The sequence below is a fragment of the Denticeps clupeoides genome, chromosome 4 (genome assembly GCF_900700375.1).
Source record: "Denticeps clupeoides chromosome 4, fDenClu1.1, whole genome shotgun sequence".
Taxonomy (NCBI): domain Eukaryota; kingdom Metazoa; phylum Chordata; class Actinopteri; order Clupeiformes; family Denticipitidae; genus Denticeps; species Denticeps clupeoides.
In genome coordinates, this window is record NC_041710.1 from 16,565,918 (window position 1) to 16,706,196 (window position 140,279).

General features: G+C 41.3%; 13 protein-coding genes across 20 annotated transcripts; 4 read left to right on the forward strand and 9 right to left on the reverse strand.

The window, feature by feature from the left end:
• Positions 1-2,115: 2,115 nt before the first annotated feature.
• On the forward strand, positions 2,116-5,181 carry LOC114788887 (proline-rich protein 36-like). Of its 2 annotated transcripts, XM_028977824.1 has the most exons (7): positions 2,116-2,223; positions 2,323-2,441; positions 2,518-2,674; positions 2,862-2,977; positions 3,071-4,262; positions 4,347-4,574; positions 4,659-5,181. In XM_028977824.1, exons 1-7 carry the CDS (start codon positions 2,166-2,168, stop codon positions 4,706-4,708), a joined length of 1,920 nt encoding a protein of 639 aa, XP_028833657.1. In that variant the 5' UTR covers positions 2,116-2,165; the 3' UTR covers positions 4,709-5,181. The 2 variants fall into 2 exon arrangements, with proteins under 2 accessions (XP_028833657.1, XP_028833656.1); XM_028977823.1 differs by having other exon boundaries at positions 3,071-4,574.
• On the reverse strand, positions 5,127-7,734 carry ahsg2 (alpha-2-HS-glycoprotein 2). The gene is made up of 6 exons (XM_028975720.1): positions 7,534-7,734; positions 7,269-7,379; positions 7,031-7,115; positions 6,654-6,814; positions 6,450-6,554; positions 5,127-5,411 (listed from the first exon to the last, which is right to left on the reverse strand). Exons 1-6 carry the CDS (start codon positions 7,732-7,734, stop codon positions 5,127-5,129), a joined length of 948 nt encoding a protein of 315 aa, XP_028831553.1.
• A 1,086-nt stretch (positions 7,735-8,820) lies between these two features.
• On the reverse strand, positions 8,821-15,860 carry LOC114788957 (protein crumbs homolog 1-like). Its single transcript, XM_028977943.1, has 8 exons — positions 15,708-15,860; positions 14,426-15,403; positions 13,350-13,900; positions 12,665-12,830; positions 11,016-11,922; positions 10,883-10,924; positions 9,901-10,023; positions 8,821-9,813 (listed from the first exon to the last, which is right to left on the reverse strand). The coding sequence occupies exons 1-8, from the start codon at positions 15,754-15,756 to the stop codon at positions 9,561-9,563; spliced, it is 3,069 nt and encodes a 1,022-aa protein (XP_028833776.1). The 5' UTR covers positions 15,757-15,860; the 3' UTR covers positions 8,821-9,560.
• Positions 15,861-16,980: 1,120 nt separating this feature from the next.
• On the forward strand, positions 16,981-24,537 carry zbtb41 (zinc finger and BTB domain containing 41). Of its 3 annotated transcripts, none has more exons than XM_028975932.1 (11): positions 16,981-17,169; positions 18,330-19,540; positions 20,071-20,278; positions 20,579-20,648; positions 20,738-20,885; positions 21,145-21,274; positions 21,392-21,610; positions 21,988-22,094; positions 22,182-22,287; positions 22,363-22,451; positions 22,976-24,537. In XM_028975932.1, the coding sequence occupies exons 1-11, from the start codon at positions 17,147-17,149 to the stop codon at positions 23,584-23,586; spliced, it is 2,922 nt and encodes a 973-aa protein (XP_028831765.1). In that variant the 5' UTR covers positions 16,981-17,146; the 3' UTR covers positions 23,587-24,537. The 3 variants fall into 3 exon arrangements, with proteins under 3 accessions (XP_028831765.1, XP_028831766.1, XP_028831767.1); XM_028975933.1 differs by having other exon boundaries at positions 16,981-17,242; positions 22,976-24,536; XM_028975934.1 differs by having other exon boundaries at positions 21,515-21,610; positions 22,976-24,535.
• A 377-nt stretch (positions 24,538-24,914) lies between these two features.
• On the reverse strand, positions 24,915-28,086 carry LOC114787948 (complement factor H-related protein 1-like). 3 transcript variants are annotated; one of them, XR_003749475.1, is made up of 10 exons: positions 27,994-28,086; positions 27,729-27,920; positions 27,071-27,250; positions 26,478-26,657; positions 26,331-26,393; positions 25,892-25,927; positions 25,608-25,765; positions 25,325-25,519; positions 25,174-25,187; positions 24,915-25,092 (listed from the first exon to the last, which is right to left on the reverse strand). XR_003749475.1 is itself a non-coding variant. In XM_028975936.1 (10 exons), the coding sequence occupies exons 1-10, from the start codon at positions 28,061-28,063 to the stop codon at positions 25,072-25,074; spliced, it is 1,113 nt and encodes a 370-aa protein (XP_028831769.1). In that variant the 5' UTR covers positions 28,064-28,086; the 3' UTR covers positions 24,915-25,071. The 3 variants fall into 3 exon arrangements, 2 of the variants coding, with proteins under 2 accessions (XP_028831769.1, XP_028831768.1); XM_028975936.1 differs by having other exon boundaries at positions 25,604-25,765; XM_028975935.1 differs by lacking the exons at positions 24,915-25,092; positions 25,174-25,187 and having other exon boundaries at positions 25,227-25,519; positions 25,604-25,765.
• A 1,504-nt stretch (positions 28,087-29,590) lies between these two features.
• LOC114787949 (complement factor H-related protein 4-like) lies at positions 29,591-32,893 on the reverse strand. Of its 2 annotated transcripts, none has more exons than XM_028975939.1 (7): positions 32,532-32,893; positions 30,625-30,798; positions 30,497-30,538; positions 30,220-30,375; positions 29,954-30,133; positions 29,796-29,812; positions 29,591-29,714 (listed from the first exon to the last, which is right to left on the reverse strand). In XM_028975939.1, the coding sequence occupies exons 2-7, from the start codon at positions 30,704-30,706 to the stop codon at positions 29,688-29,690; spliced, it is 504 nt and encodes a 167-aa protein (XP_028831772.1). In that variant the 5' UTR covers positions 30,707-30,798; positions 32,532-32,893; the 3' UTR covers positions 29,591-29,687. The 2 variants fall into 2 exon arrangements, with proteins under 2 accessions (XP_028831772.1, XP_028831770.1); XM_028975937.1 differs by having other exon boundaries at positions 31,050-32,893.
• kcnt2a (potassium channel, subfamily T, member 2a) lies at positions 32,382-56,816 on the forward strand. Its single transcript, XM_028975931.1, has 29 exons — positions 32,382-32,748; positions 32,853-32,932; positions 33,107-33,203; positions 33,763-33,807; positions 33,885-33,933; positions 34,013-34,072; positions 34,670-34,744; positions 35,003-35,086; positions 35,683-35,777; positions 39,046-39,226; positions 40,191-40,355; positions 40,958-41,094; positions 41,522-41,585; positions 42,023-42,131; positions 42,458-42,566; positions 42,745-42,894; positions 43,134-43,339; positions 43,570-43,777; positions 43,888-43,993; positions 44,121-44,293; positions 45,117-45,188; positions 45,662-45,796; positions 46,611-46,722; positions 52,394-52,495; positions 53,370-53,453; positions 54,227-54,355; positions 54,598-54,898; positions 55,260-55,344; positions 55,435-56,816. Exons 1-29 carry the CDS (start codon positions 32,615-32,617, stop codon positions 55,550-55,552), a joined length of 3,465 nt encoding a protein of 1,154 aa, XP_028831764.1. The 5' UTR covers positions 32,382-32,614; the 3' UTR covers positions 55,553-56,816.
• A 9,962-nt stretch (positions 56,817-66,778) lies between these two features.
• On the reverse strand, positions 66,779-84,558 carry cdc73 (cell division cycle 73, Paf1/RNA polymerase II complex component, homolog (S. cerevisiae)). Its single transcript, XM_028977835.1, has 17 exons — positions 84,419-84,558; positions 82,169-82,274; positions 81,963-82,032; positions 81,786-81,848; positions 81,373-81,425; positions 81,197-81,285; positions 80,899-81,112; positions 79,848-79,946; positions 79,274-79,352; positions 78,345-78,409; positions 72,702-72,759; positions 71,858-71,893; positions 71,669-71,756; positions 70,170-70,331; positions 69,989-70,089; positions 68,466-68,607; positions 66,779-67,793 (listed from the first exon to the last, which is right to left on the reverse strand). The coding sequence occupies exons 1-17, from the start codon at positions 84,547-84,549 to the stop codon at positions 67,757-67,759; spliced, it is 1,593 nt and encodes a 530-aa protein (XP_028833668.1). The 5' UTR covers positions 84,550-84,558; the 3' UTR covers positions 66,779-67,756.
• On the forward strand, positions 74,012-77,063 carry LOC114788895 (beta-1,3-galactosyltransferase 2-like). Its single transcript, XM_028977836.1, has 2 exons — positions 74,012-74,515; positions 75,478-77,063. The coding sequence occupies exon 2, from the start codon at positions 75,697-75,699 to the stop codon at positions 76,963-76,965; it is 1,269 nt and encodes a 422-aa protein (XP_028833669.1). The 5' UTR covers positions 74,012-74,515; positions 75,478-75,696; the 3' UTR covers positions 76,966-77,063.
• An 806-nt stretch (positions 84,559-85,364) lies between the features above and the next one.
• ro60 (Ro60, Y RNA binding protein) lies at positions 85,365-91,851 on the reverse strand. The gene is made up of 9 exons (XM_028977734.1): positions 91,740-91,851; positions 90,075-90,671; positions 89,227-89,447; positions 88,686-88,832; positions 88,472-88,609; positions 88,280-88,396; positions 88,071-88,187; positions 87,575-87,721; positions 85,365-87,062 (listed from the first exon to the last, which is right to left on the reverse strand). Exons 2-9 carry the CDS (start codon positions 90,664-90,666, stop codon positions 86,910-86,912), a joined length of 1,632 nt encoding a protein of 543 aa, XP_028833567.1. The 5' UTR covers positions 90,667-90,671; positions 91,740-91,851; the 3' UTR covers positions 85,365-86,909.
• A 2,413-nt stretch (positions 91,852-94,264) lies between these two features.
• On the reverse strand, positions 94,265-95,949 carry rgs13a (regulator of G protein signaling 13a). Of its 2 annotated transcripts, none has more exons than XM_028977736.1 (5): positions 95,810-95,949; positions 95,637-95,696; positions 95,472-95,533; positions 95,193-95,359; positions 94,265-95,105 (listed from the first exon to the last, which is right to left on the reverse strand). In XM_028977736.1, exons 1-5 carry the CDS (start codon positions 95,854-95,856, stop codon positions 94,920-94,922), a joined length of 522 nt encoding a protein of 173 aa, XP_028833569.1. In that variant the 5' UTR covers positions 95,857-95,949; the 3' UTR covers positions 94,265-94,919. The 2 variants fall into 2 exon arrangements, with proteins under 2 accessions (XP_028833569.1, XP_028833568.1); XM_028977735.1 differs by having other exon boundaries at positions 95,472-95,536.
• Positions 95,950-99,179: 3,230 nt separating this feature from the next.
• On the reverse strand, positions 99,180-102,033 carry rgs1 (regulator of G protein signaling 1). Its single transcript, XM_028977539.1, has 4 exons — positions 101,556-102,033; positions 101,150-101,229; positions 100,691-100,857; positions 99,180-100,453 (listed from the first exon to the last, which is right to left on the reverse strand). Exons 1-4 carry the CDS (start codon positions 101,699-101,701, stop codon positions 100,277-100,279), a joined length of 570 nt encoding a protein of 189 aa, XP_028833372.1. The 5' UTR covers positions 101,702-102,033; the 3' UTR covers positions 99,180-100,276.
• Positions 102,034-105,151: 3,118 nt separating this feature from the next.
• rgs18 (regulator of G protein signaling 18) lies at positions 105,152-110,021 on the reverse strand. Its single transcript, XM_028976744.1, has 6 exons — positions 109,934-110,021; positions 109,650-109,728; positions 108,916-109,020; positions 108,326-108,387; positions 107,650-107,816; positions 105,152-106,664 (listed from the first exon to the last, which is right to left on the reverse strand). The coding sequence occupies exons 1-6, from the start codon at positions 110,004-110,006 to the stop codon at positions 106,416-106,418; spliced, it is 735 nt and encodes a 244-aa protein (XP_028832577.1). The 5' UTR covers positions 110,007-110,021; the 3' UTR covers positions 105,152-106,415.
• Between the last annotated feature and the right edge of the window lie 30,258 nt (positions 110,022-140,279).

The window sequence follows — 140,279 nt, forward strand, 5'->3', positions numbered from 1 at the left end:
TATGTACAGATTAAAATTAAACTTTGTCAGTTGTCACCAATTCCTGTTTTAACTTCCTTTTTTCCCCTCACACCTACACAATATATATTTTCTCCTATGAGAAATTTGTTTACCATATTGTTTATAAATTAAGCTAATTATTTCAGTTTATATTTTTGATTTTAGACTACTTTTAATATGTGTGTTAATACTTCCCCTTTTGTTTTAGAATATTTGGTCCTTAGTTTTTTTTTTGTTTTGTTTTTTTTTTCTCTACCCATCTAGAAATGTTTTAATATATATATTTTTTTCTTTCTCCAATTGAATGATCCCTTTTAAGTGTTAGTTACATTTGATCAGAGTATAATCTGGTAGGGCAGAGCAGGGATTTCTGTTAATTGTGCTCCATTCTGTTCTATGGTTTAGGTTGATAACTACTGACCCAATATAACAATTTGTAGTGTATGATGTGACACTAATGTTTTAAAAATAAGATATTTGTTCAGTACTATTCACTACTTCCAATATTTTCAGTGCATCGGCTGAAAATGTAATGTACTTTTTACATTTTGTATGTTCTATAAACTCTAGTACTAAATTCTCCAAATTGTCAGCAATTTATTTCTTTATTTTGTGCCATAGGGGTAACCTCTTTATCATGAAAATAATAGCAGATGTAATAGGGAAGTGAATGTAATTTAATCACAAGAAGAGCCATCAGCCAAGGTAATTTGCTGGCAAAATGGCCATTATCATGTTGCAGTATAAACTTCATTAGACCCCTGAAGGTATGATGTAGCATATAGCACCAAGCTGTCAGTAGCAGGTAAGCAACACACAACCGGCCCTCCAGGAGTTGGCATGGGCACCCTGACTGGTCTGCAGTTCTGCCGTCCCATACACAACAGAGAGAAATGCTGCCCTGTGGGTAATGACAACATTCAGAAGCCGCATCAAAACTTTCAGATTCGTGAGCTACAGTAACTTCTACTCAGGCAAAACGTCAAAACCTGTTCTCCCCAGCAGCATCAGCGAGACCTGGCTGTCCATAACACTATTTGGACCACTATAGACCAAGAAAAATCACTAAAGACCAAGCGCTTAACTATCTCAATTTCCAAAGTCGCTCAAATCCTATGCTTGTCTGCTTCCACACACCAACATCAATATATCCTGCTCACTGCCAGGTACACAGGCACAATAACAACATTACAATCATTGCACTCAATGTAATGGAGGCCAGGCAATTAGAAATCTAGTCATTGGAGTGCAGTACTACCATGCACTTGAATCGAATGTGAATTGAAATGGCTTCTTGCAAAATGATAGAAATAGTATAATGTATTTCAGTGGCTTTATGTTCTGTCATTATGCAAGTGTTTATGGCATTTATGGCATTTATCAGATGCACTTATCCAGAGGGACTTGCAGTCAGTAGTTCATAGGCGAGTGTGTTACCCACTAGGCTACTACCACCCTACCACGTGCCTAACAGGTTCCCGAGCACCAAGTCACCGAAACTCGACGTGGAGCCACGCAATCACCACCCGGGCGGAATCCGGTGTGTTCCCGGCCCGCCGTCACCCCCCACGGCCGCCTCGATTGGTCTCTACCGCCGGCGCGCGTCTTTATATTTCCCGCGCGCAGCTCCCACGCAGAAGCCCGCAGGCAACACCGTTCACTCGATGGCGTGGACGCGGGGATTGGAGCAGGGCGTGCGGGCGGTGCTCGCGGTTTACGCGCTCGTTACGGCCGGCCGCTGCGGCGTCTTAAGAGGGTTGAGGAACGGGAAGCTACCGGCCCGTCATCATTTAAACGGCCGGGGACCGGGAGCCACGGATGGGTACAGGAGTTCGGGAGTTTCCGTAGAGCGCAGGGTGTGGTCCGGGCGCCTTATTATTGATCATATTGATCAGCATTCCACCAGTGACATTGATGCTGATTATCAGTCTGATTTGGGAGGTGAGTTTTGTCAGTCTGAAGTGCACTTTACCTGAAACTCTACACGTGTTCTATAAATCTTGCCATTTTGTTTGGTTTAAATGGAAATTGTTTTGTCATAAGTGAGAGAGTTGGAGAATTTGAAGGGGAGTGTCTATGGCTATGGGACGTTGGCGTCTTTAAGGACCCCGACTGTGGACCGCTTGCTGGAACTGCGGCCGACAGTGGAATGTGTGCCTGATTCCATGACCTTGCGATTCCATGGTCCTGCATCCCTGGAATTGCCCTTTCTTATAAACCAAGGTAGAGGGGAACCTTTATTCAGTTTTATAATTATTATTCCACATGCCTAATTACATTATTCATGTTAGTGTGTATTAAAAATATTTGTTTGTTAATCAGGAAGTCTGAAACCACTGCAGTTATCGCAATTGCCATCGGGATGTGGCTACTCTTTCAGAAGAAACTGGATGAATATGGCGTTCACTGCCCCATATGATGGCTGTTTTGTAGCCAGAAATGTCTGTATACAACTTAAACCATTGGAACGGTCTCTCTGTAAATTGACATCTTTCCTAATGCCCATTGTGTTTTCAGGGGGATACTTTCATTCTGTCTTTAAACCTCTGGGGTTTACCTTTAAGAATGTCATGCCCAAATTTGCCACAAAAACCTCCTTCCTTGACCTGTGACCCACACGGCATGACTGTGAAACTTGAAATGGTTGCCTCGACTAAGAACCTTACAGTAAAAGGTGTGCTGAATCCTTATTCCATTATGTATGCATGATATTTATGAATTAATCATTCGCATTTGAAAAGAAAATGAATAGGCTCTCCAGGGCATGGCCCTTATCTTAAGTGTGTCAGATACTGATTTTAAGATTTTTAATCCTTCTGATAAATGCAACATCTCCTTCCTAATTCTATGTTCCTGATTAGTCAATGGTGAGTGGGAACCATTAATGAAGGTGGCTTCTCGCTGCGGGTTCAGTGTTTTGGAACACCTTGAAGCTGTCGAAATATCTGCCCCTTATAGACCTTGTATTCGGCCTGAGGTATGTTTTGATTTTGATCCCTTGTTATCTTTGGGTGTATATGGACTCATCATTGCTCTAATCTATGGTATTATACCTGATTTGATTTTCCAGGATGGGCTGTTCAACTTTGCAATTGCTGCTGATCATGAAGTTAAACTCTCTTGTCCATCTCGGTCTCCTGGGGACTATGTTGACTCTCTACATGTAGCACCAAAGCCTAATATCACTGCAACTTATCCCCCTCCTGCAAAACACATGGAAGACCCCAAACCCGCTATTCATGATCCTAAGCCTATACAACATTCCATACTTGATCAAATGGGCCTCCCTCTTTTTCCACTGCCACAAGTTCCTCAGAATGTTTACTACCCATATTTCTATCCACAAAATGCTAAACCTCCCCAATTACAATCTCCAGAGACCGGCTCTTTTAGTCCATCTAGACTTGATGCTCATCCTCCAGCTCCTCCAGTGAGTACACTTCCCCTGGTGCCCAAGCTGGATTCAAGAGTTCCACCTCCCAGTTCAGATCCTGTTCATCCTGTTCAACAGCCCCATTACACTCTTCAGAGTTTGTGGCCTTGGTACGCACAAGCTCTGAAACCTTCAAAGCCGGCTATTAGTGAAAAACCTGTTTATGCTGCTCCTCAACATGTTGTTCCTGTGACCCCACCCCCAGCAAAACCTCTGAGCCCACACCTCCCCCTCCCATTGAGTCCCGAAGCCATTGGACCCATTACTCCTAAACCGGCACAAACACCACCAGTCCCATTTCCTGAACTCAACCTTTTGCCAAATCAGCCTGCGTCAATTGTTTGTCCCCCTACCCCCTGCCCCCCGGTCTGTCCTCCATCCTATTCCAGCTGCTGTCACATTCATTGCCATCAGCACTACCACCACCACAATCACTTTGGCCTTGCAGTTGGTGGTGCTGCTCAGTTTATACAGTCCTCAAACACCAGGAACCAAACCAGCTTTCAGCAGCCTCTGAATGTACCCCCATTTGTGGCCCAAATACAATCCCCTGCATCAACATTGCTTCCAGTTTCCAAACCTCCTTCTCAACCTCCAGCACCGCAATCAATACAGAGCCGAATCCAGCAACAGGCACCTTTCCATACTTATGGGATAAAGGGACAAATCTTTCCCTATGACTCAAGTAATTTTCTTTATCCTGCTCAACCACCACCAGACACATCACATTTTCAACATTCTTTAGTACCTCCAGTCAGACAGGATCCTGTTCCTTGGCCATCTTGGCATCCACATGGATATTCTTTACATCCAAAGGGTAGTTCAGCAGGTGATCTTCCTGGAGGACTTTTTGTACCTGGTTTATCAAAGCCTTCCGAAGTGTCTGAACCTCACTTCCCATATGTTAACTCAGACTCTCCAGAAAAGCTGAACTTCAAAATCCCTCAACCCAGCCTTCTGCAGGAGACTAATCACCCCTATGAGAAACAACCTGACTCTGCCCCTGATCTACTGTCCTCTGTTTCTCATGGGGCACCTCAAACATTTGCAAAATACTGGAGGAATGTTTTATCCTTACCATATCAGCATGCTGGTCATCCTAATGCTCCAAAACAACTGCAACCAGCAAATTCCCCTCAAGGTAACGTCTCGTTTTCTCTAATGTAGCTACTGACATCTGCTGTTTTTGTGTGTAATAGCAATTTCTTCTCTTTGGTCCTTGTAGGTTATGTGGAAAACCCCTTCCACTTCTACAATGCTGACGAACAAAAATAACGGTGTTCAAATAAAGTTTTGGGGTAAACAAAAAGTCACTTTTATTAATTTCATTTAATATACTTTGCTCTTGTAAGGATATTTTAAGAAATTTGTACAGATTGGCATTAGTTTTAGATGTCCGTCAAAACATTTTATCTGGTAGTGTGATTTGTCCTGTACATCTTCTAGATGATGAATAGTGTCTTCCCCTTATTCAGCCATGATTACATTAATGAAACACTCATTTGTTTTGGATTCATTTAATATCTTTTAGTTATAGCACCATTTTAAGTTTCAGTACAGTCATTATGACTCACCTCCCCAAAATGTGTTTATATGGGATCACTGGAGGAGTATTGAAAGCACAGGCAGAGATTTAACAGTACAAGACTGGAAGGCTGTAGCTTGAAGTGACATAGCTAATCCCATGGACCTCTTAGAAATATATGAGTCTGCCAGGACACAGGGGTTTTGGTGGGGCAAGAAGAGCTGGTGCCTCAGGTAGGATTGGGTCAGCCACGGCTTCTCTCTTCACGATGGCTGCGGCTGGGGGCATGGCCTCGGATGACTCCGATTCTGCTGACAGTAGGTTGCTGACTGTAGGGTCATGCATCGCTGTCAACTTATGCAGTTTAATGCCATGAACCGGCGAGAGCTGTGGAGAAGCTGCATGATACTGGTGTAGGAAGACAGGTGTTGGAGCTGTTGCATTTATGCCAGCCTGCAATATACAATTGGATTTTTATTAAACTTTTCAATTTACAACATTGGCTCCGTCTTGTCTTAATTGATATACAATGCTCAATAAATAGAGGGAACACAAACTTTGATGTAATGTCCTTAAAACAAGTCAAAGTGAGGCCCAGTACGGTGTGAGGGCTCCACGTGCCTCCCTACAATGCCTGGGCATGCTCCTGATGAGGTGGTGGATGGTCTCCTGAGGATCTCCTACCAGACCTGGACTAAAGCGTCTACCAACTCCTGGATAGTCTGTGGTGTTGGTGGATAAAGTGAGACTTGATGTCCCAGATGTGTTCAATTGGATTCAGGTCTGGGGAGCGGGTGGTTCAGTCCATAGCATCAATGCCTTCATCTTTGAGGAACTGCTGACTTACTCTAGCCACCCTCCAGTCTAGCATTGTCTTGCATTAGGAGGAAACCAGGACCAACAGCACCAGCATATGGTCTCACAAGGAGTCTGAGGCTCTCATCTCGGTACCTAATGGCAGTCAGGCTGCCAAACTGGTCATGCTGCAGTATGTTTCTCCACGGCATCTCCAGACACCCTAATGTCTGTCATATGTGCTCAGTGTGAAACCTGTTTTCATCTATTAAGAGCGCCAGTGGTGCATTTTTGCGAATCTTTGTGTGTCATAAGTGACCAAAACATCAGCCAGAACGTATAGGAACTGAGAAGTGGTCTGTGGTCACCATGTGGAACCACGCCTTTATTGGGGATGTCTTATGAAGTGTTTCCTTTATTTTCTTTGAGCAGAGAATATATCTCATGTGAAGCTGTACTACAGTGGGGATAACAAGTGAGTATGGAAGAAGCATTGAAAATTACCATTGGAGTGAAAATGTCACAGTGAACCGAGACATCCGAACCAATACCTCCAGCGCTGCAGAAGCCAAATTTCTGTAAATGACAAATGTTGGTTTGCACCCATCAATAAGAAACCTGTATTGCACTGGGTTAAAACAGGAGCACTGAAACTAGTTAAACATTTGCAAAAGTCGGTGTGTAAGATGTATTTACTGCAACAGTGTTATTCAGAGGAACACAGTTGTCATCTTCATCAGTCGTGCAGTTGGTCTCCACAATGGCGTATTCTGCAAACAGCCGAGGTCCACCTGCTAAAACCTGTTCACAGAACTGGAACTTTAGTTGCATTCAGTGGCACACACAACACCATATTGGTCAAGTGCATCACAGAAAGCCAATCACAGTTGCAGCAGTTACCTGTGATGACAGTCTTCCGACCTCGAGCAGGGAGAATTTACTGGTAGTGGCATTTCCTGTCTGGTTGTTGAATGAGGCCAGAGATGCTGACGTCACGATCAAAGCGTCAGTGTGGTTGAGAGGCAGGAGATTAATGCAGCCTACGCAGCCGTCCACAGTTTCTGCACACACCAGTAAAAGGATAATTTAGGTTTCATTTACATTTATTACATTTATTAAGTGTCTACAATGGTAGTAAGTGGGTTTTGAACCTGTGAACCTTTGAACCTTCTAATTAATAGGCAAGTGTGTTACCCAGTAGACTACTACCACCCTGGTTGATGTGCTGATTATGATTTGTAATACAGGTTCCTATTGAATAATATGAAAAAACGCACCTATTTCAGATCCACACTTGAAGGCCACTACTGACAAAACACCTGCAGCATTTGAAAGAGCAACATCACAGTCTGCTTCGACTGCCTGGAAAATGCATGAAACGCATGAGACAAGAAAGTTACCCGATATTCATGATGGCTGCCTTAAATGCCTTTGCAGTGCATTTTTCTTGTAACCTTTGAACTTGTATGAGGTCAAATGTTTTACAAAAAGATTAGTTATCAATGTTGTCCTCACCGATTCTGCTTTTGTCCTCACAGTGCAGTTTGCCACAGGGGTTGGATCCAGGACATGACATTTAGTCTCCAGCAGCTCCAACTCTATGAAATAGGTCTCCACTCCATCTGGCTGCAGCAGGGAGACAATAATACATCTCATTAACAGAATTACAGAATATTACATACATTAAAAACTGTTTTATGCTGCCCTGTAAAAAGAAATTTTACACTTGCATCACAGTACGTGATAACAATTTTGCTGAAAAGTGATCCTGCTCACGTACTCTGGTGGCGATTTTGAAGTCATCGATTTGGTTAAGGGTGTACTTGTAGCCATGGGTGTGCTGAGCGTTGAGGAAATCCTGGGAGAACAGGGCTGCTTTCTCTGCCTCCGGTGAGTCGCAAGGTGCCTGGACACCTTTGGGCTGTTTCTGTGCCCATGCCACAGCGACCAGCAGCCCCAACACAACACACAGGATCTTCATATAGGCGGCAGGAGCTTAAAGACGACAGAGCTGCTGTACTGTGCCAGGTGCAGGCAGTATGTAAAAAGGTGACTGAGTGCACAGCATCCGTGTTATATATAGTCTGCACTTTAGTCACAGAAGAATTGACTGGGTAAACATACAGTCCCTGCACAACGGTGAATTGAGCAATAATATTTGGATGAAGAGTTGTGAATGAATGCCAATATAAATGAGACTTTGCAAAGTCAGGGGCCTTCTGGGGATACGTGATCAGGGAAGCAGTGGTGTTGAAGGCCAATGGCCAATCATTGATAAGGGAAATCTTTGTGCCTTATAATCAAAGGGGACAAATATGGATAGTCACTGTGTTTTCCTCCATAGTTTAAGCTGAAGGTCAGTTTTTTACTGTAGCTTCCTCCCAGAGAATTTGGATTAAATTGTTCCCAGACTAAACATATATAGAGCAGAATTAATATTAAATAATGATAATCAGTCAATAAAATAGCAGGGGACAAGCCCACAAGACATACTGTCTTGAGTCTGCCAGGACACAGAACACCACATTATTTATAATATTAGTTTTATAATTTATAGTTTTATGGTTTAATCTAGTATTAAGTACAAACATACTCTGCAAATGTGCTAATAAGAGAAATAATTATTTTAAAACACAATAAAAGAACTGGTAAGCAGATGAGTACTTGTGAAGAATTTTTAAAAAGAAAAAAATGATGCTGATATTTGTTCATCTTATACTGTTTACACTGAAGTTCACTGACTCCTTGGCCATTTGTCAACATACATGTTCTTTGAAGAATAAATCCCTGAACTGCAAAGAGGGTTGAGGTTATGTTTTCACTGTGCTCCACCTCATGTCTGAATAAGCGTTAAGTGCTCTTTCATGGTCAAATTATATTAACAATGGCAGCCCGTTGTATAGAACATATGTACATAGGTAAGGTATTTTTCGTTATTATATTGAATGGATTTACACCAGACTTGAATAGGACACGTTTAGTACCTTTATTGATTATTTTCTGAAACATTCTGTGAACCACCAGGGGGCGCCCTTCACTCAGGATGAGATGGCAACACATGATTAGGGTGACCAGATGCAAACAAACCAAATGTGGGAGGAGTAGCATATCTGTGTAGGATAATGTGAGATGGCTTACCAGTTCAAATAAGGTAACCTGACGTTTTGAGCTTTAGTTAGACCACAAACAAACAGTAGTCCTCGCATGATCCCAATATCCCCAGTAATCCCCATCTACCAGCCACATCATGTAAAACAACACATTCTTTTCTCTGTGGCCATGATATCACCAGCTAGCTTTTACCTTCTTTTGTCCAGCAGTGGTAAAAAAATTTCTCATAAAACATTTGACAATGATTCTGTGCCATAGAGTTGGGATATCATGCAGTCAAAATTTGACATTTTTGGGACACGCCTGGCCACCCTATTCATAATGTTCACAATGGCACATCAGACATGCCATTAATATAACACCACATTCCCCTTAATTTGCATAATAGCATTCTTGTGCCTGGCTGCACATGGGGTCACATTACATGTACCAACAATTATAGCTGCACATCATTATTTTATACTAATATATATTTTGGCTACAACAGTATACAAAATATATTTTTTTACAAAATATACAATATATCATTAAGGCACCAATACAGCCTTCTAAGAGAAATTAAATGAAATCGAAGCCACATCCACACAGAGTATTTGCTTGTAAAAGTGTGTAAGTGTTTATCTTAGATACTGCAGACTCAAAATCATCAAGTAATGTTGACACATTGGTGGTGGAACTGTGACCCCAACTCCAGGCCTAGTAGTCGTGGGCGACCCAGTCAATCTCAGGGTCGTCGTCATCCAGGCGTATGATGAGATATGAGAGGAGCTGGAAGATGTTTTGCCACAGGAGCAGGAAGACGTAGGCGTAAAAGTCGCTGACATCGATCTGACAGTGTTCGCCGGAGAAGCTCATCTCGCACACGCACTGGAACTTGTTAACGAGGTTGCGGCAGAAACCCCCATTCAGACAGGGGTCCGATGCACACTCGTCCACCTCCAGCTCACACCTGCATGACAGGAGAGCATAGTCAGCTTCAAATGAAAAGCGGCATGTTTTACAACACACGTATCGTGTCGAAGATGTGGATTCTCACCAGTGCCCGGTGAATCCAGGCATGCAGTCACACCCGTCCTCCGCCAGTGAGCAGTTCCCCCCATTAAAACAGCTGTAGTTCAGCCGCTCGGTCCCACAAACAGACACGGGCAGTTTAGGATACCTGGAGGGGAGTGCCCACAACCTTATTACAGTCTATTATAGCATATACGGAACATACAGAAATGCAGTATACACTCGTATTTTACCATGGGACACTGTGCTCCATCTTCAGATTAAAGCACGGTTATTCCAATTATACCAATTTTACCACGGTTAAATGTTAAAACCCTTTAAAATCACATTAAGCAGCATGTAATTAAGAAAGTTCTTACAGTGGTGAGGTGCAGGGCCCATGGGGTCTTTGAGGAGAAACCAGAGGCTGTTCTGTTTGAATGGAATACGATGAGAGAACTGTATTTGTACTGTAGGCCCCGAATATGGGACTTATCATGTTTGGCGCCATCTACCAGTATTGTGCTTTTTGTGTGTGTGACAGCTCCCAGACTTCCTCTGACAAATAATGACATAATATTTGTGATGCAATTTCTAGATTTCTAGAATGAGTGATTGTTATATGAAATTTTTGCCAAAGACAACTTTCAGTTCTACACTTATTTTGTGTGCAGGTTTCAACAAAAAACACCATTGTGCACTTTTTACTGCTCTGTTAACAATAAAAAAATCTCAGAGCAACATTATGTGGACTCAAATGGACTCAAATGTCCCCAACAATGTCAAAAAGAAGTTCTTTGACTTGGCTGTTAAAAACATCCTCAAAGTGATGTCAACAGACATGACAGTCATTGTGTAGATGTTACATTTTCTGCAAAGGGAAAAGTAACAGTCTTCCTCTTTGAGAGCATCTTGGATATTGTCATGGACACCTCTCAGCCAGTCAAAATGGCTGGAACCAAGTGTGATATAATAAATGTTAGTAAATACTTAAGTTTTTAAAACATCATAAATGTAAAAGTACTCACGGGATCCTGTCAATATACCATGGAATTTCTGGAATTTTCTCTCTGTAAAACAAGGTAGAGTCTTTGTTTTTCAGAGAATAGCATGTATGTTTTATTATAAAACTTGCTATGGTAGGAGGCAGGCTTGACTCACGTGCAGAAGGGCCCAGTGGTGTTCTGGGGGCAGAGACAGGCATAGCGGGCAAAACCCCTGAGGCAGGTGGCACCCTGGCCACACTCATTTCTTGCACATGCATCAGCCTGCATCTGACAGTGCTTTCCCTCGTACTCCGGGTCACACACACACTCATACCCCTCTGAGAGGAGGATGCAGTTTCCATGGACACAAGGCTTTGAGGCACACACGTCTGCTGTCTCCTCGCATCGAGATCCCCTCCACCCAGCTGGGCAGTTACAGTTAAAGCGGTCGAAGAGGTCTATGCAAACACCCCCATGCTCACAGGGTTCTGACTCACAAACATCACTTCCCAGACAACCGTACTGTGGGGGTCCGGAGGTCCTGATAAATCGCTCCTCCTGAGGTCTGGGCAAGTTTGTCTCTGAATCATTATAAAAAGGCAACAGGAGACCACCAATCTCCACCAAACCCAGACAGCCCACAAGGTCCCCCCCCACCTCCGTACCTAGCCCCCCTACCAGGATGTCCACCCCTTCCTTGAGGAAATTTAGATCCCCAGATGCAGTGGTAGATGTGACCAACTTCTCCTGGTCTCCATCTAAGATCATGGTCCACTCGGAGGCCTGGAGAGTGGGGTCTTGCATGGACAGATGCAACGTGTGCCACTGGCCATCGCTGACTGGAACCTGACTCTCTGAGCTCAGCTTTGGGGATGCCTCCCCTGCCTGCAGCTCCAGGACCATGTAGAAATCCTGGATGGAGATGGTGATGAAGTCAGAGGCTGTCTCGGCATGAAGCAGGGTGGCGTCACTGGCGCTGGTCCGAAACTGCATAGTGATGCTGCTCAGTTGGCGCTGGATTTTTCCATTGGACTTGAAGGTGATTATGGGGCTGTTTTCCTGAAGAGTCACATTGGAAACACCTAGAATGTGAAAGTAGTGAGAAAATGACTGTGGTCAGTAATATTGAGATATGCACTTTGACATGTCGTGCTTAGATACAGACACATGACCTTTCCACATATTCCAGAAATTACTTAAAACACTGATTGCAGTGGTTGATCTATTTAGTTAGCACACAGAAGGTTGGACTTTTAGGACTAGATATAGTGATGCGGAAAGGCAACAATTCCACTAGGGGTCGCCATGTCCACATTTACAGCATTTACCAGACGCCCTTATCCAGAGCGACTTACAATCAGTAGTTACAGGGACAGTCCCCCCCTGGAGCAACTTAGGGTTAAATGTCTTGCTCAGGGACACAATGGCAGTAAGTGGGGTTTGAACCTGGGTATTCTGGTTCATAGGTGAGTGTCTTACCCACTAGGCTACTACCACCCTAACTCACCCTAATGTCCACTAACTCACTTACTGTTCTTAGTTGGCCAGGAGAGGCAAAAAGACCAAATTTTATTTCCTCATTGTATAAATGTATTATCATGTCATCTTAGAATATCCTGGAGGATAAATAAAATCTGTTCAAAATAATTCTCAAGTCATTAGTAGGAGTTATTACGAAAAGTTATTAAATATTTTCGTTGGCATATTTTTGACTTGCCATTTTCTGTTTTGCAAAACAAATAAGCATTGATGAGCCACATTGTATAATTGTGCTGTTTTTTCTAAACTACGAAGCGAGTGTGTGAGGGAATCTTCTGCACTCACACTGGAAGCCTTGAGCCTGTGACTGGCAGACTGCATTAGGTGGGCAGGGCAACAGCTCACACCACTTCACCTGCTCACAGCGCCGACCGGTCACGTTCAGGGGGCACTTGCAGGTGAAGTCATCCCATATGGAGTAGCACACACCCCCATTCAAACAAGGGTTGGTCTGGGTGGGAGAGATATATTTGGTGTCAGGTCATTTGCAGTTACATATGCAACATTCAACACCAAAAAAACTGAAACAGGTTTGACTTACCAACATTATTTGTTTTCGGTAACCCTTTTTATTGCAGTGTGCATGAAAATTACTTTAAAAGGATCAACACTATTATTATATTGTAGTAAATATAGCAATATTTTTTTTTGTTTTCAGAAACATTACTAATATAACAGAGCTGTGAGGAGATATCTATTTTAATAATAGCTTAAAAGTGAATTATAAGGACAGATAGATTCTGTAGACTGATCATAGACTTATAGTCTTTTACACAAATATATCAATAACTGTTCCTTTTTTTCATCAATTATTCAATTAATTTTTACTTTTTTGTTGTTCAGAATTCATATCATTCTTAAGAACTGTGGTGTACAGTTGTGAGAGGCTCTATATTAATACATCTGATTGCAGTGGCAGACAAGGTGGAAGTTATGTAATCAGGGATTTGTAAGGTGTTTTAGCTCTTACGCTGCAGGAGTTGTCACCAGCACAGCCGCGTGTGACTTTCACCAGCCGCTCCAGAGAATACGACATGACCGGGCTGCCGAGAGGATAGAACTGCAGCCGTTTGGAGTTCACACGCAGGTCCTGGATGCAGCCTTTGAAGTATCCCCCATAGGCAGCAGTGGCACGGTGGTCTGGTAACCCACCCACATACACTAGATCCCCAGGTTGCATGCACACAGATTGTATGGGGATGTTGCCCTGGTTCTGTGCAGACAGGATCATCTCCACCATGCCTTCATCCACCTTCACAGTGACCAGGTGGAAGTGGCCATCATTGACCACTCCTCGGCTCACTAGAATGTCAGAGTTGTTGATCTGAAGTTTGACTTTTCCGTCGTGTATCCAGATGTGTAGATACTGGCTGGTGCTATTGGCCATGACCAGGAGCAAGCCATGTGTGTGCCTCGTCCGAATGAACAGGGACATGATGATACTTTGGCTCAGTCCCTCATCCGCGGAGAAGACAGCATAGCTCTCTGAGTCTTCTTTCCCAAAATGTGCGGTTATGTATTCTGCGTGGACACAGAATTATTCATGTACTGGTACATGTTTGCTGCCTCTGTTTCATCTTTGTCTAAACAGACATTTTTTTTTCATTTGACTTATTTCAACATTACAACCATTGCATTACCTGCACATTTTTTAATTAAGACTATCAAGATATAAAATTGTTTGCAGTAGACAAGTTAACTGGAAAGTCCCTCCAACTCCCACATCCCATTAATCCATGATTTGGTGTTATTTACTGCACAAATGAATGATGGTGCTGGAGTTATTTCTTTAGCTCCATAATCCTCTACTGCGTCTAAAGACTAAGTTGGTCTTCAGAGAGTTCTAATTTGGTCTCTCATTGCTTCCACATACTGAACAAATTGAACTGTATGCACTGTAACATTATTTACCCTTAATGTGTCACGATACCTACCCATTCACTGTCTGGCCAATGTATTAAAAATCAGCCCATGCGTTTTAATGTAGTAAAATCTGTGGTGTTTTAAATGTGATTATTTTTACATCTGTTTGCTTGCATAGCTTACCCTCCTGGCATTCTGCTCCCTCATATGGCCGATGACACTCACAGGTGTAGCCTCTCCACCCTTGGCTAATGCACCTGCCTCTGCTCTGACATGGGGTGTCCTCACAACTGTCATGATCACTGCACCCCATTGTCACATTCACCTGCTCTGCTGGTGCATTTGCCCCAACTCCTGGCACCACCAGCTGAGAATCTAGATATACGTCTCGCATGCAGCCTATAAAGTGGACAGCTGCACCATCCTCCACTCCTCCGATGAAAAGGCTGTGACGGAGAACGGTTTGGTCAGGGAAGCCAGACCCAAGCTCTGGTGCTGAGGGCTCTGTGGGGGTTTCTGTAGGGGCTGCAGAGGAGGCCAGCATTACAGTCTCCCTTTGACAGTCCCCCTCTGTGCAAGACAGGTGGAGCCCGAGCACCCCAGCCATCACAGTCGCCTCCAATCTGTGCCACTGTCCGTCTGCCAGCACCTCCTCGACAACAAGCCCCTGCAGGATTTGATTTGACTGAACCCTCTGCATAGTGTAATGGAGCCGCCCATGCACAAGCTCCAGTACAATCATGTGTTCTTCAATTTTGTGCTGTAGAATAGTCCCAGCTCCGTGATCAGTCTGGAAACTCAGGGTTACGTTCAGTGGCGCCTTGGCGTTGGCAAGAGATGACTCAATAAGAAGGTACCCATTAGTCTCAAATGAAAAGGTGGTGGGAGTTTGGCATTTGGGTCCCTCAAAGCCTTGGGGACAGGCGCAGGTGTATCTGTGATGTGAATACATTAGGTAAGGAGAGCACGTCCCTCCATTCAGACACCGGTGGTCCTGGCATCCCACCAGGGCTACTGAGCAGTTCTCCCCTCCATAGAGAAGGCCATTCTTTCTCTCCTGGGAGCATTGACAGATGTAGGATTCCTGATGACTCTTGCACGAACCTCCATTTTGGCATGGTTTCAAATCACAGCCATTGATGGTTTCCTGACAGATGACGCCTGGACAGAGCAAAGAAACAGAGGGTCCAGCTGTCTCAGTCACTCAGAGCTTCAATGATAAAGACCAAACTAATTCTCTCACCATGCACCACTAATGCACCCGTTTTAATAAACACTATTAATTTTTTTTTACATGCTCACATATTATAACTGACAAAAAAAGAAGTGCACAGTGGATATATTGTCCTATGCCAAAGTTCCTAGTAGAATATATCATTTCTAAATTCATGAGAATACAAATCTTAAAAATATGAAATGCACACACCTTTGCCTACACCTACATAAAAAGAAAAAGATAATTTACCTGCACATTGCAACAGAATATGCAGTACAAATGCAACAGCTTTCCACATGTCTCCTGGTCAGTTGTCGAAGACAGATTTTTCCTGTTTTTCTTCTGTGAATGTGGTTTTGCTACAGGCCATCACCTCAGACAAAGTGCATTCAGACTGCTTCTCTGCCTATCTGAGGACTGGCAGCCTTAATGCTGTCTAATGCTGCTTGGATCACTACAAGCCAGATTTGTAGGATTATGCTAATGTTCTTACATGCATTACAAAAGCACCTATGCTAGAGCTCCAGCAACTAATTTGAGGAATCACACATGCACCTGCAGCCACATCCCTGATCTGATACTTCACACAGTGGTAGCGTTACATAAGTGAGCATGCACATTGTAAATCGGATCACAAATGATCTGTGTATGGTGTGGCTGAATGAATCTGTGCTCATTTACAATGCATAGAATTCACAAATAACCACAGTAACCATGGACTCTAAACCTGAATGTACTAATTAGTGAGGGGGATCATTCATAACACAGACACAATCATGTACATGTCCATCACTAACTGGTTACTTCTGGAGTATAGAAGTATAGAAGAACTATGAAGTATAGAAGAACTATGCAGGGCAGAGGTGGCCTAGCAGTTAAGGAAGCGGCCCCATAATCAGAAGTTAGAAACCTCTGCCAAGGTGCCTCTAAGGTGCCACTGAGGTGAGGTGCACGGTCCCCACACACTGCTCCCCAGGCGCATGTCATGGCTGCCCACTGCTCACGAAGGGTGATGGTTAAAAGCAGAGGACACATTTTGTTGTGTGCACAGTGCATCACAATGACCATCACTTCACTTTCACTTTCTCACATGTTCTGAAGTTCCACATTATATATCAAAGCCAGCTTGAAACCGGTCATCTCCAGATACAAATGAGAAAAAATATAAATAGACAACATTTACAGAAAGATTAGATTATTTGCAAATTTGATGAGGAAAAAATTCAAAGGTTTAAACTGTGTTTATTTCCAAAGCTGGAAAAATAAATATATTTGGAACTTATTCACAACTTCCATAATACAAATTGCAAATAAATTATAAACTGTTATTGAGACGTATGGGAAAACAGAAGTTTGTTTGCTAGATCCAGTTCCGAGTGTATGAAGCGTACCTGGCAACATTTCAGCTCATGTCTCAGATGTCCTACAATACCCAGAATGCATTTAGGCCGTGATGCACATAGGGTCCCTTTCCTACTACGTAAATTCTCCTTTTTTATCAACAACAAATATAATATTTTTTTACGTTTGAATGTTTTTTTAAATAATAAGTTACGGACATAGTTCGTAGTATTAATATTATTTTTGTAGGCCAGTAATAAACACACTTGGCAGCGCGTCGCAATTGCAGCCAATCATCGCGTAGTTTCTTTCGACGTCCTTTACGCCTCTGGAAATAGGAAGGTGGAATGTCGACTCATATTCGAAAAATGTACGTAGAAATCGCTTTTGTACATGACGTGAAGGGGCCTTTTATTGACGCTTAACCAAATCCTCACTCAGAGGTAAGACTTGAAAAAAACAGAAGCTCTGCACATGTTTCCCGTGGGGCGTTTCGGGGTCGTTTGTCAATACTCTCCTCTTAGGGGGGCCTGGTGGGTTCTTGACATGGGGGTCCGCAAGGAGGACAGCGAATTCGTACTTGCCAGTAGACAAATCGTCGTATGCAAATGACTTTACGAAGTCAAGGAGAATTTCTTTCACCACGTCAGGAGCAGCATGTCAAATGAAGCATGTCTGCAGACGTTTAAATACTAACCACAGCTTTATTGTCTCAGTGTCTGAAGATCACGGATACTTGCAGTTCTGGGCCCAGTTGTTCAAACAAATTAATCTGGATGAAAATAATCTGGATTTTGAAATCCATTGTTTTGCTGTCCGGGATCCGTCAATTCAGGTTGCTTTTATGCTGTTTTTTCAAAGCAACACTAGATTGGATCACTGTTATCCAAACACAGAAATTCCAGGATTACCAAGGCAGGTGTACTAGTACTTTAAATGGAACCTACAGTGTAGCCTACTGACAGACCAAAACCACCAGTAGCAAAGATCAATCCATCCGGCTTATTTCCTGCTCTTATTTTTACTGTCAAAATATAAATAAATTATATATCATCAGCAAACATGCTTTTGTGATCAATGTTCAAGTTTTATTCATGTTGTGCCAGAAATACTCAGGATTATCAGGATTATCCTGTTTTGGGATAAAATGTATACAAATTTGAACAAAATCCTTTAGAATTTAGAATCCCTCTTTTCCAAGACCAATTTTCAACATTTAATCCAATATGTTATCCAAAATACTATTGGATTACTTTTGAACAACTGGGCCCTGTAGATCAAAGAAACTTTGGTAGGTAAGATAAAATGATCATATATCAATCCCACAAGTAGAGTAGTGTAGAATAACTCAAATCTTCAACACGGGGGAACTGATTAAAAAATATATCTTTTATGCTATTAAAATTATGTATTTGTATGTATTTTTCTAAAATATTAATTGCATTTGAAATAATTCATTAATTGTTGTTGTTAGTTGACTGGTCAAGGTTTTGTGATGTTGTTCTCAGGTATTCTCTCCTTTTGTTTTAGGGTTATTAACAGGGTAAGCATGAAAAGAAAACTAAACACCACACAGCAGTTAAAACTGAAAGGTCAGACCGGTGGACAAGAAGAAGAAGAGAAGAAAGCAGTAGACACCTTGGTGGCAGAGGACATCATGATGACTGCCTCCAGCCATGCTGGGAGAAAGCGACATTTGAATGCTGTGCAGAACGATGCCTCTTTCCTCAAATTTTTAAACGAGGACAGACAAATGGCATGTTCACTGTGTGACCTAACCGTGTCAGTGTGCGGGAAGCAGTTCGCCGTCCACAAGGTTGTGCTAGCATTTGGCAGCAGTTATTTTCATGCCTGGCTTAGCAGAAACTCTGAGACTAATAACATCACCATGGACCACGTGGACGTGTCTGCCTTTGAGCACTTATTGTGTTTCATGTACACATCAGAATTTCAGGTCTCAGACCAGGAGATCCCATCTTTGATGGAGGCAGCTCGGTTCTTGGACATGATGGGGGCCGTGACACTGCTTGCTGATGTACGTGGCTGTATGTCACCAGTCTCTAAGCCATCAGAAACAGGGGTGACTGAAAAGTTGAACGAGGCTGAACCACAGAGCTCTTCAGAGTGTGTTAGAAGGGCCCATTCAACAAGAGGAGTCAAATGTTTGTACTGCAGTCGCACATTCTGCTACCAGAAGTCCTTGGAGAACCATTTTGCCAAGTGCCACATGTCCTGCATCCAGGAAGAGGCAACAAGGGACACTGTGTCTGCAGTCAGTACCATGAGCTCAGCCTGCCAAACAACCATAGCCAAGATTGAGGAAAGTTCCGATGCAGGAAATTCCTGCAAGAAACTACACATAGGAGATGCCTGTCATGAAGAAGAACAAGAGGATGACAACGAGGATGAGGCGCTAGAAGATGAAGGGCCTGAGCAAGAGGAGGAACAACAAATTATTGTTGTAGAAATGAGGGAAGCAGCTGCACTCGTGGAGGATGAGGCCGTAGAAGAGGTGGGGAAAGCTCTGCTCCAGACTTCTGTGGAGAGTTTTCTATCTGCAACCATGGGGCACCAAGGCACGGCAGCAGATTGGCCGAATTGTGAGGATGTCGCAACCCACGGCCATGTGACTGAAGGCCTTGGCCACAACTATCCAGAAGGCTTGGCTCCAGTGGTCATCCAGATGCCCAGCAGGAAAGTTCTGAAATGCCCCATGTGTGAGAAGACATTTGACAGAATAGGTGGGTTACAGAGTCTGTGTACTACAGGTTAGTGCTGCCAGTAAATGATTTCAGCACAATTCAGTCAATTATTCAGCCAATAAAGGATTTTGGCACAATTTTATCATTTTGTTATTATTTTCTAGACCAAAGATTGTACTCAGTGGGCTAATCAGAGAAGCACCCATTCCTTTTCACAAATTACACAGGATCATCTAGTCTATAACAACATGGCTTCCAGACTCATTTATAACACTTTTGTTGCAACTTATGTAACAAGTTGCAAAGGGGTCCACAAAGAATAAGTAAGGAACAAATTTAGATAAATTGATAAATTATCTTAAAGGTACAACATTGTGTTGCTTATGCCTTTTGCTGGTTCTAAATAGGGAATCGTTTCAATGAGAACATTTAAATAATAAATCAGCCAGCCTGCGCATTAGGACATCGGTCTTGCTTTGCTGATGAGTGCGTTTGCCACCCAGTGCCACCCTTCAGTCACGTTTAGTCCCATTAATACTCTGTTTTCACATGTACTGTCTTTATTACAGGGAAGTATGAGAGTCATACGAGAGTACACACAGGAGAGAAGCCCTTCCAGTGTGAAATCTGTCTGCAGTACTACTCCACCAAGTCCAACCTCACTGTCCACAAGAAAAAGCATGGCAGTGACGCGCCATTCCAGATGAAGGATCAAAAATGTCCATTTTGCAACAAACTTCATGCAAGCAAGAAAACTGTAGCAAAACACGTCAGGAGGAAAGTACACTCTCCACTTTAATAAGATTATTATATTATATTATTTGGTGATTATTAACATTCAAATAGGCATCAACATGAGTTGTGGCATACAGCGCGTATTATTTTTTTCCTGCATTTAAGAATATGTAAAGGTTTACACAAATTTCATCAAGTGTGACTTTTGTTGACATCTTTTTTTGTAATATTATCTTTTCATTTCACTTATTAATTTCATCCTGTTTGAGTCTTTGTCAGAGTGTTCTTTCAAAATCCAGTGTAATCCATCCATTCAAAAGAAGTGTAATGTCTGTTTTACAGGTTTCATCCTGAACATCTACAAGAGTTTATGACCTTGAGGAAGAAGAAGAGTGAAGGATGGAAATGTGATGTAAGCCCCCGCTGCTCCTCCAACAGGGTGCAATGTCCCCGGGATGAATGTTGGTTTATGGCCTTCTGCCTTTTCTATTTCCTGAATAGATATGCCATAAATCCTTCGCCCGTCGACCTCATCTGGAGGAACACATGATCCTCCACTCACAAGATCAACCCTTCAAGTGTGCCTACTGTGACGACTACTTCAGATCAAGGTTTGCGAGACTCAAACACCAAGAAAAGTATCATTTAGGTATGGGAGAAAATCCTTCACTTCATAAACTAGAACCTTAATTCATGAATTGTTATTGAAATATTTCTTGTTCAGATTAAACTGAAAGAAAAATGAGATTTCTAAAAAAGAAATTGCGCAAATTTGGTCCTGTTATTTTGGCTTAAACATCATGAATCAGCCCATTTCAGACCTACCTCAGTTTCTGTGATTTGCTGTGGTTTTAAACAAATAGGCTATTTCTTGTTAAAATAAAATGGAATTTCTTTGTTGCCTTAAGGGCCATTTCCATGTGACATTTGTGGAAGGCAGTTCAATGATACAGGAAACAGGAAAAGACACATTGAGTGCACACACGGGGGAAAGAGAAAATGGACATGCTCTATCTGCGGGAAATCAGTACGGGAAAGGTAATGCATGGGATGTCATTTCCAAGAATTTTAAATGCTCAGTGCTCTTTTTATTAGGATTTTTTATTTGGAAACAGCAAACAAAATATCTCAAATCTGTTCATTTTGTCCCCAAAGATTCTTTGAGGCAACGTCCCCAAGTACATTAATGACCAATGAGAGTGGTTTGAGGTTTGCATTTAAAAAGAATATTAACATAATATCTTTTCTAATTGTAAATGTTGCATCTTCTCTTCACAGAACAACATTGAGGGAGCATCAGAGGATCCACAGTGGGGAGAAGCCTCACCTCTGTAGCATCTGTGGGCAGAGTTTCAGGCACGGAAGCTCATATAGGTCTGTATCTAAAGGACTTTAGAATTATAACAGAATCATGAAATTTTCTAGATGGGTATAGTTATAAATAACAATATACTTAGATGTTGAAATAACATGTAATAACATGCAACCCCCCTGTAAACATGGGGCAGTAGTGGTCTAGCGCTTAAGAAAGTGGCCCTGAAATCAGAAGAAGGGTTCGAATCTTGATCCGCCAAGGTGCCACTGAGCAAAGCACCGTCCACACACACTGCTCCCCGGGTGCCTGTCATGGCTGCCCACTGCTTACCAAGGGTGCTGGTTAAAAGCAGAGGACATTTTTCATTGTGTCATCGTGTGCTGTGGTGCAGTGTTTCACAATGACAATCTCTACACTTTCAATTTCAATTCAACAGGCTTCATCTCCGTGTCCATCATGATGACAAACGCTATGAGTGTGATGAATGCGGGAAGACTTTTATTAGACACGACCACCTGACAAAGCACAAAAAAATCCACTCAGGTAGGTTGATACGTCTCCTGAGTAATTTTGCACTGATTTATTCACAATGTCCCTAAAAGCTGTGCCGTCCCTGACAAACCTTCCCAGGCGAGAAGGCGCATCAGTGTGAGGAATGTGGCAAGTGCTTCAGGCGCCATGACCACTTAACCGTCCATTACAAGAGTGTCCATCTGGGAGAGAAGGTCTGGCAAAAGTAAGTCCTGGTTTGGAGTGAGGATACTTTGAATATATTTCCATGTCTCACCACCTCTGTTCATATACCTAACAGGTACAAATCAGCTGTACATCAGTGTGAAGTTTGCAAGAAAGAGTTCAAAGGGAAGTCCAGTTTGGAAATGCATTTCAGAACACACTCTGGTAAAGTGACCAGTTTTATAAAAACAACAATGGCAATTTATGGTGTGCTTTCCAATTATATGCAGTTTGTTATCTTGGTATATATATAGTTGCAAGGTCAGGTGACCAACTGGGGCCGGAATAATGCTGGATCTTCACAAAAAAATAAATCTCAGCTTCTTTGATTTAATTACATGGATCAAAATGACAATTGATTATTGGGTAAAAATCATTAATTTGTTTAAGACACATGATTTAAAAATACAAATACAGTTACATGAAAGGGAATGATAATGGAATCAAAATAAGGAAGGACCGAGTGAAGCTCAAATCTGGCCACAGTTTGCAATTATAACATGCAATTGGCATGCTATAACATCATAGCGTAGCAGACCACTATTTCATGATATTGAAATAATAGATTATGGATTATTGCTTACTTTTACAATGGCAAGAACGAAATGGCAGGGGTTTGACATTATGTAATGAGTTATTATTCTTTCCAAACCATGGTTGTTCATTATGTCCCATTGACTGCTTTGAAGGAGAGAAGCCCTACAGGTGTCCAATCTGCCACCAAACCTTCCGAATCAAGAAGACTTTGACCAAGCACATGGTCATCCACTCGGATGCTCGACCCTTCAACTGCCCACACTGCAGTGCCACTTTCAAACGGAAGGACAAGCTCAAGTACCACGTTGATCATGTTCACAGCACCAGGCTGGCCGAGCAGCCCCACTCCAGCCTTGCTGGGGAGAAGATGGTCACGCCACTACAGTACACAGAGCCTGCCAAGCAGTACCAGGCTGAGCCCAAGCGTGTCTTGCAGAGTGTCTCTGCTGATGTTTGTGTGCCCGTCACCTTGGTGCCAGTCCAGATGCAGGAGGTCTCAGGCCAAGACGACCTAGCAGCACAAGGGATGCCTAATGGGCTCCTGCCAGTGGTGCAGGCTCTGCCTCAAGGGCAGCAGACTGCGGGTTACCAGGCAGCAACTGACCTGGTGTTTCTAGAGAAGTACACCCTGACTCCACAGCCAGCTAACATTGTGCACCCAGTGCGCCCTGATCAGATGCTGGATCCCCGGGAACAGTCATACCTGGGGACTCTGCTGGGTCTGGATCCTACCGCTCCTGTACAAGACATGTCTAGCCGATGATGAACCTTTCCATGCATTGAGTAATGGTTCTGCTCTATCTGGTAGGAATCTCTTGGACATGGTCAGTTCATGTTTTTATCACTGGCACATTTCAAATCAAACTGCATATGTATAGATGATAAAACTTTTCTGAAGCTAGAATTGTCCCAAAGGGGGCAACATAACATAAGCTTGCTCATAATACTTTTCATGTAGAAATGTCTTCTTCAACAAGTCAATTTCATAACAAAATGTCTTTCAATCATCAAGCATTGCTGCAAAGTGCCAGCTTTTTATTATCACCATTGTGAAATTATGTACAGCTATCCATCTGTATATCAGCTATGAATCAGTTCAATAACCCAAATTCACCTTTTTTTGCACATACTGCACTCACCAAACATGATGCACCATCATGAGGCCACAACCCAGAATTTCATCAAAGATTCTCAGTGGGGTGTGATCTAAAACCTTTTATGCAGTGATTGGGCCAATGCATAATTCAGTGCTTGGTCTTTGATTGTGGCTTTATTTGCTTTAGTTGAATTCTAACTGATCATGAATCTTTTTGTTTTATTTTGTTTTAATGAGCATATAAATAAACATCGTTTATTATTTGTCAAATTGGAGCTCTACATGTGAATACCAAATTATACATGTAAATACATATGTATATAAAAGATCATATATGTAAGTGTATTCTTAGCATATGTCTAGGTTTTGTGAAACAGTTGACTGTCAATGTGATTTTTATTTGTAATGACAAGATGCAGTTGAGCAGAGTTCTGAAATTTGGGAAAAATTAAACACTAATGCATATGGAATCTCAGAATTTATTTTATGGCATATTAAACAATTTGTTCTTCTGTACTTTTGTTCTGTACATTTTGGTTGTTTGTAAGATGGGACATCGCAGAGCCGTAATGTTTCTGCGCTTTTGTTGTGCATGGAGATTCAACACCTCCATTTTACATGTCTTTGTCGAACAGCATTTTGGTTTTCTCTGTAACATTGGTACCGTTTTTACTTACAATATTGACATGTAACTGCAATAATAATTTTCTGGTGTTAATAAATTAGAAACTGTTCATCCTGCCATGCCTCTTTCTGCCAGGTAACACCAAGTTGGAGTGATTTGAATACTGTGCTTTTGTGTGTAGAGAGAGAGAGAGAGTTTTTTACTCTATTCTTCCCAGTTTTACAGAATCACTGGTGCCTAAAGATGCTCAGATACCAAAACAAATATTTCGATGGCACAACTGCAATCAGGTCTTCCAGAAATTCTAACAATGCTTGAATCCTTCCTTCTGTTCTTTTTTTTCAGGAAGAAAATAAGGGTAAAAGATTGGTAGATGTATCTTGTGTTTAATTTTGCAGATACATTTACATTCCACCATGAGTAAATGAACTCTGTCTGCTCTGCTGAAGCCATTTGAATTGTAGCGTTAGTGTGCAATAGAGCCACTTGTGGGCGGACATGATTTTTGCTCATTGCAAATGCCATGATCATGGGGTTCTGGTCACCTCCTTGAAAAGAAAAACACATCAGGAATGAACCTTTATCACTGAGGTCACTACACAAACAGCAGATGGACAGTGAAAACTTACCCACTCATAGCCACCTGTATGGAAAAACAGAGTTGTTCATTACATTACAAGCTGGTAATGCGGTCATTCGTATTGTTTCATTGTTTTATTAATTGCTGTGCAGTTGTTATCTGTCACTTATGTTTTATTATGAAGCCTGTAGAAGACTTACATCCTTTGAAGTAAACGTTTCCTTTTATGCATCGTCCAATAGCCCCATAATGTTTCCAATTTCCTGCTACCCATTTGTATTCATTGTACCGAACATCTTCACAGTCAAAGTATTCAGTTGTTTCCTCTTCAAAAAATAGTGCAGATTGAAGAGTTTTAAGATGATCAATTTTTCCTTCCAACTTACAAAAATTAGCTGAAAAACAAATATCCATTGAAGACTCATAGTACAGTATATTTGAACAAACACACAGAAAAAGAAGAAAATGAGCACACTCACATACACAGGTGGGAAGTTTGCTCCACTGTCTGCCACTCAGACACATCACTTGACTGGGGCCCTGAAGTTTGTAGAATCTGCTGCACTCATATGTTATTGAGAGCCTCTCAGTTTTGGTTGTATCCCCATAAACTATTGTAGGAGGATCCCCACATTCCTGAACTTTAAAGAAGAAAGAAAGAAAGGCCATAGTTCATACATTTATCAATTATAAACAGCAATGGTTTGCATTTACAGGAAAATTAATCATAACTAATGACACCACAATAGGAGAAAAATATTTCTCACCTTCTAAATATAATGGAAAGCTTGTTCCTTGTGTTCCTGAAAAGAGAACAGTCATGTGTTCAGTTTAAATGAAAGTGATTAATTGTCACGTGTGACACAGCACAGCACCCAGTGCACACAGTGAAATGTGGTCTCTGCATTTAACCCATCTACTGAGGGAACTGTAGGCAGGTCATTTTTCAGAGGCACCTCAGTGAAACCTCAGCAAACATTCGATTACGGCCACCTATTCGCCATCAAAAGGCAACTGAAGACAAATAATGTTATTCAATACAAAAATACGAAATATTTGTGATGTTTGTGCAAAGATGTCGACATTATTGTGTAATTGGTGGATTTTTAAACATTAAATCACTACTACTGAATACTGCTTTTGTTTATGAACCATAACATTTCACCAAAAAGTTTATTGATATAAAGAAAAATTATTAATTCTCACTGTCTTCATCTCCTGACACTGTCCTCTCTCTCGATGGTGGTTCAGGCTGGATCCCTTTCTTAACTGATAATGAATACAAATCCATTATCTTAACATTTTAATAAGTAAGAACACCACAGAATCAGAAGAAATGTGACAATAACGCACCACATTTTGGAGCTACTTGCCACTGTGCATTTTTACACTGGACTACACTTTGTCCTTCCAGTTGATATAAATCCCCGCAAGCATAAGCCACTGTGGAGTATTCCTCATATATGTCCTCATATTTTTGTTGGATTATGGCATTTTCCACTTGAGGAGGACTCCCGCATGAGAAAGGTTTCCCTGCAAACGGGGAAAAATAAGATTATTCTAAATACTGTCCTTTTAATGATAGTTGTTTTGTGTAGGCAAGAGCAACCGAATGATTGGAGTGTCTTCAGCATGAACTGAATGGAAGAGCTACTGTTGCTGTAATAGCTGAAAATGCTGGTTCAAAAAGGTGACAGAAAACTATTGGGTCCTGCATTCAAATTAATGTTACTTTTGACAAGTTGAACCCTGAACATTTTTAATTAAAGAGTATTAAAGAGTATTTCCTGATGGTAATGCCCTCTTAAACAATTGGCCAACTTCAAAAATGTTTGGAGGAACACAATAATGTGTTTGAGGTGGTGAGGTGGCTGGTTGTGTATGTTGAACTCGCAAATGATTTTTTCAATTGCTAATACACACAAAAAGAACTTGTAGTTTCGTACGTGTGCATGTTGGCAGTGAGGTCCACCTTCCATTTTGACAACTTGTACTACTATCGGTTATAATTTCATAACCTCTTTCACAAACAAAGCCAGCAGAATTTCCATTTCCATACCATCCTTCCTGGACAGGGTTTATCAACTTAGCGTGAGGGACGTTTGGGGCAATGCAGTCGTTCTCTCCTAAATAAAGCAAAATCAATTAAGCAAATATTAAACTGAAAGAATTTGGCATGCAAGAGAAAAGATATCTAGAGGCTGCAGAACAGTAAGATTCATAAAAAATAAATAATTCCATTAAAGGTAAACTTAAATGATTAGTACTCTTAAGCTGTGAAGATGAACAGCACAGCCGAGGTCCATCAGGAAAAGCAGGGCCTCGTGGACAATGCTATGGAATACACAGCTATGCAATAGCTGCAGTCAGCTGCTAAGCAAAACAGTTTGCATCAAATAGAATGTATGCAATGCTAAAAGAACATGTTAAACGAAACCAGGCGTTAGTAGGGCTGTCACAGAAGTCTTTACACTTACATCTTATTTACATGAATCTCAAGTGATACAGCAACTGATTAAAGCTCACTTGACGTGAGAATATATGTGGTTTCTAGACGTGCACTTTGCTTAGAGAAGAAATACATGCAGAAAATCACAGACCCACCAATGCATAGAGGATATGGGGACCATTTGCCATCATTACAGACGACATTAGCCCACCAGCCTTCAGAGATGGGTTTCTGGCCTTGGTTACATGCATAGTAAATCTTGTCATCATGTTTGTAGGTGCTCTCGTCAGGAGTGAAGTAACCATTCTCCAGCGTCGGTCTGGGGCAGTCTCTTCCAAGAGACTGAGCTGAAACAGAGATTACGTTTTGTACGTTCATTTCATTAAACAAAAATTCTCAGATAAATGAACGCTTTCTTACCTCGTGCAATTCGGTCTGGCCAGACAGACAGCAAAATTAGCACAATAAAATAGCATTTTATTTCATTCATTGTCGGTTGTACAAGGTGTCTCAGCTGTGTTTCACACACATGAGATGAGTTTCGCAGTCTTCAGAATTTAGACCTGTTCCAGTTAATTATTCTCACCACTGTCAACACACCCCTGCAATCCAGCTCTTCACAGCAAATCCCAAACCCACAGTGCACAACTGGAAAATGAATATTAAATAACCTGACTGAACAAAAACCTTTTATCTGGTATTCTGATTACATTTTCTTTCTTTGGACTGTAACAGGTTGTGCTGAAAAGTCAATCAATCAACATCAATCACAGAGTTTTTTTGGATTTGCAAATGCATAACACAGTCCGAAGTCTGAGTAAAAACACAAGCAAAGGATCAGGAGGGCAGGCAAACAAATCCAACTGGGACAATCCGGGAAATCAGAGAAGAGCCACCGACGGGAATACACTCAAAAACGTTTCAGTGTTTTTGCTTTAAAAACAGCAGATTAAAGATACTGCTGTTTCGGTCTGCTTGGACATCACTTGTGAGTCTTTGGCTAGGCCCTGACAAAAATCTTCGACTCAGAAGGCATGGCTTTGGCGTCATGTCCTTCCAAGACTGCAACTTGGGAGCAATGTTGCTAAAGGACATTTCGCAGATGAATAATCTCCCTAAATGCATTCTGAGGTACACTGGGCCACCCACTGAAAGGCCATGCCGTGCTCTCATGATCATTTAAAGATTATGTCTGCAGAGGCAGGTATCGGGCTGATAAAGTGATATGTTTTACTCCCCTCACTATAAACTGCGTAGGAGTCTCCCATTTAAAAGTGAAGGCATTTTGAAGTTAGTCTGTCATAGTCTAACCTAACCTGTTATGAACATTGCAGATACGAGTTTTTATTGTACTTTAGAAGGAATTGAGTATGAAAGCACAGTGTGCATACAATGGTTTTATTTTTATTAACAATTTGAGGTTATTTTGGGAGCAAAGTCCTTTTGATGTGGATGTTTTAACAGTTAGTACATCTATTTCAACAAAAAGAGTGTGCTGTTACGTTGAAATTTAATGAGGATCTTTGTATTAGATCCACCTACGGATGTGTGTTTGTGGCTTTTACCATATGAACAAGCTATAATTTCTCTGAACAGTCTACCTCAGAGCCGCCTAATGCTTATAGAAACAATAATAAATATAATATGACATTACAACACAAGGTCTGGATTTTACATTTGGTTACGTGGGTTACTAGGGTAAATCAGGGTTAATCACTAACAAGTGCACCCAGACCATCAGGTTTCAGGCTTTTTAAAAAAAATACATTAGTTGCCTGCTGCTTTCCTCTTTCACCTTTAACCCATGTCCGTCTAGTGGACGGAACATTGTCTCAGTCATTTAGAATACAGGCTTCATTGAAGAGTTCCCGGATACTCTCCATCCATGTCTATTATCATGTGCAGAATCCATGTAAATCCATGTAAAAAAAAATTGGGTTAAAAGCAACCCAATGAAAGAGAAAAGTGACAGGTAGGTATTTTTATCACTCGTCAGTGTACAGGCTCGTGTCTGTGTCAGTGTTTAATCGCAGTGGATGTTGCAGACACACGACAGAGAACAGGGTAGACATTACATTTATTTCCTTAGAAAATGTTCTCTGGTTCCGTTGTTGTCATGACCATGAGGTGCTGTTCACCACCTAAAAAAGAAAAACACATCAGGAGTGAAGCTTTATCTCTGAGGTCAATAGAGAACCAGTAGACAGACTGTGATGACTCACCCATGGACGAAGGCCACCTATGTGGAAACAGAGATGTTTGTTAGATTGAAATATGTAGTTATTAACTGTGTCGTTCATATTGCTTCCCTGTTTTATTCATTGTTGTGCTGTTAGTATCAATCAGGTGTGTTTTATTCTGAACTCCGTAGAAAACTTACATCCTCTGAAGTGGACCTGTCCTCCATTGCATTGTCCACGAGCCCCTGCTTGACCTGATGGACCTCGGCTGTGCTGTTCATCTTCACAGCTTAAGAGTACAGTTGTGCCTTCTTCAAAAACGAGTGCAGACTGGAGAGTTTTTATGTGATCAATTTTCCCTTCCAACTTACAAAAATTTGCTGGAAAAAAAATCTATTTCATAATATAGAAGAGTCATAATATAGAAGATTGAGACAAACAAAACGAACACCTTGACCACACTCACACATGCAGATGGGAAGTTCACTCCACTGTCCACTATTGAGACAAGTCACATGACTTGGGCCCTGAAGTTTGTAAAAACTTTTGCACTCATATGTTATTGTAAGACTCTGAATATTGGCAATATATCCATTACCTATTGCAGGAGGATCGCCACATTCTTGACAAAGAAAAAAAGAACAAAGCATCTACTGCTGGGCATCAACACATTAACTTTGGTTTGAAATGGTATTTACCATATTTCAAATTAATCAGCAGATATGGCACAAGCCAAAACTCACCAAATGGTTTTGATGATGTCTTATGCTGTATTATCTCTTTAACTGTTAAATGATACAAGCCAATTCAGTATATGATGATTGAAAGAAGCCTACATGAAAAACACAGAATACACAGTTCACAAACTCACATGTGCATATCGGCAGGAAGATCCATTTTCCATTTTCACACCTTGCAGAAATGTTCAGTTCATAACCTGTTTCACAAACCATCTCCGCAGAATATACTTTATGATACCTTCCATCCTGGACAGGATTTTTTAGTTTAGTGTTAGGGATGTCTGGAGCAAAGCAGATGCTCTCATCTGGGCAGAGCAAAGTTGGATATAAAAATCATTAATTGCATCAATTAGGGCATGCCACAAAATGCTTTTCACAATCAGAAAGTCAGATGAAATAATGTACGTGTCTTTAGGTTTTGCAATATATATTAGTTTAGCTTTAAAATTTAAATAAGTCACAAAAAATTACATGGACTCTAAAACCTTCTACACATGAACTTCAAAAGAACAATTCACAACAAATTCACTGATTTTACAGACCAGTCCTTTCTTACCTTGTACAGTTCGATAAGGCCAGGAAGAAATCAACATTAGACCAATGAAGTAGCTTTTCATGTTCTTCATTTTTCTCCATTCAGCTGGAGATTTGTGTCTGTCCCAGCTATGTCTGAGTTTCATAGGAATTTCGAACTGTTCCAGTTAATAATTCTCACCACTGTCAACACATGCCTGCAGTCCAGCTCTTCATGAACATTATTTGACATCCAGCAAAATGCTGGAAAATGATGAATCTGATCCTTGATAATGAAATATCAGCCTATTTGTGACCAGTGAATGACTTTTATTACTATACTAACTTTCACGACAGTGTAATGTTACTGTTCCCACACCGAGGTTAAGAGGTGGTGCATCACATCGGCTCAATAATGTTTGCAATAAAAAGAATTTTGTTTTTTTGTCCATGCTTAAAGACTAAACAGCTGACAGGCCAAACATGGACATGTAGATAATTTACATTCTAGTGATGCGCCTACTGGTGGTGGGGCTGGTGAATTACAGGTGGCCTTGGGACTTTCTTGCCGGTGTGTTGCTCTGGTGTAAGGACGATCGGAAGAAAACCTAGTCTAGCTCAGTTTGTTTGATAGTTAGAGCGATATACTATTTCAGATTTCAGAGCAATAAAAGGCAATACATATTTTTATTGTCGATTGCACGGTTCACAGCTATCTGTGGAGCGTGTGAATGCAGGCAGTGGCGGAGCTGTGGGGTGGCTTCTTCACGCTTCACCCTGGCCCCCCAAAAATGAGTTTTATTATTTTAATAGTCCAAAAATCGACGGTTAGGTGTACAAATCTACATCTGAGTCGTATATCTTGTCAAGACCGATGATTTGACATATAGCACAATTTAAAAAAGAAAATATTTCTTTATGATTTATTATTATAGGACGCGCACACTGGAGCGCTATATACGAAAAAGTAGTACTTTATTGTGTGAGGTGCGCTATTGCTTTTATAATCCGAGTAGACGTGGCCGTAATAAAGATGTCCTAATTTAAAGAGCTTGTCCATCTTTGGCAACACGGCGAACCCCTGTTGCTCGTACCGTGGCGTGTGGTGCTCTGTGGCGCCCTCTGGCGTCATACCAGGAGACTCTGGCGTTACTGTAAATATTCCCATGCAGTGAAGTTATTATTATTATTATTGTACTTCACGGCCCCGTGGTGGTAAATTTAAGTAGCCTGATGTACCTTCCTCCCGTGGCCGAGTTCTCGCCTGGCAGTGTAACAAACACGACGATAAATGACGTGTCGTTCATGTAGCACAGATTAGATGAACGGGTGTGTGGGTCTGTTTAAAATAAGCTTCAAAAAGAGAATGTAATTTTAGAGCTCGGTTGAGAAAGTGGTCTAATTCTAATAAACAGGCTTCAATTTTCTTCCTTCGAATCCAAACATCCTATCTAAAACCATCTAAAACAACGCTAACAACGAACGCAACGATCTGATACCTGTTGCTGTTCTTGTTTTTACTCACGGATGCTAGGCTAACGTGCCAGTGCGTCACCAGGAAGGGAAGCCCGCCTGGAGAATCCTGGCTGGCGCGGTGATGAAGATGCGATGAAGGCGCAGACGTGGCCGGGCGCGGGCGACGCGGAGATGGATGATGCGGAGACCGAGGTTCCACCTCTTCCGCCCAGGTACAGGTTCAGGGACCTGCTGCTCGGGGACCAAACTTGGCAGAACGAGGACAGGTAGGTGTGAAGAGCAGCCTCATACCCTCATAAAATAAGACATATTGGAGGAGGAGGAGGAGGAGTGACATTAACTGCTTTGCATTTGCTGCGCCTTCTTTTAGGGTACAGGTTGAATTTTATGTCAACGAAAACACTTTCAAAGAGAGACTCAAACTGTTCTTCATCAAAAACCAAAGATCAAGTATGTGACAGCATGATTGCGCCTGTGTGTGTGTGTGTGTGTGTGTGTGTGTGTGTATATACATACAGACACAGTGCTGGGAACTGTAACATATTTAGTGTACAGCTAAACACATCATATTCTGTGCATTTTTTTTTGCCAGAAAATCCACACCAAACCTATTCATTCTCACAGGTCTTCGAATCCGTGTGTTCAACTTCTCTCTCAAGGTTTTGACCTGCATTTTATATATTTTCCGAGTGCTGAATGAACCAACTGATGGATATGCGGGGTAATTATATTTATATGTCGGAATTCTGTATCTGAGTAAAGGAAGCTATCTTCTGGTAATAAGATGTGTGATGGACATGTTTGACCCTGGTGTACCTGTCTGGTGATTCAGATGGGTCTGTACATTTGCATGTGGAAATGCTATAAACAGACCAAAAGTACATTGTATATTTAAATAAAAAGAAATTCATATTATATTATAATTGTATCTGCAATGAAAGATTGCATTTAAATGTGAAGGCATGTTACGTCTGTTCATCGTTGCACAAACGTGGCACCTCTGTCCGTGTTGAATCGGCATGCATTACGTGGACGTCTCTTGTGAAATCCAGTCTCCGTTAAGTGGACTAATTTTGTGGCTTTAGGAGTCAGATTCTACTTTCGATGAGTTCCCTAATGTGTGGGCGGGATAATGATGGAAAATGCAGAATGCTGTTCTCTTGAGTCTGGCAAGCCCCGGTGCTGTCCTTGATATTTCATCGTGAACTTTACTTGTTTCACTTATGTAATCTTCCCCAGTTCACCTCTCTGATTTCTGACACTCTTCTCTTTCTTCCAAGGAGTGTCTGCCATAATCAGAATTATACGGTATTCCAGATAAACTGGTGAGTCTGAGTGAAAACTCCTCATTTGAAATACAATTCTAACTTTTACAAGCATCAAACACACAATGTCTTTTTAGGGCGCTTATAATTTGTGTGAACAGAAGTTTTCATCTGTGGGCTTTACAGGTGACTAGTGCTGTTCCTTTTCTTATTATGAGGCCGGTATCAGTGCTTCTGAATGACTGAAAATGTTCTTGGCTTGTAGGTGTCTGTAGCAGCAATATGCTTCTTGGAAACTCTTCTACTGACCTACTTAAGTTACAAGGTGCGTATTGCATCTTCAGACAGTTTTCTGGATTTTTCTTTTCTACTCATTTTGTGTCAACTCAAAACTACTTTAGCTTGATGATGATTAAATATGTATTTCAGTAATAAGATTGAAAGTATACAGTACCACCAGAAATTACATTTTAGTGAGGAGTGGCTTCGGTCTGGCCTCTCTAATATAAATACCTTATTGGTGGTGTGAATACTTTTTTTCTGGGGCAGTGGTGGCCTAGCAGTTAAGGAAGTGGCCCCGTAATCAGAAAGTTGCCGGTTTGAATCCCGATCCGCCAAGGTGCCACTGAGGTGCCACTGAGAAAAGCACCGTCCCCACACACTGCTCCCCGGGCGCCTGTCATGGCTGCCCACTGCTCACTCAGGGTGATGGGTTAAATGCAGAGGACAAATTTCACTATGTGCACTGTGTGCTGTGCTGCTGTGTATCACATGTGACAATCACTTCACTTTCTTCTTCTTTCTTCTGGTGGAATTGTAATATCAAAATATCACAGTTTGCTGAAGCCTTTGTATAATAATGTGTGAAATGCACATAGCTATGCAAAGATTTTGAATGTTTTAAAATCTTTCATTTCTCCAGGGTAATATATGGGAACAGATTCTTCGTATCTCCTTCATCTTGGAGATGATAAACACGGTGCCCTTTCTGATCACCGTAAGTAAAATGCTCATCCAGCTACTTGAGAGTCAGTGGTGTTCCTTCAAGCATGTTCTCTCTGAGATTCTTCTCTGGATCTTCTGAATGATGAGACTCCTGAGATAGTGATACCTGTAGTCTCTGATTCTTTAAGTTGACATAGACAATATGAGTCATGCAGAAAAATATTCTAAATAAATTAAATAAAAATGTAAGAAGATATTTGTTGCAAAAGCTGTAAATCTGAAAATCTTTGTGGTAAATTGCTCTTTTTAGGTAATTTATTATCCACTTCGACAGCTTTTTATTCCTGTCTTTCTCAACTGCTGGCTGGCCAAACATGCCTTGGAAAACATGATTGTAAGTACATGATTTCAGTCCAAGAAACAACACCTCAGATTCAATCAGTCTGTAACACCATTTTAGGGTTTATAGTCCTACAAATGGCCACTGTAAAACTCTGATGCTGAAAAATGACATGTTTTTATTCTGGGTTACAAAATTCCCTGAGTAGCTGGTCATGGGTCATTTATGATTTTTTTACTATGGTTGCAGCAAAAACATCACCGCAAACTAATGATGGCACCCCTGACTGGGAGGGAGCCATTGCCACTATACTGCAGTTCTGTTACAGAATTTAATCGGTTTAATTTCAAGTTTAATCTACCAGGCTTTATCTCAAGTCTCCGATGGGCATCATGCTCCATCATCAACATGCTGCACGTCATCATGCGCCATCCTCCCACTCAGGACAGCGGGGGTTCTCAGGCTCCTTTAACCCGACTGGGATCATCATGCTCTAGGAAGGGCTGAATCATAGGGCTGAGCTTAATGATGCTTTTTTCCAACTGCCATGAAAAGTCAAACCAATCAGCAAAAGAAGCTGAGCAGAATATAGACTTCAGTTGATGACGCATTTATTTAATTCATTTTCAAGTTTACCTTGATCTTCCCAGAATGATCTTCACAGAGCCATTCAGCGGACCCAGTCGGCCATGTTCAACCAGGTTCTCATTCTTATATCCACCCTCCTCTGCCTCATCTTCACCTGGTGAGTGTTGCAGGTGCACTGAGCAAAATTTCCAAATTCATCTCTGAATTTATGCATGTGAAAACAGTCATTCCACAACTTAAAATGAATAGCTAGATAGAAAGAGCTAGATAGATAGAAGCAAAATTTACATTTTACTTGCTTATACTACCTGCAACACAAATATCAGTCAATCACAGACATATTTCACCCTTGGAAATGTGTGTTGCTGTGGAAGATCAATCATGTTGTGCAGCAGAGGAACAATTACCCTTTACTTATTGGAAGTAGAAAGTCTTTGCTTGTTGTCTTCAGAACATATTGTATTCACAGTGTGTGGCAGAGATCATTGTTATTAAAAAAAAAATTAAAAAAAATAAAAATAATTCTATCTTGGTTTTGGTGACACCCTTCCCCGTCATGTTGAGAAACTGTGAAAAGTGCTTATATCTTTAACAGCTGAGTCTGAATGGTCATTAATATGTTCAATATGTCATTGTACACATGTAGTGTTAGTGGAAATGACAATGTTCATTAATGTGTTTTTGGTCAAAGGACAAACCAATGCTAATTTGAATCTCTCTGAAAAGCAGCATCTTCCAACAACTGAGGGAATGAACGGAACTAATTTCGTAGAAAACTTCGTTTTAAAGCTATTGGAAGTCATAAATGTATGACTGGCAGATGTGAGTCCCGTTCTCTTCATTGCATTTAGTATTTCATTTCCGAATGAATTAGATCTAACTGGAACTGTGACTGGCTGACTAAAAGCACCATTAGCTTGTTGACTCAGATGCATCACTTCACATTTTATTTTACTCCAGCCCTCAGTGGATCAGTGGACAAAATGTGTTTAAGAACAGAACAGAAACCTGGACTAACTCTGAGGCCACAAGGACTGGGTTCTCCAGAAAAGGCAGGTGCAGATGTTTCTCAAAGTCATCGAAGGATCTTTAGCATGAAGAATTTCAAGTCTGCCACTTCATCAAATCCCAATGAAGGACTTGTTCCCATGTCTGGGATCCTTCAGATTTTGCAAACATCCTTTATTCTGAGATTTTATTTAGCTTCTATCTCTGTATCTAGAAGGTGGCATTGTGTTTTCTCGGAATGCAGGTGTCTTATCTATCCATGACCCAACTTGGAAGCACTCATCCTATCCAGGAAGGATATTTGACTTTGAGAAATATTTACATTTACAGCATTTGGCAGACGTTCTTAAAGAATTCTTAAAAATATCAATCATTGAAATCCCTTTGGTTCACTAGGGCTCGATCTGTAGATTCCATTCGCTACCAACTTTTTTAATATAGTGTACACAAGACCTCTTTTTGTCCAATATTTTCTAATCAGCAAGGTTTTTAGTGCTTGAAGATCTTTGTCACGACCAATGTGTGGGATGAACGATGGAAGCCAAGGGCATTGGGGAAAAAGGAAACAGTTTATTGTGATACAGGGAAAAAATTGAAAAAAAACAACACACAATCCTGTATGACACAAAGAGACAACACACTCGCACACAGCATTCTACAGTCTTTGGGGGCAACAAGTGAAGGCGGGAAACACCTCGGGAAATGTGTTGGAAGGCAGCTCTGTCCATCAATGGTGCAGCCTGGCGCTCAATCAGCATCAGCAGGGAGTGATCAGGACTCATTTATCAGTTGCCTCTGCACCCACTGAGTCCAGAGGTCCCTGGGTATCACAATCTTTAATAACTCAGCCAATCAAACATCTAATGGAAGGTCGTTCCACTACCTAGAAGCCAAGACAGAGAAGAGTCAAGATGAGAAATGGTGGTACCAGTCAAGCAGTGCTGGAGGATCCGAGAGATTGAGTCGCAGAATAAGGAGTGATGAGCGATCTGAGATAGGAGGGTGTTGACCCTTTCCTGGATTTGTAAGCAAGTATCAGTCTTTTGAATTTGATGCGAGCAGCTATGGGAAACCAGTGGAGGTAACACAGAAGTGTAGTGGTGTGTGAAAATTTGGGAACATGGAAAAAAAGTTGGGCTACTGAATTCTGGATCAGCTGAAGAGGTCAGGTAGCATTTAGAAGAAGAGAGCCAGTAGTGAGTTACAGTAGTCCAGTTTGGAGATGACCAGAGATTGGAGAAGTATCTGAGTAACCTGTGTTGGTAAAAATGGACGAATCCTCTTAATGTTGTAGCGAAGAATCGACATGAGCAAAAGAGATTAGAAATGTGAGATGATTTGGAGAGAGAATTGTCCATGGTTTCCCAAAGGTTGCATGCAGTGGCAGAGGTAGGAGATTGGAGAACTGTCCAGGGAGACTTTAAGGTCCTGTTGTGGGGAGGAATCAGCAGGGATGAATAGCAGTTCAGTTTTGCTGGCATTGGAACCAGATGTGCTGCCAGGATGAGATTTCAGACAGGCAAGCAGAGGTTTTGGTGGACACATCAAAATATTTTTACATTTACTGTTATTATAATCTTACACTATCTTATGCCAGGTCAACATGCAGTGATGATAAGAAATGTTCATAGTGCTATGCCTATAATGCAAATAATCCATGGGGCAGTTTATTCTGCAGAGTAGCCAAAGAAATAACAAAGACACAAATTTAATGTCTTCTTTCCCGTGGGCTGATGTATCTGAGCTGATTGCCTTGGGTTAATGGCTGCTAAGTGATCACAGTGCCACCATTAGCCTGGTCTGTAATGTGGGTCTGTCAGTGCTTAGTGTTTTATGTTTGTCGCATGGGAAAAGGTCTAACAAGGCTCTAATGATAATAATTCAGACCTCAATGGTTAATTAGTATTGTTGCAGCATGCCACTCAGATACACACACACACAATCCATTTAGGAGCCTTTATATTGAAGTGAACTATAATGTCCTTTGAGGTTTTAGGGCTTATTGAATGAGATGGAGGCCCTGGTACAAAAAAAAATACAATTGTAATGTAATTGTTTTTGTCTCAGAAAAAAATATCACTCAAGGCTGTTCTGTGTACTGATTAACCACCAGTTGTTGTCATAGTAGTGTTTTGCGTCTGGCTGTATTTATTCATTTCACTGTATTTTTTCTCACCATAGCAACAAATATGTCTACAATTAAGATGTACACAATCTTACATCTTAATCATTCTCAGATGAGAACTGCAGGTTCTGAGACTTTCAAACCTGCATGGATGTCCTCAGTCTGGAATATCAATGGACAGAGATTTGCCCTGTAACAGATGAAGATCCTGTGGTTGAATAGAAGCTGCATGCCCTGGTGCGCGCCGCAAATCATCCTGTTTGTTTTGTCTGGGACATGCTTTCCCCTGCAGCATCTGTGGAATTCAGCACCTGGAACGTGCCGGAAACAAGCTGACACTGTTTGACTCGCTTTACTTCTGCATCGTGACCTTCTCCACAGTGGGGTTTGGGGATGTCACTCCCAACATCTGGCCCTCTAGGCTGCTGGTTGTCATTATGATAATGGTGGCACTGGTTGTCATCCCCATGCAAGTGAGTTTCAAGTTCAAGTTCAAGTAACCTTTATTGTCATCTCTTCTATATATTGTGCAGATATACAGAGAGACGAGAAGACGTGGCTCCAGTTTACACAGTGCAACATAAAAGTAGACAACAAAAAAACAGAAAACAGATGCGTCACATGAAATACAATATCTAAATAAATAGGATACAGAATATACATTTTAGCTAAAAATGAAGTGTTAAAAAGTGACCAGTGATATATAAATGTTTAAAAATTTTCTAAAATTTCTGTGATTATCAATAGGGTGAAAAATGAACTAATCAGAATTCATTCTGAAGAATAAAGTCAAAACTATGTCAAAGACAGACTTAGATGGTGATTGACAGGGAGGTGATCTGGTAATTTATTTGATTAAATAAATGACAGGATGCATCTAAATCAATGGACTCAATAGTTCAGTTCGTCAACTACTTTACATTTGTAAAAAATATATATAATTAATGGCTGAACCACACGGTAAATTACATGGATGCAGCTGATTTCCATTTTGTGTGCACATCCAGACACATGATTCTACCATGTTTCACCAAAAGCCACGTGAAAATAATCTAAATGTGCATGCAAAAATGTGTCATCTTGAATTGACCCTTAAACTCCTTTACTGTCCATGTCCATCAATGAAAGCATTGCCTGTTGCTAGGATGAAGGTCCGACCCACACAGGAAGTAAACAAAACATATTAAATACACATTTAACAAAGTTATTCATATGTTCATTTTGACAGCTTTAATAACCAATAGAAAATGTAGTTTTATAAATTACATGATTTACACACAAGAATGTGCCTTTTGTCATTGTTTATCTACTTATTTTTTACAGTTCTGAACACACTAATTAATGGGTTTACAGTTTGACAGCGTCAGAATGAATCACCCCAGTAGCTTTTGACAGCATGTTAAAAAAAGTCCTCCTTCTGCCGCATGCACACGTCAGATCGAGCAGCTGGCGTACCTGTGGATGGAGCGTCAGAAATCAGGGGGAAACTACAGTCAACATCGAGCTGAGACAGAGCGCCATGTTGTGCTCTGCGTCAGCTCCCTTAAGACCGACCTGCTCATGGACTTCCTCAACGAGTTCTACGCCCACCCAAGACTACAGGTACATCTGGAGGATTTCTACCTTTTTTCCACATCCAAAACTGGTGCATCCATGATAGAACCTGACACTTTATATCTTCCTCAAAGGGGGAAAAATATTATTGCTTTCTTAATTTGAACAACGCAAGCTGAGCTGAGTGAAAGTGGACCAGTGACATCATTATTATTAAATTAGCTGTTTTTTTTGTCTGTGTGCTTACCTTTGCTAATTATAAGAACAATCTGGGCCTACAGGGCAACTCATGGTTAAGTGTCTTACTCAGGCACACAGTGGAAGTAAGTGGGGTTTTTAATCTTCATCCCTACAATCATCTGGTTCAGAGGCAGCCATTTAAGATCCTTTTAAGATTACTGTTGGATTTAAGTTCCCCTTTGATACTGCATCTCACCCTTAACTACATAGATTTTATCTATACAGTTTATCTTATCCTGTCTTCTTGGACATTTGCAGGGATGAGGTAAAACCCTCACTTGGGTCATAAATCACTAGGCAGCGCATATGCATGGAAGAGCAGGCTAATGTCCCCTAATAGTACCTGTTAGTCTGTGCCGGCCTGACATACTTCATTAATCATGTCCACCCTCTGTACCCCCATCTTCCAGGACCACTATGTCATTATCCTGTGCCCAACAGAGATGGATGCCCAGGTTCGCCGGGTTCTGCAGATCCCGCTGTGGTCTCAGAGGGTCATCTATCTCCAGGGCTCCGTCCTGAAAGACCAGGATCTCTTCCGTGCCAAGTCAGTGAGATTTCTTATTTATTCAGTAAAACCTAAGCTAATATTTTCTAAATTAACATTTAATGTTATATACTTTTTATATTGTTTAGAAATTAACAATAGTAATACCCTATATTAATCATGGTAATCCAATGTGTTTCAATCAACTGCTGTCCTCTTCAGGCTAATTTGTGAACTACATCAGAAATGGTCTGGTGTACTTTTCTCATAGAAACAAAAATACACACACTCTGTGAATTTGGTCAATCTACAATATCTATTTAATTAAATAAATAAAAAAATCAGAATATTAACTACCCATTATTACAACATTGCAGTACATGGTAGACACTATATACATATCTATATACACATACTGTATAATTAACTTTCTAGATTTAGTATTGTGTGCTGACTTTTGCTCTGCATTTGTATAATAAATCTACAGACTGGACAATGCTGAAGCCTGCTTCATCCTGAGCAGCCGCTGTGAGATGGATCGCACAGCCTCTGTAGGTAAACCCGGGAGTTGTGGCTGAAAATGTCAATGATGGCAATCAACCCCTCCCTGCTTTCATGGAATCCCTGCTTAATTGCGGAACTGTGCCCTTTGCTTCTGCGGTTCTGTTCTTTTCATGTAACATTTACATATTTAATGCAGACAGCAGAAATGGCCTTTCTGTTATTATTTTATTTTCATCTTGCTCTGTGCCTTGGCTTCCATTCCCACCCACACAAGTAGTAATGGGGATGGGATGATTTAACTTTAATACTTGAGTAGCGATGAGTCATGGCATAAATGTTCTTCTCTGCAGCTGAATGCCATTGTCTCTTTTATGACCTCTTTGTTAATGGTAGACCTTTCAAGCAAAACACGTTATCTAATCAAAATGCTTGGCTTTTATAATGCTGCATAGACACAAAGTTTGCTTTCCCTGTTTTACTCCAGGACCATCAAACCATACTGAGGGCCTGGGCAGTGAAGGATTTTGCCCCCAACTGCCCCCTATATGTGCAAATTCTTAAACCAGAGAATAAATTTCATGTGAAATTTGCAGGTATGAAATACATTTTTTGAAATATCTTGAAATATTAATAATCCATAAATTTAGCACAAAGCCATATAAAATCTAAAAACTTTGTATGCTTAGTTACACTGCTTGTGCAACATTTGATTTGCACATTCAGACAGTGCCATCTTGTGGTTCTTCCATACATGACACAGAATAAAAATTTGGAATGTCACCTATTCATTCATGCTGACATTCATTGATAATTGTAGGCAACATTTTCTAATTATTAAGATTGCCAAATAATTACTGCTTTTGCCATGGCTGGTGAAGATGACACATCAGTTGTCATCTTCTGCTCTTAATTCTTCTAGATCATGTGGTGTGTGAGGAGGAGTTTAAATTTGCCCTTCTGGCCCTCAACTGCATCTGCCCAGCAACATCGACTCTTATAACCCTTCTGGTCCACACCTCACAGGGCCTGTAAGAGCATTTTAACAATCATTCTTTTTAATGTACTGCAGTGAGTTTTTATGTATTCTATTCATTTGCTAATACTGATAGTTCATGACAATCAGTTGACAAAAAGACCCAAATAGAAAAAAATGGAAAAGAAACACATAGATTTCCATATTAAAATCCTTTTTTGCTTATCCCACAGGGAAGGACAGCAGTCTCCAGAAGAATGGCACCGGACCTATGGGAAGTTCTCAGGGAATGAGATTTACAACATTGTAATGAGGGACAGCACCTTCTTCTCTGAATATGAGGGGAAAAGCTTCACATACGCCTCTTTCCATGCACATAAGAAGTACGTTAACTGTCTCCACACAATGCTCAAATGCAAACATGAATAAATTTACAAGAAATTATTTAGCAGGAATATCTCATTTGGAAAGCTCTGACCTTTTAGAGATTCCTGCTCTGTGGGTGTTTCATATCCATGCACCTAGACACCTCTGTCCCTGAGTTAGTTAGAGATGCCAGAATATGATGATTAATTGAACTTTTCTTAACGCTTCTCACTGTCTCTTGCCTGAATGATCATAGGTATGGGGTGTGTCTGATTGGTGTGTGTCAGCGGGACAGCAAGAGCATTCGTCTGAACCCCGGGCCACAGTTCATCCTGAGCAGCACCGACACATGCTTCTACATCAACATCACCAAGGAGGAGAACTCCTGCCTTAAAGCCATGAAACAAGGCTCCCACTGCGGCAAGACCCGGCCACCTGTACAATCCATCATTGCCAGCATGAGTAAGAGATTTCAGTGTATTCACTCACTCGCTGTCAGGGAGCGCGTGCAAATGTGCTCCACATGTGTAACTATTGAAATATATCAACAAATTCTATTTCCATTTCTGAGTTAATATGTTACAAAGTAATTGTGGTCTTCAGGTCAATAAGTTGTTGGTTTTTTCCAAAGGAATACTCCACCTTGAATTTCACAGCAGATGTAAATCCATGTGTTGTCTGTGATTGATTAGGCACAGTAGCCATTGATTTGCAAGACACAAGCAGCAGACTCAGCTCTAGGGCTAACCTGCCACCAGAGCCCACCAAGACAGAAAGCCGGAGGCCAAGCATAGCGCCGGTGCTGGAGGTGGCAGATGCTGGCTCTCTGCACACAGACCTGTCCAGCGACCAGTCCGAGGATGAGGCTTTGCATTCCACTGATGACCTGTCTATGGAAGGGTAACATTAAGATTTGAACTGCTGAAATTATGTAAATGTTCACAAGGAGTAAGAACAAAATGAAAGTTATATTTTGTAATTTGTTAAATCTAACTTAATTTTACTGACAGATACATCAAGGGATACCCACCTAATCTCCCCTACATTGGCAGCTCCCCCACACACTGTCATTTATTGAAGGAGAAGGTCCCATATTGCTGTTTAAGACTTGAAAAGGTGAACTGTATCAAAAATGTAAAGGACTGTACATTGTATTTATAAATTAAATTGTGTGTGTCTTTATGTATACCCTGCATTGTAGTTACATTGTGCTTTCATTTCTATTCTATTCTGTTGTTTTTAGGGGTGCCAGCACAACTATTGTGAAGATGCGAAAGCATATAGCTTTAAAAACAAGTTGATAATCGTTTCTGCTGAGACGGCAGGAAATGGGCTCTACAACTTCATCGTCCCACTCAGAGCATCGTACCGACCAAAAAAAGACCTGAATCCCATTGTACTGCTCCTGGACAACCCGTAAACACACACTATTTTTCTCTGCTTGATTTGTGTCACTCTCTGGACTTTCTTTAGACAACAGTCTGCCATTCTATGCTTTCTTTTCCCCATTTAATATGTGAACATGTATCATTTTTGTCAAATGAATTTATAGCACATAGGACAAAAGTTTGCTCACTAATTTATGAATTTAATACATTAATGTTTTTCTGCATAAACAGGTAGCATCTGATATGCATATTTATGTACATTTGCATACAGTACAGGCCAAAAGTTTGGACACACCCTCTGATTTAATGTGTTTTCTTTATTTTCATGACCATTTACATTCGTAGATTCTCACTGAAGGCATCAAAACTATGAATGAACACGTGGAGTTATGTACTTAACAAAAAAAGGTGACTTTATATTCTAGTTTCTTCAAAATAGCCGCCCTTTGTTCTGATTACTGCTTTGCACACTCTTGGCATTCTCTCGATGAGCTTCAAGCGCTCGTCACCTGGTTTTCCAACAGTCTTGAAGGAGTTCCCAGAGGTGTTTAGCACTTGTTGGCCCCTTTGCCTTCACTCTGCGGTCCAGCTCACCCCAAACCATCTGGATTGGGTTCAGGTCCGGTGACTGTGGAGGCCAGGTCTCCACTTTTTGTTAAGTACATAACTCCACATGTGTTCATTCATAATTTTGATGCCTTCAGTGAGAATCTACCAATGTAAATGGTCATGAAAATAAAGAAAACACATGAGAATGAGAAGGTGTCCAAATCTTTGGCCTGCATTGTATATACTTTTGTTCATGTATGTATTTTGGCTGTATGTTTTTATTCTTTTGTTATTATTTCTAGGCCTGACACAAATTTCCTTGAAACCATCTGCTGGTTCCCCATGGTTTACTACATGGTTGGCTCGATAGATAAGTAGGTTGCAACAGCATTTATCAGTTTCATTAATGTACCTGATCATCTCAGTAATTGGTATAAATTTACTTTCTATACCTAATCTGAAAACAACTTTTTAGAAAACCATTGCAGTCCATCCATTCATCAAAGAATCCATGGGGAAATGTAATTTCTGAACAGATAAATTATGCTTGTAGTTCTAGAAATTGACAGGCAGTGAAATGTTTTGCATGGTTTTGGATGATGTGACGGGAAATGGTGGCAATGTACCAGCCATGCCATTTACTAAATTAAAGCTTTGACTCCTACCTTATCACCACAGTGCATGCACGCTTAAAGGGGAACAGACATACATATTTTGTGAATAGCCCAATCAAGAAAAAAAATGCTGGCTACAAAACATTCCTGATCCCAATTCCTTTTTCAAGCTCTCGGCTCCTGGCGTGTTTTATCTCGCTCCACAGCAGCTCTCTCTCTCATTTTTTGTGTAGCCTTGATGACCTCCTGCGCTGTGGAGTCTCGTTCGCTGCCAACATGGTGGTGGTTGACAAAGAGAGCACCATGTGTGCTGAGGAAGACTACATGGCCGATTCCAAAACCATCGTGAACGTTCAAACCCTGTTCAGGTGAGAGACTTGCCTCACTGTCCCACCAGCTTGATAAATGAATGCTGAACAGCAAATGAACATGTGCTGTGCCTGAATATTAAGATGGGGAATGGAAAACTTGAAGTCCTCTGTTTCATGGGAAAGAATCTTTTGTGGAATGAGTGTGTAGCGCATTCAGTCCAGCCATAGAAGCTCAGTGTAGACTCTGAGCAGCAGATGGCAATGTTGTTGTGCATCCAAACAAGATTCTTATCTTGTTCATATTTATACTTTCCATACAGAATTTGCATGTATCAGTATTATGTGTGCTGAATGCATTAATGATTCAGGTGAGTAATTAGCTTATTAACTAGTAATTACACAGTGCAGCTCTTAAAGAGTCAACGTTTTTCCTAAAATCCATGCAGTATGACCAAAATTAATTTATTAAATTAACACAAAAGTTGATAATCTTGTTTCGTTATGTCCCTGCAGTCATACTACATTTGTAATGCCAAGAGAGGTGTGTGTGTGTGTGTGTGTGTGTCCATGCTGTAATGATGTGCCTGGGTACACTTGGCTGTTTGTGTTCCAAATCCCAGTGGTCTCCCAGGCTGTGAGTAGCATTGTCCACCAGCTTCACTCCAGCTCCTTCAAGTCAGTAATTAAGTAGATATCTGTGTGTGTTGTGTTTTGTGTGTGTGTGTGCGCGTGCAGCAAAATAAAACAGAGACATCAAAACCCCTTAGACACTGAAGATACTGGTTATCCATCTTAAAATAAATAAACCCAAGCTTGTTGTGGATTATCGGTCTTTTCCCATTTTTCATTATTTCCCTCCTGTCTCCTGTAGGTTGTTTTCGAGCCTCAGCATCATCACTGAGCTCACACACCCTGCCAATATGAGGTTCATGCAGTTCAGGGCTAAAGACTGTTACTCACTGGCTCTCTCCAAACAGGAGAAGGTAAAAAGTGTGCTGTTTCTCATTGTGAAAAGATTCTGGCATCATAGCCATGGTTAAAATCTTATTAATACAAGATACAAGTGTTCATAGAGTAAGGATTCTGTCAATATTTAAAATGTATGTCCTTGTTTTTCTGTGGCTGTAGCCATCCGCTCTGTTCTGTGAAGCTTTAGAAGCATTTTTTTTAATATCCACATTTACCTATATAAAATAATCTTTAATTGTTATTGCAATATTACAATAATAATCGTGGTCGTCTTCCTCCGCTTATCCGGGTCTGGGTCCGGGTCCGCCTCCTGCCAGCAGGACATACCCGAAACACCTCCCCAGGGTGTGCCCGGCCACCCTACGGAGGAAACTCATTTCGGCCGCTTGTATCCGCGATCTTGTTCTTTTGGTCATTACCCAAAGTTCATGACCATAGGTGAGGATTGGGACGTAGATTGACCGGTACATTGAGAGCCTTGCTTTTTGGCTCAGCTCCCTCTTCACCTGTCACGTCCCTGTGGGCATGACGCGGCGGGTGCACAGAGAGGAGGGCAGAGAGTGACGAGGAATGAAGGACGCGATCACCTGACATCACGAAACAGGGGTTTTATAGTGAAATCACAGGACAGGGGAAGACATCCGAGACGTTGACACTGGTGAACACGGAACATAACGTTAAAGACCCTGACCCACATTTGGACGGCACCTGATGCAGCCCCGCTGAGATCGGAGGAGCCGCGACTCGCCGGGAGGACGCCGCCAGCTTCCTTGTCCCTGGCCTTCCATGGCTTCTTGTTCAGCAGGGTCCCGACCCCTGCCTCTCAGTCCCGTGTATGGCGGCGTTGAAGGTGAGGAGCGGCCATTCAGCGGGGCGAGCCGGAGACTGACAGGGAGCGGCAGACGCATGCGGACGAGGTGCCGGTACCACACTGGCCCAAAGCCGTCCGCGCTGGAGAACCGCTGCTCGTCCATCTGGAATACCGGACCACTCATTCATTCATTTATCATTCCTCACAACTGTTAATCTCATCTTTTTCTTTGAATCGATTCCGTTCGATTCTTCTTGTCCACTCGAACCATTCAGACTCTGTGCTTGGACTTTCCTCCCTCCTTCATGGACTGCTTCGTCTGGCCCGCCAGGTGTCGTGCCATAGGAGGGGGATTCTGTCAGGATCCGGTCCGAAATGGGGTTTCATTGTTGTCATGTGAAATGTTGCCTAATCGTTTTCACCTGTGTTAATTGTATAAAGCTGCCCTGTTCGTTTCTGTTCGCCGTCAGGTCTTTAACATTATGTTCCGTGTTCACTAATGTCAACGTCTCGGATGTCTTCCCTGTTCTGTGATTCATCAGTAAACCCCTGTTTCGTGATGTCAGGTGAAAGCATCCTTCATTCCTCGTCACTCTTCGTCCTGCTCTCCGTCCACCTACCTCGTCATGCCCGCATGGACGTGACATCACCACGACACATCGGTTCAATGCCCCAATCCGCCTGTCAATCTCCTACTTCCTTATTCCCTCACTCATGAACAAGACCAAAAGATACTTAAACTCCTCCACTTGAGGCAGGACCTCTCTCCCAACCCAGAGTTGGCAAGCCACCCTTTTCCGGTCGAGAACCATGGTCTCATATTTGGAGGTGCTGATCCTCATTCCAGCCGCTTCACACTCGGCTGCGAACCTACCCAGCAAGAGCTGAAGGTCAGAGCCTGATGAAAAAAAAGTAGAGACGAGATTCTCCTGCCACCATACTCAACACCCTCCACACCATGGCTGAGCCTAGAAAAGCCCTCCCTTCCACACTCACCTCCAACCTGGAACACCTGGGACTCAGCTCATCTCTCTGTCAGTAGATCTCTAACTTCTTATCTGGGAGACCATAGGCAGTAAAGATGGGCAGACATGCCTCAGCCACCATCACTTTCAGCATTGGTGCCCCCAGGGCTGTGTTTTGAGCCCCCTGCTGTACTCTCTGTACACCTATGACTGTGCAGCCACTACAAACCACCATCATTAAGTTTGCTATCGACACTGTCATGGTGGGCCTGATCTCTGACAACGACAAGACGGCCTACCTGGAGGAGGTTGGAAATCTGGACAATTGGTGCCAGAGGAACAATCTCCACCTGAACGTCAGCAAGTCAAAGGAGTTGATAGTGGACTTTAGTACCAAGCAGGAGAGGACCTACCAGACCCCTGTCATCAACAGGAGCCCAGTGGAGAGAGTGGACAGCTTCCGATATAGTCCTGCGTTCACATCACAGATCAGCTGAATGCATCATTTGTACCAAGCGCCCTGACCTTCAATCAATCTACAGCAAGCACCCTGGACCAGGAACATAGTGAAGAACCTCAGCCACCCCAACAATGGACTGTTCTCTCTGCTGCGATCAGGGATGCGTTTCCACTCCCTGTCCAACACAAAGAGAATGAGGAGGAGCTTCTTCCTGCAGGCTATACGAGCTCTCAACAACAACAACACTACAACGGACAGAATTAGACTCTAGCACTTTCAATCACTTTTGGACTCAACCCCCCAGAATTTTGCACAAATTTTCTTTTCACTTTCACTTTACTTTACATTTGCATACCTTCACCCTACCTGTTACACATATTTTGCAATATTGAGGTCTTATAGAAGCTTGTATGACTGTGCACGTGACAAATACATTTTGAATTAGAATTCAAATTTGAACCCTTACCGGGAACAGGTCTGACTATGTGGACGAAGCTCATGCTCCTCTGGTACAGGGACTGAATGGCCCTTAACAAAAGGCCATCCACCCCATACTCCTGGAGCACCCCCCTTAGGGTGCCCCTGGGGACATGGGTCATAAGCCTTCTCCAAATGCCACAAAACACATGTGGATTGGTTGGGCAAACTCCCATGCCCCCTCCATCACCCTAGCAAGGGTAAAGAGTTGGGTCACAGTTCCACGGCCTGGACAAAAACCACAATTTCTCCTCCTTGTCACGGTCCATGGAACCAGAAAATGAGAGCATGAAGGCGGAGATGAGGAGCCCCGGTGCGGTGTGATGCAAGGAAGCAGGTAAGTTCCCTCCGACTTACTATGTGAACGCATTCAATTTAGTACAGGGCAGGACGAGAGGAAGGAGTTCAGGAGAGAGGATAGGATAAGCTCAGGAACGATCTTACTTTTCGACGAGGAGTAGAGCCGAGTCTTGTTGACGTGCGTCAATCAATGACTGAGCGGCTGGCAGTGGCCATCTTGCCAATCTATAGGGGTCACGTCCGGCCCACGTCCAGCCCCGGAGGCCCCCGACGGCCCCGGAGCAGAAGCATACGCTGCCGGTACTCAGTCACCAAGGAAGGGTCCAGGATGAAATGACTCGGGATCCAGGACCGCTCCTCCGTTCCGTAGCCAGTCCAGTGCACCAAATACTGGACCCACCGACCCCTGCGGCGAGAGTTGATGATGCGCTTGACCACGTAAGCCGGTCCCCCGTCGACGATATGTGGCGGCGGATCCCAAGCCAGCGAATGAACAGATGATCGGATGAATGGCTTCAGCTTGCTGACATGGAATACTGGATGGACATGGACAGTAGGAGGGAGCTGGAGATGGTAGGCCAGGGGATTTAGCCGGCTGGGGAATCCGAAATTGCCCAATGTACCGAGGGGACATTTCAAGATCCTGAGTGGACAGCCACACTCTCTGTCCCACTCGGAAGCGCCTGATGACCAGGAGAGATGAGGTTCAAGGAGAGACAGCCAGGGGAACCCGTGGTGGAGTGGTGATGTGATAATTGTGGTAATAAAAAACTGGCGAGGGAGTCGATCCAGAGCTGGAGAGCAACCGTATGGGGAGTGATGGGTCCCGAGAAAACGGGTCGACTGTCCACGGAGGTGATGGTGAGTGGACATGTGAGGGGTTCCATGGGGACGTGATGTGCTCTAACGAATTAGTGGTCTATGAAGTTTCCAGCCGCCCCGGAATCTACAAAGGCGGTGGTGGAGATTCCATTCCAGGACGGCTGGGAGAGTGAGTCGTGAGGTCGGCCTTGGAAAATGAGGAAGAAATGGCCCAGTTGATTGTGCCACTCCAATCAGCTGGGCGCCCCATTTCCTGCACGAATAGGGCAGTTTAAGTGGGTGTGTGAGGGGGAAGGGCAGTATGCCCCTGCGCCGTGTTCACTGCTTCATGCTCCCGGCACCCGGCAGCTACCTCATGTAAATGCTGCCTCAGTTGGCAAACCTCCTGTGTCAGACATTCGATGAAGTTCTCCTGGCGCGCTACCCGATCACATAAAGCAGCGAAATCAGAGGGATTCATAGTGGGCTCAGTCATTCTATCACGTTCCATGGAACCAGAACGTGAGCGCATGTAGGAGGAGATGAGGGACCCCAGTGCGGTGTGACGCAAGGAGGCAGGTAAGTTCCCTCCGACTTACTATGCGAACGCTAACCGGCATAAGCTGCAACACCACATGGATGTTGTTCTTCGCGTTACAGTACAAATTAGTATGGGACAGGACAAGAGGAAGGAGTTCAGGAGAGAGGATATGAGATCGTCAGGAACGGTCTTACTTTTAGATGAAGGAGTGGAGCCGAGTCTCTTGATGTGTGTCTATCAATCACTGAGCGGCTGGCAGTGGCCATCTTGCCAATTTATAGGAGTCACGTTACCTCGTTTCCGTGTTGCTCCCAGTCACATGGATGGAATCATGTGACACTCTTCAATCTGAGATTCAACTATCTACTGGACCCTCCTCCAGTACCTTGGAGTAGACCTTTCAAGGGAGGCTGAGGAGTGTGATCCCCCTGTAGCTGGAACACACGCTCATGGGCCCCAACCCCAGGCCTGGCTCCAGGGTGGGACCCCGGAAACCCTCCGGACCGGTTACATAGACTCTTTGTTGTTCCGTCCATGAAAGATCTTCTGAACCGTTCTTTGATTCCTCTTTTACATAAGACCAATTTGTAATGAGAGACCCTACCCCACCAAGTGCCCCAGACAACATAGCTCCTAGGATCATTAGGGCTCTCAAACTCCTCCACCACGATAAGGAGGAGTACAATAATAATATTTAATAAAAATTGTATTATTAGTGAATAGGTTTTTTAAAATCGGTTCTTTAATATATTTAAATGTATTATTATTAATACACAATTGTTAATATTATATTCTTTTATAATATTTTTTTACTTTTTAAATGGAAATACGTCTGTTCATGATGCCTGTCCTTGGTTATAACTTATTTAGCAGCTGTAAGAATAACTGGGTGCACCAGATGGTTTTACATATTCAAATGCTGCACAGGACAGACTTAAATAGTCTGAATATTTCCTTAGCTGGTCATCTATTTATATATGTGTTAGGGCTGCACGGTGTAAACGGTATATGATATAAATTTGGCCAATAGGAGAGATTTTGATTACACTGGCCTATCGCAGAAATACCTAGAATTGCAGAAATGACGAAGTCGCATCACCCCAATTTGGGGTGAGAGCACAGAGCACACGCCGGGTTTCTGCATATCTTTAAAAAGTCCCAAGTTTAATTTCCTAAAAAAATGCCTTAAATATCATTTAAAATGACTAGTTATTCGCTAGGGTTTAAATGTCTGCGAACCCAATATGCTGTGTATCACAATGACAATCACTTCACTTTCATTTAATATGGGTGTTATATTTGACTAATACATGTTTCTTGTACTGAGCAGAAAGAGAAGGAGAAAGGCTCTAACCTGGCCTTCATGTTCAGACTGCCCTTTGCTGCTGGGAAGGTGTTCAGTATTGGAATGCTGGATACCCTCCTCTACCAGGTGATGAAGCCACTTTGGCATATATACATTATGACAGATGTTGTGAATATCACTGATTGTACCCAACACTGGGTGGGACATACTGTAATGCAACAAGTAAATAAGTTCCAGTATAAAGATTTTAATTTGTTCTGATAGATATGTGTCAGAACTCACAGTGCTTTACATAAAGCATTTAAGAAGATGTATTGACGTAACATGATGCTCCTCATAAGTATCACTTGATTTAAACGGGAAGACAGCAGGTGATTCCTGTCCTAATGAATCAACTCAGACCAGGGAATCCTTGCTCGGTCATTGAGTCTTGTTTCTGTCCTAACTCAACGTGACGCTTCACTTTCTATCAAGTAAGCCTGATCTTTTTCCTGTGTTTTTCACCATGCTTCGTACCATCTCACATCCTGCATTCCTGTTCGAACATCAATGTCAACTTGTGTTTGTATAATAACTTAGCGATACTCACCAACTCAACAACTGAGTTCACTATCGCGCATCGCCTACATTCCTGTTCATCTGCGGCAAATTCACTTTCGTACATGACAACTGATGGTCTGATGGATTTTTATGCATTTCTGCAAGCGTGTGTGACTTTGAGGTGTGAACTTCTAGAAATCAATCCAATCGTTCATCGGTTGGGATGAAAAAGGGATGTTATCTATGGAGAAACCACCTCACAATTTACAGGACTCAGTGGACTTGATGCCAGATACCAAAGTATACACTAAGTATACACTAAGTATACTAAGTGAAGTCTATGCCTCATCAGGTCAGGGGTGCTTGACAGCAAAATGGCTAGATTAAGCAGGTGGTAATGTAATGAATGTGTGTAGAATATACCAAAATGTGTTTTGATGTTTCTGATTTATAATTACAGTCTTTTGTCAAGGACTACATGGTAACCATAATCAGGCTGCTCCTAGGACTGGACACCACACCAGGATCCGGCTTCCTTTGTGCTGTTAGTTGTCAGTTTTATGTTCTTTACTTGAATAATTTTTAGTATAATGTGAATGTACATGCCACATTAAATGGCAGAAATCTTTATATAGACTCATGTTATAGTTTTTTATGCTAATAATTAAGAGTAGTAGCCAGAAATCTAGTATCTCAAATTAAACCAGGGTTACCTATATCTGTACAGTTAATACTTGGTAAGTTAAATTAAATTATGAAAACCGATTACCTTTTTTACCATGTTGAGATGTACATTTAAATAATAGATATACAGTGAAATACCGCAATATTTGGTTTGGTTATATTGTAAATATCTATATTTTTGTATACAAATTTAATCCACCAGATGGTACTTTTCTTTAGTGAGGTTGCAGAGAATCAGCATGCAACCACAACCCCCACTCCTGTAGATGGTGCTGTACAGCTGGCTACTTTGAATTACTGCTTGGCATTTCAGGCAGAGCGAAATCACAAAACATGACAGACCGATCACAGCATCTTGAATTACAGCTCTGTTTTATTGAATATCGCAATATGTAGAGTATCACAATATACTATGATATAATCGTATCGGATTGTGAGATCCTTGCAATACACAGCCCAATTGTGACCCATGTATCATGATTCATATTGTATTAATATGACTTTATTTAAAAACATATACTGAAATGGAAGCTGCATATGGCTGACATGGTAATTTCATACATGCATACTATATGATACCATCATAAAAATGAATTTTGTGTGTTTATGAGGCTGTCAACTCACTCCTTACAGATGAGGATCACGGAGGAGGACCTGTGGATCCAGACATATGGTAGGCTATACCAGAAACTGTGCTCATCTGTGGGGGACATTCCCATTGGGATCTACAGGACAGAAGTTCTGAAATCAGAACCATGCCAGGTGTTTCTCTCTCTCTCTCACGCACACACACACACACACACTAACACACACACATTTCCAAACAGATGGAGAAGTTTGATTTGGTTCATCTTGTTTGCAGTTGTGTACATTAGTGTTCTCAAAGGCTATTTTTATTCCACACAGAACCTCCATTGGTTTACTTTTATATTATTTATTCACATATCTATATTTTCTGTGGTATATCTACAGTTGTATGATTTGAACATTATTTTGTATTCCAGATGGAGCAGTCACAGTTCTCCGTGAACGTGGATGAGTTTGAGGAGGTGCAGGAGCCTAGCGGGAGGGATTTCCAACCTGGAGTCCAGAACACTGAGCCCTCTGATGTCCGTCCGCTTCTGCGCAGAAAAAGCATCCAGTGGGCCCGACGCCTGAGCCGCATGGGGCCACGGCATCTGACCCGTCACACCTACAAAGCTGGCCAACAGCGCACTGGACTCCATCCGCGCTCTGAGAGGCAAGAACTTGCAGAGCTGGTCAAGAACCGCATGAAAAACCTGGGACTTTCCTGTTCTGGAGTTGGTAAGGAATATGAAGAACCAAAACCGCAGCAAATATGTAAATATATTGAATACAATATATAGTATGCTCTAGACAATGCTGCTCATACCATTGGGTCCTTGATAAACCCCATGTGGCTAGACCAAACATATGGATGACATTGTCAGTTTAAATTATAGATTCATATATACAGGGCCTGCGTAATTTAATTTCAGCCTAATTTATTATTGCAGAAATGTGAAACAGAGGAATCAAATTCCTTACGGGGGCAGGCATTGAATAGATAGTGGAAGCAGTCGCACCAGTAAAGGGCAGCAGCCCACAAAGATAATGGAAAAGCTTAGGACGTCATTATCTGACCTGCATGTTCTCCTCCTTTTAGATGAAATGTGCGAGAGTCACACAAGTCACTCTTACGTTCTGATCAACCCATCAGCAGACACCAGACTGCAGCTTGATGACATTGTGTAAGTACGCAATTTAACATTCAATTAAAGCAAGCATATTAATCACTTATATGAATAAGTTGCAAAATAAGTATATTTATGTCTTTTCAGATATATAATTCGTGAATCCCCGCTATCGTTTGTCTCTAAAAATTCTGAGAGTCGGAAAAGCAGCTGTGGGAATAGCTCCAGTATAAATGACAACATAACATCAGAAAGTCCAGTCTGAGTTGGAAATATCTGTTTTTTAATATCGACATCCACATGTTTTTCTAATGTTGTGTCCCATACTTTCCCTGTACATGATATTTTAAGTGTGAAGTTCGGTATGTTACAATATTTGTTAAATACTTTAGTTGTGTCAACAGGATGGTCAGGTATACATCTCAGCCCTTTACTCTAAAGGAGCTCAATAACGTGAGCACGACTAGTGTGAGTTTTCCTGCAAATGCCTCAGTTATGATGATCGCATAGCATGACATTGGAATAAACTAAGAACAAACTGTTTGTTTTTTATTTATAAAAAATATTTAATGGCACTTTTCACAATAACACTTTTTAAATTGTATTTGCTTGTTTCATGGGTGTTGAAGAAGGATTGTTCTCTGCCAACATCTTTTTTTTATTGCACGATATCTGTGGCATCTCTGAAAATCGAACAGTCTCACTGCTTCACTCCACAGGCAGCAGGATTATTGAGTGGGTTCAGAACAGCCAGATGGCTCCAGAAATTCATTTAATTCAGATGGGCACACAGGTTAGAACCTGAAGACTTAGACGCTTTTCAATCATCACGATCCCTCTACTGGTTAACTTCCTGGTAATGGGACAATTTAGTTTTCATTGTGATTCAGTTTCACTTTTGAAAATAGAAATTCACTTTCATTTTCATGCCCAGCCATTTAATCATTTCAAAATTAATTTATATTTTTATGGTCTGCACAGTGGTACATTGTTAAGAGATTTGGCCTCACACCTCCAAGGTTGTGAGTTTAAATCCCGGCTCGTGCCTTGTGTGTGGAGCTTGCTTGCTCTCCCTGTGTTGGTGCAGGTCTCCTCTGAATTCTCTGGTTCCCTCACAACATCCCTAGTGTCTTGACAACTCTTAAGTTGTTCATAGATGTAAATGGTGTGTGTGGGCGGGTTGGTCACCACAATGGGTGAGTCCTTATCCTGTGCCCAGTGTCCTGGGATGGGCTCCGACAGCTGAAACCCTGTGTAACAGGACTAAGTGGTCCAGGATTGTGAGCAAATAAGGGCTGCACTGTACAGCTCTGGTTTAAAAATGAATCCATATGTGCAGCATTGGAGCTACTGCAGCCAACCCAAATTATGGAAAGTTACATACATTTAAATAAAATGTAAACTAAAAGACTGTAATATTCATACGAGCCAATATTGTATTCATGACATCAAGTAGATAACACTACATGTCTAAACTAGGAGATTGTAGACCTTTAGGCACTAAATGAGTATGAATGCAGATTAAATGAAAAGAGAACCACTCAGAAATTGATGTACACTATTTATGTGTATTATGTAATAAAAAAATTCATAAAGTCTTTTACAGTGTGTGAAGGTTTATAATGCTGTAGCTGCTCTACATACATATTTACACGCAGGAAAAAACAATCAATAAACAAAGCAAGTGTTGAAACTGACCAATTATTTGAGTAAAAAAAGGGGAAAATACATAATTAAAATACATGCATTAGTGTTTATATTCACATGAAATGATTTCCATATACATCCACTAATTCAGTGATAACAGTTGTTTAATAAGACTGCCGGAAGAAATTATGTAAATAAACAGTAAAGAGCATCCATCAGCTTGGTTTCATACATTTATGTATGGAGCCCCTGAATATTCATACAGATCAAGCGACAAATTGCCACCAGGCCTAAGAGCTTTAGAAGTGGCATGTAACTGCCTGTCCCTGCCCTCTCTGTGTCCCAGTGGTGTTATGAAGGCAGTTCGGACAGACAGGGGCATAGCAGAACCTTCTGTTGGCAAAATGTACCACTTTTCTTTACCGTTGGAGAACAATGGTAAAGAAAAAGTGATAGGGTAGTAGGTAAGGAAACAGACCCGTAATCGGAAGGTTGCTGGTTCAAATCCTGAACTGCCAAGCTACCACTGAGCAAAATATCGTCCCCACACACTGCTCCCTCAGGGGATGGATTAAATGCAGAGGCCATGTTTCACTACATGCACTGGGAGCTGTGCTGTGGGTAACATGAGACAACTAATATCTTTCAATGGGGTGTAATAAAGTTATTAATTGAAATGCATGTCCCGATTTTTATCAAGCAGTCAATTTTCATGCCCAGATCAGCCACTACTGCCCACTGTGCGCTTTTTCCAGCATAAAATCACTGCTGAGAGATAAAAACAGTACTGAGAATTGCTTAATGAAGTGAAACTAATTTTATTCTTGTGAAATGTAGAGCCATGGATCACAGAAGATTTTCTATTTTTGTTTTTAAATAGATGCTGTATAACAAGGGTTTAAATTAAATGTCCTCATGAATTTGCGCCAGGATGACAGTCAGTGCAACTGAAGCCCTATGCTAGTGAAATCTCATTGATCATTATATCTTTATATCTTACTGAATATTATGAAGCTTTTGCAACACAGATAATAAAGGATTACTCTATTTAGATCAGCCTATAAACTTCTATTTGTAATGTAAATCAAAATTTTTTTAAATTGTTGATGTCAGTCTCAAGCCTGGTCCCTGTTGAAGAAAGGGACATTCATGTAAATCATGGGATTTACTCTGAGGTATTTACTAAAATGTCAAGGAATTAACACAAAACAAGGTGCAAGGCTTCCACTCCAGCTACATCTCTCCCTGCTCAGCCCTTCCTTCCTGATTCAGTGATATGCCGATATATGTCAGATCATATCTTTGTGGCTGGCAGGGGGGATAGCTGGAGCATCCCTCAGGCTGTAAAACTGAAAGCTTGACAGCTGCACACCTCTGCTGGGAGGGGCATGTAGCTGCCATGCTGTGTGCTGCATTGTTATGGCTATTAGAGATGGAGATTGCCTGTCACTTCCTGTAGTGAGATTGTGTGCAACCTCACACCCACGGTGAACATCAAATGTTGAATCTGTTCTCCTGGCTCCTGACATTGGCCAGTTATATGTGTTGCTGTGGATGCTATTTGTGTTTTAAACACAAAATGTGCAATGACTGGTTCACCGAAGTGCTGGAGGTGGTGAAATGACATGCAGGCGTGTGCGCAGGTTTCCATTATTCAACAACTCAAAAGGAGTTGTGGCATGTGGAGTGGGAATTCTGTAACAGTAGCTGTCCACGGCTAGAGTTGCAGAATTGCAGACTGGATATGCACTCTCAGGACACAATGGAAGCGTTCAGTTGCATACGCCAGGTCAACCAGGGTGTGGCGCAAAGCAACAACAAGTCAGCAGCCACGGAAAATAAAGTGACCTTGCACAGAGAGTTTGTGGTGAAGTTTGAAATAAGGGTGTAATGCAGCACTTCCAGCAACCATGGAAGGAGGCCAGTCAGGACAGCTCAGGAAAGGAAGCAGAAGCAGCAGCAAAGTCCATTGTGGACTCTGCAGGTAGACGGTCAGCAGACAGCTCAGCTACAAACTGACCAGCAGGCCAACAGTGGGCGGGTGGTCAAACCTGGCGCCACTGACCAAAGAGTGGTTTCACGAGCTGACAACAAACCGGCTTAAAAAGGCAACACACTCATTCATCGATTCATATCACATCTGTAGTAAGCCTTTTGACCCAACTGAACCTGCATCACACTGACCACTTTTCACCCCTGACTACTCTACAGAGTTCCCTTTCTTGGCGTTCGTTTGGACTTCCTTGGTGCCAGTCCCGCTCAGGATCATGTCTTTGCATCAGCCTCTGATACAGTATTTGCTCCTCCTGCCAACCGTGCCTTGCTAACCGATTACAGACTACTACCTTCACTTTCAAGTACGAGGTGGTGTACACACTCTTGCCTCCATGCGCTGCTGCTTTGCCACATCCCTCGCTCCGACAAGCAGAGAATCTGCCCTTCTTCTCTGTGGCAGTAGGTAGGGGCGGTCGAGAAAGACTAGTGCCGGTGTTGTTCTGTGAAGCAGGTAAGTAGGCAACATCATATGTAGAACACAGTAGTTGTGCGCCACAGTGCGCAATACGCGTGCCAGGATGGTCAGCACCTTTAGTGGTCAGGAGAGTAGTCAGGGCTTGATGTTTATCCCCACAAATAGGTCCTCCATTTTTCTACAGGCCAGAAACATCCAATAACTTCTTTTAAAAATAACTGAGTATTTGGTTCAGCAGGAGTTAGGGTTCTTGAAGCAAACGCAATTACACGCTCAGCTAAGTTGTGTCACATGACACCGGTCCCCGGGTGTGGCCATGGAGCCCAAGAAAGTCAAGGCAGTGGACTTGTGGCCCCCCCACCCAGGCCTTCAATTTCCTCTGTCACTGCTTCACCTCAGCCCCTGTCCTGCAGCATCCAGATCCAGCTATCCCCTTCACGTGGGAATGGACGCGTCAGAACTGGCCGTTGGTGCTATCCTGTCACAACGTGGCCCAGACAAGAAGTGTCATCCGTGTTGCTTCTTCTCCTGTATGTTCAGTCCAACCTAGCAGTGTTACGGGGTGGGCTTCAGAGCTCTGACACTCCCTTTCTGGTCTGAACCAGATAGGTCTCCTATCGCCTCAGTAGTCAAAACACAAAGGCCGGTGACCTCCCTCACCAGCACGTTGTGGGACCTTTCTGGTGGTCACTAGAAACCCATTTCTTGGAGGCACAGGCTGCTGACCCAGGTACTTACACCGTTGTCCCACCTGTATGTCCCCGAACCATGCCGGCAACAGCCCTGCATGGAGGTCACTCCTCCGGCCTCTCCAGCCACCCAAGATGCCAACAGAAATTGTGTCCCCAGTTTGTCTCAGCTGTCTGGAAGGCGTTATGCCTACTCATCTGTTCCACCGGCAGTCTCTCCTCTGGCTATCACCTTCAATCCAATGGCCAGGTGGAGAGAGCCAAGCAGAAGCTGGGGCATCATCAAAGCAGTACCTGCAAATAGATATAGACCTGTGGAAGGGATTAGAGTACATGCTGAATTCAATTGGCTAGTGCTTCACTCCAAAAATTAAATCTTAACAATCCAGAGACTCTTGAAAAAAGACCAGAGAGCTTAATTTGTGATACCATGGTGCCCCTGGTCCACCAGGTGCCACAAGCTCACAATTACACACTGGTCACAGTGATTTGGCCCCATTTAAATGTTGCCATCTCCCTTCAGTCCCCTGTTTTTTTTTTATTGAGTTTGTGTGTTAAATTAACTTGTGTGCATGTGTTCATAGTATCAGAGCTTAGGGGCAGTGGTGGCCTTTTTTTTATTATATTTATATAAAATTTTCAACATGTATTTTCACCATGTTGTGCACCATCTCCATTTGAAAACCATCACTCATGCCTCAGTGGGTCAGAACTTTATTTTTGTGAGGTGTGTTTAACGTTATGGTTGATTGATGTAGCCCTGGATGAAGCATTCTGTAGATATCCTTTTGATTCGTGCAAAGAAGCAATTTTGTGTCACACAACATATCACCCTGTGATCTCTCTAAAGAGATGCAAATCAAACGTGTCAACATGAAACCACGAAAACTCCCTGCTTCCCATCTGTGATCTTGCTTCCACCCGACCTTTAAATATGGCGTGTCTCCCAACTTGTTCGTGGTGCCGTGACCCAGAAGCAGTGAAAAGCAGGCCTGTAAAGAGCCTCACAAATGTAAGAAATGCACGAGGGAAATACACCCGTGCATTCCTCAACATGAAAAGGGCTGCGGTGAAGAATTCTGCCACTCACTGCAGGTATTGTATATCAGAAGCACTTCTCCAATGCAACTCCCCTGCAAGAGGTCTCGCGAGCTTCACAGTGTGTTTATGCTCCTCGGCTCCTTTGTGATGCCTCGCGTAAACTCATTAAAGTTTCTGGTGGCAGATCCCAACATGAGACTGGCACATGAATATGCAAATGCTTCAGCTAATTGTAACCATGGGAATATCGCTCAGAACCCCCGTCTGGTAAACAAACTGAAAGGCCGGGGCTGAGAAATGGGCACTGAGGCGTCGTGTATACCTGGGAAAGAAAAGACCTCACAAATTTAAAAACTCCTCATGCCTGAGTGGCTCTGCTTTGAGGATTTTGCTGATGCTCTCAGATGAACGAGGTGTTGCTCCAAATGGTGTGCACACAATTAAAAACAGAACCAAACACAGAAGCCCCCCGATTTCCTTCAAATTTAGCTGAGTCTCAGAGTGTCTTGACATTTCCTCCTGATGTGTTTACCTTGTTCTGATGCAGCACAGTACATTGAACAAACATAACTGTCAGCTGATATTTCCTGATGGCATGACACTTTGTGGTAAAGAACCAATACTCGGCAGTTTTGTGGTGTGTCATGAATAACTGATTAAAAAGGTGACAGCTAAGTGAGCTACTTCAGATTTTCAGAACTACTCTGCTTGCTTTGAGGGCTTTGTTTCTTTAATTGAAAGACTTGTGCATATTAACATTAGTGACTAGAAGACACAGACCAATCAGCAAACAGAATATACTCTGAAAACACAGGTCATTTCAAATGAAATATGAGTTAGTTTATAAATCCTCTCCAAGCACAAAGTGTCCTATCTGATATGACCTAATGTCATCCACACAAATGTGGCCAAGTTGCATTTTGTTTGAGGCTATGCATGGTGTAGTGTGGTTTGATTTTAAGCAGACAAGCAACTCAGAGTATCATCAAATGATAAACAGTGGCATGGCTACCTTAAGACCAATATCTTTTACTTGCAAGTTTGACCAGTTTGTGTTGGGATTAAGTTCAGGTGAGACCAACTACCAGCACTGTACTATTGTTTGGCAGCCGCACAGTTACAAGGTTATGGCTTTTTATGTGTGCAGAGTTTCCTCTGGGTTCTCTGGTTTCCTCCCACCTCCCTAAGGCATGTGCACTAGATAGATTGGTAAGTTGTTCAAAAGTGTGGGTGTTTGAGTGATTGTTTGGGTGAGCATACAATTTATGTCCTTCAACTTATGTCCTGGGATGGGCTCCAACAACCACAGTCCTATTTAGGAAGAAGCGATTATATAGAGGGTAAAAAAATGCAATATAATAGTGATGAAAGAAACTTAAAATGCACCATTTCGTTGATGCCATTATTCCACACATCTGAACAAAAATATTCTAACAGCTAAGTTAAAATAACTAAGAACTTTAACTCTATGGTGTAAAGATTTAAAGTGTAAAGAAGAGCACTGGTCCCCACAAAAGTCATGAATGACCCATCATTACAACAGGTCATCTTTAGATAAATGTCCTATGGGCCATATAGTCGCTCTGCCATCATACATCAGGCCTGACTCACATAATCATTACACCAGCATTGGTTTGTCCTCTCTATTTATTTGTAGAACAGTTTCTTGCCACGATTCTCTGCTTTCATGATTGATAGAGCATGGCAGCCATTTTCAACGCTCATTTACTCCTTCCCGGCATGTTTTTTTTTCTGTCCATCTTTCATTTGGAATGGGCAAAAGAGAAAATGGGTTTTAATGTAAATTTACCTGACATACCCAGCTTCCTATTTATTTATTCCATTTATTTATTCTGCCCATATAGGGCATTTTCATTTAAAACAGTGAGATTTTCTGTCTGCTTTCATTATCTTAAGACAGATCTTTTCTGAATCAAAATATTGAACAGCATGACAGGGTACATGGGGGTGGGGGGAAATGCAGGACAGGTTTTAACTGTCTGTCATACCTTATGTCTGTCAAGCTCATAAATAAGGTTGGAACACTCATTTGCATCAGCCCAGTCCTCTCTGGGTATTTTTAGTGCACAACCAATGAATGTGAAAGATATGCTGTCCTGCTGCCATTCGCACGTCATTAAGGAACCTCGTAGATAATACAGGTACAGAACCAGACAAAGCAAAAACTCTGTCCCTCTCATGTTTATCCATCTAAATCCCCATGGTCAGGAAGTGCCTTTAATAAATTCTCTTCCCAAAGGGTAAAGAATAATGAGTATTGTGCACTCTTTCCCTTTTGCTTGCACAGAGAAAAGAACTTCCTGTCAAATTACTGAAATATTTAATGACATATGGCCTATGCATATATGAATGCTAGAACTAACATGAATAAATAAAATGTAGATACCTTTCCAGCCCCTCCTGTCATAAACCAATATGTTGGGTGTGTATAATAATACCTCAGATGTTTCCAGTTTCTAGACATTAAAGGTGAAATCAATGCGTAATGCCTGTGGGTTCATTTCTTAAGTACCCGAACACCTATCTTCAATTCCTGCCTCAGTAGAGCTGTAATGCAGGAGGAGGAAATCAATGGAGCACCAGCCACGGGAGGAACTGTGTCTATTTTTAAGTTCCTGACACACCCCCCTCCCCCCCTTTTTCAATCAAGCATCCTGATTTCACACTGGGGTTGAGAGACGCTGCTCTCATAATTTCTTACCTGCTTGGATTGATGTGCCATCCTATATTTCAAGATGCAGTTCTGGGCCTTTGCTTTTACGTGCATCTATTTTACATGATTTAAAAGTGGACAGTGTAAGATTGGACATCACAGGAGCATGCTTTTGTTTTGCCTAGTGGCTGTCGCAGGACCATGCCTTTGTTTTGCATAGCGACCGTCTACAAGAAGATGTGACATTCCTGTGCCAATAGTTATGCATGAAGATTCAACACCTCTGTTTTACATGCCTTTTGTCTGACGGCAACGTGTGAAGTGTCGGCCGTCAGGACCGCCCACTCTTTGTCTTCCCCAGATGGGAGGCACCGGGGGCGTGACATCAGAAACAACAGGTTCTGATTAGTCAGTAACAACTTCCTGTAGGCCAGGGGTATAAAGGTCTGCTCACATGTGGAAAAGGGACTGAGCTTTCTTGCTCAGGGGTTTTTCCATCGGAAGCCGGAAGGCTTCTGAGTCTTTTTCTCATGGCTTTTTCTCTCCCTCTCCCTTTACTCTTTCTTCTCATTTTTATTTTCTCTGTAACATTGGTACCTTTTTACATTCAATAGTCACATGTAACTACAATAATTATTTACCGGTGTTAATAAATTAGAAACTGTTCATTTTTAACCTCTATTGTGCCATGCCTCTTTCTGCCAGGTAACATCAAGTTGGAGTGGTTTGAATACAGTGTTTTTACAACAGTTATACGTTATCTTCTACATGTTGCTGTATACTGGGGATGTGGAAGCACAGCAGAGACTAGAAGAGACAAAGGAAGAGAATGAACTGGTCAGGGGTGTTGGTTCTGTCCTGTGCTGCTCTTTGGAAAGTGCTGAGGAGATGGGGAATGTGTAAGACAGAACGCTCCATCAGGTCTTTCATCTGCCACAAGCCTCTACAACAACACAGTCAATACAGTTGTACATTGTGCTATAATCTAACCTGAAATTTTTTTCTCTATTACATTTTGTAAATATACATACAAATATACATTTTATACATTTGTTATTCCATTGTTCCAAGTGAATTTCTCTCATGTGGTGTCAATAAGGCATTTTTTTATTGTATGGTGCAGTGATTCCACCAACACCATACATACACCATTTAGTGGTCGCTTTCTGAGAATTAGACCACTTACTATGGTTTCAGTTTAATATTTAATAGGCAGATGTATATGACCCATTGATTGCTATGATATGTATGATGACCACTGGTTTCGACTGGCCAGTAAAATCACCTCTAAAGATGATGGCCGATTTGTTTTGCTATGACTATAAAGGTGGAGCTAAAGTTTAGCTCATTTTACCCAGGTATCCCAGTGGTTAATCCAGGCTTAGGTGCCTGAATAACACTTTGTTCTTTCACTCGCCAAGCTGTTTCTTTGGACAGACATTCCCTTTATTTTATTTTGGTGTTGGACACTCCACAGGTCTTGGCGGATCTGTGTTGTCAGTCCCTGTGGGACTCTGAATGGCAGGGTGCCCCATCAATCTAAAGTTTGCCTTTTCCCTTTTGAAACATGCTTTACTGCAAGGGGGAAATGGATAGGAAGAAGTACCGGAGGCACCCAAGAAGCAATACAGCCAGGGCTAATAAATTTTCACATAATATTGTGTGCACCGAGCAAGAAAGAGCTCAGAGATGGATACTGATACACAGTGGCTGGATTAATGGATCAGACTGGAAGTTGTGCAGAGGCAGCAGATACAAGGCCTCTCCGTTTTAATAGTCCAGTTGACAGCTGCTCCTCAAGCACTGGCAAGAGAAGCGGCTGAACTTTGAATTTACTTTGAGGGTGTCGGCCTGCTCATATCTGTGTGATTCGCAGGGAGCAGAATTGTTATTCTACCATGTTGCTGCAACACAACATACACTGCGAGTCTGACTAAATCTGGTGATGAGCCAAAAAATAAAATAGCTGGTGGAGTTGAGGGTGATACGGTTCTGTTCGTTTGTAGATTAGGACCACTTCGATCACCAACACACACCCATTTCCCCTCAGAAAACTTTTCAGATCAAATAAGGCCCATTTTTCATTTGGACTGACAGGTATATCAAATGAACACAGTTAGTTCCATTTTGCCATTTCGATGGGATAGGCAAATTCCTGTCTCTGTATTTTTTTACAGTTCTATGGCCACGATAGAACTGTAACTACAACCAAAGTGACGTGCCGATGCTGCACATCACTTCAGAACAGATGAACCTCAGTACGGTCTCAGTACATTTGAACCTGGGTCTTCTGGTTCATAAGCAGGTGTCTTATCCACTAGGCTGCTACTACCACGCCATTTACAAAAACAATCATGCCAACCAATCCCAGTGACCTTCCTGTTCTTGTAACACCACAGAAATGCTGTAGTCCTTTGTCCGACCTGCGAGGAGTAACTCAGAGTTGACTTCACACTGAAGTGTACTGCATCTGTTTTTACATTTTGGTAATAAATAAAAAAAACAAATAAAAAAATTGTTTCCACTCTAGGTTACTGGTGACATTCTCCTCCCTATAAGAAGGAATTCACCAGCCTGCCAAATGTTATATATTGCACCTTTAATGAGTATTCAACATTGCTTCAGCCAGCACGGTGCATAAAGCGTCCCTCTGCAACAGCACAGCAAGATGTCCTGTTAGCATGAGGGAAAAATGGTAAAAGAAAAGAGGGGAGAGAGAGAGAAAAAAAAAAAAAAAAAAAATCGACCAGCATAGAGCTCACATTTCCATGCTGGAAATGGTCACGGTAGGGCGCCCTGCTGGTGGAACAGCAAGCCCCAATTACCTGGACATGGTAGACTAAATGTAGATGCACTATACTCTCCAAAGGGCAAAGAGGGGAAGGAGCATCAGACACTGACTTTTATTATGCACATATTGTATGAACAATTAAAAAAAAAAAAAAGTGCTGGTACTAAAAAAATTTTAAAAAAATGGGGAGCCGAACTGACTGCAATTTTCCATTTATGAAGCACCCTGTGACCCCCCAAAAAGTCACAATTAAGCACAGCCATGCCGGTCATCTAACTTGTAGCTGCAATAACATCCTCCTGCTGTGAGGAAAGCCCAGCAACTCTCAATGTGGGGGTTATGACACCACTGCTTATTCATTTCTCGAGATTGTGTTTCTGCATTGTGCTCTTACCTGTTTAAACAGCCTTGACATGGTGGAAGATTCATATATATAATATATGTGTAATATTATTTATTTATTAAATGACAGTGACATCACAACTTGAACCTTGGCTGGAGAATATTTGTATTTACACCATTAGTCCCTCACCAGACCCTGCTCAGAACGGCAGTGACTGACCGGCAAACAAACCAGGCAACTGTTTAATAAAAAAAAAAAAAAAAAAAAAAAATTGTACAAACCATAATACACAAAATGTAGAGAGAGAAACAGAAGAGCAAATGGAGACATAAGTGGCCTGTCAGAAGAACATCTTATGAATTTTAATTATCGGAACATTTCACAGTGGATTGACAATCCACCTCCACCCAAAAACAAAAACCTTCCCATACATCCTTCCGATAGCATTTTCCCTCTTTTTTTTGATAATAGTTTCTGTCTAGACATTATGTAGCTTTTAAGTTGAAAAAATAGACATCACTTGTACTACCATGGTAGCAATGTGGTAAAACAAAGTAACTGATTTCCAGGGTGTCCTCTTCATGACCCAGGCCCCTGCAGTCCAGACAACTGTGCCAAGTGGGCTTCTCAGTTTGGGAAGACAGTACATTTTTCACTTAATTGGTTATCCTTGAGAAGGAAGAGACACAGGTCAGACTGCAAAGTGCTGGTCACGGCTCAGGGGTAGACGGAGCGATACGAGGAGGGTTTGACCCATTGCAGGTGAAGAGGGCATACAAGATTCCCGTAGTTGAACCAACACTGTAGGCACACCTCAGAACCTCAAATGTGACTTGTGTTTGACCATGTACCTGCAGAAAATGAAATGTGCAAGACTTCAATAAACATTTCCACAAACCTATTAAAAAAAATAATAAATAAAAAGTTCTTTTTAAGAGACAGCATGTTGCAAAAACACTGCTGACAAACTGCACTCAAAAGCCTGGCTGGCTGATCCCCTGTGGCGACCCCTAACGGGAGTAGGGCTGTGTATACCAAAATCGTATAAATTGCGATTATTTCGCAACCCCAGATTCTGCTCCATCCTTTAATTAAAGGCTTGCTGCGGGAAGACGCATGCGTCCATCAGGATAACTTGCCCATTACAAAGTGAGGCAAATCAGTGATACTAGTGATAGTGCATTTCAGTGAAAACGGTAAAATAAATGCAGTGCAGTGGAATTTCATGCTGTGCAGCATAGAAACCCAGAATGCTCAGTCGCCTGCTATGGCAGCTAAAATTCCCCACGACACCTTCCATAACCGCATCTGCACCTGCTGCCAGGGAACATAAACTATAAACATGATGCTACTCTTACATAGGCAGCAGTAAATATGGGTTGTGAACAAATTTACTACGTTTTAAAGGCAACCATCACATAAATGTCTGCACAGGCATCAATGAGAGCTGTTATTAAGGCCACTAAAGCTGACTAAATTACAGTCATTCGGTCTTCAGTAGCTGTTAAGGTCCACACACTCACTTGTCCAGCGTTTCCCAGAATCGCAGGAAAACAGGTCTGTCCAGGTGGCGCTTATGGTGGCTGAGCTCCAGAACGGTGACATCCCACTTCTGAACGTTGGGGTCTGTCCTTGCCTCATCGTATTTCAAATGGAAGGCTCTGACTATAAAACAAAAAATATCATAACCGTTGGCTCAAAAAAGCAAGGAGGAGCTGAAGCTCATTCACTATTGCTGCTGAAATTTATCAATAATGAGAATTCCTTCTAGATAACCAGACTTGAAAAATCATGCTGTCGAAGAATTTTATGCTAGCAAAATAAGTTATTTATACACTGTTAATAATGAAGTTGATTCCTTAAAGAAGTTGATTGTATTTCTCTAACATAGTCTTCAACCAAAAGCCACTCTGGCTATAAAACAGAAAAAAAACAAGAGCATGGATTGTATGATTATATTATATATGGCCTTCTGACAATTTTTTTTTACAGTTCTATGGGCACGATAGAACTGTAACTACAACCAAAGTGACGGGCCAAAGTGCCCCCCCGGAGACACTAAGGGTTTAGTGTCTTGCTCAGAGACACAATAGTAGTAAGTGAGGGAGGTTTAAACCTGTGACTTTGTGGTTTTCTGGCTCATTGTAAGATAGTTGTCAAATAAATTATTAAACATGTGTTTGAACTTGAATGGAAAAAATCAATAAAAAAATTGGACCGAAAAGGGAAGTCAGAGACAGGATACAACCACCAACTTTCCTTCACCTAACTGCGAACAGAATCGGACTACCCTAATGATCGTGAGCCAGTATCGGGCTGATCTCCAGTCGGCTGCAGCAGTGGGAGAGCACATCAGCGTTGAAAGCAGACAGGCAGATAGTGTCACTGAAATATTGACTCTGCCACTGAACAGATGTTGGCTGTCAGACGGAATGCTTAATGAGCTTCCAGTGAAATGCGGCGCGGCACGGCGCTGTGCATTGTGGACAACAGCCACGACACCGTGGTCAACCCCACAGCCAATTAAGCCCGACCCCACAGCCAATTAAGCTTGAGCAATAACAAAAAACTGTAGCAAATAATTATTTCTGACCAATCAAATTTCACATATTACTGCATCGCAACAACTTATTCACAAATATTCAGCATAATCTGTGGTTTCATGGTAATACCATTATATTTCCATGGTGTGTTGTGTAATAAACATGGAAGTCTTTGGGCTCAAGGTGCACAAAGCTTGACAACGAGTCAAGAACATCAATTGGGTTTTCAGAATTAAACAGGAGTGGCTTGCTAATGAAACTAGGAGGAGGAGCCACAAAGCATGATTTAATTTCTGATAGCATGAAAGATGTTTATAGTTTACTTTCGTGGAGGGACACACACACACACACACACACAGATTAATCATATTATTCACACACCCATACACAGATTTTTGGTAATATATGAGTACCAGTATGTGACCCTGGTATTACGTCAAAACTTGAATCCGGTATCAGTGCATCAATAAATCGAAGCAAAGTTCACTGCACAGTTAACTCACTTTTAGAAAAAATGTCCACAGGGGACCCATCAGCAAGAAGCCATGGCCAACCCTTGAACTGCCAAGCCGGTCCCTGAACAAAAACAGCCACCACACGATCCCTAGACCAAAACAGGAAGTTTGATCATTAGAGTCCAATAAAAAAGACCAGTTAAAGCGCCATGGCTGGGGAGATACAGACCAGTCCTGAGGAGCCAGTTTGAGGGGCTGGTCGATGACTCTGTACGGTACAGTAACGCTGAGCATAGTGCCTCCAGGCTGGATCTGGTCTTTGCGCCTCTGGAGCAGAACCTCATTGTCCCGCTGGATGCCCTGCTTCTTCTTGTCCTCTGACGTCACAAACCTTGTGAGGAAGACGGAGATATGAGCACGATTCTACCTAATTTCTAAAATAAGCAAAAGCAAAATCGGTCGTGTGAGGATAAAGATGTGTTTTGAAGTATTGCCTATTTGCATTTTTATATCATACTCTTAAAAATAGGAGAAAAGGTGCTGCTTTGAATATTCGCTCAATAACTGTCACCATTTGACTCTGATGATCCAGAACTGCTGACAGCACAGAAATTAATCCTGCAGAATGCAGTTATCCAACCAGGCAGAATATGGTTATAAACAACACTCCATCTTGTGTACAGTTCAATCCCATCATGCATCAGTAATATCGATCACCATGGCAGTCAGTGGCCTAGTGAATTCCAATGTCATATTTTGCTCTCAGTGGCCGTCAAACCCCTGCAGTAAATATTACACTTCAGTAAATGACTCATGTGCATAGAGTATAAATCCTAAAGTTATTATTTCGAGGTTTCGGAAGAGATGCCAATAAGGCAAAGCCTCTGTGGTTTTTGGATCAAGTTAGGGTGTCTAGACGTCCTCTTGTCCCGGCAGGGTATGAAGAATAGACCAGGTTTTTGCAAATAAAAGCCTTTACAGTGTTTGTTAAATTAATTTCGTTGATGTCATTTTATGCAATAAAACGATTAATTTAACATTTATACAAATTTTGAGTAAATATCAAGATAGATGTTTTGAATAGAGGTATCGCAATATGACCAAAAATAATATGATATTTATAAGCTATATCGCCCAGCCCCAGTAGCCACTAACAAATACCTAAACCAACCCTGATATAAAGCCAAGAGAGCGATGTTCATTTCCAGAAAATGACCGATGGCAGTAAAAGAATCATGCAGCAGGAGCACAGAAAACCTCATGACCCCTGGGCAGCAGAAATATCAGCAGCTCCAATTCCACACAGCAACTTGTTGGTTTATGGATCCAATTAAACAGAAAAAAACAGCAGTAACAACTCATCTGTGCTTGTGTACTGTTATGGTAGACTCATGTTACAGAGAAAGAGAGAGAAAGGCTCATATGGTTGTTGCTGTGGTCACCAGTCAAAAAAGGATCATGTAATCTACTGAGCTGATAGACTTGTGGTCCACAAAGAGATATTTTGGTGAAATCAACTGATCAAAATCACTATTGTGAACTGTAACATCTCTCAAGGCCGTCGAGCACACAGATACAACACCTGCCCAATATCCATCCACTGTGTTTCTGCCGAATGTGCTGACTGTAAACGTCAAATAAACATTTAAATAAGCAAACACGATCAATGATCATTTCAGTAAAATCCTCCCAAAAGAGAGCTGATGATGTCCTGCCACTCAGACTTACTTGAGGTCCTGTAAAAGGTCCTTGGCATTCAGCATAGTGATTAAAGATGTTGTGGCTGCTGGGATGATTATAATGGGAGTTCTTGACCCTAAAACATTTACAGAAGCATATTATGTTTATTACAGAGACAGGCAATATTTAGGTGTATCGATATAGCATGAATTATATGTTTCTTGGAGGCTTTCTCACCTTTCTTTTGGTTTGGTGGAGGTCTGGCTTGAGACACTTGGGGGGTGGGGTGAGATGACCAAAAAAAAAAAAGTTAATCTTTGCTTGTAATTAAGTCTGCTATCTTGTCAAACATAGTGTCGCCCCACCCATTTTTCACTTTCCGAATCAAGCTGCCTACAGTCTCATAACATGGGTACAGATCTTAATCTGCTATCTGAATCTCATTTGGTTATGGGGAAATAAAGACACACGGAGCAGTTTTATGTAAATAAGTGTAAGGTAAAAATTGTCTGTTAAAAACAATGAGTTTTGCATTAAATACTATAGTCAAGCAAACAATCTGCAGATAGATATTTTGCAAAGCAAACAGTGCACATGGCGAAATCAGTGAAAGGTGCCTGGGGAGCAGTGTGTGGGGACAGTATTTTGCTCAAGGGAAGGAAAGGGTGACCTTTCGTGACCTTCAGTGCTTTGATACAAAAACAACTTAACTATCCAGAGCAGAAGGTATCTGTTGCATTAATACAGATGATAAGGCACATGTTTGCACAACAGTTACGGGGTCTAAAACGTGAATTCATGAGGGACTACAAACTTCACAGTTTCCCTCCAGAGCGCCAAAGGTCCTCATTAAAATGTCATGATAATTAGCAGATTCGCCCGATCGTCTATTTTGCATCAGGGAATGCTTTAAACTGTGCCTTGGAATGTGCCTCTCTCTACATTCTGTTAGAGGATGAGAAATTAGCGATAACCCAGGCACGGAATCATGTTTCTTTTATTAATAGCAGTAACGTTTTCCTAGGCTGGAGACACAAGAGAATATGAAGTGTGTGTCCAGATTTCACGTCCTCAGGGTTACCTGGTCGGGGAACAGGCTGCATTGCTGGAGTCTGGGCCTTTCTGGCTGAAGCTCCTTCCTAAATGACAGACAAGACAGACATGTGGGGAACACACATTAACATTTGCTGGAAATCACTAAGTCAGGCATCACTCGCTTCTCTTCCCAGAGACCCGCTGTGTAAGTCTTCACCGCCAGCTGTCAGTCTCATTAGTCATTACTGAGCTCGCAAGGTTGATGCTGGCTGCAGTTCTCTACAAATGTCCACCCAAGAGGCCAATGGGCAAGGTGCAGTTCTCTCCACAGAGATTCCAAGTGATCAGTCAGCAGACAATAGAAGACAGACGGAGGAAAGAAAAAAAAAAAAAAAAAAAAAAAAAAAGACAGATATAGTGGGTTTTGTAAAAGTAAGCCTGTTCCCAATCCAAAATAATCCATCCATCTCCCAACCTCCGCAAATCCTGCTCTACTCAGGGTCAAGGGAAAGTGAAGTAATTGTCAAAGCACGGTGCACACAGTGAAATTTGTCCTCTGCATTTATCCCATCACCCTGAGTGAGCGAGCACCTTTGCGGATCGGGATTTGAACCGGCAACCTTCTGATTACGGGGCCGCTTCCTTAACCGCTAGGCCACCACTGTCCCACACTTGGAACCTATTGTAGCAGTCATTTCAATGTACAAAACCACCCAGCTCTTTCTGAGCATTTGTATACAATGACAGTCATAAATGAAATCTATTTATAAAAAAATGGTTAATTTGTTACAATTGAGAGCCTTAACATATACCTATGATTTGTTAGGAAAATTAAGCCATTTGGCTCTTCTGTTAGTTTAACATCTTTCCTCAGAGTTAACTTAACCAGGTTTATCAATACTCCCCATGAAGGATGGTCACTAATGGGATGAAAGGTTGCAATAGTTCTAGGGGAACAAAGTTGGAAAGAGGGCAAATCCAAAAGTAGACAAAAAGAGCATTGAGCAATATTCTCTCTTGGGGCCTAGAATTCCAAGCAATGAATCTGCTTCATGCAGCCCATGTGAATATTTTACCAAACTGCTTCAGAAAACTGCTTAAAACATTATTATAAAAGGAATAATTACATTTGGTTTGGGGGGTGGGGGGTGTCACTTTCTTTGCATACCCTCCTTAACACCAATCCCAAAACTATAATTTAAAACAGCTTCATCTGAGGCTGGCCTCCCACTTCCCACACTCAGCAGGCAAGACCCTTTCTTTATCCCTACAAAGGGGTGGGCACGAATACAAATAGATCACATGGGGCGGCAGGGGAGGGACTACAGGGCTCCGTCTGCACAGCCGAGGCTGTCAGGGGCGGATGCACATACACGGAGGGGAGAGAGAAAAGAACAGGACCGGGCTGGCAGAGCCAACGCATACAGAGAGCAGAACAAGCAGCAGGGGGCGGAGCCACCATCCTGCCTAGCAACGTCAGGAGGCCAGGAAAGGAAAAGGGGCGTCTCCCTGTTCTCCGCAGCTCAGCGACTGAGACTAACCCTGAGGCAAGGACTATGACTGGTGGGGACGAAGGGGAGCAAGAAGAAGCACATCCACGGCAAGCAGCTCTTTGTGAGGCGAGTCAGCAGGCAAGAAGAAAAATGATGGATGGGAGGCGTAGGAGGGGAACGGAAGCACAATAGGAGAAGACGTCTGCTATCAACATCAGAGCGGAGGGAGAGCAAAATATATTTATTTAAAAAGCAGTACCGTCATGCAGAGGCTACATGGAGACCGGTGGGCCGATAAAGCACGAAGAACAGCGACAAGAACAGCAACTGCCAGTCTGCTACAGCCCCGATGAACCATAGGAAAAAGGTACGGCCATCAAACCCACACACAGAAATCACACAAACCGTCCTATCATTTAAATCTCTCTCACACACACACACACACACACACACACACACACACAGACTTTCAGGCCTCCGCTTGGTGTACGAACATCAGGGTAGCATGCTTATAGACAGGAGTATTGCAGACATTTTCTCACCCCCTCTGTCCAACATAGCCCTTTGTCTGCTTGAACAATATCTATGAGAGATTTGGTAGGGTGCCTTGATTGCTCAACCAACGTTGCACAGCCAGTACCAATAGAGTGCAGTGCTGGTTTCAGGAAGCAAGTTCCCTGCCTGCACAAATCAAATCTTGATGTATTAATGTATTTCTCATAATGACAACCAGTAAAAAAAATTTAGTAGTGAATTTCATATTTTTAGTCAGACAACATCAAACATTTTTAACATTATAGTTCACAAGCGCACCACCAGATTAAATCAGGAATGTGGGTTGAATATCAACCTTTTGCATAAAACAGAAGATGGGTCATACAGCCTGTGGAAAACATTTCTAAAAGATTAAGGTCACATGATTAATGAGAAGCATATATATTACAGGTATGGGACCTGTCTTCACCTATTCAGTAAAATGATTGTTTTTGCCATTGTGATACACGGTCCAGCACACAAAATGTGTCCTCTGCAATTTAACCCATCCCCTTGTGAGCAGTGTGCAGCATTGAACGGCACCTGGGAAGCAGTGTGTGGGGACTGTACCTTGCTGAAGGGGACCTTAGTGGTTCTCAGGATTTGAACCTGCAACCTTTCAGTTAATAAATCTGATTCCTCACCCACTAGGCCACCACTGCCTAGACTGTGATTCGATATAGATGTGCAATTACCCTGACATTACAGCAGAATTTGAAATGACTGATAACAGTAGGATTTATGATCACTTACATGGCTCATTATTACATGATCTGCAATTTTTGACTCCAACAGATGGGAACAAAACATCTCTAATCCTACTGAGACCAGCATGAATTCCTGCACGAAAGCCACCGACATGTCCCCGCGCTCCCACCAATATCAGCAGGATGAAACACAAGGCATCTTCAGCATGGCAGCCCTAGCAGCCCCCCAGCCACATCACACTGCCATCTCTGACATCGGCCCGGTGGCCAAAAACTGATTGGACCGGACTGGTTAGTAGAGGCCAGTATGCAGTGGCGGCGAAGGCACTGCTGCACTCACATCGCCGGGCTCCTGTTCGTGCTCTCATTCGTGGGCCTGCTCCTCATCCTGGGTCACTACGACTGGACACGGGGCCGGGTGGGTCGCAGAGACACTTCTGTGGCGTCTGGAACCCGGGGCTTCCAGCAGGGCAAGGCCGAGGGCAACCTGAGCTTCTCGCTCCGAAACGTCTGGAAGGAATCCGCAGCCCAAGCAGCGCAACAGAAGCCTAAGGTGAACTTCAGCTTGTACCAAGACGAGCAGGGAGTGACAGGGCTGGAAACCTCCCTGGGCGCCAACAGCAGCCTCAGTGAGGAGATGCGGGCGGCCGGGGCGCTGCTGGCCCAGCCCTACCCCTACGTCATCAACGAACCAGACAAGTGCCGAGACAGCAGCCCGTTTCTGGTGCTGCTGATCGCTGCAGAGCCCGAGCAAGCAGACGCCCGTCATGCCATCAGGCAGACGTGGGGGAACGAGAGCGTAGCTGACGGCATGGGATTCGTGCGCCTCTTCCTGCTGGGCGTAAGAAAGGGGAACAACGGGGCACAACTGCAGAGGCGGATAAATGTCGAGAGCCAGAAATACCACGACATAATCCAGCAAGAGTACTTGGACACCTACTACAACCTGACCATCAAGACCCTGATGGGAATGTATTGGGTGGCTACGCACTGTCCCCGCGTCATGTATGTCATGAAGACGGACAGCGATATGTTCGTCAACACAGAGTACCTGATCCAGAAACTGCTGAAGCCCAACGAGCAGCCCAAACAGGGCTACTTCACTGGATACCTCATGAGGGGCTACGCGCCAAACCGAAACAAAAAGAGCAAGTGGTACATGCCCCCCGAGCTCTACCCCAGTGAGAGATACCCCACTTTCTGCTCAGGGACGGGCTACGTATTTTCCGGGGACATGGCGGCGAAGATCTACCGGGCCTCGCTGAGCATACGGAGGTTGCATCTGGAGGACGTCTACGTGGGCATCTGTCTGGCTAAACTGCGGATTGAGCCAGCGCCGCCACCCAACGAGTTCCTCTTTAACCACTGGCACGTGTCCTACTCCAGCTGCAAGTACAGCCACCTGATCACCTCCCATCAGTTCCACCCAAATGAGCTGCTCAAGTACTGGCACCACCTGCAGAGCAACAAGCACAACGCCTGCATCAACGTGCCCAAAGACAAGACTGGCCGCTTCCGCCAAAGAAAACTCCACTGGGCCCCGCTCGTGAAATGGGAGGTAAATGCTCAGAAATAAAAAGCACAAACTCAAGGGACACTGGACAACACGTTGGTGAATGGCACAGTAAAGTGTGTGTGTGTATAAAAAAAAAAAAACATTTGCAAAAATGTATTTGCAAGACAATATGATATTGATCTTTTATTTTTTAGAATAAATAAAAAGGTTGAAATAAAATGTCTATTTAACAAAGGATGTGTTTCTCTTTGTGGAATATTTTTAAAGGGTTAGGGTTAGATAAAAATAAAATACCCAGCTTCTTTTTTTTTTCCTGCAAAAGTGTAGCGCTTGAGGGTCAGTAGCAAAAATAGAAATTGTTACAATGCTCAGCCATGTTGCCGTACGTTGTCGTTGTTTCAGTGCTGAAACAAAATGAAAAGGCACCATGGCCGGGGTCACAAACCCTGGTCCTAGAGGGCAACGGTTCTGCACAGCTAAGATCTTCCCATGTTCCATCATTCAACTTAAGAACAATGTGATAAGTACAGAAGAAGGTGCTAAATAAAGGTTAATACAAAATGTGCAGGACATAACCATAGTAAAACCAGTAAACAGGTAGGTGTGCCTTGTCAAGTGCCATGGAGCAAAGTAGCAGTTTATACAAAGGGGGTCCACAGTTCCAAAAAAAATCTCAAAGAGTGGGAGAATGTCATTAATGAATCAATATAAATAATGAACTACAGCTTTGACATTTCTGTAAATGGAAACATACTGGTTTGTTGGATTGATCCACAATTTTGACAAAGAAAAAAAAAAAAAAAAAAAAAAACTGTCCAGCCCAGCGATCACAGTGTTCCTCAGATCACAGTATGCACAGCACTGACTCACTTTCTTTCTTCCCACTGTACTGAGGGAGTTGCCAAACCGAAACAAAAAGAGCAAGTGGTACATGCCCCCCGAGCTCTACCCCAGTGAGAGATACCATGCATTTTATTCACTTTTTAATTTCATCCTGCAGCTGTCAAAATCACAAACTAATGTTAACAAATAAAAACATACTAAATATATTTTAGAGCTGTAAGATATACTATGTACAGCACCTTGTAAATGTGTAACATTCACTTTATGAAGAATGGGTGGTCGTAGCCTAGTGGGTAACAAACTCGCCTGTGAACCAGAAGGGTTGCTCCAGGGGGGACAAGACTGTCCCTGTAACTACTGATTGTAAGTTGCTCTGGATAAGAGTGTCTGATAAATGCTGTAAATGTAAATGAAGAAAAGTTAAAGATGTAAAGAAATAGTTAAATTGTAGACTAATATCATACAAGGTGCACTGGGGTGGGAGACAGACATCATTTTGAAACATTCAGATTGTGGACAGAAATACAGACAAAGCAGAGAAAACATAGATGAACTGGATTATTAAACGTTCCATAGCCCAGCCGCACAAAACTTACAGTCACTGACTTGAGGGTCATGCCGTGGTACGTTCCCATGGTGTCAATCTTAAAACCCTCCGTTTCTGCGGAAAGGTAGGAACGAAGAGTCAGACAGGCCTTTAGCTTATGTATGAAAATGAACATGAAAGATTAGCAGCGTAATTCAGATTAAGACATGGAAATGCTGAAATGGGAGTTAACGATGCACACGGCATCAAAGGTTTGCGTATTTGAAACAACCATTCTAGAGACAGGCTTGAAGGTAAATTCAAAACAAATACTTCCCATTAGCCTTCCTATTGTCATGGAGACTGTGTAAATGAAACACTACATTGCCGATAGGGGACAAGGGGCTTACAGCCTCCCTGACAATTCTCATGAACATCCGTCTGCATGGGCGAAAGGTCATTTGGAATAAATGACATCCTGAAAATGTCCAGTGAATCACATACACACTAAAGTACCCACTTTTTCACCTACATGATGTTTGAGAGGAATCCCTGTTTATCTCAGGTGTACCAGGGAACCTGAATATCTTTACACACACACACACACACACACACACACACACACACACACACAGAAGCTCCCAGCCTTGAGCTCACGTCTGGATCTGAGGCTGAATGGGCAGAACGCCAGCTCGGTAAATTTAAATGGCCACGGTAAATGTGCCAGTTTGCTGTGTGTGGGTCAGGTTTTGCAGGATAGGCACTTTAATTCTCCACGCTCATATAAAATTAATGGGTTTTCCTGTAACTCATCACTTTCTGTCGAATACCCAATCACCTACAGTGATGCTCAACAGTGAAGGGGCATGCTGAGCTTCAACTGATGGTGCTAAAGCCTGGTTTATTTAATTTTAAAAAATTGATAAAATGGACCATTTGGCAGAAGGGTCATGAGTCTGTGGATCAGTGACCTTTTTATAAAATAAAAAAAACCCTCACCTTCTTTCCCTTTGAATCGCTCCTGATCGTATCTGTTGTAGGCTGCTGGTACTGGCTGTTTGTTCCTTATGGACGGATCCTAGGAGTAAGCGGAGATATCCAGTGAACAAAAAGTAGTTTTCAAATTTTCTGTGAATAAACACAAAATGGCTAAACCAAATAAACAAAATATTCAGTGTAAAAGTACTGTGCAACTGGTTCAGAAACATTAATATATTCTTTCATACTGTTTCGATACAACACAACAATTTTGACAAACTGCACAAAAACTGGATTTTGGTTTAATAAAATATTATTATGCATATAATGAATAAACATTAAAAGGGCTTCTGGTAAAATGCTGTAAATGTAAAAATTAGAACAGTACTCTAATTTAGATATCAGTATTTGATGTCTGTCTGTACAGCACTCCACCATATCTGAATGAGTGGAGAGCTGAGCCAATCAGCAAGCTTGAAAAGTTAATTTCGAGCTTCATTTATTTGACAAATGGCCAATGTACAGCCCATAAATATTCTTATTTCGATAAACATCCTTTCTGTGAAGGTGGGGCGATGGGCAGGGAAGTACTTACCACCTGAGTGGGGTTCTGTGCTGGTCTCTGCTCGGGGGCTCGGCCCTCCTCTCTGGCCTTGACTGATTGTAGGATGGCAAATATGTTTTTGGAAAAATTCTACAACAAAATTTTAATTATGAATAAATACCACTATTTAAAATTGTATGTAATTAAATCCTATACTATAAAACTAACACACAAAAAAAAAATAAAAAAACATTGTTGGTTTCAGTAAAACAAGAGTGACAAATCTGAAACGTTAATGTCTGAAAATGTTTGGCCAGTTTTGTGGTACCAAAAAAAAAAAAAAAAAAAAAAAACACTAAAAGAACGCTGTTATTTCTGAGAATATCAAGACATGGGTTGAGTAAGTTTACAAAGGAACACATATCTAAACTCGACCTAAATGCAGTGCATTAATACACACAACAGTCTGAATTCAAAACACTTTTAAAACATGTTAATCCCATCCGATGAATCTTCACATTACAGAATTTCATGGACTGACCGATTCTCAACCTTGGGTCAACTGGACCTAAAACACGTAGTCTTAATCAGATTCACCTGGGCCATTTTTGGATCTTTATCTTAAGCAACAGCGTCATCTGCAGTTAAAACTGTGGCACTGCAAAGGTCAACGAGTCCTTTCTTTCCACAGGATTCTACTCTATTGTGAGTTAAAATTATTGATACCATTTTTACATACAATATTTAAATGTCACCACAATAGTAATCTACCGGTGATAAATTAGAAACTGTTCATTCTTGTAACTTATATTGTGCCATGCCTCTGTATATCCAGGTAACATCAGAACAGTTTTAACACATCGTGAATAAAGTCAGATAATCAAGGACATTATGATGGCAGCAATTCTCTAATATCTTCCCCCTTATTCATCCATCGAGTTGGAGTTCTCTTTTTTCCAAATACTATTTACAAAATGCAAAATGTTTATGGCTTTTTGAACTCAAATGCAAACATATTATTGAAAAAATTAGTTCAAATAACTCTTCAGAATTATTTATGATTGTATTTATTTATGATGTAAATACTCCCATTTTCTCATACCTTTCCACTACTCTGTAAAATGGTGGTCCTCGTCCGCCACACTCGCTCTCGACTGACAATGTCTCTGGTCACATCCACTTCGGCATCCACAAAACTCCTCTGCTTAAGGGTGATATCCTCATCAAGGTCTGTTTTGATTGTGGAACGCTTCTTGGCCATAATTTTGGCTTTGATGGCAGCAATCTTCTCTACGGACATGGCTTCTGACAGGGACCTGGCATAGTCACAAAGTAACCAAAGTCAGCACATCCACTCCACAAGTCTTCTTCCACCAGCAATTTATTTCATGTTCCTCTACCTGATCTGGTCAGTTTGCACAATGCCTTCCTTGTGGCCTTCCAGCCTGGCAGCCAGACGCTCCTTGTCCAGACGGACACGCTCTTCATCCTGAAGTAATAGAGCAGAGATACAAGTTAATGAACTTTACGTTTGAAGAATCTTCAACCTAAAGACAGGCGACATGGCAGTTGATACCTCCACACGTGGCTTTTTTGCCTCCGATGAGACCTCATCTGCTGCCCTTTTAACTGTTTGCAAATAAGAAAAGAATTATTCCCGAGGAACTCAAGACACCTCATCACTTGAGTTCACTCAGCAGTTTTCACCTTTGTACCTCAGCTACAGTGGGTGGGCATCACTTTTGTTAACCCCCGCAGCTAAAACAATTCCACTCTCCACTTGAGGTTACCCACAGTGACAATGAAATGTTAACCCTTTACCTTACCATAACATTAACATTACACTTGCAAACAATTTTGATAATGTATTAAAACTTTTAACGCATCACTAAAAGACTCAATAACTCCTGCATTTCAGATGATCAAAACTGTGAATACGGTTTAAATAAAAATAATAAAAAAACAAAACAAAAAAAAAAACGCACAAACCTTGCGTGGGCCTCTGCAACCCAATCTCAATGGGTGCACTTCTGTCGATGCTTGCTGATGTAGCTGTAGAGAGGCAGGTAGGTATTTAAATCTCACTTTGAACAATATTGCTGCCGTTCACTAAAAGAGCAAAACTAATAAATCATGTCTTATGGAACAAATCTGCCTTATACTTACAGCTTTCGCCATTGAGATATGAAAGCAAGTCCTTTCGATCAGGTCTTCTTACTACAGGAATGTTCTCTGTCTACAAATAACGAAGAAAAAAGCAACCGTAGCAAGGTAACTGATAATTCACTCACAAACTGGTTATGTTTGTAGTGACCTAAACAATGATGCTACAAAACACACAGAATTAACGAATAATAGACAATAAGACTTACAGCCGCTCTGCGGACATAGGACGGGTGAGGGAGATGCACATTGTTGAGCAAGAACAGGATTGAATCGAGGGTGTAGTACTCCTTGGGCTGGCCCTCCTTCCCAGTTCTATAATGACATTTCAAGAAATTTCTTTATGGAACAAGTACAAAACATACTTGACAACAAGAAACTGAAGGACACAATGTTCATAAGTTTAGTTGATACCATAAGGGACAGTTTCCTGTTAATTATTTAAGCCTAGTCCTTGACTGAAAGCATTTTTGAATGGAGAACTTCAAAAGTTCTCGATTAGTTTTAGATCTAGGCTTATTCCATAAACAGGAAACTACAGTCATGTCCAAACGTTGAGAATGACACAAATTCTGTTTTTCAAAAAGTTCGCTGCTCCAGTGTTTTTAGATCTTTTTGTCAGTTGTTTCTGTGGTGTACTGAAGAAAATTACAACACATTGACAATAACAATGTTTATGCAAAGAGTCAATATTTACAGTGTTGGCCTTTTTACCCCCCAAGACTTCAGAAATTTGCCCTGTCATGCTTTCAATCAACTTTTTTGGCCAAATCCTGACTGATGGCGACACATTCTTTCATAATCAGTGCTCTGAGTTTGTCGGAATTTGTGGGTCTTTGTTTGTCCACCCGCCACTTGAGGATTGACCACAAGTTCTCAATTGAATTAAGTTTTGGGAGTTTCCTGGCCATGGACCAAATTTCAGTGATTTATTCCCTGAGCCACTTAGTTCTCACTTTGTACTTATGGCACAGTTCTACATCATGCTGGAAAAATCATTGTTCTTCACCAAACTGTTCTTGGATTGTTGGAAGTTGGTGTTGGAAGATGTTTTGTCTTTATTCATGGCTGTGTTCTTAGGCATCCACTCCCTTGGATGTTAAGCAGCCCTACACATGAATGGTCTCAGGATGCTTTACTGTCGGCACAAGACAGGACTAATGACGGTGCTCATCTTTTCTTCTCCGGACAATCATTTTTCCAGATGCCCCAAACATGCAGATGCACTCACACCGACCTGCTGCCATTCCTGAGCAAGCTCTGTACTGGTGGCACCCCGATCCCACAGCTGAATCATCATTCGGAGATGATCCTGGCGCTTGCTAGACTTTCCCGGGCACCCTGAAGCATTCTTCACAACACTTGAACTTCTCTCCTTGAAGCTTTTTTATGATGTGATAAATGGTTGAAGAAGGGTCAATCTAAGTAGCAGGAATATCCTTGCCCGTAAAGCCCTTTTTATGGAACACAATGGTGACTGAACGTGTTTTCTTTGAAGGGAACCATGGTTAAGAGGAAAAACAATGATTTTGAGCATCACCCTCTTTTTAAAGCACAAATACAACTGCAGAGGTCTTGGAAAAAAAACTTCTAACCTTGCAAATATTGAATCTTTGCATAAACTTAATGTAATTGTCAATAAAAGCCTTTGAAACTTATAAATTGCTTGTAATTACACTTCAATACACCACAGAAACAACTGACAAAAAGATCTAAAAAACACAGAAGCAGCAAACTTTGTGAAAACCAGTAATTGTGTCACTCTCAAAACTTTGCCACAACTGTACACACTGACATCTAAATTAACAGGAAGTGACACTATAAATGCACAAATTCATTACATTAACTAACATATATTTACCGCACTGCTCACATGCAGCATCCAACACTCCTGGTGCTAAATGTTGGGGTGTTCTGTTTACATATTTTTTTTCAAGATCAATTCATTTCAAGAAGATCCACTATAGTATTATGTCCTATAAAGTACCTCTATTGTAACAATGCGCGCCTGGATCTACAAGGAACCAAAAGGAAAAGGTTTTCAGATGAACCGAGGAACGACATCCCTGCACATCTCCGATGCAAGAAGTTGTTCCACAAAACGAACAACCTGGGACGCGAGGCAAGAACCACGAAGACCCCCAAACTGGTTTCATTTGAGGGGTTCGGGCGACATCCAGCGCACTTCGACTTCATCAAAAGCTTGATGGACAACGCTCCCCGACACCCCGGGCACGTACCGCAGAGCAGCTCTTCACCCGGCACGGAGCTATATCACACGGCGTTTTACTAACCGCGCCGGCCTGGTCGGGCCCAGCTCGCCCCGCTTGATCGAGCTCCGCTGAAAAGTTCTGCATCAACTTGCAGCCTGCTTGTAGAACATCTGGTTTGCGCTAAGCGGCTAGCAGTTAGCAGGCTAGCTGGCTGAGGAAGAACTGCGTAAATAACACTTTTCTTACCCCCAGATGACATAGTTGGTCTTGACATTTTTAGGCCACGAAAACTCCCCGAAAATAACCTCATCTCCTTTGGCGACGATTTCTTTTTTCTGGATATTGTACTGACGAAGAACACTCAACACGTCCGCCATCTTCACTTGCCTTGAGTGAAAGTGGGGGGCCTTGGCGTCAAGCCCTCGGTTTTTTTTCAACGCGGGCTGTCCAATATTGTGCCTGATCAGTTTGGTCGCTAACATATGAGATTTGGCACACAAATTCCGACCTATATTCATTGTCCTGATAAGGATAAGATATCCAAATACCACATCTCAATTTATTAATGAAATATTGCTTAATTTCTACGCATAGGTGGACAACAAAAACACAGGCAGTACGGAGGGTGTTTGCTATTGGATGTGCAGAAAAACCATAACAACGTGAGGTGGCTGAAGTTTCTGTGTAGCGCTGCCAAGGGCTCATTCAGTTCCGAATCTCAGGGCAGACTTGATGTCAGCTGGCAATACCTGTGTGGTGGCCGGAAAAATCTGCTCACCCTTTAACTCATTAGTAGGAAAGATGAATGCTGATAAACAACTCAAGATTTTATTGGATCATTACAAGATCAAAATTGCTGCATCTAGAACGGTTGTTGTACAGGTGACGTACATTGTTCATAGCACTACAGGTGGATTTGCTCAATAACTGAGTGACGTCAGTGAATTGCATAAAACACTGTGTTAATGCTACATTTTCAGAATGGCATCAAAACAAAATCTAAATATCTGTGTTGGGCCGTTTACTGCTAAGCAATAGGTGCTTAGCAGTAAAGTTACATCAACGAAACAGTTAATAAAATGTCACAGTCAAGAGGTCATACTTTTCAACTGATTGAGCTGTCTGAACGAGATATTGACTGGAGATGCTTTGGACATCTTCCTCCAAAAGAAATGAGCCCAGGGCCAATAAAACATTTTAGGGTAAATCCCATTTATTTCTTCGATGAGCAGTATAAAGAAGGGTTGGACAGCTATATCAACTGATCGATTATTAGTGCATCTAATCTGGAATTACTGACAATCAAGATGAAAATGCCAATATTGGCCCCCTTGTGGTAAAAAGTAGTGTACATATCTCAAAACATACATTCATGTTCAGTAAAAAAAAAAGTATCTACGGCAGAATTCTTTAAATCAGTCAGTATATTTCTATTAGTACTGTATTTTATTGCTGTAAATCCATGGGACGCTTTTTTATTTTTCCCTCATTAAAACTGGAATATTCCTACATTGCTAAGTATTACTGACCCCAAGAACATGATTAAACCAATGCTCTACAGACATGGCTATTTTAGCAGCATTAGTCAATTTGAAACTATAGCAGATACTGCAGGAGAACCAAAACTATGTAGCCAATAGCTGGTTAAAAACAGACCACTCTACTAATCTCAGCATTGGATATTTCATTACCTAGTGCATAAATGTATTTGCAATAATACATCAAATATCAAATTGCTTGCCTTTGACATCAACAGCAGTTTATAAAAAAAAAAAAAAAGAAAAGTGCAACTTGCCATTGTTCTACTGAATTGTAACCTGTGTGTTTCAGTGAGGGCAAAAAAAATGTTAAACAGCAATGTTAGATGCCATTGTGGATTACAAAAACAGCTTCAAACTGAGCTGCAAAAAAACAACAAAAAAAAAACCAATAATAAAAATTAAATAAAGCTGGCTGATAACTCATGCTACCATTGTCACTATGAATATTCAGATCATCCATTTCAATACTCATATTAGCCTAGGTGCAGAAGTCATTAAAAGATAGCATTAACATCACATCATTTATGTTTTGAACGGGGGGGGAAAAAAGTATGTCGCACCTGCTCCATAAATATTTATTAAAAGAATTCTGATAATTGAAATTAGAAATTATGTTCTGCAGAATCTGCCTCACTCACTTGTAATATATACAAATAATAATAAAAAAAAAACATTTCAGGAAGACATACATCTTCAGGCAATTGTGTGTCCTATTCTTCACTTGCATGAAGATACAAATTATTTGAATCATCAGACTAATGATGTAATATAGCATTATGCAAAATATATTGGTATTCTTTCACACAAATGTATCTGTGTGTACAACGTGTTGAAAAGGCCATTACACGCATATTACTTACCACAGACTTACTACAGTACATAAACTCTCAAAGAACCTTCAAAATATCCCAGATTCTTAAAGGGTTCAGTAAATGTAACACATTCAAACATTTAAAAGTTACAATAAATCATAACGGATAAACATTATGTCTGAAACATAATTTTTTTTTTAAAACATTCATGAGGCCCTCATCCATTTGAGATGTTTTATCCAGCCTGCTGGATACTGACCAAAATACATAACCAAGAGGCCACCCTAGGCATTTTGGTTTCCACTTCTTATTCATGCTATGTTAGGAATGAAGTGAGAATAGTCCAGTAGAACGATCCCTCATTTGAAAATGCGACCCGTCGACTTAAATGAGATCCAAAACAAAGTTGTGGATGATGTCCACTGCCACTCTGTCAAACCCACATATGTCCAGCATCCTCCAGTCATCAGGGTCAGCAATGGAGAGGCCAGTGGTTGTCATTCCACACACAACTAACTTGGAAAATACAGACATTTTCTGGAAAGGAAAATACAAACATTAAACTTTTAAAAAGAGACTCTGCAAGACAAATTGACTGGTATTTCAGAAAGTTTGAATTATAATATTTCCCCCCAATTCTGGCCAGTATGAAACTTCATATTGGTCAAAGTCTGTATACATTAAAACAATAACAGCACAGCACCCATGCAGAACGAAAATGTAGCCACAATATTGAACTGTGATACAATATTGACAATTTTTCACAGTTGGGCTGTACATTTTTGTGATATATTTTGAATTGTAACCCCTCTATTATAATACATATGTTGTTGCCAATACACATCCCTACTCATTGAGCTGATACCATTGTGTTTCTCTCTATTAAATGTGACAGTGTTTAGGAAATGGGGAAAAGATTAGTTGTTTCAGATAGTTCAGCAAATAGACAATATCAGATCCTGTCAGTGACAGATTATTTTTCAACCCAGGAACATCTTTACAGGTCTCTTCTATAAAACTTTTCCTGCCATGCTTTCAGCTGCACCTACCTGTCGATATGATCTGAGAGCTTCTGCTGGATTGGCCTTTCCAAACCAGGTCTCATTGTTAGTAAAAATGATAAAAATATCCACTGGTTTCTCATTTTCTGAGGCCCAGAGTATAGGGAGAGCACAATCTGTGCTTCCAGCAGGAACCTGAAACAAGGAACACAATGGGTGTGAGGAAAATTGCAGCACATGATATAAACACCTATGATAGAGCTGAAGGATTTTAAGAAAATATCTAAATCACACTTTATTTGACAGATACAATGGTGTGAAAAAGTGGCTGGTTTTGTAAAAAAAAGTTTTTCCATGTTAGTCACATTAAAATGTTTCACACACAGGGCCACGTAGATTTAGAAGTTTCAGTTAAAATTCGATAAACTGTCGAGTCCTAACCTACAATACTGCTACAGAAAGTACAACCGTTGCCCTAGCTGATCTACATGACTGGATGTGATGGTGGTAGTTTTCAGAACCACTGTTCCAAGACAGGCTTTACCTTAATCAGCTCTGCTGCTACTTGCATAAGAGACATGTCTGGAGAGAGGGTGACTGGAACAACAGCCCCTTCAGAGAACACCAGGACCTGAGTGTCAGCCTCAGTACGTGTGAAGACCTTCAACACACAGCAAGCTATGTATTTAAACCAATGCAATGAAGCATCAAATACAATAATAGCAACAAGAAGGACAAGCAAGAAGGACTTACCATGCACATGACTGCTGCTGCTGTGACGGCCGAGACACTGCTCCCCAGAACTATGCTGCTGAGAGAGGCGCTGATGTCTACCCCCACCACAAACCGCTTGCCTGTGGGCTTCACTTTCTGTGAAGCCACAGGCATTTATTTACATAATGTTTCAAAATGACAATAAGCGAATGCATGCGACAAAGGACTTACTGTTAAGCTCTGGTAGAAGGCCTTGTCGAGAGCCTGAACCACGGCACCATCTGGAACCCATTTCAGTTTCCCTCTGTTGCTGTGACCTCGCTTATAGTTTTCCATCGCCACCATGACACTGAACGGATGCAACCTTGTCTTTGTATAAATAAATAAATAAACCTTACACAATAACTCATTAAAGGGACCAAATGTCCCTACTGAGGTCACTGACCTTTTCCAGAATGGTTTCATTTAGAATCCGTTCACAAATAGCTTCAGTGTCCGAACCTCCAGGGGTCAGAATCTCATCTGCAGTCATCTTGCCCAAGTGCTGAATCAGTGTAGCCAATGGCATTTCTTTCAGCAAAGCTTTCCAAACCTACACATAGTGAATACAGAAGAATAACAGATATTTAACCACAATAAATCATAAAAAAAGACATTAAATCCCTGTAAACTATACTAACCTTTCAACTGTCAGCTAAATGAGTTGGTTGCACATAAGGACATATCAGATAGTCGGGTGTGATGCGGACCCTGTACAAGACTGTGAGGCAGTGTTATGATCTGGGACCGCTTCAGTTAGTCCGGTCTGGGTTTATCAAATGTCAGCTGACTACCACAATTGACTGAGTTACACTAAATGGGAATGAACACTAAATATGTATTATTAATTCTAAAATCAGATACACCTGTGCCATTTTACTAAATATCACGCCACAAAACTTACATTGTGGAAATTATGTGCAGTACAAATTCTGTGTGTAACAAACCTCTTTGGATTTAAGGTGATTAGTCTGGATCTGCTCCCTCTCCAGTCCATGTTCCTCAATGAGATGGCGCACCTCCGCCTCATCAGCTGAGTGCTTGGCCTTTTCAACCGCCTCCAAGTAAGCTAAGACCTTGACCACCTCTTCAGGGTTCTCTTTCTCTGCATATGCCACGTGAACCTCCTTCCAGCCTTTTGTTATATACTTAATGATCAGGGCAACAGCTGCAAAACAGTGAATTACAACAAATCAGAGCACTGAAGCAAGTGGGGAGGCATGATGTAACATACTGGGCCAATACTGATGTTTAAATTAGTAATCTGGCTAAAGGCAAATATTTTTTAGATTGCTCATTTGGTTTTGAAGTTATCTGTTTGTGCCAAAATATTAAAGATTCTTCATTACTGAAAAATGTTTTTATCTGTTTGAAACTGTACAGTCCCCATCACCCATTCGTCTATAGACCCACCAACCAGATCGTATAAAAAGACAGACTACAAATAAACAGCACATTCACCGGTGTAAAATATAAATACAACACATAACCATCTCTGAATGCACTCTTATTCGCCAATATGCTGTCGACAAACTGAATCCCCACAGAGAACACGGGGTGGTAGTAGCCTAGTGGTTAATACACTCGCCTATGAACCAGAAGACCCAGGTTCAAGACATTTAACCCTAAGTTGATGCAGGGGGGGATGGTCCTTGTAACTACTGATTGTAAGTCACTCTGGATAAGGGTGTCTGATAAATGCTTCAATGTAGAACAACTAGTGTACTGGTGAACTAGCTAGCATATAGGGGAAAACATTTGAAAACACTCTGCTGCATACATTTCCATTTGTTACCTTCATTCGCTGGCTTCATGTGTGAGAGCCTCATGAGGTCTTGATGAGACCAGCCGGCCTTGTGCTTACATTTGGTTACAGACTGGGCAAGGACCATAGGGTCTTGATTGTTGTACCAGTTAGCCACAGCCTTGCGCAGTGCTCGACCCCACATCCCACATTTCATGCCCTCTTTCAGCTCTTTCTTGTACTGGATTAGGGTGAAAATTTGGCTGGGGGTGCAGCAGACGTCCTTCACTGCCCGGAAGGCGGCCCGCTTCGTCTTGTCATCCGGCTGCTGTGAGCACAGGGCAAGGGCAAAGAGAGCGGAGTTGGGTCTAACTGCACGGCCCTCCAGCACAAACCTCCTAATTTCCTCCACCACCGCACAGCCCAGGCCCTCCTCGATGAGCTGGATCAGGGTCAGAGCACGCTCCATGGCCAGCGGAGGTGCCTTAGAGGTGTATGTGGCCCCTTCGGACCCATAGCACAAGAACCGTCGCAGTCGGTACGCTGCTGCTACATCCAACATGTGTCCCCCAACGGAGATTTGAGCCTGTTCACCAGTCACTGAAACGGTCCCGCTAGTGGAATTGCATCCTGCTGTGTCCATGATGCCTGAAGGTGAGAATTGCAAAGAACAATACAATTCATAAAAATCACTCACAACAGACAAGCAAATAAAGATAATGGATCTGTGGTTATACTTTGATCAAAATGACAAGACCGGTTTTAATTCATTCATTCAGCAGACTCTGTTGCAAGTGATTAATGATCCTCAATGTACAGTACAGGAGGTGGATAAGAAGGTTTTTGTGGCTGAGGAGATGAGCTCTCCAACAGAATGAGCCTTCAAGAGGTTCTCGAAGACAGAGAGGGTGGACCGTGTTGGTTCAGAGCTTCTTGTGTTTTAACAGCTTTATCGCACATTCACGTGCATGCTGGTTACAGGAGACTGGCCAAGCGGGAAGCAAAATTGGAAGGTTGTGGGTTGAGTCCTGAACCGCCAAGGTGCCACTGAGCAAAGCACCGTCCCCACTGCTCACCAAGGGTGATGGTTAAAAGCAGAGGACACATTTCGTTGCTAGCAGTGCAACACAATTCAATCGAAACACAGCCAGACCTCCGTGAACTCGCCTGAAGTTGATTAAATTGTAAAGATTCAGTGGTCACCACGACAAGAGCATAGAACTAAAACGTGGTTAAATGAGCTAAAGCCAACTTATTCGATCCGACGGGCAAGTTATGGCGAATAAACCTAGAGGCTCATGCGAGCTAAATCTGCGATTCAGATAAAGCGATTAAAATGCCTCCAGCGGACACTTCATGTCGCAGCACGATTCCCCGGGCTGTCGGCTCATGCTAGCCATGCTAACGCTAGCCGCCAGCGGGCTGTCCCGTCCGTGGAAACCTCGGGGACACAGCGACCTCTCCGCGCCACTGCGGTCTCCGCTCCTATTCACCCCCCCATCCATCTTCCACCCGAACCACTTCTTACAGCGACGCGTCGCAGCTGCCGACGTGGTTAATAAAAATGCCAGACGGCGGGCTAGCAGGCTACAGCGACAAATGAGTAACCCCGATATCTGCGAAGGAGAAGGAGGAGGACGATGCTGCCGCCGCCGCCGCCGCCGGAGTGGAGACGACTTCCCAGGGGACCGGGTCACACGTCTCCGCGGCGCTTACCGTAGCGCGAAGCTTTCTCTGCAGGACCGGGGGAAATTCCAAGTGTAAGTGGCGCCTGACGTCAGCGGGACCTCCCGACCGGCGGGGGAGCGGGATGCTGCTGACCGAAGTGGCTGCTGGGAGGAGGGAGATGCGAGATGTCCATCATTTAACAAATGAACAAACTTTTAAAGCTCATAGGCCCCCTGTGTGAGTCCATTGTACCAAGCTTATTTTAAAGCACGTGCAAAGGAAAACACATCATTGTGACACGTCATGCATATAAAGACAAATATTGCTGAAATGCGAGTAAATATGTGCGCCCACTCTACAATGGAAGGCTCTGTCTTACTGACCCACGTTTTATTTCTTTATTCTCCATGAGTTTTTTTTACAGAAAGTGTCAAAGCATGATTTTCTGTAAGATATACTTATGGTGACCAAATGTCCTCTTTTTTTTTTTTTTGGAAAATGACCATTCTAAACATTCTCTCAAAAAATAGTTACTATTTTATATCACTGTTTACTTCCAATTGCAATACTGGATCGAATTTCTGTTGCAGCTCTCTTTCACTGTTACATGTGGGCCATTATGCTAGTCAGTAATGCTTAATGCTAAATTGCAAAAACGGGACAAAATAATTACCAAAATGTTGCAGACTGACGGCAATGAGGTTGCGTGTGTTCTGGCTGTAGAAGTCCAACAATGCAAATATTTCACCACGACATTGTAATTGACATTTGAGCCTTCAACAACACACCCCCAGAGTTTCAGGCCAGAGGAAACTAAACATCTTTCATGAGTTTAAGACCTACATTTAAAAGTTCAGGTTTGGCTGAAGTGTTAATAACATAATAACTTCTTTATAGCATGAGTGAAAGTGAAACACTGCAGCACGGCACACGGTGACACAACGAAATGTGTCCTCTGCTTTTATCCATCACCCCTGGTGAGCAGTGGGCAGCCATGACAGGCGCCCGGGGAGCAGTGTGTGTGATTGTCATGGCCTAGATTCTTACCATTCAGAGGAAGTTAGAATGATATCTTCAGCTGATTGAAACTGATAGTAATTTGTGCTTTTTCACTTTGAAACCCAAAGTTATCACTTCCTTTTTAAGACAAAAAAAAAACAGCTTTTTAATTAGTTTTCAGCCAACACTGCCACCTATGCCATGCAAATGTGGCACATTAGCCATGTTGAGTTGTAGTAAAAGCCTTTTTAAAGCCTTCTCACTAACAGTAAAAAACTTTATTTGTAGTTTTGGCATGTCACCAAAACTGAACTGATATTCATTCCAGCAGATTCTTCACCACATCAGGATCTTGCTATTTACCTGGACAACTCACAGCTCTCTCCTTCTACAACAGCCCGCAACATTGGAGTAACAGTAGACAACCAACTCTCCTTCTCGACTCACATCAGCAATCTTTCCCGCTCATGTAGATTCCTTCTCTACAATATCAGATGAATCCACCCTTTTCTGTCAACACAGGCCACCCAACTACTGGTTCAGTCCTTAGTAATCTCACGACTGGACTGTAACTCCCTTCTAGATGGTCTACCTCTAAGTACCATCCGACCTCTACAACTCATACAAAATGCAGCAGCACGACTGATCTTCAACCTTCCCAAATTCTCCCACACCACCCCTCTGCTACGTTCCCTCCACTGGCTCCCAGTAGCTGCACGCATCAGGTTCAAAATACTGATGCTGGCCTACAAAGCCAAACATGGAGTAGCATCATCCTACCTCACAGCCCTTATTACACCTCGCACTGAATGAACTTCCCCTCGAGGTCAGAACAGCTCAGTCACTGAGTATTTTCAAACAACAGCTCAAGACCTTCCTCTTTAGAGAATATTTAGATTAACCTGTAACGTTCTTATTGTCTAACTTATGTACAGAATCTACAACAAGAGTGAATAAAAAGATTGTATTCATAGTTGGGGGTCCTAATGAACCAGAACTGATCACTTCATCGATGGTAACTTGAGAGCACATTGTAAGTCTGCCAAATGCCTTAAATGTAAATGTGATGCAAATGTCAGCAGCTCCTTTACAGTAAGAGCGTCTGAAAGTTAATAGATTTTTATATTCCTTTGCACCAGGAACCGGTGAGACAATATTCCATTTGTGCATGATATATGGTTTAGCTTGTCAGCTCAGTTTACCAGGCATCAAACCTATGACACAAGTAAGTTTCAGAAAGAGGCATACACAGGGAGTGAAAGATCTGGTCTAGATAAAACACCGTGTAGATCCTGACCCTCAGTAAAGTAAAAATAAAATCAAATGCTGATGATTACTTCTGTGTGGCCAGTGCCAAGTATTCTGTATTTCGGTGGTTGAATATTGCTGTTCCACTTTGGTTTTGTCTTACCTTAGAGCATCATAGCAGAATACATTAGCAGGAATGGCCCACACGCACATGCACACACACACACACACACACACACACACACACACACACAATTACACAAACAAACAAACACACACTAGTAATCAATTTGTTTGCTTGTTTGAATGATCATCAAACTTTTTAGTTCTTGGCCAGAAAATAATAATTTAATAAAAGATGAATTGTCTGAATTATGCACTATATACACATTATACATACTCATATAACAAGTTATATTTACAGTTACATATAACAAGTACAGTTTTATTTACTGAAAAATAACATGGCCTCAGGTTTCTGCTAGCTTGTTGTCTGTTCAAAAAGACAGTTTACAGGAACTTCATCAAAAAAAGACCATTCAGCAAAGTGCAAGGACATCACATGCACATATTTTTTTTGTATCATTTCAGCACCAACCAATGTTTTTGTACCCCTGGAACTTCCCATCGCTCTTGACAGAAAGTCCCAAAATCTCAGCAACTGAGGTGACTGAGTCAGCTCTCATCTCGGATGTGGTATTCTGAGCACGCCGCCATGGGTTCATGTCCCTGTTTATATCCTTTACGCTCAAGTGAAAGCCAGATGAAGACAGTGAAGTGAATGTAACCTGCCGCTCCTAAGTCACATCTCATCATGTTGCGCTTGGTCGTCTCTCAGCAGGCTGTATTCCACTTCAGCTTCATTAAGAGAAACAGAAAGGAGCCATTCTCTGCCTCATCTGGCATCAGTCATACTGCAGTTCACTGAGATGACGGCAGGGGACCGCAGCAGCTACGTTGTCATCTCACATGCCGCCAGTGTTACACCTTGATGCAATCCGACACAGACGAATGAAGAGCTTGGTAGACGTCAGACTTTAGAAATCGGGGGTAGGAGTCCTTTTCCATCAGACTGTACACAATCTTCTGTGCCTCATCGAAGCAGGATGTGTTGGGAGTTTTCACATTCTGCCTGATCAGATCTCTGGTGTGGTGGTCGATGTTAATCTGGAGGGAAAATTAGAAAGCTGTCAAACTCTGATCCATACATAACCTATCTATATATTTTTAAGTACAAACTGACACCTCAATCACCTCTTTGGGAGCTTCGGCCTCGATGTAGCATTTAAATATTTTCTTGGCTCTTGAACTCATTCTGGTTGAACATTTGATTTTCTTGTACTCCTCACAGATCAGCCAGAATTCAATATTCTCATAGCTGAACTCAGACTTCAGGAAAGTCTGAAAAGCTGTCATACCATCTGTGGAATGAAACAAAAAATGCACATAATCTCTATACATCTCGTATGAAAGTAAAAAATGAACAATTTCTACGCTGTGTTAAATGCTATCATTAGCAAAATATCTACTAACATTTAGACTTCAGCAGATTCTCCAGGGACTGAGACCACAGCAGTGTTTCTTCAGGAAGGAGTCTGCTGGAAGATGGTGAAATATGAAACACCAGCATTACCAAACCGTTGCTTTGGGAAAGCTGTGCATTTAAAATGATCAAATTTCCACTGATGTTCTACTTACTCCTCTGGAGTGGACTTCTCTGCAAACTTGCAGTGGAATCGCCTCCGGAGGCCTTTGTTACTAATGAGACAAGTTATTAAAGTGTTAGGAACTCCAATGTATTACAAGACTGAAGCTAAACTCTCACGTTTAATTTTTAAGTGACGTTAGCATCAACCGAAAATGTAACTTACTTGATGAGAAAAAGCTTCTCACTCATATTCATGCCGGCTGTCTGCATCTCATTTGATGAGGATGCGAATGACACTCACTCTTGACATGTAACTGTTTTTTGAGGGCCGTGGCGTGCTTTATACAGCCAGACAAACGTTGATGGGGCGTCATCAGGCTCTTTGTCACCAAACCACAGCGAAAGAGGAAGTGTGACGGTGACGCAAGTGTGCTCAGACTGGTGCAATGTGGCCTGTGCCTGTGCCTGTCTGAGCCAGATCCTTGTTTCACTCAGAGCTTGCTGTGACAGACGGTGAAAGATGCAAATGCGACAGTGGAAAGTTCTGTTTCAGATAAGCAAATGCTGACTTTACATCTGCAGCTTTGAATGTGGCTGGCCTTTGTCTATATCAGAGAAAACACATAGTTCCAATGATGCCTGTTGATTTAAAAAAAAAAAACATAAATTGGATATGACGGAAACTTTTCATTGTTCATGTATTTAACTGGATCACAAAGTAACTTTCCAAATACGCATTAGACATGGAGAGATGTGACGGATGCAATGCAATTTCCTCCCTGGCTTGATGCTCTGGGTCTTTGTATTTGCTGTGGGAAAGAAAAAGAGACAGAAATTGGGAACATTCCAAGTGTGAACAAGGGAAGTACGCAGAGTAGAAAAAAAACGTGTTGAAAATGTCTCCCTGTATGTGTGCAGAAAACCCCTTTCCGCACCTATCTCTCACGTTTCCACTGCACAGACCAGCTACCTTCACTTACAGTAAGAACACATTTCTGGTATTTATCATACACCCTTATCCAGAGCGATTTTCAATCAGTAGTGTAGGGGACAGTCCAAGTCAAGTGTCAAGTGTCGTGCTCAGGGACACAATGGTAGTAAGTGTTGTTTGAACCTGTGACTTTGTGGTCTTCTTGTTCATTGGTGAGTGTGTTACCCAATTGGCTACTACCATCCAGATCAAGCTTTTAGGTTGCGTGTATCCAGGAATTAGGGAAACAATTCAGCAGTGCAAAAAAAAATGGCCTCTAATTTCTTAAAACAATGTCCTTTTCTCTTCACATCGTGCGACTTATTGAATAGAAAATACAGAAAGGCATCATCTGGCGACACAAGCGTGAAAGCAATTTAATAATAGAGGTGTCAGACAGGAAGGACCTTATTGTGCAAGATAACAATCTACCATAAGGTCAACACAGTGTGGCCATTTACAGGCTGTACTGCGGTCCACATCTCTGACATGTATGTATGGGACATTGCGGATCACAGGTGACTCTGTGTTGGTTTCAGGAATGTATGCATTGCTAAATGCAATTCATTTGCATTTAGAATGTTGTTGTTGTTGACAATTACAAAGAGACCATTTTTAAGTGCCATTAATCTGCAACATCTAAAAAAAAATACAAATGCTTAGAAAAAGGTAATTTTGTAGATTTTTTATTACAATTACAAGTCATTTTTTCAATCAATCAGAAATTGTCCTTTTGAATAAAATCCCAAAGACTAGAGAACTTTGAAACCATGTTCTAGTTTGTTTAGATACACACAACTTGCTTCATGTTCTTCATGTAACGGCAGTTGACCTGAAAGATGAGAATGAGCGTTCAACTTGAACTGAAAGTGTGCGTCACATGTGCACCGGCTTTTCGTTAATCTTGTGGTGAAACTGAATGTAAATTCATGAGGAAAAGGAAGTTGTGGTATTTGTACAGTACTGTTGTTCTGAGTTTCATGATGATGTTCATCTCACCGACTCCATGTGTAGATGTTCTGCTGAACTGCTCATATTGTGGGTTAAAAAATTAAGCTGAAACGCACTGCATAATTACCAGAGGCACTTTTAACACTCCCCTCTTTGAGCAGAATGAACAATGTTTAAAGCTTTTGGTTAGTAATTGGAGATGTTGTGAAGAGGACATTATGAAATCATTCTGAGGAGACATGATGTCTGATTGTCCCTCATTAATCCGCCATTCATTTCCACTATAGACTAATGAGTTTGCTGTAGCTGCATTCTGTTGTTCCATGTTGCAGTGTAGTTTGCATGCTGCTGCAACAAGCAAAACCTGCTGATGGACCAAAATAATAGAATGTTGAGTACAGTGTGTAATACTGCTTCATCTGCACAGACCTACTCTAACAGCTGTTAACAAGCACATGCAATAGAACCTGGGGGATTCCATCCAAAATGCCAAAAGCATTTGAAAAGTTCCTAATATTATGCAAACAGGATGTCCAGTGATGAATAAAACCTTGGATGTAGAGGATCAAATGAGGAGGAATCTTAGGTTCAACTCTAATGTCCAAAAAGATATTGGTACATCACAAAGGACGAATGACAGAAAACACCAGTTGAAAACCAGTAGATGTAAGTACAAGCGTTCCAATCATCAGCAGGAGCTGTAAATTACCACCACGAAGCTGATGGGTGAACGTGCGCCATTTTCTTCATCACATTCTGGCTCCTCCATTAAACCAATGTTGTTGCTTTTTGTAACCACCTTCTTCACATGTTCTCCTCACTGTCCGGTCCTCCCCTGCTGGTACCTTTCTGCATGCCTGGATTTCTTATAGGTACTACCTGGTGTATGACGTTAAAATAGCGCCACCCTGTGGTCTACAAATATTCATGTTAGTGAACCTGCTTAAAAATCCCGCCTAAAATTTGGTATTTTTGTAGATGCGAAGTTAAATATCCACTTTTTTTAAATAAGGAAAAATAAATATGTTTTTATGATTTTTAATTCCATATTAACTTACATGGCAATTAATCACCTACCAAGCCCACACAACCAACCCCCACTTTTTAAAAATGAAAAATAAACAAATAAATTTAAATCCTAAAATGTTAATGTTAAGTTTTATGTTTATGCTAATGAATTGCCTTACTAGCAAAATGTTGAAAAGCTACGTAAAGTGCTGGTTTAATATGCACCTCTTGTGTCAAGGACTTTATTCAGTCATTTATTGTGCTCCTTTACGTATTTGTGTTCATGTTTTTATCCAGCCCTTTTAGTCTGATGGAGCTTATCTGCATATGGCGGCTTCAGTTCATTTCATGCTAATTGACTGAACCGCTGGCTGAGCTAATTTCAAACAGGCCCAAAAGCACAGCCAAATGAGCAATGGGATGTTTATTTAATTTCATAATTTCATCTAGGCACTCTACAGCACTTTGTTGATTTGTGCTGAGCTTGAATGACAGTTCATGATTAGTGCCGAAGAAGGTATTTACATACACGAGGAATACAGCACTTAATCCACACCTTAATGGCAAATTATTGTAATTAACAATTAACAAAAAGCATGAAACAGGCAGTGGGTGGTAGAGTCCATTCAGAGCTTTACTGTACATTTTAGAGACAATGCATTGGTCAACAATTTAGATTTGGCATTTATACGAGCATTTTATACAAACATGCATTCAATTACTGAAGTGTACATCTGTAATTTCTTATGACAAATGGTTGAAAGCTCACAACTGGCTAAACTAAAAACAAGCAAGGTTTATGCATTGTGCATATTCTATTGTTGGCTGCTTTTCATTAGTATCCATGGTACCGCTCCATGTGGCACAAGATGCTGTTGGCCTTTCTCTTTCCTCTGTGCATTCATCTCTGAGCCTGTAAGTGGCGCTGCCTGCAGCCGCTGCACAAACCAATTGGCAGATGCACAGCTTTCAGTTTCTGTTTCTTTGGGAAGTAACTTGTTAAGAACTACATTGAAAATATATTTTTCTCTCTCTGATGGTCTTTACAAATTTCCTTTATTCAAACAATCAACAGGCGCTAAATCTTGAGCTAAATGTCTAAAAGTGATGAAATAAACAGTGTACTTGGCAGAACTTCTACAGGTTTTAAACAGTGCCGAGCAGGCAAATATATTTAAATGTATTTGTTTTAAATGTCAGTTGAATTGAATACACCAAGCAAATTCAGCCTTGGTCATTCAAACTTTGTGCTAAATATCAGTACTTGACCACATAGTGTCATTTAATTAAACCTCTAAGATATTCGTTGTGTCACTGTGTACAATAATAAATTAAATGTGCATCATACATGAGCTGTGGTTTTATAAAATGGCCTCACTACAAATGTGCCAGTATTTTAGAATGGAACCCATTCCCTTTTCATTAATATTTTTTAAATAATTAGGTGCTCAAATATTTCTCTTCCTCAGTCCTACTATTTTATGGGTAATAGATAAACTTGTCAAAATTTGTTACAGCAGTTTAAAATACTATAAAGTCTGTTGTTACCTGTGTTGTTGGCATGTAAATTATTGTCATCCAATGATAATGAACATCCAAGTTTATCATATAGGTACTAAAATGAAAAACCACAGATGGGGTGGCTGTCTTTGTGCTCTCTGCCTGAGCTTACCGGGAAATGTAATATTTAATATTGTACTGGATGTATGGAGAACTGATCAGGTTTTTTAACCTTTGGAGTTCTGAATGCTTGTGTGAAAGTCAGCTATTGTTTGCTTTTGTCAGAATCCTTTGATACACCTCGGATTTTAGGAACCTTGGGTAACAGTCCCTAGCCATTAGACTGTAGATTAACCTCTGAGCCGTGTCAAAGGAGTTCAGGTTAGGCTGGGAAATATTCTTGGTGATATTTGCTCTGGTACCACAGTCAATGTTGATCTGGAAACAAAAAATATATAATAATATGATGCTATAATAATATAATACTTGATAGAATGAAATGGAAAACGTTTATAATTGGACAACAATGATTAATTTTAGTATTAAACAATCATTGTTCTCATTGTTCAATCACTGTGACACATGTATTAGTATTGGTAAATGTAACAGGTCCAATCACACTGTCTTATTATTGAATTATAGATGCCTTTATACAGTTTTCATGGGTTAAATCACCTGTCTTGGCGCTTCTACTTGAACAAATTCTGAGTAGATCCTGTTGGCAGAGATGATCATCTCAGGTGTGCTCTTGATCTTTTTGTAATCCTCACATGCCAGCCAGAACAAGATGTTCTCCTCACTGTATTCTGACCTCAGGAACTCCTGAAAGGCCAGTTGACCTGCTACACAACAAAAAAACCAAAGGTGAACTATCACTGATCCGCTATACAACAAAACAGACACATCATTAGAATCAACTATCAAAAAGGATTTTATGTTCAAGGTGACTTCAGATTCACAGTGGTGTTGCTGATAAACAATTCATAACATGGATGAACTCCAAACTGCGTGTGAAGGACAAGGCTGAGAGCTTGAATGCATTTCAGAAAGAAAAATCCAGAATGAAACTGGATATTATTTTTTGTTATTTAAGAAAACCCTTCCAGGAATTGACAAATCCAAGAAGATCCTTACATTTGCAGCCCAACAATTTATCGATTGACTCGCTCCAAGCAGTAGTATCCTCCAGTGGATCCTTTGGAAAGCAACAAAATCTACCCTTGAAAAGAGCAATGAGAGCTTTCACTGATGCAGTTTGCAGCCAAAAACATTATTCGTTAAGAAGAAGCTTTGCAACAAAAGACCAGAACCTCTGACAACTTTTCATTCAGAGTTCTGCCCTGGCCACTGAATTATTACTTGATCACTGTGTACACTTCAGGGAAAATATCTCACTACTGCTGTGTTACTGGCTACTAATTCAAACCTAAAATATGCACACTAAAAAATACTGTTCTGATGGCATGAAATGATAATATTATCTACTGATCTGTGCCATAAAAAGTCACTGCCATTAAAATAAGTTGAAAAGGAAACTCACTTTATGGCCATCTTCTCCAGAGTTGTCCTCCTTGTCGGGCCGATGTAAACTTTCACTGTGATTGGTGTTGTTGTGTGTCTTCTTCCATTAATGGAACACATGAAAATCAGTATGCAAAACACTGTTTTGGGAGGGCTGCTGAACATGTCTTCCCGACTTTGGAGAGAGTGGGTTCAGCAGTGATTTGAGTGGCGTTTTTAATATGTCCCCAGTGTGTGGACCCCAACATGTTCATCCATAAATATCCCAAAATGGTCCAAATTAGAAATGTTAAGTCTCAAGTGCCATGGTTAAAGTGAGCTGAATTCTAATTTCGAGGAAATGGTGAAAGGTTGACGTGAAAGCAAAAGAGATGCTAATGCAAAAGAAAAAATGAAATCATGGTTCACATTTACAGTGATTTATGATGATTGCAGCATGGATGCAGTTCATTAAAATTACTCAGCTAGTATTGCATTGCCTGAAGGTGAATCTACATGTGGCTTCCAAATAGCACTGTTACAGACCTGTGCAATCATTTGTCAAATTCAGTGTTTGGCAAGATATTTACTGTGCATAACATCATCATCATAATCATCATAACCAGTTAACTCATCTAAAGGTCAACAATACAATTATAATTTTGTTCAAACTGTCCTTGTCTTCTTCTCCATCACGACCAACAGTACCTATGTTAATCTCAACAATATGCACAATCAAAGAAGTCACAGATAATTCTCAGAGGAATCATTGACTGCAGTAATCATATTTCATATGTAACAGGCTGACTGTGAATGTACATTAGCAGCTGTATATTTCTGCATGTGTGCAGTGCTTTAGAATCTTTTAAAATAAATGTAAACAACTTTTATATGTTGCAAATTCATGCTGAATGGATCTTTATGTTCTTTAAACCCATTAACTTCAGTTTCCACTTCCATTACATTGAGTATTCAAACCCTTCTCCATTAATAACCACTTGACTGTTGAACAAAAACAGGATTAACTTAAAGGTGTCATGGGGGGTTCTCTTTCATCACAGATGCCATGATTTGTCAGCATATTTGTATGCATCAGTAAAGAAGACATAAGTGGTTCAAAAGATTTTGCAGTCTGTGTTTTGTAAGAAAATATTGAAATCATCATCCAGTGAAAATTTGGATCTCAGTGGAAACCCGGCCACAAACAAATGGAGTGTGATGAAACCAACCAGCATCCTGGCATTTGCTTATTATTTTAAGCCATGATTATTATCAACATGGATGCAAGAAACTGGAAGACAGATATTTTAGTTACAGCATTGGCAACATTTGGTTTACCTCTTCATGGCTTATGAACCCCATAGTCTTATGTGTCTTCTCCTTCTCATTCAGATTCTCAGTTTGCTGGTAAATGCCATTTGATTCAGAATTAATTAATTTAACAAGTTGAACTGTGTGGGGATATAAAGTTCTTGACTATCATAATGAGATATTCTGGCTCATAACACACAAACACCAGTCACTGTATAGAAAAATGGAAACCAGCGGTTGTCACGCTCTGTGTTGACATTTCATTTGGGAGTGTTCTAGATCTTCATCAGTGTCAGTTTCTTACTTCAAGATGGTGTCTTACTAGACACTTTGGCTGTGGAGCACAGAGCTCTGTTACACTCATCATCCTGATATGTTCACAAACATACCAGCCACTGTCAATCCTGCTAAGGGTGAGAATTGTTTAATAATTGACCATTTATTAATGGGGATTATCTGTACCTAATAAAGTGCCCAGTTTATGTAGATTCTTTGGTAGATTATCATATTAAATTATACCATTCATTATTTTCTGGTCAAAATGAAATGTATGCTTATGATGATGATGATGATAATGGCTTTTTCCATGTTGCAGGTTAAAAGGTCAAAGTTCAACATTACATCATATATGAGGTTGTTGTGGTATGATTTACATGTTTTATTATAAGCAATATTGCCCTGTTGGTGCCATTTAAAAATATTGACGTGTTATACACATAACATATACAATTAAATAGGTTACATAAAATAATGCCAGGCAAAAAGAGGCCAAAACATCTACAAAAACAGATTCTGGTAGACCTTATCCCTGGCTGTTCCTGTGAATGTAAATCGCAGCAGGTGATGGAAAATACCAGGGCACCCTTATTTGCATCCATAAGGGTTGAGCAAGCCAGAGAATTTGATTTCCAAAAGAGACAAGCATGTGCTCAGATTCCCCAAAGGATGGGCAAATCTTTCATTTGTAAAGCTTCCAAACATGCTTTATAGTCAATTTTCAGCTTTATCATAAGATCCAGATTGAGTTTAACTGCAAGACTTGGTATAAAATACACTTTCACAAGTTCACATGTTAAGAAAGTCAATGGTCGAAAAAAACAGATAATTAAACAAGCTGATTTAATAAATGACAGCTCCATGAAGGAGCATATATATGGATGTAGGGAACCTTACATATTTGGCTTACAATGATTTGGGGTACAATTATTCCCTAACAAGCAAAAGGACCTCGGTTCGATACTGAGCAGAAACAGTCATCTTTGTCACTCCCATCACTCTGGTTTTGTAGGTGGTGGCCTAGCGGTTAAGGAAGCGGCCCTGTAATTAGAAGGTTGCCGGTTTGAATCCCGAGCTGCCGAGGTTCCACTGAGGTGCCACTGAGCAAAGCACCGTTCCCACACACTGCTCCCCGGGCGCCTGTCATGGCTGCCTACTGCTCACTCAGGGTGATGGTTAAAAGCAGAGGACACATTTTGTTTTGTGAACCATGTGCCATGCTGCAGTGTTTCACAATAACCCTTCACTTTCACAATAACCCTTTCACAATGTAATTCCCAGGTGTGGTCAGCATCACTGACCAATTACAGAGCATAGGAATGGAAAAATTGCCTGAATCATTGAAGACTTCTATAAAATCTAATAGAAAGTAAAATGTTGAAATGTCATAATTAGGTCATTATTAAAACATATTCAAGAAACTAAACATATTCAAATAACTAATTTAAAATAATGTCAGGGCAAGACACTGTTTTGATGGGATCTGGCTTGTTATGTGCTTATTATGAGCTAGATACAAATCTGCCATGTATGCATTGGTAATTCTACCAAGTGGAAGCATGAAGAGTAGCAGACCCAAAAATTACCTATGTACTCCACTGCTTTCTTTGATATACAGACACAGTCAGCTTTAATAGCTTTAATCACTGCTAATATAAGTCTTTGTTACAGTAATGTCATCCTGTAGTTGGCTTATGAACATCCAGCTCCATATAGTATGGAAGGTTTACCGTGATGGATCTGTCAGTGTCACCAATTCAACCTTCAGACAGCTCCTGAGACTAAATCAATAGGTTTTGTAGTTCCTGTTTCTTGGGCTGTGTTTGTTCACATCAGAACACAGTGCTATATTTAAAATGAATATAATATAAATTTTAACATGTCTTGTCATTTGAATCCTATGCACTAACATTCTACAGATTTACATATTTGGCAAGTCGTGCCTGCTGTCCATCTCTGAAATGTTCAAAGACGACCACTGGGTGGAGCTCTGTTTCCATTCCAGGCTTTCATCATTTCGATTATGCTCTTGATTTCGTGACGAACATGTGAGTGTTCGTGGTTACACACAGGTTTATTAAATGCCCCCAAAATCATGATTTAAACAATCTAGTGAATGTATGAAAGCAAAAGTTTTTTTTTTAGCAAGTTCTTTTCCTTACTGAAGCAAATTACAGATTAGAAGTTCATATGACTGTGCATTGTCTCTTGGGTTGTTCTGTTCCACAGATTTAATTCACTGGTCTCTGTATTTTATTAATAGAAAAACTCAGCAATCAAACAATGTACTGGGTCATCAGCAAACTATGGTATCTTAAAAACGTGGCAATATTGATACAATAAAAGCGTTAACTTTTTGTTTGGCTTGGTGCTGAATCCCACATTCCAAAATGGAAAAAAGGGCCTGCAGTGATGGAAATGCCATGAAGGTTCAACTCAGTTTGCCAATCTTCTCCTGCATGTGCAAAAATGTGGATGCCATTTTTTTTATTTAATTGCTTATCATTCATGTCTGCGTCTGCAGTAACAGACACACTGGTTCTGAGATGATGTGGTGATGAGCCCCGGTTTGGTACCTTGCATCAATAACCCTGATGACGGTACAGCAGTGGCAGGCAAGACAGATACATGCAAATGCATCCGATTTATGACAAAATCGATCCCCATAACGTTGGCACTTCTCATTTGAGCCTTGGTTTCCACATGAGAATGTGACTCACCCATAAAATATGGATTTCCACTGGGCTTTATCTCTTGTCAGAAAGGCAAAATAATCACTGCCTGTTATAGATTTAACCCTCACTGTGAACTAATTCCACTTTTGTTATTCCTTTCATGTTTCCACACCATTTCAAATCGTAAAAAATGGCACCCTGCACATTCTAGGGCTTGCTATGTGCATGCATAATCGATGCAAGCTTTGAAACTTTTTCAGCTAGGTTTGCGAGACCAGGCATGGAGAAGACTGTGGAGCATGGAAGACAACAACTAGGAGACTGGAATTCCACAATTGATCTTTAGAGTGCAGTATATTTCTATCAAACGTGGTACATTTTTTGACCTCTTGCCAACTACAAGAACCCATATCAATTACTCAACTTACTTCCACAAAATTTCATTACATCTCCATTACAAACACTTATGTACAATTTACAGGTTTAACATTTTTAAAAGAGTAGTTAAAATGGAAAAATCCGACAAGTGACATTTCATATTTAATAATAAGTTAGTCTTCAGCTACAGCACAAGAAAAGGTTAGTTGAGAAAATTAAATACGTGGTGGAAATCTTGGGGCCCAAATTGTCTACAGTAGCTATAACCAGGAACCAGAAGCAAGTTCTCCTTTATCATTGAAAACAAAAGAGCGGGATCTTCGTCTGGTCATTGTGCCTGGAGGTTTTCTCTTAATCAGGCTCAGGTAGACATCTGATGTCAGAAACCGTGGATAGCAGTCTTTCTTCATCAAGGAATAGATTTTGCTCTGTGCTGCATCAAAACAGGATGCTGTAGGGTCGGCAATGTTTTTCTGGATAGTGGCCTTTGTGGAGTGGTCAATGTTGATCTGAATGGGAAAAAAATTACTGCCGATTAAAGAGCAATACAAGATAGAGTGACAATGTGGACATCCTCCATCACTCAACATCAGTGTTGATGCTTCATCTCAAACTTTTGATGCAACTGAGCCCAACCTCTGTGCAGGGCAGATTTGACACAGAGGTTGTGTGGGTGGGACTGAGCGAGAGTGGAGGAGCTCGTCTGTTTTAATATGCAGGCAGGAAAACCGCAAGTTTCTCAAACAGACACGCCCCCCCCCCCAACATTTCAGATGCATTCAGTACATCATCAGGCAACTAAAGTTCAACTTCACCTCAGCAACCATCCAAAGTTACCCCTTTTTATCTCGATGAAAGACTTTTTCTCTGTTTTTTTATTCATGCCATTCAGCTGAGAGGTTTCTTGGTTTTGAATGTGAACGTGATTAAGAAAGTAATTATTTTTGTCATTGTGATACACAGTAAGCACAGTGCACACAATGACCATCACCTTTTTGTCATGGAAGGCAGCCATGAAAGGTGCCCGGGAAGTGGTGTGTGGGGTGGGGGGGTATGATATTCACATCTCACTTCTGTTCCCACTCCTCGATGTAACAGAAGTGAAAGTAAAGTGATTGTCATTGTGATACACAGCAAGCACAGCACATGGTGCACACAACGAAATGTGTCCTCTGCATTTAACCCATCACCCTTAGTGAGCAGTGGCATCTCTGCGGGGAGCAGTGGCATCTCACTGGCACTATGGCAGTTCGGGATTTGAAACGACAACCTTCCGATTACGGGTCCGCTTCCTTACCCGCTAGGCCATCACTGCCCCAATGAGTACCTTGAAGTGAATGCCTTCATTTTCATTTAAGAACATCTCCCCAGTTGTGTAAATGTGCAAATCAACAAGCATCTTCAGCCTAATCAGTATGTCAGCAATGCCGCAAAACAGCTCTTCTACTTTCCAAGTGGCCAGGAAGCTTGAGACAGGCTTAATTGTTCTGATACCTCTTTTGGGGCGTCTGTGTCGATGTAGATAGCATAAATCTGCTTAGCGTTGGAGAGGAGTTTGGGGTTGGATTGTGTTTTCTTGTACTCCTCGCAGGCCAGCCAGAACTCAATATTCTCCTCACTGAATTCAGTCCGCAGAAATTGGGTGAAAGTTTCCACCCCATCTGAGGCAAGCAATAAAGAGAAATAATATGAGGGGAGATTGCACGTTTTAATGGTCAACTTTAAAGTTTCGTTTGAAATAAATCTGAGGGAAATTAAATGTCCCATTACGCAAATTCAAGCTGGCTCTGAGAATTCGGGCCAGCAAAAGTTATGCTGAGCAAGAGATTTGCTTTCTTAAGCTACAGTGAGAGTCTGCGAGCCTACGCAGTGTAGTAAATGAATAATGACATACACTCTTACAGTGTGCACAGAGGCTGCCCGATCTTTTAACCTCATCTCATCATGTGTGAGAGAAACAGAGAGACGGAATGTGTGTTCATGGCAGTTAATATGTCTTTTGAGTTCATGTGTCCATTTCAACAAAGTGCAACATTAATCAGCTGCTTAACCACAGATTCTGGAGAAAAGCTGCTTTCTAACGGAGCATCAGAGTTTTTATGACTACAAAGGCTATAGACGGGAATAAAAGTATGTCAAACAAGTATAAATCTGGACGAAAAGTGCTTACCTGAATTCCCCAAGAGCTCTTCAAAGGATCCATTCCACTTCAGAGCTTCATCTGGTGATATGCTGCAGAGACAACACAAAGTTTAAGAAAAGTTTAACGCATCATAAGCGGCTGTGCTCCCATGTCTTGCCTTTAGTACATTTTACAAAAACACTGCACACAGCTTTCTAAAAAGCATTACAGGGCTAAAACTAAAGCTCTACTGCTCGATAAGCACTTATATTTTTATATTGACCCATATACCAACTCCTGGCACATTTCATTGTCAGATTCTTCACCTTCCATTTCCATTTTTTTTCTGATCATAGGCAATGTTGTTTTTGCACAGTAAAAACAAGCTACACATCACCTAGTCATGTGCATGCCCTCACCCTCAACACCGAGCCGGTGTATGAATGCTAATGACCACATTCAGCACATTATCATGCATTGTACAGATAGCGGGAATCAACGTGCCGCACACTTCACCCTCCGAACATCTCATTGTGACCTTTATTGTCCACATTTAGAACAATAGATTTACTTTATCACCTTTAATCACAGATAAATGAATTAATAAGACTTGTTGTTTTGTTGGACACGACACTGACCTGCTGACTTTTGCTGTGGGTTTCTTATCCGGGCTGACGTTTTCATGGGACCCAGACTTGGTGAGAAGAAGACTAAGTCTGCTCCTTGTATCCTTGTTCTTTGCTCTGTTAGGGAGTTAGCAAGAAAGTTAATGATAACTGGCCACCCGTAGGCCCTCAAAAGCACAGTCACAGTGTGTAAACAACTGATAAATATGGGTTTTCTGAAATAATGCGTATAAGCTATGTTCACAGAGTGCACGCCAGACAGAAAACATATTGTGCAAAGCTAAACAAAGAAAGCCTAGACAGAAGAGGAAGTCGCCAATTTCTCTTCTTATTTGTACGATTAACATAGCAGGGAGTACATCTGCAAATGCAGATTTTCCTATAACTTTTATTACACAGACGCACTATATACGTCTTACTTTCATTGTAAAAAACTCTCAAATTGAAAGTTTTGTATAAATGAAGTCAAACTGATCACAAGGTTTGAGAAATGCTACAATTTATACGTATATAAAAAAGAATCGTGATTATACTCATAATTAGCTTTAGTTGGTCAATCATTTGAATTCATTACAGATGCACACAGCAGAAATACTTTGACCACATCTAAGAAGCTAATGTGTATTTATAAACCATCGCGTTCAGCCATTCACAGGTATCGCACACACAGCACAGGATCAACATGACAATCACAAAAATAATGAATTATAATGCATTAATTTGCAAGGTATTGCACACAGACCTACCCAGAGCTGCTGCCTTTCATTCTTAGTCCATGCACATCAGCGAGACTGGGCATTTTGAAATACACTTCCTCCTCTGGGGCTACAAAGTTAAAATGAGGAAACAGAAAGAGCAAGGACTCCATGGTTTTCCTTCTGTTTTGTCACAGCTGAGAACTGACCCCAGAGCAGGTGACAGCGATGCCTTGAGTCTGCTTTTCAGCGGCAGCATTTCTTTCTGTTTATGAACAGGACATTTCCCTGCCTCTCACCTAACTTCCTGCCATAGGAAATAACCTAGTGCTTACCGAAAGTCTGCGTGGTAGTTCCCAGCCTAGGCTGCTCTAAAAGAAAAAAAAATCTTGTTGTTCCTATCTCCATCTCCAATAAATTCTGCTCAGGTCCCGGTGGTGACCTCTGTGTGGCACCAGCTTGGTTCTTTCTGTCTGAAGTTCCAAAACAATCGTGCCATTTCTTGTGTGCATCTCACCCGGGTTCACTGTTCTAGTTTGTCAGTAACAGCAATGCAACAATAGGCTGCCTGGGTGTGAGATTGGGTTTTATTAGATACCATTTAAAGCCAGTGGGCTCTTTTATTTCCATGGAACCCCTGGTGCATCTGTGTCTCTGTCCAGGTTTCCGCCAGACACCTTGGAGTCAAATGCAATGAATGTGGTTGGGTGGGGGGGAAAGGCCTCCACCGAGACCTGACTGTTTCCACTGAATCAGTGGTTAATGGAGATGGACAAACTCTCAGAGACATGGCAAATGACAACAGGGAATTGGAACAATCTCATGCAGACAGAGACAAATGTGATATCTTTGTCTAAACAACACCTGCGTCAATGACAGAATTCCTGGGAGGAGAGTGGAGTGCCTCTATTTTCCCCCTCGAATGGTGCAGCCAGTAAAAGGTTGGTAGCTTTTCATGCACCCTTCAGTAAACCTGTCTTAGACATATTTGTTGAACAGTGTTTACCAAGACCAACAAAATGAGTGGTGCAAAGAAAACTACATCTGCATCTCAAAGAAACCACTTTTAGGTGGGAACGGTGTTTCTGTTCATTTGTTTCTGCAAGCCTGTGCTCCTCAGGGAGTGAGGAGAAGTAAGTAAATAACTTATTTCAAGCAATTTGATCTTGAAATATAATTTGGGCCTGCGCCGCCTCTTTTATTTTCCTTTGAATCCGTTTCTTTGACACACTCTGCTCAGAGATCAGGAGAGTGGAAATGGCGTAGCGTGACATGGCTTAGTCCTGTGAGAAATGAGTTCAAGGTGTGTGTCTTAGAAATTGAGTCTTATCTTCACTCTGCTCTCATGTTTTGCTCACATGGCCATTTTCCATGTTATATAAATTATTAAAGGCTATAGGAAGAAAAGGAAACAGGCAGTTTGCTTGTATGCATGTTACGTTACAGCGTGAGAGTGTATGTGACCTCAGTGAGAATGTCGAGGCATGCCTGTCTTTTGAGATCCCATTTTGTTAGCAACACATCTGACACCCTCTTAAACATTCTGTGGCCTTGGATGCGTTCAAAGTTGAATTTAACATACTTTGCACACAGTACAAGGGCTAACTAGTTTGCTATGCCAAGCTAATTAACTTGTCTTTTCTCACTGTTTTAATATGGCTATCCTAGAAAACTGTTTGGGCGGAAAGTAAACAAAAAATTTAATCAAGACCTCATTCAAAACAAGCTATTTATGATAAACGATTACTCACTGATCTCGTTCATATGTATTATAGCACATTAAACCAAGCAAAGCACTATTCTGGAAGATAATTTTAAGCCAGCTCTTCTGATTAATGTTTTCTACAAAAAAAATTAAGCAATTTAAAACAATCCCATTTTCCAAACCATTTATATTGTGTGATTTAATGTTTTTGTGCTCCTACTGCCGTTAAATATTTGTGTAATAAGTTAAAAACTTTTAAGCCTGTAGTCTTGGATTTTGTATTAATTGAAAACTTAATTAATTTTGTAATTGTAACTAAATTGAAAAGTAAATTAAATGAATTTGCACATCTTTAACCATAAAATGTGCCATGAAATTAAAGTGCAATTGTGTGCTTACTACAGTTATTCTACAAACTAATTAAAGGACATTGTTTGGGTATATATTTCTCACATCACTGTTTTTGAGCCAGAGCAATTATTCTGCCGTATTGTTTAATTATATTACACATTATATCCCTGGCTATTCAATGCTTAATAATGCTTCAAAAACTGAAAGAGAGACTTGAAGGTTCTGATATGTGGCAGTCATCAATAATTCGCCACAAGTTTTAGATATATGCTCAAGATAATTAAAGATGAATTATTACTGAACCAAGTTCCACACTTCAGTCTTTGAGTAATTACCCTCACACAAGGTCAGCTCCAGCCTTGTATGAAATTCATCGAGAACCTTTCTCATTAATGCTGACTGATATCAGTGACTGATAATAAGAGACTAATTACAAGAACATGGATTTCACTGGCATTGATGAAGGTCTGGAGATTCTCAGGTGTATTTGCGCTGGCAAAAGGCCTTTGGAAAGTGGGTCATTCAAATTTGACTGACAATGCAAACCACAAAAAGTGATAAACATGTACCTTTCATGTGTGGCCTTAACATATATGCCAAAGGTGAAGTAATGGGTTCTATTGGAAACATCATCCTCTATTATCTATTATCATGTATAGCGTGGGTGGTTGCATAAAGATCACATGACTTCGTTGAATAGCATTTGATGACAACAGTCTCAATATGTTTAGCTATCATCAAACCCCATCACCTATTAAAACTGCTTTTCAAAAACTGAACAGTACAGAAGGGGAACTGAGAGATACGAAGCTAAATGCGTGTACAAAAACAGTGACTTCCTCTCCAGTGTTCAGTTCCTCTCCTCTCGCTGTAAGGGCAGCCTTTTTCTTTACAAGGCTACACAGCTCTGCACCAACCAGCGGGTTAATCCAGTGCTTAATGCCATGCAGTTTGGTGCCATCAACAAGGGCACCTTCCTCCTACCCCTGATCAGATCATCTGTACTGCTGTCCTGCTGTGTGGAGTCTTATGCCATAAAATATGCACTTCCTCTGCTTTCATGTGTTAAAAAGAAAGAAATGCTGAATTGAGTAATTTGTTTGTGTCAGTACTCGGAGATACAGCATCATTGTAGCTGTTAGGTCTTCCTCCTGGCTGTGAAGCAGGTGCTCCTGAGAAGAACACTTTCATCAGTGGAAGAGCCCAGAATGTGTGGAACTGAATGTGGGCCAGAGCAGTGATCTGCCTCATGGTGAGGCAGGCCCAGAGTCTGTCAGAACAACCAGGGCTGACAGTCTTCAGCCTTGAAGGGGTATCGTTGCGGGGAATGAGGCGAACGTCCCACTAATCTCAGCCACTTGCCATCTCTGCCTTTTCATCATCCTTCTGTATTAGATATTCCGTTTCTGAGAGCCAATCATAACCATAACTTTAAAAGATGTCACTTAACAGTCATGTCTGTCTTACACACGTATTGATGCCTTTGCTGGTTTAAACCAATGCTACTGCTGCTGCTTCTACTCCTACAACTAGTTGTAGTAGAAGTAATAATAATAATAATAATAATAATAATAATAATAATAATAATAATAATAATAATTGTGGTAGTAGCCTAGGGGTAACACACTCTCCTATGAACCAGAAGACCCAGGTTCAAATCCCGCTTACTACCATTGTGTCTCTGAGCAAGACACTTAACCCTAAATTGCTCCAGGGGGGACTGTCCCTGTAAATACTGATTGTAAGTCACTCTGGATAAGGGCCTCTGATAAATGCCGTAAATGTAAATGTAAACTCTCAACCAGAATCTGCATCATTGTCAGGATCACAGCATCATCTTACTTGGATCTCCCATTCTGCAGGACTGCAGAACTTACAAGAAAACACAGGGTTTCCTGTAAAGACATTTGTGTACATCAGCGCAGAGACAGCAGACAGCAGACAGTGCCTGGATTCTGAATAACTGAAACAAAATGGCTGGTCAGCACAGGGGAAGTCAGTTCCTGCGAACAACCACAAGTATAACAGATATGAACCACAGGCAGGGGGTATTTGGGTGGCTTAAGTTGAAGAGATGTTCAGAAGACAAACGTTGCTTAGTGTGTGAGCGGGCAAGTGAGAGACTGAAAGAGGAAACACAGTAAATTAGAGCAATGAAGAAAAAAGAAGAAAAATAACAGTTCAGAGCACCATTGTCACCACACTACACTACCGTGACAGTAAACAGATTTGAATGGCTACATATTCACAATTTAAAAATGTATTTTTGTTCAGAATGTGCGGATGTAAGGGCTTCTGGCCCACATGGTCTCTTCTGCCTCCCTCTGGTGATGTGAGGCAGTAATGCAATTAGGCCATTTGAGTCTAATTTATTTTTTCACCTTGGTTGTGTGTTAAGGATGGGGTCTTCTGAACTGCTGTGTTCTTCAGCATTTCCCAAAGGTTAGCAGTTAGAATACAGTCAGGATTCCATCAGGAAAGAAAAGGTCCATTGCTGGAAAAGGTCCATTACTGGCTTCATTTTATTCCCATGTAATGGTGTGTCAATTTCTCAGTTAGTGCCATTCAAAATTGTTTTCTGACCTCACTTTGATCATTGCACTCTATCTTTTCAGGTTTTAAGAAGTCCTTTTCATAATAGTTATTTTTTAACTTGATACAATCTTGTATCACCTTGATACAATCTTTAACTTGACCCTTCTGAAATGCAAAGACATCTTAAACAGATTCATCTGAATTATATTGGTCATAGAATAGTTAATAGGGGCTCTCGATTATTTTTCCATGTGGTGCCTTTTGTGAATATATAGTGGGTAGAATTTAGAATTTGATGTGTGATAGTGATAAAATAGTGATTGCATTAGTAAAAATTAATCAGAGGCGACAAAAGTACACATGTTCATCACCCATGTAGAAAGAAGTATAGATACTCATGATTAAGAGATGAAGTACTGACTCAACTTGCTTACTCAAATTAAAGTAAATCTATGGGTTTTGAAACCTTCTTAAAGTACAAAATAAAAAGTAAAAAAAAAAAAAAACAGTATTTCTGGTCCTCATATCAGATTAATACAATTGGCAAAACATTAAATGCTTGTTGTGCTCAAGATGGAGGAATTACAAACTCTCTGTGCATGATAATAAATCCAGGACCTTCTTTTCAGCAGCAAGTGAATTATTGTATCATGTGTAAGAGTTTGGATGAGTGTGTAAGATTGAGCTCAGGGTCTTTAGAAAAGTGAAAAAAGTGAAGTGATTGTCACATGTGATACACAGCAGCACAGCACACAGTGCACACAGTGAAATTTGTCCTCTGCATTTAACCCATCCCCCTGAGTGAGCAGTGGGCAGCCATGACAGGCGCCCGGGGAGCAGTGTGTGGGGACGGTGCTTTGCTCAGTGGCACCTTGGCGGATTGGGATTCGAACCGGCAACCTTCTGATTACGGGGCTGCTTCCTTAACCGCTAGGCCACCACTGCCCCCACAAAAGAGCAGTTGTTAAGGCGTGACCTCCCATGCTGAGTTTCCATCCTATTTCCTCTTGTCTTACATCTGACGCCATGTCACGTATTCCAGCATTCTGATTGGTTCAGCAATGAATGTAACATGAGCAAACATGCCCTTGCTATGTTATATTCAGTTACGGAGGGAAAAAATCCCTCTATGTATGGGTGGCGCATGATTGGAATGTGCAAGCCCTTGTTTGAAAATGTAAAGAGTAGAAAGTACTGTAAGTAAAAAATGTATGTACGTTAGTATTGATACAAGAGAATTCTACTTAAAGTACATTAATGAAGTACAATATTTTTGTTACTTCCCATATCTAAAATGAATTGAAAATGGTTGAAGTTAAAGTTCATGTAGTCGAATTTTACTTCCCTGTATTATCAAGTGAAAAAAAAAGTGAAAGTGATACACAGCACATGGTGAAATGTGTCCTCCGCTTTTAACCCATCACTCTTAGTGAGCAGTGGGCAGCCATGACAGGTGAGCAGTGTGTGGGAATGGTGCTTTGCTCAGTGGCATCTCAGTGGATCTGGCTTCGAACTGGAAACCCCCTGATTACAGGGCCGTTTTCTTAACCGCTAGGCCACCACTGCCCCATCAGCAATGATTAAACACTGTAAGGTTCCCCTCCTCTTTAGCCTGGGGCTTGTAGCAGGCATCAAATTTGAAATGAGCACACTGGATAAATTTCTCAATTTTAACATTTGCTATGTTTTCTATGTTCTGTTTTGAATAAAATATTGGCTCATTTCGTTTTCATTTTATTGACAAGTTTTTAACTTTTCTGGAATTCAGGTTGTAAATATTACATAAGTGCCATCTTGTGTAAAGATTGAAGGTCAAGTCTTTCAAGGGATTTAGAATAGCATGTCTTTAGATTTTTCAGAATGTTTGACCTTTAAAATAACCACTTAAAGCAAAGCCAACAGCTTTATCTGAGTTCTTTTAAACAGAACAATAAATCACTTTATTAAATGGTCCCTCCTAATTTTATGACCTGACAAAAACTCAGTCCTCAATGTAAAATGGTAACTTGATGGTAACTCGATGGTAACTTGAAAGCACGTTGTAAGTCGCTCTGGATAAGGGCATCTGCCAAATGCCGTAAATGTAAATGTAAATGTAAAATGAATACTAGAAGTGTGCATCTGAGCATTCTGAACATTGCACATAATGACAGAAATTTTACTTGTTTAGGTATTATTTTATTATTCAATACACTATGCCATTTGGTCAATTACTATAATGTTTATACACATAGTCTTGTGCTATAGTGTATACTATATGTATATACATTGATCAGGTGTAACATTAGCACCATGTGAATTTCACTTTTTTCATACAATGACATCTGGCTGTTTGTGGACATATTAGATCAGATTTGAGAACTTTGACACAGACTAGACAGCTGGATCATAACACCTCCACCACAGCTATTCTTGGATGTTCCTGGTCTGCAGTGGTCAGGATCTACTGCGCATGGTTCAGGTATGGAAAACTGAGTAAGGTGACCTGGCAACCACGACTTATTTGTGCATGTTACGACTGCCGGCTGGCTGAAAACGTTAGTGACCAGGTGTGTGTGGGCTGGGAATGGCTGAGCATATAGGTTCACTATAGGAAGAAAGCAAGCTGGCTGACACAGTCTGGTGCCTTGTGCAATGTTCTGCTGTGGAACCCTGGGTCATGCATTCATATGGATGCTACTTTGACACCTACCACCTACCTAAATTCCTTCATGGAAACAGTATTCTCTGATGACAGTCCCAAGTTATAATAAGCACACTGCAATGTTAAAAAAGGGTTTGAGGTGCTTACCTGGCCTCTCAATTTAGCCAAGCATCTGTGGGATGTGCTGGTAATACAACAACAACATTTATTCCTTATATAGCCCAAAATCACATACAGTATGTCTCAATGGGCTTTGACAGACCCTACAGTTGACATCCCCCACACTTGACCCTTTCGCACACAAGGAAATGCTCTAATACAAGGAAAAAAAGATAAAAAAAGAAAGGAAAAAAACTTGGGAAGGAGTGATACAGAGAGGGAACCCCTTCCAGGTTATAGTGAGCCTGTTATTGGTGTCAGTGCAGGGTCGGTGATGACTTGTCCAAGAAAATAGTCCAACAGGTGTAGAGGAGGAAAAGTCCAAAGTGCAGAGTAGGTTGTAGTCCAGTGTCATGGTCTGCACTGCCTGTCCATTATAATGCTACTGGTCCATTTGAAGATCCCTGAAGGTTTGTCGTTATGGTGGTGGTGGCTGTGGTTTTATGCTGGTAGGTCTTGTCAGCAGCTCACTGCCAGGAACCAGGATTCCTCTGGTGGTCTCATCATTGAACTCTGAAGGTGGTCTGGGCGCTTGATTCAGTGCCCCAGAGAGAACAAACAGAAGCAGATAGTTAAATTGTACAACTGGTACAGAAATATGTGGCTATAGTGGTATATCTGTGCAACAGTTGCCTTGACAGACAACAGTTGCCTGGTACACTAACTAGGACAGCCTAACTGATGAATTGAACACTGTCTATGACTAGTCTTTGACTAGGTGAAGGTGTAATAAAGTAGACATAATAATTGACACTGTGTCTGGGATTTTAACAGATGGTCATATTCTGCGGGGTGAGACCATTAAGAGATTTATAGGTCATGAGTTTTGTTTGGAGTCAATCCTAAATTTTATGGGTGGCCAGTGCAGCGACCCTAAGGTAGGGTGGATGTGGTTGTATTTTCTGGTTCTACTTAGACCTCTCGCTGTGACATTCTGAACTACCTGGAACTAGTGACATTCTGAACTAGCATGCACCTACTAGAACATCCAGACAGTACTGCATTGCAGTAATCTAACGCTGATGTAATGAAGGCGTGGACCAACCTTTCTGCATCAACCTTTCTGAGATCATATTTCTTATCTTTCCAATAGAATACTATCTTAGTGACATTTTCTAAATGTAAATCAAATTAGAGACCTGCATCAATAATTGCACCTAGATCCTTTTCTTCTGTTCTTGGTGAGATAGAAAGGATACATCATAACTCTGGATGCATCATGATGTAGTCAGACATCTTACATTTGGCATCATGAGGCACAAGTACAAGAGCTTGACTTATCAGGGTTAAACAGAAGAGAGTTGGTGAGCATTCACTGTCTAATGTCCTTCAGACAATTCTCTATTCTGAAGGGTCTTGGGCTGTTTAGGTGTCAAAATGGCCCACTCAATATTCAGTCGGTGGGTCGATATTAAGTATATTTATTCTGCTTGAAAATACACAAATGTTAACTCTTGGACTGAAAAAAATGTCCTCTATTTCTTCTTTACCAACTGTCAAATCCCTGAAGGCAGCAGATGACAGAAGAACTCTGACGTCATACAGATGTCTTCAGTTAAGGTGACTGGGCAAATAGGACAGGCGGGCAGATGCTTTGTTGCTAGGCACCGTCCCATTTCTCAGACTAAATGAGTGATGTGGTTTCAAAGAGGCTTGGACACTTTCAGTGATCACAGGTCTATGAAAGCCTTAAGAGTCTCTATAGCAATCAGACACAGATGCCAATAGTGATGGATTCCAGCATCTTAAAGGCCAAGCATCAGACGACATGCACATACAAATCAGAATTTACATGGCGGGTCTGCTTGATCAATAGACACTTTTGCCTTTAAAGAGGTATTGGCCTCTCCCCTCCCATCAGTGAGAGAATGCAGTAGTAATCAATTGAGTTCTTGGTTCAATGACCTCTTAAACACAGTTATGAGCCTCGGTGCTGCACCAATTAATATCTGAAGTCATAAAAGTGGAAAGAACAGTTTCCTTCAGAGATATAAGGTATTCAGTATTTAATTGAGGCCGCATCACTGTAGCAGAATACATGTTCCACTGTGTAAGGTTAATGAAAACCTGCTTCATGCTTTAATCAAGTCAGCAATTATGAACCTCACCAACGGTTCCCCCCTGATTTCTGGTGCAGACACAACAGATTAAAAATGCAAACTGATTAGCACCCATTTCAGATTCATTGGTAATGTAATGAATCTTCAACAGAGTCCTACTGTCTTTTGCTTTGCCTTTGGTTGGTTCATACAATTAGTAATTAACTTTCAGCTGATTAACATGCAGTGCTTACTTGAATTAGAAATATGCTTCTGAACTCTATCTGCAGCTGCAGTACATAACACATGACAGACAATCCATGAAATGGTTAATAAATATTGAACCAGTTCATTTACAGATCAAACTTAATATATTATGAACATTCAGTCAAGGTAAAGCAATTTTTCCCCACAGTGTTTCATTTTAAATATGCATAAGGTATAGAATGATCATTCTTATAATGTCCATAATTTGTAATGGGCATCATTCCCCTCTGTATCCCTTTCAAAATGCAATCAAAGAACTTGGTCTTAGCAGACGCATGAAAGATAGGCACCTTGCCAAAACTGAGTTGCTATGCGCTGCTAGTTACTGTACTACATGCAAACTATAATAGAGCCCAGTGCAAACAAGGGAACCGGGAAAACCAGGCAGAAAGTAAGCAGATGTAGTGTAATTATATGGGTACAAGTACAACACCCTCAATATGAAAGAATGACGGGAAACAAGGCACATGAGGAAGGATGGAAGATACGGGTGAAAAAACAGTGGTGGCCTTGCAGGTAAGGAAGCAGACACATAACCAAAATGTTGCTGGTTGGCCGAACTGCCAAGGTGCCGCTGAGGTGCCACTGAGCAAAGTACCATCCCCACACAGTCTTTTATGGCTGCCCACTGCTCACCAAGGGTGATGGGTTAAATGCAAATGTTGTGTGCAACAATCGCTTTCACTTCACTCTTGTTACGTCCCTGGACGTTTGCTCCCACGTGTTCTGTGTGTGTTTTTGTGTCCTTTCTCTTTTAGGTTGACTTCATGGGAGGAGCTGAACCCTACCAGCTCCACCTACCATCTGCCTATTGGTCACCTCGTATATAGACTTGTATATAAAGTGGATGGTGTTCGGGAGGTCCCCAGGGTCTGCTAGGCCCTTACTCTTTTTGGAGGTCCCCAGGGTCCACAGAGATCTGCAAGGAACTCCATTGGGGATAGACCCTTTGTTGTTAGCCTGTGTTAGCCTGTGATCTTTTGTACGTGTTATCCTCGCTGGACCATCCCTTTCTTTAGGCTGTACTAATGTAGCTCACTGTAAATAGAAGCACTGTTTGTATGATTTGTTTGGTTGTGTGTGAAACAGCGGACCTCCTCCTCTCCTTGCGTGACACTCTCAGAAAACACATCAGTCCTGTGGTACAAGTGGCAGCCACTAGCCGGTATGTGACAGCTTCCATTAAACACACTGTCATTTCATGCTCACAGAAGTAAGTGCTGAAATGATTTTTAGTTGTCTTTTGCTGATGGTTAAACACAGCCTTTAACATCGACTAAAATGACACTAATAAATGTTTATAATTATTGTGCTAGCAGAAAAATATATGGATCACATTTTGGCAATGATGCTTCCTTAGTCCTTGGTTTGACTTCAATTAATATTTTAGCCCATCAGAGATATAGTACTATTCAGTGGTGTACAGTACGGATTAATATCCTGTCAGCAGGCCTCATGCTCAACAAAAGATTTTTTGGGGGGTTCATAGAAAGATAAATGGTCAAGGACACCGTCTCACAAAATGATTGATTCAGTTGCACATTTAAGCCTCATCATTCAGGATAGGTTCACTGCCCACAGGAAGTACCCCCACGGGAGGCTGACACACAAAAACGTCCATCTGTCATGAACCGTCACACAGGAATGACAGGGTCATTTTGAAAAGTGGAATTACTCAATGTTTCACACCTTTCTGGAGAGGAATGAAATGTCTGGTTCAGATAGTGACAGCGGTTTGCCTCGCTCCACTGACTTGAAGGGATGAGCAGCGAACAGGCGACACCGCTTCAGGATAGATGCTGAAGATGATGTGGAGATCAGTTTCATCTGAGTGATTTCTGTCTGCGCCGGATCCTCTCCGGAGACTCAGACAAAGGCAGACAGTTTTGGGTACTTTTGCATAAAAGCTTCTTCTTGGTCTGGCACTTTCTTTTTGAACTACTACTAATAAAAAATTGTGTTTTGGGAACATGTCCTTGGTCTTCTTTTATTCTCCGTTGGGGCAAGATGTAAGAAGTAAGCGCAACACTGCAGTAAAAACACACATGTTGAGATGCCTTAAAACAGTACGGTTTAAATACAAACTTGGAAACCACAACTTCTAATCAGATATAATTGCTCCCTGGTGATATGCAGCATTTGTATATGTCATGTGAAGCCTTGTTGCAGCACGCCCACAGTTTGTATGTCGGTAAACTCTAACGGTACTTTACGATCAATACCTGTGTTCCCAAAGCGCCTACTTGCAAACCTACAAACATATGTGAGGTTTGATTGTAATTGCTTTTAGCACTCCCAGAGCACAATAGAGCGCGGATTTGTGTAGTCTGTGCGCTGTGTAGAATAATGATTCATTCACCATTGAACCTATCCAGTGACCGTACGTTCTGCATTTTTATATTTTGTTCTACATTAATAAAGTTACTGAAAGAAGGCAGTTGTTCCCTCTGGATTTTGAACTTAATTCTGCATGGACCATATCCAGCCATTCACGTAAGTGCTGTTTTTTATTAAGTTTGCCTTAAGAGCACAATGAGACAATAGTGCCCTCATCTTATTTCTATTCTTATGTACTGCTGCTGATTACAACAATTAAACACATGCACACACACATTCATGTGATTTATTTAATGCTCCAAAAAAAAAAAACACAAAACATGAAATAGGCATCAATAGCAGTCAAAAAGAATGAGGAAAAAGAAAGATTGGTAGGTTTATTTTAACCTCATTAGATGGTCTTTGACACCACTTTCACTAATCCTCTTTGTATAATAAAGTTATCTTTTAAATCCCCTTGTCTAGGTCCCAGAAAAACACAAAATATTAATATTCAAAGAAACCAGGTCACAACAAAAATAAACAGCCAGTCGTGACATTATATTACTTTCACAAATTCTTCACTTTCAGTCGATGGAAGCAGCTTTTCTATGCAACCAATTAGATCATAGTTTTTACATTTTACATCATGGTAATCATACAGTACACATGCATTTCATATTAACTAACTTTTGCAGTCAGGTCTCCACACAGCACTGACCCATGAAAATCTATCAAGAAGGCAGTTTCTAATTGAACACTTCAAAAAGCCAAGGCGTGGATGTTTTCTTTGCTTCTGTCCCTGGGCACATGCATTAGACGCCTTAGAACGCAGATTTCACTTAGGTCATCCTCATTAGTGCTCCAGCGCATAAAATATGACATTATAAGCATAACAAGCTATTAAGGCTTAATTATATATGATTGATGCCCCCTTTCCACTAAGACTTATTGCAGTATATAGTCAGCTCTCTCCCTTAGCGTATTTCCTCCCTCTATCAGGAACGCCATCAAGAGAACCTGGCTGGCTGCCAGAATTAAACGGTACTGCTCACCACAAAAAATTCATTATTATCTTGCACTACTGTAGCAATGAGCTCATATCATTTTGCCCCTTCCCTCTGATAAGAAGTCATGCTACTGTACACTATGCATAATTTAAAGTGCTCCCTCCCAGAAAAAAGTGATTTTGCATCATGCAAATGCGACGAATGCAAGTAAAAGATGAGTGCACGGACATTTTTAATACATCATTAGCACTTCTATCCCCTGGTTTTTCCTCTGAACTGGCGTCTTACTGTTACTTACTTACTGATGCACATGCAAATCAGATGGATCAATAGAGAAACACTGATTCATATTCCTGGTCAATGTATAACGAAATCTGGTGAATGCTTGAAAAATACTGAAAATTGCCACAACCAATACGACAGAATCATATATATATATATTGACTTTATGTATTGTTTATGTTCTATGACTACAATTTGCTGATCCTAGTGGTGGCCTAGTGGGAGCAAGGAAGCAAACCCATAATCAGAAGTTTGCGGGTTCAAATCACTGTCCCCACACACTGCTCCCTTTCATGGCTGCCCACTGCTCACTTACTTAATGGGTTAAATGCAAAGGACACATTTCGTTGTGTGCACTGTGTGCTGCACTTGCTGTGTATCACAATGACAATCACTTCAATGACATGATGTCAATGTTTATAAAATAGCTTTGCAAATTCTTTGTTTCTGTGGCTTAAAAAGTTACTTGCCATGTATGGGGACAATTTTGGGTCTACAGTACCCAAAAAATTAGCATGTGGAATGCAATTCCAAACAATGGTTTATAATCCTGTGGATCTTAAAGGAGTGTGTCAAAATTTGGCCTTTATGTAGCTCTATACATCTTAACGCTAATATCATTGCCTTATAGCCAGCCTTGATTACATATCAGCACACCGACATGCCAACACACAATTTACACACCAACTGAGTTTTTACACTGATCTACAGTGATTTATGTACTTTGATGTTTCTTTCTATTGCTTGGATGACATATTGCTTACGAGAGACTGTTTAAAATGTATCTTATACAACAATATTTCATTTATTCACATCCAAAACACATTCTCATGTATTCAGTGGGCATGCCATCAATATTTTTGTGAAGAATGCTATTTATAGATTTTATTAATGTAGCCTAAAATTTTGATTTAGACAACCATCTGACTAATTCCATGAATCCAGCAGATGCCTCAGCACACATCTTTCAGGCATAAGCAACACGTGCTAATGAACAGATTAATTATTCAATGCCTAATATTTGATAATAGCGCAATTAGCACCATGTTATTACAACCCCAGTAAAAAGATGAGGGACTAATTCTTTTCCCTTAATTCTACAAAATGAGCCAAGGAGAGATGTTGGGTTAGCAATGCATGATGAAAACAAAAACCCTCCAACCTCCAACCTTGAATTCTGTCTCTCTGCTTTAGGCAGGAAGTGCTTTTTAAATTGGCTGATGACAAGACTGTGTGATGCAGTTGCACTGGGATTCAGATGAGGTACTGCTTTTTGGTTCCTGCAGACATGTAGGCACTGATCAACAGAAATGTCTGACTCATAAAGGAAAGCTGGAAAAAAAACTGCAGGCTGAGCCCAGAAGCAAGACAATTAGAATATTCCTGCTGACAATTTGAACAGGTTTTTTTCCTACATGCTATCGTACCCATTTGCCAATAATGTGTGTTTTTTGTATCATTATTTATCTTTACACAACATCCTCGATGATAATGTGTTCCCTGCAGAGGAGCATTGGGTGCAGCGTGTTCCTTAAAAACACATTTTTTTTACTGTGATATTCAGTTCATGACTCTCCTATTTGAGTATGGCAACCAGTTCAGGCAGCACATACAGTGCTGAAATAATAGTGATGGGACGTATATACATACATTCCGTGAACATCAGTTAAGTGAACATCCGTTTAATTAAACATGAATTTCTCCAGTGTCATATAAGGAATCACCACTAGATGGTGGTACAGGAAGGCATGTATACAAAAGAGACACATCAGACTGGTTTTACCAATGCAGTTTTATTCAACATTTTTATTTTACACTTTTATTTGCAGTTTTCATTCTTACGTGAAGCCATCCATTGATCAAAGCTGGTTTATTTTTTATTCAGAAATAATTGGTAAATCCAGTCTGATGTGTTTCTTTTGTATACATGCCTTAGACAGTCATGGCACTGCAATCCTGTACCATCATCTAGTGGTGATTGCAGCACTGTATGTGCTGCCTGAACTGGTTGCCATACTCAAATAGGAGAGCCATGAACTGAATAACACCGTCAAAAAAAAGGTGTTTTTAATGGACAAGCTGCACCCAATGCATGCTCCTCTGCAGGGAACACATTTTCATGGAGGATGTTGTGTATAAGTAATTTGCCTTACATTTGTTTGTGTGCACCATGTGCTGTGCTGCAGGGTTTCACAATGACGATCTCTTTAAAATAATTAAATTGGAATTAGTTACATTACTTATAGCAACCATTGTCAGTAGCACAGTTAGCATCTGCTGGACTCATACTGAATTTACCAACATTTAGGTTGAACAGTAGATTTAACCAAAGAAATGCCCATGAATGATTTTTATTTTTTTATGGCAGCATAATTATTTGGAAATATTTTGGCATCACAGCCCTCTAAATGTACCCATGCAATCTATCTGTACATCTGTCTATTGGCCCGCACGCTCAGTTTAGAGGATAACAGCTCGGAATACTGGAATAATTGGAATAAAACATTTTTTTTAAAAGTATTCATGGCAAATTTTTGTCTAACCCAGGCCTGCATCTGAATCGAAGCAGATTTTTAAATGAATTTTAAAAAAGAATAAAACATGGAGGTTGCATTGGTTTGGATCCTGCAGGTAGACGAGTCCTCCCTGTGGTGTGGGTTTCTTGCCCCCTGCCACAAGCCACTATCATCAGTACCGCAGGACAGAGTTGTAACATCGATCATAATAAATGTCCTTTGGCAGATGAAACCCAACAAATTCATGCCAGACTGAAGGTGAACGAGATGAGGTGTTGGCCCTGAGCAACAAAAACACGGCTTTGCCAAATGGGTCATTACAGAAAATTGCACCTCTTTTTATGTTAATTCGGCACAGCCACAGCTGCTTTTCCTCCTGGTGCACTGTGCTAATGCACAACCAAAATGTTCCCTGTGATCACCACAGCAGAACATGAAATAACCCACGTCCCTTCTCTGGCAAAGCTTCATGCTTTTGTTGTAAATGACGTCGCCATTCCTGCTGTTTGCTGAGTGCCTTAGATGTTTTTGAAAATATAGAGACCTGCTGTGTCTATAACAAGCCCTGCTCAAACCGAAGCCACTTTTTTACATGCTGGATTGAGAGTAAAAAAAAGATCAGTGAAAAGAAGAAAAAATAAGACTAAACATAGGCGTCCTGCATCTGCCAAGTATGAGAAATTTCTGGGTATCGTTTTGATCTTCCATACAAACACAGGGCCTGAGGGCTTCATTTATGCAGTGATCTTCACTTAAACTCTTTCTTCTCAATAAATAAAATGATTCAGAGCTGGATAGCTGAGATCATGGGTCTTCTTGTGATGACCGCAGTGGTCACGCCTCCAATAATTCAGTTATTCTCAGTTATATTGAGCTTTGAGTGGAGCAAATTAATTTTTTTCTTTTTTTAATCACAGTTTTCCACAACAACATGCAGCAATTTGTATTGCTGATCTTTGAAGCCATCCCCGAATCCATGTAACTTCAAACTTAGGCCTCCAAGACAGATCAACTCCAAATTTCCCCAGCAGCATTGAAAGGGTGGGTACTTTTTTGTCCTAATTAACCCACTTAGATCGGATCAGTCAAGAACAGCTTTCATACTTTGCCAGTGGGAGAAAGTTAGGCTGTCTTCAGGGCATGCGTTCTTCTCAGTGTCATGTGAAGAAATGAAACAGAAAAAAACTCTTCTGAACAAGCGGGGAAGTAGGCCTCAGCGTTTCCCTGCTGACTCTAATACACTCCAGACAAGCACTTGAAAAAGTGTTGGCAGTATTGACGCAGATGCTGGTATTGGACACGTGCGGAGCTGATCAATTTAACATGAAGTACACCGACCAGCACCTACTGTGAGATCAGGCTTCTCTTGTTCTGAAGTCTGACCAGTCCTCAGCACTAAAGCACACTGGGTAATTTTGCCTGGCTAAAAGGTTTTCTCGACTGCATGCAGCAGACTGCAACATTGGGCAATTCGAAGTACAGCAGCCCCAGTCTTACTAATGAGGATTCATGCATATAGATTAAGACTCAGGTCACTGATAATGCTAAACCGAATGAATGATCAATCACAGATATCATTGTGTGCATATGAAACTGCAGGGTACATGTAAAAGGAAAACTGTACCATATATATATATATATATATATATATATATATATATATATATATATATATATATATATATATATATATATATATTATGGCAAGCCAAACAGGAAATAAATAATATATATATTGACAGGGAACTGAATATATGGAATGAAAGTCTGAATATATGGAATGAAAGTCTGAATATATGGAATGAAATCTGACGTCACCAAGCCATTGGCGGCATTTTGAGAATGTTAGTTCGCTAAACAGGTGAATTGCTCCTCACCACGAGTGATTCTGCACCAAACCCAGTGGCAGCAGTTTTAAGCAGCGAAGACATAATAAACACTCTGGCTAATGCTTGCAGTAACACTGCTAATAATTCTACCAGCATTCGGCATAGAGATTTATTCAATGTTTCACCGTGGAAGACCTAATGCAGCGACAGTAGCTGCTTATTCATCAAGCACCCGCACTGACCGAAACAGGCCTTCCGCATCAGGCGAGCTTCCCACCGCCATTCCTACCTACAACCGCCGCCTTTTAATACAGAAACGGAGGTAAGTAAACTGGGAGGAATTACAGGGCAAACTAACTTCAGCATTTTAAATCCGATATACCAGCGCTGCCCGATCCCAGCGCGCCATGCAACTTTTTACATTCAGGCTTTATTTTGTTCTATTTTATACATTAATGTAATCTGAACGAACCTTTGCTCGTCACTGCCTGTGTGTCTGAAATTAAACACGCTAAACCGCGCTGTAATTTGTCTAAAATCGTCCCTGTGGCTGATTGTGCTCTGTAGTGAGTTGAGTTTATGATGAACCCGGTGTAGCTGGTGAAATGTCGCTGGTACAGATTTTACACGGTCGGGCATTAAAACGGCACCGGAGATATAAAATAGAAGAGAATAAACTTTGTGTGTGCAGCCTGAATGTAAACGTTGCATGGCGCGCTGGGACCGGGCAGCGCTGGTATATCGGATTCAAAAATGTTAAAGTTAGTTTGCCCTGTAATTCCTCCATGTTTACTTACCTCCGTTTCCGTATTAAAAAAAAATCTCTTCATCAGTAGTCCTATGCTGAATGTTGGTAGAATTATTAGCAGTGTTACTGCATGACGTCAGATTTAATTCCATATATTCAGACTTTCATTCCATATATTCAGGTTTCATTCCATATATTCAGTTCCCTGTCAATATATATATTATTTATTTCCTGTTTGGCTTGCCATTTTATACGCATTTTGATATCTGCCTGCACTAAACTGAACATTTTTGCATTCACCACTTCACAGTGCCAGGCTTTTTTTTTCCCTATAGTGACCCTTCCTATAGAGGGTTAGGGTGTGTCCTCATAACCGGAAGGTTGTGGGTTCAAATGCCGTAGGACCCACGAAGGTACCCTTGAGCAAGGTACCATCCCCACACACTGCTCCCAGGTTGATTTTCCTGGGTGTCCAATGCTCACTAAATGTGGTAGGTTAAATGGACACATTTCGTGGTGTGCACCATGTGCTGTCCCGTGTATCGTAATTGCAAAAATGAATCACTTTCACTTTGACAGTGAGGTTGTGACAATGGCTTTACATTAATACAACGTACCCAGCTTTCTTCTTATTCTTTTAACTCTTGATTTGCCCAGGTAAGCTTATGCTAAAAGATTGATCCCATTTCTCATTAAGTGTTGGGCAAAGCTCTGAACACACGAAAGGCTGAGGAAAGTAATCAATATAGAGCATTAATGTTACAATCAAATCCTGTCTTTAAAAGGCTGCTCTTGGTTTTTCGCAACATTGATTTCAGCTCAGACGGTGAGTGAAAGATGCTGATGCAACAAGCGTAAAGAAATGTCTTTGAGTGGCCACTGCAATTTGTATCCAGCAAAGTGTGCGAATGGCAGGATCGGGCACTTGTCCTCTGAAATGTCTGCTTCTCACAGGAACATAACCTGTCTGTGTGACAAGCCTTGGATGTGCTCCTTATTCATCAGATCACAGTGCATCTCCTCAGTCCACAGACCCTGTTGTTTTACTGTTGCCTCTCCAGTCTCCATACATTATGTCATTGTGTTTTATCTCAATTCAGACTTAATTATAAACTCGTTGGTGCACTGTGTTCATCATTAAAGACTTGCTGCATAAACCATGGATCATCACACAACAAATGAGTGATAAACGTCTTTCATTAATCTGAATGTTTTTGTTGCAGTAAACACGTTCTTTATGTTAAATATTTATGCATTATTCATGAAATGTTCATTAAAATATTCATTAAATCATGGAAACATTGATGATGTATGATTTCACAAGATTGTAAATTAATTATTTTCTGTTACATGCACAGTGAAGCAGCACACATTTACAGTTTCTGTTCAGCACCCCATAGATTGCTGTGTGGTTTGATATATGAACATACAGGGCACTGTTTTCAAACTGATGCTACGTGCAGCACTACTCTTTAAGAATGGCTCACTAGTGTAATGCGCCATCACAAAAAAAGCAGCAAAATAACTTTTTGTGATGTGATTCTGTCCAATAGAACATGATCTTTAGTGATGATGTCATAGCCTAATAGGTGTATGACTATAGGCTGATTGTGGCTTGTCCTTGTTGGGTCATTGTAGGTACCCTGTCTTGTCTGTTCCCCCTTCTGTGAGTCGTGTCAATGCATCCTTTTTCTGACCCTGTCCTGCCATTGAGACAGATTTTTAAAAATGGGAGGAGCCCAGTGTTTGACAGCTCTCACGCATCCCACTAGATGATTTAAACTCACACCCATCAAAATATCACATGCACAAACATTATTACAATTGCCTTGTGACCGTGTTCTTGGTGCATTTCTTTACAAGCCAGACATCCTGTAGGTGGTCAAATGTGTATGCTTATCATGTTGTTTTATCGCGGCTTTGATTGTCTCTTGTCAGTCATCTATTCGAAGCTGTCATCTGTCAATTGTCATAGAAACAATCATTACAAATGCAGAAAGGTTCTCAGTAGTATTGAGTCAGCGGTACGATTTTAAGAGAAAATGCTTTTTTAAGAAATCACATACGATCAAAGAAAATACTGCTACTCATCCGCATACAGGAAAAAAGACAGTTGTTTGGGGTATCATATCCTTGACACCATGTGTCTACAGTAACAGTCTCTTTTTACTTTGTCTGTTTTTTATCTCCTCTCATTCAGAACATACTTCAAAACATCCTCAGTTGTGATGAAATGCATGACTGAAGGGGCCTTTCTAGTCAATCAAGCTCCTCTGTAATATCAGTGAAAAAAGGAGCTTTCCAAAAGCAAAGGGGGAAAGGTACTCAACACCCCACGCAATTGGGTATTGTACATGTCCAGATGACTTCTAAAACGAGTACGCTAAGCATGGAAATAACAGGAAAGTCTTCCCTTAGTGTAATAAATATGAGTGATCTATTTCTCCATTTTCCTTCTTTATTTCCTTCCTTTTCAAAGTTTTATCAGACAGTATGAAAAGAGAATTGAAATACTGAAAAAAGATGTATGATACATATATACATATTCATGTATGTATTGTGGACTGGAAGAAAGCATCATTTAATTCTTAACATAATTGTTATCGTCTGTTTTATGTTGTCTGATCAGCAGACATATTTAATCTGTACAAATCTGTACACATTCAATAAATGAATGCAGAACTCACTTTGGCTACATCCAGCTGATTATTGTTATTATTTTTTTGTTGGGCATTTTATCCAAATTTGTTGTTTTTCTGTGACTGGCCTGAGAGGCTGGTGTTAAAAAAACTAATTCAACACATTAATATGCTGAAGAGCTGAGAGCAGATATTCAAATTTGAGCTGTTCTTTTCATCAGTTCAGGCGAAATGGGAAGAAATGTTTCTGTATTATAGCTGAAAAAGTAAGAGCATATACTCAAACTGATGTTGCATTAAGTAACATATAATTAAGTGAGTTAATTAGGTTCAGGGATATCATATTATCTTAGACGGTAGCACCAGACACAATCGAGGCTGAAAATGGCAACATAGCCTTGATATATCTAAAAGCACCTTTTATCATTGTCATTTTAACAGCTTTCAATTTACCCGTACTGATCTGAAATCAGCAGTTCATCTTCAGTGCTGCTTGCCAGCTTCTGGAGCCGTCATTGGCAAACATTAATTATAAACCCATTAACAGCCATGCCTCATCAAGGCCACACTCCAGTTCCCAGATCAGGAGCTCCGAGCTTAACTACTCAGAAGATTAAGATTTGAGTAGGTGGAAGCAGCCTACTGGGTAACACACTTACCTATGAACCAGAAGACCACAAAGTCACATGTTCAAACACCACTTACTACCATTGTGTCCCTGAGCAAGACAATTAACCCCAAGTTGCTCCAGGGGGGACTGTCCCTGTAACTACTGATTGTAATTTTCTCTTGATAAGCGTGTCTGCTAAATACTGAAAATGTAAAATGCGGTGCTCCTCAGATGGTTTTGATAAGTTTGCACCAGTCGGGGGCTGCTGCTGTGGGAGACATTGTGCCATGGCTGATAAAGCTGGCACTGAAGTTCCTTGCCAACCTCACCTTTATCAAATTCCCAGAACTGCTAAGATCATCAGAATTTTTGTAGAACTGGCATAGTTACTCCAAATCCCTTTCAGCTCTTTGCTAATAATTACTTGTGTAAAGTACTGTGTTTTATTTATTCTCAATTTGTGCTCTGATCGAAGGTCTGTAACTTTAGTTTGAGTGAAAAATGCTTCACACCCATTTACAACCACTGAATTTGACTTATTTTACTATTCTACTATACTGAGTATGTTTCATATTTTACACAAAAAAATCTTCTCTTCCTTGATCACTGCCATGATATGGCACTACACTTGCGGGCTACACATACAGGCCAATATTAAACTTGACAATTAAAGAAGTAGAGCACACAGTCTGGCCTCAACCAAAGTCTCTTTTTCACTTCCAAGGAGCCTTGGAAGTCTATCATTTCATTGCTACTGAAACAGGTTAAAGTGCATCAGAAGAAACAGCTGGAAGCGCCTGTCTGTCCATGAGTTTCTCTTTGATGAAAACACGTGACCCCTGAGGCTTTCAACTGGTGCAATAGATGGGCTGCAGTCACTTCACATCACAAAACCCAAAAAGAGAATCATTTTTATTGCTACAAAAATGAATATAAGTATGACATGATAAAATAATAGTGTCCTTATTTGACAGATATTTCAACAATTACTCTTAAAGATTGTCCACAGCAGCGGACACTGCATTCACAGTGGAGGGTTTTGAGAGTGGCGGAACGTGGATCAGCAGGCTGGTGCCTTTGCCATTCTGTGCCGAGCTGGCTTCGCTTATCAAGATAATGACTGGAACCTTTTCTCAAAAGTCGAGCAGCGCATCCTGGCTGCCGGCACTTGAGTCACTGTCCAGAGCTCCTGCTCTGTGTGCAGCGCGGCCCTCCAGCTGACCCCAGAGTGGGCCCATTATGCATTTGCTAGCCGTTAAAATGTGCCTGCTTCACTACTTTTCACTGAACCCTTCACCCACATGGAGCAAGTCTAAACACATTTTATATACTAAGCCTGTGCAAGATTAATGCACTTGCTTTCCTTCGCTGTCTGTCTCACACACAAAGGAAAGATGATGATAATAGTGAAGAATAACAATCCCGATAAAACCATATGGTGAGCTGCAGGTAGCTGATAGTGTAATTTGAGCCTTTGATTGCAAAATGTGTGTTTTTAAAGCCTTTGCCGCCCCAACCCCCGGCATTTTTTGTTTTTTGGTGGCTTATTTCTGCAAGCCCTGATCCACACAAAGTACGATTATTCTCATCTGACCTAATACCGTGTCTCAGACATGCTCCTGGCCTTTTTACTGGAAATAAGCAAATCTCCCCTGGTTCCCCTGTCTGTTTGGCAGCAAGTAGCTTTTCAAAATGCACTGCACCGAGGTCAGTCTACAGAGTGCATTAGGATGAAAAAGTAAACTGTGGGATTAAAGGAAAACACAAAGGACAGACGCAGGGATCAAGCTATCACAAATAAGTGATCATCCCTTTTGTGATAAGTGTCTTTGAAGCACAGCAGTTGCCTGGGATGACAGTGAAGCAAGCTTTTCTTACAACCCTGATAAAACCATACAAAGGATTTCCATGCGCATTGCTGATCAGCTGTGAGGTGTGAGCATGCCCCGGGAAATCAGATTTCACTTTAGTTATGTCTTCGTCTGGAAATGGCTGTTTTTTTTTGTATTTTGTAGGCTAGTCAATTGATTAATTGATCACACATTTCGCAATTAATTTTTTATTCTTTTTAAAACTATGACAGAGACAAGCATGGGAAAGAGACTTAGATGACAAATACCCCAGGTCTCATAATCACACACCTAAAATCCCTAAAATCAATCTAGCTTCTGACCTTCACTGCACATTCACAAATTTACTGCACATTCAAGAAATTGCTGCAGACGCACTCTTCAGCACAAGTCAGTCAGGTTGTGATTAGTCAAAATTTTCACGTCTTTTTTCAAATCTTTCTTCATTCACCACCCTTACTGCCATATACAGTGATTTGCTTTTCCATAATGCATCTCCTGTGGCTTTACAGGATCTGGATCTCTTCATATGTTTCTTGACCTTCTTAAGGTGCAAAAAAACACAATACAGTGTAAAGGTCAATTGCATCAGAATTTTACTTAAAATGCTGAATCTTCATACATGCTACACTTACTACATGCAATGTGGAATGAAGATACAGAAATAATTATAATAAATATAAAGGTTTTACTTTTAGAAATAAATAATTTAAAATACATTTTGTCAGATTTGGAAGGGGATACTCCGGCAGTGAGGGGCAGTGGTGGGGGGCAAGCAGTTAAGGAAGCGGCCCCGTAATCAGAAGGTTGCTGGTTTGAATCCCGATCCACCAAGGTGCCACTGAAGTGCCACTGAGCAAAGCACCGTCCCCACACACTGCTCCCCGGGCACCTGTCATGGCTGCTTACTGCTCACCAAGGGTGATGGTTAAAAGCAGACGACATTATTCGTTGTGTCATCGTGTGCTGTGCCGTGTATCACAATGACAATCACATCACTTTCACTCCGGGTCTGGGGTTCGGACTGGAGTTTCATGTTCCCTTGATTCTTGGATATGTTTAATGTTTGTGCCTGTTCTCTGTTGAGTGCGGTTTTACCCTGTTGCGTGCTTTATGTAATAAAAACCCCTGTCTCGTGAGAACTCCGTCCTCACTACGTTTCATACTTTTTAAATGTACTGGCAGATTAATGCATAGTGCTGACTGTTTTTGTTTCTGTTCTGTTATGATTGGCTTTAAAACGTGTACACACCCCCAGGAATGTTACAGCTTTGTGCATTAAAATGGTGAGAGCGTGTTGGACAGTACACCTTCTCTGCACCTGAAACATGTTTACGCCTCTCAAGGTTGCCTCACTGTGGAATAATGGTCCTTGAATTTAAAGTAAGGTCTACTTCCACAGTTCTACCTGGCGAAAGGCTGCAGAGGTCCAGCATCTTTAAGCTGAGGTCAGAGATAAGGTGGAAAGAAAAGTGTTTAAGTTCATCTTGGGGGATTCTGGGATTGACAGCCAAAGTCAAGGGTGCTTTTGCTCAGGAGCTCATAGCAGCTGTGAAAGCATTGTGCTGGCAGAGCTGTGCATGCTGGGATTGGCCAGAAGACTTCACTGTGACAACCTTTTATTCATTTATTTATTTATTTTGCATTCAGATCTGACAGTCCTTTCCCGCAGTGACAACTCTCCAGGTGGCAGAGGACGTGACCACATGACCAGGCATTCCGGTCATTGTTCCCACTGGAAAGCATTGTTTCCTTTCTTCAATGGACTTTGAAGCACAAGGAACACAAGTAAATGTGAAATGACGGAAAGTGCATCATGGGCAGGTAGATTATCTGAGGCTGGCTGGGCAGACGAGTGGGCGTCTCATCTCCGGCTCGGTGCACCTGATACAAACAATGTCCAACGGAAAACCAGGGTGGACACTGCAGTCATTTGTGTTTTATCTCTATGCTGTTTTGGCGAATGTTCTGAAACGCATGAGATACAGTACAGAAGACGCCTGGAGCCTCACCATTCTTCACAATGTATTACATTTAGCAGGGAAGCCAGGACCTAAAATGACATGTGGTCCAAACAAGCTTCCGATTCATGAAGAGGCCGGGGAAGCAAAAACATTATGGCACAGATGATAAAAATAAAGCAAATGGATTGTTATTCAGGATTATCTGATTCACAGATTATTTGGATAATCATCACATGTGATGTTTGTGCGTGTGTGTGTATATAATGCTGCACTGTTTTTGTATACATCGGCTGAGATGACTTTATAACACAACTCTTATCCAAGGAAACTGTTTACTTATTGTTTATGCTGTTTCAGTTTCCAAGTCACCAAGATGTACAGATCTTGTATTTAAAACAGTCCATGTTAAAAAAGAATCGCCCCCTAATCGCTGCAGGAACCAACACCATGGGCAGCCCCCTCTTACTATTCAGTTAATATGTCATTTATCAACATAAAATACAGACATGTACTGTATAAGTTTATATAGGATGGTCTTAAGTATATGAACTTATCCCCTTAGGAATCTGAGAAACTCATGTTCTGTGATGAAATAGTTAATGTCTCATCCGGCTGTTCCTAAGCAACACATGACATAGATCAGGTCAGATGACACTGCGACCCTAAACAACATAATAAGCAGGAATGATTTTTAAAGGAATTTGACACGGTGACTTCTAGAATTCAAAGTGCCAGGTGTGAAAACACGCCTCTTTAAGGCAACTTTCTTACACTTGTAATTGGATAAGAATGTAGCAGTGTAACGTACGTAACTCCTCTGTCCACCAATGGTATTACGTCTGTGTGTATGTGTGTGTGTGTGTGTGTGTGTGTGTGTGTGTGAGATTTTGCTCACCACTGTATATGTCAAACATTTTACTCTGTAGCACACTGTAATGAATGCTAATGATCTCTAATGAGTATCCTCTGGTGGCCCGGTAAAAACTTTGACCTGATCTCCAGAACACCACCTGTGATCAAAACTCCTGCACTCATGACTGTAAGATCATCTCACATTCCCACGGCAGTCCTGCAATTTCTCCTGTTTTACTTATTTTGCATCCGTTTCCACAGTGACGTCTTGCAAAATTAAAAAGTTCATCTGTTACCCTCAGCTGATGGACCTAATGCCCACTTGGTTCTGCCACATACCAGAGTGATGGTTGCTGCAATTGATTCATATTAGGGCCCATTAGCAGCCGAGTGCAGCGCGGAGCCTTGAGGAGGAACATTTTAACACCGAAAACCTGGGAGCAAGTGCGGAGCTTGGGTTAAAACAACACACGGCGTGTCAATGCCATTACAGCCTTTTTCCTCCAAACACAATTACCACATAATGGCACTTGGCAGCACGTTGCCGGATCGCTAGGAATAATTGCACTGCATACCTATACTGTTATTTGATTTCTAACAGAGGCTGAAAACAGCATATTGAGAAAGCAGCAACAGCAGCCATGTTTCATCAAGGTCAACTTGCTGTCACGTTTGACATAGAAATATGCCACGCACTTATCTCTGTTCTTTGTGTTAGACTTCTAACAATAGAAAGCGATGTACACACATAAACAGGTTGAACAGGTTGGTTTCAGAGGAATTCTGATTAAAGAGACATCCTCCTCAAATGAGAAGTTGTTTTAAACTCACACGCAGCACATGAAGCTTATCTAGTTAAGGGGGCTGTAGGGTCCGGTCCAGCACTGGGCATCACTTAACTTCACTTCATCCACGCACATGTACATGCAGATTCATTTGGTGGATTTTCACCAAACCTGCATGGAACCAGATTTTGGAAGGCCTTGCATGAAACTAAGGAAGAGAATCTAGCCACCTTGTTCTCAGGCACCATTGGGTGAAATGCTGGACAGAAGATACACACACAAATACACATTTTTGAAAAAACAACCAAACAAACAAACAATAATAATACATTTGTAACTCGTTTTGAAAAAAATATCTTTATATATACATTCTTAAAAAGCATTGTGAATCCTTTCTTTATTGAGGAAATTGAATATTTTCTTGATTTTCTTTAAAAAGTGAAGTGATTGTCATTGTGATACACTGCAGCACACAGTGAACACAGTGAAATGTGTCCTCTGCATTTAATCCATCACACTTAGTGAGTACGTTTACAGCATTTATCATTTACATTTAAATTTACAGCATTTATCAGACGCCCTTATCCAGAGCGACTTACAATCAGTTACAGGGACAGTCCCCCCCCTGGAGAAACTTCTTGCTCAGGGACACAATGGTAGTAAGTGGGATTTGAACCCGGGTCTTCTGGTTCATAGGCGAGTGTGTTACCCACTAGGCTACTACCACCCTCCAAAGTGGGCAACCATGACAGGCACCCGGGGAGCAGAGTGGTGGGACAGTACTTTTGATTATGGGGCCTCTTCTTTAACCACTAGGCCACCACTGTCCCCCCTTGAGCTATCATCTATAAAAACAAAATATTTCATCAATATTTTATTTTTATATTTTTTATAAATTTAAGAAAATAGGACTTCAGAGATGCACCTTAATTGTTTCAATGTCCAAAAGCAAATATGTTGTCTTTTTATAATTTCTTTTAAAACGTAGCCTCACTAAAATAAATACAAGACACACACACACACACACACACACACAAACACACACACATACACACATACACAAGGACATTTCCTCATTATGCAAAGAACAATGTAGTTTACACTTGCTGCAAGAAAATGCTGAAAATATACTTCTGTTCTGCTGCTGTGGCTACTGTTTGACCTTCAGTCTTTCTTGGAATCAAGGTGCCAGCCAAGAAACAAAAGCTGCATTAGATGCATAAATGTCCAATACAAAATTATTAATACTGTGATGCAGTATTAGGTAACAAATGGCAAGTGGCATTTAATCCAGTCCTTTTTTTTTAGTGAGGAAAGGACCATCTGGACGGTCTGACTGTGAGACGGCTGACAGAGTAGACGTGACCTTGGCGTGTTCCGCGTGACGATGTCTAGCGCGGGCGTGCCCCGAGGCCAATCAATCCACTTGCAGAGCTGAGGTGAGTCTTACGCTCACACTGATTGACAGGAAGTGGGAAACCTGCCACCGCAGCCCTCTACACCTGAGCAAAAAATAGACGCTTCCCTCTGAGGCTCTCCTCTGAGGAGGAAAAAATCTGTCATTATTTGTCTGTCCTGGTGCATGTCTGCTCAGGAATTCAGGCTGAATTCTGGACAATTTAGAGCTATGCTCAAGAGGGAGTGTGCCTTTGATCATCTTCCTTGGTGGTAACCTTCTTATTTGAGTGCACTCAAATCTGGGAGACCTAAAATCGTGTATTTATGAATTACACAGTAAAAGATAAACAGCAAACTGCTGGCCCGCTAGAGGAGCTGTCATCGTAAAGGGCAGTGTGCAGCCACAGACGGGCAGGTGCCTGAGATCCCCCTGAAACAAGCTGTCACTCTGAAGCGGCTTAGTCCACGCCCTGAAGTGTGTCCTTAATGACAGATGGCAGCTTTTACGGGGTTATAAAGACAGCCGGAGAAGTAGCATGCCAGCCAGCTTTTATGGGGGGGGGGTCATCAGCATTCATTTGAGCTACAGTGAGAGTGTAGAGGACATTGTAACATGTGCGTTTTATTTCTGAAGGATGCCTCCTGTTTAAAAAAATAAACATATGTCCGTATACATGCATATATGATATAAATGAAATCATCATTCACTGGAGATTTTTTAAACTCATTGCAATTACATTCAAATTTCCTATCCATTTTAGTTCATGCCAAGCTCTGGCTCACTACTTCATTAGGATTGGATGGGAGTTCAAACACAGTTACTTCCAGCAAGGTTTAATCAACATCCCCTATGAACACATACCCATAGGGCAGCAAAGTCATTTACGTAGCCATGGTATCCACGTAGCCATGGTAACCTACTGAGCAGCAATTTGATCACTATTTACAAATAATATATATTTATTTCTGCCAGGTTCTGCCTCCATGGGTCTCCTTTGAGAGACACCTTGTTATGGATTATCCCTTCAATTATGTCAAATCTTCAGGGTCCAATGAAAATGATTTTTTTGTTCAAGTTCAATTATTGTTTTGTTCTGGCCAAGCATTTTGAATATGGATGTGATGTTACACTGGTGTACCATCAATGGTAAGGTTTGGTCCAGGAAGTAAAACAGAATTTTGATGACGTGCAGGAGAGTTCCTCATTCATTACTGGTGGTGTTACTAACAATGTTTCACCCAGAGTACCTCAACTTGACTCAGTCTGCATGTCTCGTTCAACATATAAATGTATTTTTTTCTTCAGAAATGGAAATAGGTTTTTTATAATGCCACTTTTTGAGAATAAATCAAGCCGGGGTCCTTGACAGGCACTGGGTGCGTTACTGTAAATGATCATCTGGGAATTCGTCCTGCGGGGGAAGCATTTCCTTTGATATGACAGGAATCGAATCCACTCTCTGCTCCACCTAACCCGGTGACTCAAACTACATGACAAATGAAGGGCAAACGTGAAATGGCCTACTTGAGAGTTGGTGTGACTGATAGGTGCATCAATCACCAGTGTCATTATTAGTAGGCCCCAGCCATAAGAACTCTGGGAAAGTAGGTCAGGATTGGAGAGGGTAGAACTCTTGGAACGTGGCTTAGTGGTAAAATCAAGGCTCTACTTCTGTTCCTTAAATGTCAGTGTCTATCACTGATATGGCATTTAAGTCGACCCTTTTAATACCTTATTTGCTTTTTTACAAGGAGATACAATGGTGGTGAATGATGGCTTGAACATGGGAACAGAGATTTGGTTCCTTTTATCATGCAAAAAATTCATGTCTTAAGATGTCCATTCAAACCTCAGGTCTCCTGGATGATGTCCCATGGAAAACATATTTATTTCCCCAGACGGACCACTCGGAGATTCAAAACCTCACCAGCTCCTTGTCCACTGAACTTATTTACCACTGATGCTAATAGCTGGAAGTGCAGTCAGAGGGGCTCTCAGTCCAGTCACTCTATTAAATGAGTGGATGATGTGCCCGTGTCCAGCGACCCTGCAGGAATGGGATCAGGGCCGTGTTGTAGGTAATGATATATAGTATTCCTAAAAGTTGGCCAAATGAACCTTAATATGGAATTGTTGATTTGAATTAGCTCTTCAGCAGAGCTCGGAAATTGTAAGAAATGG

What these genes read in the sequence shown, in the direction of transcription:
- rgs13a (XM_028977735.1), bottom strand. Translation starts at nt 95,856, where the DNA reads ATGCAGACAGCCGGCATGAATATGAGTGAGAAGCTTTTTCTCATCAA. An exon ending in GAGAAGCTTTTTCTCATCAA is followed by an intron (nt 95,697 to 95,809) that starts GTAAGTTACATT and finishes TTGTCTCATTAG; the next exon opens with TAACAAAGGCCTCCGGAGGC. An exon ending in GAATCTGCTGAAGTCTAAAT is followed by an intron (nt 95,360 to 95,471) that starts GTTAGTAGATAT and finishes TTCATTCCACAG; the next exon opens with ATGGTATGACAGCTTTTCAG.
- LOC114788887 (XM_028977823.1), top strand. Translation starts at nt 2,166, where the DNA reads ATGACCTTGCGATTCCATGGTCCTGCATCCCTGGAATTGCCCTTTCTT. An exon ending in GACCTTGTATTCGGCCTGAG is followed by an intron (nt 2,978 to 3,070) that starts GTATGTTTTGAT and finishes TTGATTTTCCAG; the next exon opens with GATGGGCTGTTCAACTTTGC. An exon ending in ACCAGCAAATTCCCCTCAAG is followed by an intron (nt 4,575 to 4,658) that starts GTAACGTCTCGT and finishes TGGTCCTTGTAG; the next exon opens with GTTATGTGGAAAACCCCTTC.
- LOC114787949 (XM_028975937.1), bottom strand. Translation starts at nt 31,173, where the DNA reads ATGAAACTCAGACATAGCTGGGACAGACACAAATCTCCAGCTGAATGG. An exon ending in GACATCATCAAAACCATTTG is followed by an intron (nt 30,376 to 30,496) that starts GTGAGTTTTGGC and finishes TTCTTTGTCAAG; the next exon opens with AATGTGGCGATCCTCCTGCA. An exon ending in TGAACTTCCCATCTGCATGT is followed by an intron (nt 30,134 to 30,219) that starts GTGAGTGTGGTC and finishes TTTTTTTTCCAG; the next exon opens with CAAATTTTTGTAAGTTGGAA.
- ahsg2 (XM_028975720.1), bottom strand. Translation starts at nt 7,734, where the DNA reads ATGAAGATCCTGTGTGTTGTGTTGGGGCTGCTGGTCGCTGTGGCATGG. An exon ending in ACTTCAAAATCGCCACCAGA is followed by an intron (nt 7,380 to 7,533) that starts GTACGTGAGCAG and finishes TCCCTGCTGCAG; the next exon opens with CCAGATGGAGTGGAGACCTA. An exon ending in TCGGAAGACTGTCATCACAG is followed by an intron (nt 6,555 to 6,653) that starts GTAACTGCTGCA and finishes TTCTGTGAACAG; the next exon opens with GTTTTAGCAGGTGGACCTCG.
- LOC114788895 (XM_028977836.1), top strand. Translation starts at nt 75,697, where the DNA reads ATGCAGTGGCGGCGAAGGCACTGCTGCACTCACATCGCCGGGCTCCTG.
- LOC114787948 (XM_028975935.1), bottom strand. Translation starts at nt 28,063, where the DNA reads ATGAATGAAATAAAATGCTATTTTATTGTGCTAATTTTGCTGTCTGTC. An exon ending in CCCATATCCTCTATGCATTG is followed by an intron (nt 27,251 to 27,728) that starts GTGGGTCTGTGA and finishes TGCTTTATTTAG; the next exon opens with GAGAGAACGACTGCATTGCC. An exon ending in CTTTCCATTATATTTAGAAG is followed by an intron (nt 25,766 to 25,891) that starts GTGAGAAATATT and finishes TCTTCTTTAAAG; the next exon opens with TTCAGGAATGTGGGGATCCT.
- cdc73 (XM_028977835.1), bottom strand. Translation starts at nt 84,549, where the DNA reads ATGGCGGACGTGTTGAGTGTTCTTCGTCAGTACAATATCCAGAAAAAA. An exon ending in GCGATTCAAAGGGAAAGAAG is followed by an intron (nt 78,410 to 79,273) that starts GTGAGGGTTTTT and finishes ACCTTTCCGCAG; the next exon opens with AAACGGAGGGTTTTAAGATT. An exon ending in GACCTTTTACAGGACCTCAA is followed by an intron (nt 70,332 to 71,668) that starts GTAAGTCTGAGT and finishes CTTCCTCACAAG; the next exon opens with GTTTGTGACGTCAGAGGACA.
- zbtb41 (XM_028975932.1), top strand. Translation starts at nt 17,147, where the DNA reads ATGTCGACTCATATTCGAAAAAT. An exon ending in GTGAAGGATGGAAATGTGAT is followed by an intron (nt 20,649 to 20,737) that starts GTAAGCCCCCGC and finishes TTTCCTGAATAG; the next exon opens with ATATGCCATAAATCCTTCGC. An exon ending in GCATTTCAGAACACACTCTG is followed by an intron (nt 22,452 to 22,975) that starts GTAAAGTGACCA and finishes ACTGCTTTGAAG; the next exon opens with GAGAGAAGCCCTACAGGTGT.
- kcnt2a (XM_028975931.1), top strand. Translation starts at nt 32,615, where the DNA reads ATGAAGGCGCAGACGTGGCCGGGCGCGGGCGACGCGGAGATGGATGAT. An exon ending in ACGGTATTCCAGATAAACTG is followed by an intron (nt 33,808 to 33,884) that starts GTGAGTCTGAGT and finishes ATGTCTTTTTAG; the next exon opens with GGCGCTTATAATTTGTGTGA. An exon ending in TTCATCTGTGGGCTTTACAG is followed by an intron (nt 33,934 to 34,012) that starts GTGACTAGTGCT and finishes CTTGGCTTGTAG; the next exon opens with GTGTCTGTAGCAGCAATATG.
- ro60 (XM_028977734.1), bottom strand. Translation starts at nt 90,666, where the DNA reads ATGGACACAGCAGGATGCAATTCCACTAGCGGGACCGTTTCAGTGACT. An exon ending in ATCACCTTAAATCCAAAGAG is followed by an intron (nt 88,833 to 89,226) that starts GTTTGTTACACA and finishes CACTATGTGTAG; the next exon opens with GTTTGGAAAGCTTTGCTGAA. An exon ending in TAGCAGCAGAGCTGATTAAG is followed by an intron (nt 87,722 to 88,070) that starts GTAAAGCCTGTC and finishes TCCTTGTTTCAG; the next exon opens with GTTCCTGCTGGAAGCACAGA.
- LOC114788957 (XM_028977943.1), bottom strand. Translation starts at nt 15,756, where the DNA reads ATGTGGAAAGCTGTTGCATTTGTACTGCATATTCTGTTGCAATGTGCA. An exon ending in CTGGTGACAACTCCTGCAGC is followed by an intron (nt 12,831 to 13,349) that starts GTAAGAGCTAAA and finishes TCTCCCACCCAG; the next exon opens with ACCAACCCTTGTTTGAATGG. An exon ending in CCTGGATTCACCGGGCACTG is followed by an intron (nt 9,814 to 9,900) that starts GTGAGAATCCAC and finishes CCTGTCATGCAG; the next exon opens with GTGTGAGCTGGAGGTGGACG.
- rgs18 (XM_028976744.1), bottom strand. Translation starts at nt 110,006, where the DNA reads ATGGAGATAGGAACAACAAGATTTTTTTTTCTTTTAGAGCAGCCTAGG. An exon ending in AACTACCACGCAGACTTTCG is followed by an intron (nt 109,729 to 109,933) that starts GTAAGCACTAGG and finishes TTAACTTTGTAG; the next exon opens with CCCCAGAGGAGGAAGTGTAT. An exon ending in ACACAGACGCCCCAAAAGAG is followed by an intron (nt 106,665 to 107,649) that starts GTATCAGAACAA and finishes TTTCCCATTCAG; the next exon opens with ATCAACATTGACCACTCCAC.
- rgs1 (XM_028977539.1), bottom strand. Translation starts at nt 101,701, where the DNA reads ATGTTCAGCAGCCCTCCCAAAACAGTGTTTTGCATACTGATTTTCATG. An exon ending in CTGGAGAAGATGGCCATAAA is followed by an intron (nt 101,230 to 101,555) that starts GTGAGTTTCCTT and finishes TTTCAAGGGTAG; the next exon opens with ATTTTGTTGCTTTCCAAAGG. An exon ending in TAAATTGTTGGGCTGCAAAT is followed by an intron (nt 100,858 to 101,149) that starts GTAAGGATCTTC and finishes TTTGTTGTGTAG; the next exon opens with CAGGTCAACTGGCCTTTCAG.